The 124,241-nt window shown below is 42.5% G+C and overlaps 1 protein-coding gene across 1 annotated transcript; it reads right to left on the bottom strand.

The window, feature by feature from the left end:
* Window positions 1-62,181: 62,181 nt before the first annotated feature.
* PCSK1 (proprotein convertase subtilisin/kexin type 1) lies at window positions 62,182-123,982 on the bottom strand. The gene is made up of 14 exons (XM_063453673.1): window positions 123,566-123,982; window positions 111,141-111,245; window positions 101,463-101,573; window positions 93,275-93,421; window positions 91,888-91,964; window positions 87,946-88,034; window positions 87,088-87,260; window positions 85,876-86,088; window positions 83,244-83,344; window positions 79,726-79,959; window positions 67,591-67,748; window positions 67,019-67,152; window positions 65,825-65,986; window positions 62,182-65,018 (listed from the first exon to the last, which is right to left on the bottom strand). Exons 1-14 carry the CDS (start codon window positions 123,740-123,742, stop codon window positions 64,683-64,685), a joined length of 2,217 nt encoding a protein of 738 aa, XP_063309743.1. The 5' UTR covers window positions 123,743-123,982; the 3' UTR covers window positions 62,182-64,682.
* Between the last annotated feature and the right edge of the window lie 259 nt (window positions 123,983-124,241).

Below are 124,241 nucleotides of genomic sequence, written 5' to 3'. Positions count from 1 at the left end.
GACAGACATACACCATGACACAGACACACACCATGACACAGACAGTCTATGACACAGACACACACACCATGACAGACAGACACACAACATGACACAGAAAGTCCATGACACAGACACACACACACCATGACAGACACACACACACACACACACACCATGACAGACAGACACACACACACACACACATAAACAGTATACACAGGATTACCTTATATGGATAGGCAATAAGGGACTAGGAGAGAATGGAATGTGGTTTCAGGTCTTGCACATGCTCAGTACATTTGGTTACTGAAACTTGACTACATGTAGCTTAGAAACAAATACCTGTACTTGTATTTACCACGTGAAGATTTTAGGCCTAGTAATGTTTGGGCCTATCTGAGACCCCGTCACACACTTTCAAGACCATGTTTGGACAATCTCAATTTCCTTACCTTATCTTTTGCTACAGCACTAGCCTTCACCCTACAGTTAAAGACTAATTTCTCTGCCAAGGCTTAGTTCAATACACAGACTTGGGCTCTCTTATTACCCTATAACCACACTTTTAACTTTTGTTTGGCAAACTGCATGCTAGCAAGGTTTGCAAAGATTGGGCAAAACCATTAAGGCTCAAACAATATCAAGTGGAATAGACTGTCCAAATGTTATTCTGGTATTGTTGAGTATGCAAATTTTAATGTTACAATATCTAGATTTTAAAAATCAGTATCCAGAAAGCTGTTCCTTTAAGAAAGACAGGCTTTATGGGTTAGTGGCATCAGCACAGGAACCCAAAAAATCTTGGAGAATAGTTTTTTATATAAAAAAAAGTTTTTATAAAACACTGGTTTTGAGTAACCCTTACTGAATTGATCTGCCCCCCGTTAGCCTAATCCTCCTCTATATGACCCATTTTTCACAGAACTGAAATTAGCCACAGAATTCCTAATAATGGAGTTACACCTCCAGCAACTATGGAGTTAATCTCAAATTGAAACACTGTACATACAGACTCCAGGCACCAGGACCACTTCAAATTACTGAAAAGTCCAGCCATTGTTAACGAGAACGGTTTGCGATACATTGATGTTACCTGGCAGTCAATGAGAGTGGACTGAAATGCGCATGCGTGAATAACAATGACTTTACTGTAGTAGTCAGTGGGGGTGCTAGACGCTGTTGAGCAAACATGTGTCTTGTATCGCTGTTGCATTCAAAATGACTGAGCGAGTAGAGCCACGAATCTGCGTCATATTTTGCCATAAGCTTAAATATAGCAGGACATACTGGTAAAATATTTTATAAATAAATAAACAAATTCCTCCACAGAAACTATTCAGATGATTCAGTAGACTTTTAAGTACGTTGCAATGAAAAGTGTGGCACGAACGCAGATGGTCGAAAATCTGTATTACCTCAATGTTCTTCGTAATTTTGAGTGATATCTAACTGATGAATTCTGGCATTTTATTACCTTGTCATTCAGATGATTGATGAGTTAGATAAGTGTGCTATAATGCAGGTTTGATTCCTGACATTTGCAGGTTTGATTCCTGACAGAGTAGATTCAGCCTTCCACCATTCTAAGAGTCATAGAATGAGCAACAGTGAGTTGGGCAATTGTACCATAAATCTATCATTTACATATTTAAACGAAAATAAAATATTTCTTGTAATATAGCTTCATTGTGAACTATTTTGCGGTGCTGCTCCACACTGCAAGGGTGGGCTAGAATACACAATTAATATAAGTGTTTTATTATTTTTATTTATTTTGTGTAATCTTTTATTATCTTTGATACAGTTTATTTTAATTTTGGTAAATTATGTAATTGCTGTCAATGATTTGTCAAATTTTAAGATTTTTTTCAAAATCCAGATTATAATTGGATACATAAATGCTTCAGCTTATTTTACTTTTTGGAAATAAATATATTTTCTGGGTCAAGTTTTAATCATGGAAAATGTTTAATTACTAACATTGAAACGAATGTTTGGATCCGCTGAGAGTTGCAAGTCCTCAAACCTATTAAATGGCAGGATCGTATGTAAATTATCAGAGGCTCCAACTAGAATGCTAGAGATATATATTAAAAAAAATACAGACATTAAATGGACACTATAGTCACCAAAACAACTCTAGCTTAATTAGGCAGTTTTGATGTATAGATCATGGCCCTGCAGTATCACTGCTCAATTCTGTGTCATTTAGAAGTTAAATCACTTTGTTTATGCAGCCCTTGTCACACCTGCCCTGGCTGTGACTGACACAGCCTGCATTAAAAAATTGCTTCATTTTCAAGTTAACTTAATTGAGAAGTTTTCATCTCCTACTCTGTACATTGTACTTAAAATCACAGACAGGAAGCTCCTGCAGGGTCTATGTGACCGAGGAATTCCAGCACTCCACCAGACACCATAAGCACTGCAGACCCCACTTCCAGCGATGCAGTAGTGCCGGGGTCTCGCCATCCTTCACCCACCCTGGGCCAAGACCGGGATCCAGCTTCCAATGGGCAGACCTCTCTTACTCCCAGAGAGCGTAGCAGGAACAGCTCTTATAAGAGCTAGTGATTATAATTCCTGGGGAGTATATTGATATAGCAATCCCCAGGATAGATACAGCCATTTCCCCCACACATGAGATGAGACATTGATTCATTGCTTTCTTATGGGGAAATCCTAATGTGTGCGATTAGGTTCCCCAATGACACTGACGTCGAAGGAAGCGGAAAGTGATCCAGCAGCAATGACGTTTTCAATCTCCCCTTATTTCTACCTTTCCCTCCTCTTCTTTTTCTATGGTAGACCCACTGATCAAAATTCATTGTTAATGAAGTATAACTGAAACTAGAACAAGGCGCAAAGTTTATTAATCCTATAGAAAACAAATACAAATTTCAAGCCACAAAAAACAACAACCTCTTTTCTCTCTCCAACCACAACCACTATCGCCTACCTCTGTCCCACTAAAGCCAATCACAGAGTGCGCATGCACATGGTTAGCCTTTTATACCATCCATTGATACTGTGTCAACAATTTATAAAGGACTCCTTTTTTACTGCTCTACATTTAAGTCAAAAATAGGCGAAGACAAGAACAGTATCTGTAGGAGCTGACATTAATAGTGGTAGCCCATTACACATGATTTTTTTTTGCCAGTTTTTAATAATAAAATCGACTTATGTATGATATTTAATAAAAATACTGGAAATTAGCCCAGTGTTGGGGAAATGTTGCGGCATTTCAGAATAAGCCTTCGAAATTTCCTTATCACACGACCGAATACCTTCTAACACTAAAAGTATAGAAGACATTAGAGTGCGCTAGGAAGGTCAAACAATGCCCAACAAATAGTTGGGTGTTATCTTGGGCTTATTTTGAGGGATAAACTCTACTTAATAAAGTGGATTATTCCAAGAAAACCAAGGCTTAGTCAATTTTGCAGTATTTGGAATAAGATGCTAAAGTATGTCTTCACTAATAGTAGAATAAGTGTGTAGTTGCATGCATCCCAACTTTACATTTCAAATTTGACAGTCCCTATTTTAGGCCCAAAACCTTCTGTCCTACTTTTTTAGACTAATGTCCCTCTTTTCTAGGAGCTCCATATTGTCTGAGTGTATAACAGAGCTCCATAGCAATAATACCCACAGTTATCTATCTTTAAACTACAATAAATGTGTTTAGAAATCACAGTGTAAATAACATACATTCTTGTACTAAATTAAATTTTAGGTGCATAAATTATTACTAGTAAGTCATCTAAAATTCCTCTGAATAGCCCCACCTCTGGCCACACCTAGTGGCAGAACTACCAGGGTCGCAAAAGTCGCAACTATGACCAGGCCCTGTGGTTCCGCTTGTCAGGGACAGGCGGCTTAGTTTACTTAGTTTGCTAGCCTGCGGTTGCCCTGCTCCACTCGTTAGCCAGGACCCTGAGGTCCAGTTGTGATATGTGACACTCTGCACCCCTTCAAGTAACATTCGATTGACTTTAATCTTCCTGATGTGAACTGGAAAACCAAAACAGCTGCTTGTGCCAGGAGCACACCTATTCTAAACTCCCTACTGGGATTGTCTCTAAAACAAGTCATTGAGGAGCCAACTCGTAAGGCGGCCATACTAGATTTAGTGTTAACAAATGGAGATTTGGTATCCGATATTACTGTAGGTGAAAGTTTAGGATCCAGTGATCATCAGTCAGTGTGGTTTAATATAAGAACAGTGACTGAGTCACACCACACAAAAACAAAAGTTTTAGACTTTAAAAAACAAACTTTTCTAAAATTAGAATATGTGTAAAGGAGTCATTATCAGACTGGAACAATTTAAATGGAGACCAGGAGAAATTGGAATATTTAAAAGTTAGACTACTGGAAGAAACAGAAAATTCCATTAGGTTTGTCAGGAAGAGCAGAAAAATTAAGAAACCGCTGTGGTACTCTGCAGAAATGTCCAAAATAGTAAAAAACAAAAAAGTTAGCATGTGACAAAACGCCTTTTGTCACTGGATGGTTAGGTGACAAGCTGCCCTTTTCCCCTGGCTGTTGGAAGAGCCTGATTGCCAGCCTCCTTCCGCATGACTATGGCCCCTGGGAGATTGGGCCCTTTAAAAACATTATTTGGGCTAATGGATTTATATTGTGCTGCTGCATTGTGGCTTATGGACTTGTATTGGACCATGCTGGCCCTTTAAGAACCGTCTGGGGACATATTGAGACTTTGTGTGACAATGCCCCTTTAAGACGGTGTCCCCAGTGTCCCCAGACTTAGTTAAAATATTTTGTTTATTGCTTTTTCCACTTGGTTCAGTAAATGGGGCTTACTGAACCAAGTACCACACAGGCGCACCACCCAGAAGTGGAAGTGTGCAGGCAATTTACCTCCCAGGCTGGGAGGTTACTTCAGGTTAATTGCCGACCGCTGGGTGGCCGCAGTTCGTGCAAACGAACACGTGGCGGCGGCCATCTTTGTTCATTCGAACGAGGTCAGCAGTATGTCAGAGGCGGCTCTCTAATTAGGCGATTTAGGCGGCCGCCTAAGGCCTCGCGCTGATGGGGGCCTCGCGGCCGCCTAAATCGCCTTAGGGCAATGTGACAGGTCAGGTCCTCGGTCAGAGACCGAGGACCCGACACAGGAGGGGGCCCGGCGGCTTGCCCTTAATGCCGCCGGGTGCGAGGCCCCTCCTATGCCTGCCCGGGAGAGAGCCAGCCTGTCTGCAGCTCCGCCGAGTGCAGAGCTGCAGACTGAGTGGGTCTCGCGATCTCACCCAATCAGAGCGTTGCCGCGGGTTACCACGGCAACGCTCTGACTGACTGAGATCGCGAGACTAAACTCACCACGTGGTCTGCAGCTCTGCACCCGGCGGAGCTGCAGACTGTAAAGGGAGCCCACTGGACCACCAGGGAAACAGCCTGGCCGCCCACTGGACCACCAGGGAAACATAAGGTACCCTCTGCCCCAGCCACCCCACCACCCACAGCCACCCCACCACCCTTTGCCCCAGCCACCCACAGCCACCCCACCTCTGCCCCAGCCACCCTCTGCCCCAGCCACCCCACCACCCTCTGCCCCAGCCACCCCACCACCCACAGCCACCCCACCACCCTCTGCCCCAGCCACCCCACCAGCCACCCCACCACCCACAGCCACCCCACCACCCTCTGCCCCAGCCACCCCACCACCTGTGCCCCAGCCACCCACAGCCACCCCACCTCTGCCCCAGCCACCCCACCACCCTCTGCCCCAGCCACCCCACTACCTGTGCCCCAGCCACCCACAGCCACCCCACCTCTGCCCCAGCCACCCCACCACCCTCTGCCCCAGCCACCCCACCACCCACCCCACCACCTGTGCCCCAGCCACCCACAGCCACCCCACCTCTGCCCCAGCCACCCCACCACCCTCTGCCCCAGCCACCTCACCAGCCACCCCACCACCCTCTGCCCCAGCCACCCCACCACCCTCTGCCCCAGCCACCCCACCACCCACAGCCACCCCACCACCCTCTGCCCCAGCCACCCCACCACCCACAGCCACCCCATCACCCTCTGCCCCAGCCACCCCACCACCCACAGCAACCCCACCACCCTCTGCCCCACCCACCCCACCACCTCTGCCCCAGCCACCCACAGCCACCCCACCTCTGCCCCACCCACCCTCTGCCCCAGCCACCCCACCACCCTCCTGCCCCAGCCACCCTACTACCCCAGCCACCCTACTGCCCCAGCCACCCTACTGCCCCAGCCACCCTACCACCCTCTGCCCCAGAAACCCTACCACCCTCTGCCCTCCTACCACCCCACTACCCTGTCACTGTCCCCCTACCACCCTCTGCCCCAGCCACGCTACCACCCTCTGCCCCAGCCACCCTACCGCCCCAGCCACCCTACCACCCTCTGCCCCAGAAACCCTACCACCCTTTGCCCCAGCCACCCTACCACCCTCTGCCCTCCTACCACCCCACTACCCTGTCACTGTCCTCCTACCACCCTCCTGCCCCAGCCACCCTACCACCCTCCTGCCCCAGCCACCCTACCACCCTCCTGCCCAAGCCACCCTACTACCCCAGCCACCCTACTGCCCCAGCCACCCTACCACCCTCTGCCCCAGAAATCCTACTACCCTCTGCCCTCCTACCACCCCACTACCCTGTCACTGTCCCCCTACCACCCTCTGCCCCAGCCACGCTACCACCCTCTGCCCCAGCCACCCTACCACCCTCTGCCCCAGCCACCCTACCGCCCCAGCCACCCTACCACCCTCTGCCCCAGAAACCCTACCACCCTCTGCCCCAGAAACCCTACCAGCCTCTGCCCCAGCCACCCTACCACCCTCTGCCCTCCTACCACCCCACTACCCTGTCACTGTCCTCCTACCACCCTCTGCCCCAGCCACCCTACCACCCTCTGCCCCAGCCACCCTACCGCCCCAGCCACCCTACCACCCTCTGCCTCAGAAACCCTACCAGCCTCTGCCCCAGCCACCCTACCACCCTCTGCCCTCCTACCACCCTCTGCCCCAGCCACCTACCACCCTCTGCCCCAGCCACCTTACCACCCTCTGCCCCAGCCACGATACCACCCTCTGCCACAGCCACCCTACCACCCTCTGCAACAGCACCTTATACACACAATGCAAACCCTATTTTTAACTTTAGATGTTAGTGGGGGCCTCATGTTTGAGTTTCGCCTAAGGCCTCACAAAGTCTAGAGCCGCCACTGCAGTATGTGTAGCCAAATTCATGGAACTGAAATCGGCTACACATTTCACCGAACACTGCTGACCCTTACCTTCTCCTGCACTGAGTTTTCAGCTGCAGAGACTAAGTCCCGTTCGAATATTCAAACGGCCCCGTTCGTGCATTCGAATGGGACTTAGTCATTTTTCTGTGTAAAATAGACCGACCGCACAGCCCAATTCTATGAAACTGTTTTGGGCAGGAAAATGTGCTGGCGGTCGGTCATAAAGGATAGTGTTGTCTCGAACCCGAAATTTTCGGTTCGCGAACGGCGAACGCGAACTTCCGCAAATGTTCGCGAACGGGCGAACCGTGCGAACCGCCATAGACTTCAATGGACAGGCGAATTTTAAAACACACAGGGACTCTTTCTGGCCACAATAGTGATGGAAAAGTTGTTTCAAGGGGACTAACACCTGGACTGTGGCATGCCGGAGGGGGATCCATGGCAAAACTCCCATGGAAAATTACATAATTGATGCAGAGTCTGGTTTTAATCCATAAAGGGCATAAATCACCTAACATTACTAAATTGTTTGGAATAACGTGCTTTAAAACATCAGGTATGATGTTGTATCGATCAGGTAGTGTAAGGGTTACGCCCGCTTCACAGTGACAGACCAAACTCCCCGTTTAACGCACCGCAAACAGTCCTCTATATACAGAGTAAACATGGCTCCCTCTATATACAGAGTAACATGGCTCCCTCTGTATACTGTGTAAACATGGCTCCCCTCTATATACAGTGTAAACATGGCTCCCTCTATATACAGAGTAACATGGCTCCCTCTATATACAGAGTAACATGGCTCCCTCTATATACAGTGTAACATGGCTCCCTCTATATACAGAGTAACATGGCTCCCCTCTATATACAGTGTAAACATGGTTCCCTCTATATACAGTGTAAACATGGCTCCTCTCTATATACAGAGTAACATGGCTTCCCTCTATATACCGTGTAAACATGGCTCCCTCTATATACAGAATAACATGGCTTCCCTCTATATACCGTGTAAACATGGCTCCCCTCTGTATATAGAGGGAGCCATGTTACTCTGTATATAGAGGGAGCCATGTTTCCACTGTATATAGTGTAACATGGCTCCCCTCTATATACAGAGTAACATGGCTCCCCTCTATATACAGAGTAACATGGCTCCCCTCTATATACAGTGTAAACATGGCTCCTCTCTATATACAGAGTAACATGGCTCCCCTCTATACAGGGGCGTACCTGGAGCATTTGGCACCCGGGGCGGATCCTTTATTTGGCACCCCCCTCCCCAACTTTGAAATGTAAAAACAGCTGCAATTTTTTTTAAATGTATGTTTATGCAGTGTGTGTATATTGTGTGTATAGTGAGTGTGTATAGTGAGTGTGTATAGTGTGTACAGTGTGTGTATATTGTGTGTATAGTGAGTGTGTATAGTGTGTGTATAGTGTGTATAGTGTGTGCAGTGTGTGTATAGAGTGTGTATAGTGTGTGTATGCAGTGTGTGTAGTGTGTGTGTATAGTGTGTGCATAGTGTATGCAGTGTGTGCATAGTGTGTACAGTGTGTGTGTATATTGTGTGTAATGTGTGCAGTGTGTGCAGTGTGTGCAGTGTGTATGTAGTGTGTGTGTATAGTGTGTGCATAGTGTATGCAGTGTGTGCATAGTGTGTACAGTGTGTGTGTAGTGTGTGTAGTGTGTGTAGTGTGTGTAGTGTGTGTAGTGTGTGTAGTGTGTGTAGTGTGTGTAGTGTGTGTATGCAGTGTGTGTATAGTGTGTATAGTGTGTATGCAGTGTGTGTATAGTTAGTGCAGTGTGTGTATAGTGTGTATAGTGTGTATGCAGTGTGTGTATAGTGTGTATAGTGTGTATGCAGTGTGTGTATAGTTAGTGCAGTGTGTGTATAGTGTATGCAGTGTGTGTATAGTGTGTGTATAGAGTGTGCAGTGTGTGTATAGTGTGTGCAGTGTGTATGTGGTGTGTGTAGTGTGTGTATAGTGTGTGCAGTGTGTATGTGGTGTGTGTAGTGTGTGTATGCAGTGTGTGTAGTGTGTGTGTGCATAGTGTGTACAGTGTGTGTATAGTGTGTACAGTGTGTGTGTATATTGTGTGTATAGTGTGTGCAGTGTGTGTATAGTGTGTATGCAGTGTGTGTCCCCAAGCCCCTAGTCACACAACCAAATAAAAAAGCCCCTACCTACCCCCCTCACCCTAAAAAATAGTGAAGGGGGAATAAAATTACTACCCTGTAAAGTAAAATTCAACTTACTATTCAACGTCTTCTTCTTCTAAAATCTTCATTTTTTTAGTCCCAAAAAAGGCCAAATAAAAAGACATCATACCCGTCGAACTTAAAAATAAAATAAAAAACCCGAGCACAAAAAAAAATTAATCCATCTTCACCCATGGAGGGCTCCGTGTCAGTGTTTATCAGGGATCCTTAGGATAGGTGCCAATCCATATCTGCCAAGTGACCCTATGTAGGGGGAACAGTCCCTATTCTGCTCTGTGTCAGTGTCTGGAGGGAGTATCTGCAGTAACACAGAGTGTCTGGGGGGAGTATCTGCAGTAACACAGGGTGTCTGGAGGGAGTATCTGCAGTAACACAGAGTGTCTGGGGGTAGTATCTACTTGTAACATTTATATGCACTAAAAAAAAAAAATAATAAATTGAAAAAAAAATAAAAAATGGTTGCAGCTTCCGAATTAATCTAAAATGGATGCTGTCCAGTAGGTGGGAGGGTCTGCTAGGGAGGGTGTGCTGCTGATTGGCTGTAATGTGTCTGCTGACTGTGAGGTACAGGGTCAAAGTTTACTCAATGATGACGAATAGGGGGCGGACCGAACACCGCATGTGTTCGCCCGCGGTGGCGGACGCGAACATGCTATGTTCGCCGGGAACTATTCGCCAGCGAACAGTTCGGTACATCACTAATAAAGGACATCCACCTAACTTTTTATGTACTGGAGGGATTTGTATGATTGTTGGTTATGTTTATATTTAAAGTATGCTGATTCTGAATATGTATGTGAATATGATGCATATTTTTAAAGTTATAGTATATGTATATGTTATGTATTTTTCCTGCGATAAATTACATTAACCCATTGTGTTCAGTAATTATATCACAGGCAGAGGGGAGGGATTGTATGTGTGTGCTGGGTGTGTTTTACGGTTTGCCTGTAAATGATTGGCTGTATTGTGGCCCACCCTGTGGGATGGCCCCTTGCATGGGGACTTGCATAAAAGCCAGTGTATGGTCATTAAAAGTTCAGATCATCTTGGACCTTCATAAGGTTTCGGCTCATGTTTGGGGGATTGGAGAACTACACTCTGGGGATTGCTATAATCGCTATACTCCCCAGGGTATAATCACTAAGCTCTACTAAGAGCTGGTTCTTGTTCCTGCTCTCTGGAATTCGGAGAGGTTGACCTACTGGAAGCTGAACCCTGGTCTTGGGTCCAGAGTGGGTGGAGACGGCGAGACCCCAACCAAGCTGCGGTGGTTCGTGGGGTCTGCAGTTGTTATAGTGTCTGGCGGAGTGCTTGGAGTCCTCGGGAAGCACTAGGAGCATCCATAAATGGAAGGTATCCGGTCGGGGTGCCAGCGGTTCCGTTACATAGCATTTAGTAGTTTAAAAAAAAAAAAAACAGAGTGAGGAAGACAGACAGATCTTTAAGATTAGGCAGAAAGAGGCTAAGCAAGTTATAAGAGCCTCCAAAGCACACACAGAAGAGATAATAGCACAGTCAGTTAAAAGGGGGATAAAACATTTTTTAGATACATAAATGAGAAAAGGAAAGTAAAACATGGATTAGTTAGATAAAAAACAAAAGAAGGAAGGTATGTAGAAGAGGATAAAGGTCTAGCTGACTGCCTCAATGAATATTTTTGTTCAGTATTTACAGATGAAAAAGAAGGAAAGGGACCTTAGTTAGGAAAAAGGACAAATTAGTCATTTGTTAAATGTGAGTTTACAGAGGAAGAGGTTCTATTTCAACTGTCAAAAGTAAAGACAAATAAGTCAATGGGGCCTGATGAAATACACCCAAAGTTATTAATATAGCTTAGTGGTGTACTAGCAAAACCATTTACGGATTTATTTAACCAATCATTGTTAACAGGAGTAATCCCAGAAGATTGGAAATTGGCAAAAGTTGTGCCCATTCGCAAGAAAGGTAATAGGGAGGAGTAAGGCAACTACAGGCCAGTAAGCCTTACTTCAGTAGTGGGGAAAGTAATGGAAACCATGTTAAAGGATAGGATTGTTGAACATCTAAATCACATGGATTTCAATATCAGAGACAACATGGGTTTACTTCAGGGAGATCATGCCAAACTAATCTTATTGATTTTTTTGATTGGGTAACTAAAATATTAGATCAGGGTGGTGCAGTAGACATTGCTTACCTAGATTTCAGTAAGGCTTTTGACACTGTTGCACATAGCAAGCTCATCAATAAACTGCAATCTTTAAGTTTGGATTCCAATATTGTTGAATGGGTTAGACAGTGGCTGAGTGACAGGCAACAGAGGGTTGTAGTCAATGGAGTATATTCGAAGCATGGTCTAGTTGCCAGCGGGGTACCTCAGGGATCTGTACTTGGACTCTTTAATATTTTTAAAGGTCTTGATGATAAGGTATGTCTTTTTGCTGATGATACTAAAATTTGCAACAGGGTTGATGTTCCAGGAGGGATAAACCAAATGACAAATGATTTAGGTAAACTAGAAAAATGGTCAGAGTTGTGGCAACTGACATTTAATGTGGATAAGTGCAAGATAATGCATCTTGGACGTAAAAACCCAAGGGCAGAATATAGAATATTTGATACCCTACTAACCTCAACATCTGAGGAAAGGGAGTTAGGAGTAATTATTTTATGATAGCAGAATGCTTGGTTGTATAGGGAGAGGTATTAGCAGTAGAAAGAGGGAAGTGCTCATGCCATTGTTCAGAACACTGGTGAGACCTCACTTGGAGTATTGTACACAGTACTGGAGACCGTATCTTCAGAAGGATATTGATACTTTGGAAAGAGTCCAGAGAAGGGCTACTAAACTGGTTCATAGATTGCAGGATAAAACTTATCAGGAAAGGTTAAAGGATCTTAACATGTATAGCTTGGAGGAAAGACGAGACAGGGGGGATATAATAGAAACATTTAAATACATAAAGGGAATTAACACAGTAAAGGACGAGACTATATTTAAAAGAAGGAAAACTACCACAACAAGAGGACATAGTCTTAAATTAGAGGGGCAAAGGTTTAAAAATAATATCAGGAAGTATTACTTTACTGAGAGGGTAGTGGACTCATGGAGTAGCCTTCCAGCTAAAGTGGTAGAGGTTAACACAGTGAGGGAGTTTGAGCATGTGTGCGATAGGCATAAGGCTATCCTAGCTATAAGATAAGGCCAGGGACTAATGAAAGTATTTTTAAAAAAATTGGGCAGACTAGATGGGCCAATGGTTCTTATCTGCCGTCTCATTCTATGTTTGTATGTATCTATGTTAATAAGACTTTATCAAGAGGCATCTGATAAACTGAAGTGTAAGCCACCCTTAGAAGTACCCACTGACAATCGTACAGTCCCCACTCCATGTTTCCATTTGTAACTTTACAAACCTGGAATAGTCACATTTACTGATAACATTTACACCACAGTGTAAGTCACAGTGTAAGTCTTTTTGTGAGTTAGATTAATCAGTTATTACTTTTTTCAGTTTTTTTTTTTTTATCTCTGCTCACATTACTGGGACTGACACATCCAGTTTTAAAAAAGGAAATTAAAAAGTAGAGAAGAATGAGATATTGAGGAACTTTGCCAATATCCACATGAGGGAGGTGGTCTGGCCATAAAACAAAAATGTTACATGACAGTAAGAAAATATTGGAACATCAGACATCACTGTTTGATGATGGAATAATCTAAAAAACATTTCAGAATTGATTGTGGAATTAGTGATGCATAAAAGTCTGGAACATTTGTTTTAATTATTTTGTTTTCTTATTAAAATGTAGAGCAAGGACTTAAAATGTTGAAAATGCCCAAGTAGTCATTAATAATCTAATTTTAATACTAGGATACCAGGAGACCCATTTTGTACATCAGGAGTCTTTTTTGTCCCTTTGGTATTGTAGCCCATGGACCAGCGAAACTTAGTGGAATAGGGCCTTGACAGAGCTTGGAGGCGGGCATTCAGAGTTAGTGTGTTTGGATTGGCTAGTTATCTGGGATGTGCAGGCTGATACATATAGGGCAGCCATTTTAAAATGTTCCCATTCTAATACTTTCTCACTGACCTTGTTGTTGTCCCTCCCACCCTCCCTGATTTTGTGTTAGGTTTGAAGTTATCATCTGTCTGGTCACAGCGATGGGGGACTAGATAGGTAAGTTGGGGGTGGAATGAGTTGTTATTAGGGATTTGTCATACCTCCTCGCGGCCCACACTGCTCCAGTCCCGCCGTCCGCTCTGCTACTCCAGGCTCTGCTGGCTTCCAACTGACAGCGCACATGCGCGCCCGACTGGGTGCCCGCGCGCGACCAGGGATGCACGCATGCACGCGCGGTTTGCCGCTGAAATTTTAAAGCGATACTACCACTATTGCATGAACCCTGGTAACCCTTTTATAATCTCTCCTATTCTCTTCCCTAGCCTATCAGAGCTCTCTTAGCCCTATATATACCACCCTCCTACATCACTTCCTTGCCCTGTCATGTAGCCCGAGAGTACGTTCTGTATACTTGTGTGTTTCCTGGTATCTGACTTCGGCTTGTCTCTGGTTATCCGTAATTTCTGGCTTCCTTGACCCTTGGCTTTGTTTCTCGTTTATTCTCCCTTCTCCTGTCCTGACCTTGGCTCGTCTGATTATTCTGTTACTCTCCTTACTTTTCTTCACGTTAAGTAGGCCGCTTTAAGGACCGGTAATACGTCTAGCTTGGGTTGCCTGTTAGTCCTACAGTTAGCGTGTTGGGGAACTTAACCTTGACATTACGACAGGGCCATGGACCCTGCAAACTTGGGACAACAAATGGCAGCCTGTGAATGCAGAATGGAGGGTTTGGATCATAGAATGGAGCACTGCAAACTATCCTTACAAGAACAGCACATCTCCAGCAAGAAGGAGAAGGGGCTGGCGCTCAAAGCACTGTATCTTTACCATCCACGCCTCATTCTAATTCCATTCACTTAACCCCGCCTCCCCGTTACTCCGGGGATCCGTCTTTATGCAGAGATTTTTTGAACCAAGTGGGAGTACATTTTGTCTTTTCCCACCGATAGATCCAAAATAGCTTTTATTATGAATCTGTTAGATGGAAGAGCCTTTGCCTGGATAAATCCTCTATGGGAGAGGGATGATGCCATCATATATGATCTTGATCTATTACTAAGAACTTTTAAAAACGTATTCAACCCTCCGGGTAGGAAAAGATTAGCCGCAAAGGCCTTATTGAAATTAAAACAGGGTTCCAGATCAGTGGCCGACTACGCCATTGAATTCCGTACCTTAGCTTCTGAACTTACCTGGAACAATAGTGCCCTGACAGCTGTCTTCTTTGAGGGTCTTCCAGAATCATTACAAGATGAGGTGGCACCCAGAGATTTACCAGAAGACATTGAAGAGTTAATTCAATACATGTCAGATATAGACATAAGAGTTAGACAGAAACTTCTCCATTTAGAGAGGCAAAGAAGGGTTCTAGGAAGAATCACGCACCATCCTAGGCTAACTGAACTCTCTGCCTTACCAGCACCTTATTCTGATCCTGAACCCATGCAGTTGGGTACAACCCAACTTTCAGAGGTTGAAAAAACGTAACCTCCTACATACAGGTTTCTTATGCCTGTAACCCTTTCTTGGGGAAAGGTGTGTCATCAAGCTATGGCCCTTATTGATTCTGGTTCTGCTGACAACTTCATTGACCAGACGTACTTGTCATCTATTTCTCTTCCTTTTGAGAGGAGAAAAACACCCTTGGCCATTGAGGCCATAGATGGTAGACCTTTAACAGTCCCATATGTGACACATCAAACTAAGACTGTTATCTTGTTAGTAGGGGCTATGCATAGAGAAAACATAATATTCCAAGTCATTTCTTCTCCTTCTTGTTCTCTAGTTCTTGGTCTAACCTGGTTACAGAAACACAATCCTGTTATAGACTGGAGAGAAAGACAGGTATTATCTTGGAGTCCTTCTTGTATGCATACCTACATTAACCAGGTTAACACGCTCTGTTCTCTCAATATTCCTACCTCTCCTCCACTCTCCACTGTTATACCTCCTCAGTATATGGATCTCAAGAAAGTATTTGAAAAGGTGGAGGCCGATCATCTACCCCCTCACAGGTCTTACGATTGTGCCATCAAACTCCTTCCAGGTACTATGCCACCTAAGGGAAGAGTTTACCCTCTATCTCAAATTGAGAATAAAGTAATAGAAAAATATATACAAGAATCCTTAATAAAAAGGATTTATTAGACGTTCTTCCTCCCCTGCAGGGGCCAGTTTCTTTTTTGTTTTGAAAAAAGAGGGGATATTCGCCCCTGCATAGATTATAGGGGACTAAACAGAATTACTATTAAGAATGCTTATCCCATACCATTGATAACAGAGCTTTTTGACCGTCTTCGTGGGTCTAAGCTTTTTACTAAGTTGGATCTAAGAGGTGCATATAATCTTGTTCGCATCAAAGAGGGAGATGAATGGATGACGGCATTCAACACACGAAGTGGTCATTATGAATACACAGTAATGCCCTTCGGTTTGTGTAACACTCCTGCCGTCTTCCAGGATCTCATTAATGATGTCCTTAGAGACTTTTTACATACAGGTGCCATAGTATATCTTGATGATATACTCATCCACTCTCCTGATATTCTAACCCATCACATACAAGTCCGGAAAATACTACAGACACTTCTTGCCAACGGTCTATTTTGTAAACTTGAAAAATGTTTATTCTATCAAACCTCCATACATTTCTTAGGTTACGTGATCTCTGTTAAGGGTTTTCAAATGGATCCTAAAAAACTCTCCTCGATTATTGAATGGCCTTTACCCCTCGGATTAAAATCTATATAAAGATTTATTGGATTCGCAAATTACTATAGACTGTTCATTAAAAACTTTTCTCAGATTATAGCTCCTATTACCACTATGACCAAAAAAGAGCTAATCATATCAATTGGTCTCATGAAGCTAAAACGTCCTTCGTTCGTTTAAAGGAAGCTTTTGTATCAGCTCCAGTCTTGATGCATCTCAACCCCTCTAGACCCTTTATCCTAGAGGTAGATGCCTCCGAATCCGGTGTAGGGGCTGTACTTTCCCAGAGGGCTTCTCCTACGGCTCTGTTACATCCATGCGGGTTCTTTTCTCATAAATTGACACCTGCAGAAAAGAATTACGATATAGGTAATAGAGAATTATTGGCTATAATTCTTGCACTTAAAGAATGGTGTCACTTACTGGAAGGGTCTTCGGTACCTCTCATGATTCTCACTAAGTGACGCTCAAAGGCTTTCTTCCAGACAAGCACGCTGGGCTCTTTTTCTCTCCCGTTTCAACTATCTGATTTCATATCGGCCGGGAAATCGTAACACTAAAGCTGACTCACTGTCCAGACAAGTTGCCACTCTTGATAAGGAGGAAGACATAACTGAACCCATTATACCTCCCGAGAGGATTATTGCTATGACTAGAACAAGAGTCTCATCTCCTTGTTTGTACAAAATCCAAAATGCTCAAGAAGGAGCACCTAGTGATAAACAAGCAGGGAGATATTTCATACCACCTAGACTGAGAGATGAAGTATTTTGTGACTATCATGGTAGTAAGATGGCCGACATATGGGAGTGTCCAAAACTATTGCATTGAATTCCAGACAGTTCTGGTGGCTGTCCCTCAGAAAGGATGTGAAGGCCTATGTATCGTCTTGTAATATATGTTCACAGTCTAAACCTTCTCATCAAGTTCCAGGTGGCCTTCTGCATCCTCTTTCCGTGCCGTCTGTTCCTTGGTCACAACTGTCTATGGATTTTATAGTCGACTTACCATCTTCTAAGGGTTTTACAGTTATATTGGTTGTGGAAGATCACTTTTCTAAAATGGCACACTTCATACCATTAAAAAAGTTACCCTCTTCGGCTGAGTTAGCTAAAATATTTATTAAAGAAATAATAAGATTACACGGTATGCCTGATGTCATCGTGTCAGATAGGGGTTCACAGTTTATCTAGAAATTCTGGTGGGGTTTTTGCAAAGATATGGGTATTGAACTCAACTTTTCCTCTGCCAACCATCCTCAAATTAATGGTGCTGCTGAACGGACTAATCAAAGTCTTGAGCAATATCTCCGTTGTTTTACATCTCAACTCCAGGACAACTGGGCGGACCTTCTTCCTTGGGCTGAGTTTGCTAGAAATAATGCTAACATTCTGCCTCTGGCCACAGTACCTTCTTTGTTACGTATGGTCGTCATCCTAATTTGCTTCCTGCTTCATTCTCTTACAAGGGAATGCCTATTCTGGATGAACACTTATCTTCTATACGTGATACTTGGGAAAAGGTTCAAGCCATCTTGGAGAAGAGTGTACTCTCACAGAAATCTTTTGCCGATAGGCACCGTAGAGCCGCACCTTCCTATCTTCCGGGTGATCGGGTCTGGTTGTCTACTCGAAATATCCGTTTACGTGTCCCTTCCATGAAGCTAGCCTCTAAATATATTGGTCCCTACAGGGTTCTTCGGAGGATCAATCCAGTATCCTATACTTCGGACCTGCCGAAAAACCTATGCATACCCAACGTCTTCCACACCTCACCTCTGAAGCCTCTGGTTTGTAATAGGCACTCCAGATCCCATTCTCGTCCTCCTCCCGTTTTGGTGCATGGTCAGGAGGAGTACGAGGTTCAACACATTCTTGATCCTCGTCTCTCATGTGGGCCACTTCAGTATTTGGTCCATTGGACAGGCTGTGTTCCTGAACGCTCATGGGTCCCTGCTTCAGAGATCCATGCGCCACGGCTTCTTCATGCGTTCCATGCCAGGTTTCCTTCTCGCCCTTCTGGTCTTACTCCTGAAGGGGGGGGTTCTGTCATACCTCCTCGCGTCTAGATTGGGTTGCCTGTTAGTCCTACAGTTAGCGTGTTGGGGAACCTAACCTTGACAGGATTGAATTAATTATGTGGTTTTAAACGTTTGCATGTGGTTTAAAAGTTGGTATGGTATGTTTCGAGCTGGCCTGTGGCTCAGAACGTAGGGGTGTAGTGGTATCTCGGTTTACCCCTACATTTGCTAATTCAGGCAAGTTGGTATGGTAGATTTCTAGCTGGCCTGTGGCTCAGAACCTGGGAGTGTAGTGGTATCTTGGTATACCCCTACATTGGATCATTTGGACAAGCTGGTATGGTAGGTTTCGAGCTGACCTGTGGCTCAGAACCTGGGGGTGTAGTGGTATCTCAGTATATCCCTACATTGGATCATTCGGACAAGTTGGTATGGGAGGTTTCAAGCTGGCCTGTGGCTCAGAGCCTGGGGGTGTAGTGGTATCTCGGTATATCCCTGTCAGGGTACCTGAAGTCTCTGCCTCCGAGAGAGGTAGAGACTTAAACGTTTATCCGTCCGAACGCCAGGTTTCTCCTGTTCCTCGTGGTCGACCCGGTCACATAAACGCCGGCCGTGAGGGAGTCACTTCCTTATGTAGCATGGCGCCCGGAGACCGACGTCATGACGCCAATCCGGAACGACCTGTCACTCAATCCATTGGAGACTAATCAGGACTCGTCGGAGGCGTGTCTATCCCCTCTAGCCAGGGTATTTAAACATACTTCGCCCTGTTGCTCATTGCCCTGTCGTGGTTCTAGCCTGTCTAGTCACACAGTGCTCTGGTGTTTTTCAGTTATCCTTTTGGTTCCGACCCGGCTCGTTTGTCTTACTCTGTTTACCTCTGTTATCCTTGACCCGGCTTGTTCCTCGCTTACCTGTCCTCTCGTTCCCTCGACCTCGGCTTGTCTCTGACCATTCTCTATACTCTCCGTACGTTAGTCCGGCCATTCTAAGGTCCGGTATACGTACCCTGTACCTGTTTGTACTTTGCGTGTTGGATCCCTGTCCCGATCCTGACATTACGACAGGGCCAATGGATCCTGCAGGTACAAACAGTCAGGTTGGTTCCTCTGATTCCAGGTTTGACGCCATGGAACACAGAATGGACCAAATGGCCTTAGCACTACAGGCGTTATTATCTCGTGCTAATAACCCACCAGAGGAGACGCGTCCTACTCCAATTTCCTCTGTAAGTTCAGGCCTAGAGGTAGCCACTGTAGGTGCCTCTTCCCGTATTACCCCACCAGTACGCTATGGTGGTTCACCTGAGAAGTGTCGTGGTTTTTTAAACCAGATCAGTATTCACTTTGAATTGCAACCTCGATCCTATCCTACCGATAGGGCAAAGGTTGGATTTATTATCACCTTACTCATTGAGAAAGCTCTGAGATGGGCCAACCCATTATGGGAGAACGATAACCCGTTGGTATATAATTATAATGCCTTTGTAACTGCCTTTAGAAGAACTTTTGACCCGCCTGGTAGAAAGGTCAATGCAGCCAGATTACTGTTGCGCCTGAGACAGGAGAACCGAACACTAGTGGATTATGCACTAGAGTTCAGGTCTCTGGCGGCAGAAGTCAAGTGGAATGAGCAGGCTTATATGGATGTATTCTTGAACGGGCTATCAGATGTTATCCTTGACGAGGTTGCTACTAGGGAGCTCCCTGAGAATTAAGAGGATTTAATTTCGTTCATTTCTCGTATTGATGAGCGTTTAAGAGAGAGACAGAACACTCGAGAGAGGAACCTGAGACCTGCCTTTAAATTAGCACCCGCATTTCTAAGCCCTGATTCCAATACCCCACTGTTTCCTGAACCTATGTAGATAGGCAATACTCGCCTCTCAGAAGAGGAGAGACAGTACAGGAGAAGGGAGGGATTATGTATGTATTGTGGAGTCAGAGGTCACTTGCGCCTGAATTGTCCCATTCGCTCGGGAAACGCCCGCACCTAAGTTTCTCTAGAGGACAGGCCTTGGGTGTTTCTATTTTGTCCTCTACGCATAATTATAAAGATCACAGGCTTCTGCTACCAGTTTCTTTAACGTGGGAGAAGGGAGTACTAAAGACTATGGCCTTGATAGATTCCGGAGCTGCTGAGAATTTTATCGACCAAGCCTTTGCTACTAAAAACACTATCCCATCCCAGTTAAGAGATACACCCTTGGCCGTTGAGGCCATAGATGGTAGACCGCTACTCGAGCCTGTTATCTCTCGTGAGACTATACCCATTAACCTAACGGTTGGTATCTTACACGAGGAGAACTTATCACTTATGCTCATTTCATCTCCTTCTGTTCCCATAGTCCTGGGGTACCCATGGTTAAAGAGACATAACCCTAATATCGATTGGGAGAGAGGGGAAATACTCTCATGGGGCCAGGGTTGCCAGGAGAGGTGTTTACGCAGGGTATCTCCTTTGGCTGTAATTAACACACCAGACAGTTCTAACCAGTCTACGGGGATACAGATACCCCCTCTGTACCTGGACTTAAAAGCAGTGTTCGACAAGAAGAACGCTGATACACTACCTCCACACAGGACATTTGATTGTAAAATTAATCTATTACCTGGTACCATGCCTCCCAGGGGCAATGTATACCCTCTATCTACTAAAGAGAATTCTGTTTTAGAGGAGTATATTCAGGAGAATTTAGACAAGGGATTCATTAGGAGATCTTCCTCTCCTGCCGGGGCTGGATTTTTTTTTGTAAAAAAGAAGGATGGTTCACTCAGACCTTGTATCGATTACCGAGGTCTGAATAAAATAACCATCAGAAATGCCTATCCTATCCCCTTGATTACCGAGCTCTTTGATCGGCTAAAGGGCTCTAAAATTTTCACCAAGTTGGACCTCAGAGGGGCATACAACTTGGTGAGAATTCAGCAAGGCCACGAGTGGAAGACAGCATTTAATACCCGCTATGGTCATTATGAGTACACGGTCATGCCTTTTGGTCTTTGTAATGCACCTGCAGTTTTTCAAGATTTGATTAACGAAGTTCTTAGGGACTTTCAACATGATTGTGTTATTGTCTACCTGGATGACATACTCATACACTCTAGAGAGATTGAAACCCACCATAGACAAGTCAGAAAGGTATTACACAAACTTCTGCAACACGGTTTATACTGTAAGTTGGAAAAATGCAGTTTTGACCAGACCCAGATAGACTTTCTTGGATACGTGATTTCTGGGGAAGGTTTTAAAATGGACCCTGACAAACTTCAGTCTATTTTAGATTGGCCATTGCCTAAGGGACTCAAGGCTATTCAGAGGTTTATTGGGTTTTCCAATTATTATAGGCGCTTCATTAAGGGTTATTCTTCTATTATTGCGCCCATTACCAATATGACCAAACAGGGCGCGGATACTAAGACGTGGTCTACTGAAGCTCTCGCTGCTTTCAAGAATCTCAAAGAACTTTTTGCTTCTGCTCCGATATTAGTCCATCCTGATACGACTTTGCCGTTTCTACTCGAGGTCGATGCCTCTGAGACAGGAGTAGGTGCGGTTTTGTCACAAAGATTAGGGGTGGACAAACCATTACACCCCTGTGGTTTTTTTTCCAAGAAACTTTCTGGGCCTGAGAGCAGATATGACATCGGAGACAGGGAACTGTTAGCGGTCATTAAAGCTCTAAAGGAGTGGAGACATTTATTGGAGGGGACCTTACACCCTATTACTATTTTGACGGACCACAAGAACTTGTCCTATATTGGGGAGGCTAAGCGTTTGTCCTCTAGGCAAGCTCGTTGGTCCTTATTCCTGACTCACTTCAATTATGTGCTGATTTACAGACCTGGTTCTAAGAACTCTAAAGCCGATGCTTTATCTCGCCAATATGAACCTTTTACTGTACCTGAATCGGTTCTTTCTTCTATAGTTCCGAAATGCAATATTGTTGCCAATACGAATCTCAGGATTTATTCCCCGTTACTGGCCGAGATCATTAAGCTGCAACATCTAGCACCTAAACAGACTCCTGCGGGTCGACATTTCGTTCCTCCTGTTCTTCAACTGGAACTGTTGCAGTGTCTCCATGACAGCAAAGTGGCGGGACATCCTGGTATTCGCAAGACGTATGCTTTGGTCTCTAAAGACTTCTGGTGGCCTGCTTTACGTAGGGATACTAAAGATTTCATCATTGCATGTGAGGTTTGTACTAAAACCAAACAACCCCATACACTCCCATGTGGATTCCTGCACCCCTTAGAGGTTCCAGAGAAACCATGGTCCTGTTTGGCCAAGGACTTTATTGTCGATCTACCTATCTCTAAAAAACAGACTGTTATCCTCACCGTGGTTGACAGATTCACTAAGATGGCTCACTTCATTCCACTGCCTAAACTCCCGTCTTCTCCCGAATTGGCAGAGATTTTCGCTAGGGAGATTTTTCGCCTACATGGGATACCCTCTCAAATTGTATCTGACAGAGGTTCCCAATTTATTTCCCGTTTTTGGAGGTCCTTCTGTTCGCAACTTGGTATCAAATTGAACTTTTCTTCTGCCTATCATCCTCAGTCTAACGGAGCTGCTGAACGTACCAACCAGAAAATTGAACAATATTTACGATGTTTTGTTTCCGAACACCAGGATGATTGGGTCGGTTTGATTCCTTGGGCGGAGTTTGCACACAATAATCTCGTTTGCGATTCTACTCATTCAAGCCCCTTCTTCATGAATTATGGCTTTCATCCGTCTATTCTTCCGTCGGCTTCCCCTTCCCAGGGGGTGCCGTCGGTTGATGTTCATGTTGCCAATTTGAGGAAGTTGTGGGATCAGACTCGACAAATCCTTATGCACAACTCTATGCTGGTTAAGAAACACGCTGATAAACGTAGAAGGGCGGCTCCGGTCTTTGTTCCAGGTGATAGGGTATGGCTGAGCACAAGGAACATCCGTTTAAAAGTGCCTTCCATGAAGTTCGCTCCCCGTTATATTGGACCTTACAGGGTGCTGACTCGTATCAATCCAGTTGCGTATCGTCTAGCTCTGCCTACTACCTTACGCATCCCTAACTCATTTCATGTTTCATTGCTGAAACCACTTATATGCAACAGATTTTCCTCCACAACAGCCCCTCCTCGCTCTGTTCAGGTGGAGGGTCAGGAGGAGTATGAGGTTAACTCTATTATTGATTCTCGAATATCCCGGGGGAAGGTACAATACCTGGTCGATTGGAAGGGATATGGTCCTGAGGAGAGGAGTTGGGTACCTCAAGAGGATGTTCATGCTCCTCGTCTCCGCAGGGCGTATCACGCCCGCTTCCCATCTCGTCCCGGTTCCTTCCGCCCGGTGGGCGTATCTGAGAGGGGGGGTACTGTCAGGGTACCTGAAGTCTCTGCCTCCGAGAGAGGTAGAGACTTAAACGTTTATCCGTCCGGACGCCAGGTTTCTCCTGTTCCTCGCGGTCGACCCGGTCACATAAACGCCGGCCGCGAGGGAGTCACTTCCTTATGTAGCATGGCGCCCGGAGACCGACGTCATGACGCCAATCCGGAACGACCTGTCACTCAATCCATTGGAGACTAATCAGGACTCGTCGGAGGCGTGTCTATCCCCTCTAGCCAGGGTATTTAAACATACTTCGCCCTGTTGCTCATTGCCCTGTCGTGGTTCTAGCCTGTCTAGTCACACAGTGCTCTGGTGTTTTTCAGTTATCCTTTTGGTTCCGACCCGGCTCGTTTGTCTTACTCTGTTTACCTCTGTTATCCTTGACCCGGCTTGTTCCTCGCTTACCTGTCCTCTCGTTCCCTCGACCTCGGCTTGTCTCTGACCATTCTCTATACTCTCCGTACGTTAGTCCGGCCATTCTAAGGTCCGGTATACGTACCCTGTACCTGTTTGTACTTTGCGTGTTGGATCCCTGTCCCGATCCTGACAATCCCTACATTGGATCATTCGAGCAAGTTGGTATGGTAGGTTTCGAGCTGGCCTGTGGCTCAGAACCTGGGGGTGTAGGGGTATTTCGGTGTACCCTTACATTGGATCATGCGGACAAGTTGGTATGGTAGGTTTCGAGCTGGCCTGCCTGTGGGTGTAGGGGTATCTCGGTATATCCCTACATTGGATTATTCAGACAAGTTGGTATGGCAGGTTTCGAGCTGGCCTGTACCTCAGAACCTGGTGGTGTTGGGGTATCTCGGTATACCCTTACATTGGATCATTCGGGCAATCATTCGAGCTGACCTGTGGCTCAGAACCTGGGGGTGTAGTGATATCTCAGTATATCCCTACATTGGATCATTCGGACAAGTTGGTATGGGAGGTTTCAAGCTGGCCTGTGGCTCAGAGCCTGGGGGTGTAGTGGTATCTCGGTATATCCCTACATTGGATCATTCGAGCAAGTTGGTATGGTAGGTTTCGAGCTGGCCTGTGGCTCAGAACCTGGGGGTGTAGGGGTATTTCGGTGTACCCTTACATTGGATCATGCGGACAAGTTGGTATGGTAGGTTTCGAGCTGGCCTGCCTGGGGGTGTAGGGGTATCTCGGTATATCCCTACATTGGATTATTCAGACAAGTTGGTATGGCAGGTTTCGAGCTGGCCTGTACCTCAGAACCTGGTGGTGTAGGGGTATCTCGGTATACCCTTACATTGGATCATTCGGGCAAATTGTTTGCTTTTTTTAATGTTTCATGATGTTATTTATGTTGTTATATTGTTATGGTGTTATGTTGTTAATATTGGGGTCATTTTAATGTTGTGGGGGGTTAGTTATATACTATGTCATAGGGCTTGTTTGACAATTACTTTTTGTATTAAAATTGATATTATATTATAATAAAAGCTGTGGACAGAATTTTATCCAACATATTGGTGCCCGTGCATTATTGGGTATGTATGGGGGTTTTATTCTTAATGCCCAAGGGTATGACTATGTGCCTGTCAGGTGTTTTTGAGCTAAAATATCTGGTAAAATAAAAAAGACACTCAGTTTTGAAAGTCATACATTTGCTGCCAGTCCAAGTCCAGAATGTTCCTTCTTCACAATAAGCCCAGATCAGGAAATGGCTCCACTATTAAAGGGAAACTCCAGTGCCAGGAAAACGATCCTTTTCCTGGCACTGGAGGGTCCCTCTCCCTCCCACCCCCCAATCCCCAGTTGCTGAAGGGGTGAAAACCCCTTCAGTGACTTACCAGAGGCAGCGACATGTCCCACGTCGCTGCTTCCTCCTCCCCCGCCGCTCCTCCTTCTGCTTACGTCAGCTGGTGGGCGAGACTGATCCCGCCCGCCGGCCGAGGAGACCTAATGCGCATGCGCGGCAATGCCACGAATGCGCATTAGCGCACCCCATAGGAAAGCATTGAAAATGAATTTCAATGCTTCCCTATGGGGAATAGAGCGACGCTGGAGGTCCTCACACCTGTGCTAAAGAGCAGGAAGTTCCCTCTAGTAGCTGTCTAATAGACAGCCACTAGGGGAGGACTTAACCCTGCAAGGTAATTATTGCAGTTTAAAAAAAACCTGCAATAATTACACTTGCAGGGTTAAGGGTAGTGGGAGTTGGCACCCAGACCACTCCAATGAGCAGAAGTGGTCTGGGTGCCTAGAGTGTCCCTTTAAGGGCGCTCCAGTTATTTTCAGATCAAGCAGACCATATGTCCCTCAATCCCTTTATGGTGGTATCAAGACATGTAGTTCGGCTTAGATAATTGAACCTGTACAGTAGTTGTTACATCTGTGCATATTGGTCAGTGTCTGTGTGTGAGTATGCGTCTGTGCATATTTATTTATTTATAAAATATTTTACCAGGATTGATACATTGAAATTTCTCTCGTTTTCAAATATGTCCTGGGTCTTTGTCCACAAAACATTGCATTGATACCATATTACGAAAAATAAAATATACAGACAATATATATATACATACACACATATATAAATTTAACATATAATAGGTGATAAATATATTCAACCATGACAGGTGCATTCTGTGCTGAGGTATATTGCCATAGATCTCTTAAAATATTTTAGATTGAATGAAGATTTGACTGTGTCCCTGAGGTTTTTCCATAATTGCGGTGCTCTGTAGGACAATAAGGACAACAATCGAGCCACTTTATTTTTGTGTTGCTAAATATCATGCTAGTACTGGATCGGAGGTTATAGGAGGTGGGAACAGCCGGGGAGAGCATTCTACTCAGGTAGGGTGGGAGCTCCCCAGAAATGCTCTTATGCACAAGGCTGGAAAGATGAAGAGTGTGTCGGGATTCCAGCAACAGCCAGTTCAGCTCTTTTAACATGTCACAGTGATGGGTAAAGTAATAGCATTCTAGTACAATGCGGCAGAATGAATTATATAACGTATTTAGTTTATTAAAGTGGGTTTGCGATGTAGGTGCATAAGCGACATTCCCATAATCATACCGGCATTAGAATTTATTGCTGTTTCCTTACTGTAGGGCTTAGGCAGGATTTGTTTCTGTAGTTTTGGGTAAAGTTTCAAAGAGATTTTTTCAATGTGAAGGCCAAAGGATAGATTGGGGTCTAGCAAAATGCCTAGATATTTAAAAGTCAGTGTGCTATTTTAATTTGTTCTGATACATAGTTGCTGATTTTGTAGTTTACGTAATTTAGGTAAAATTCCAAAGATCATTTTAACAGTTTTGTCAGTGTTTAGGAAGAGTTTGTTATCCGCTATCCACTTTTCTACCTCTGTGAATTGGTTTTGGAGCACAGCCTCAAACTGCGGTAGCTTGGGTTCACTAGCGTACATTACAGTGGCGTCTGCATACATGTGTGCAGTTGAGGATTTGCAGACGTTAGGCAGATCATTTATAAATAATGTGAATAGCAGGGGGCCGAGTATGGAGCCTTGAGGAACAGCACACGTGACTGGAAGAGGGAGGCAATATCAGAAATGGCCACATGTTGCAATCGGTCTGAAACATATGATCGAAACCAGGTTAGCGGATGATCACCAATACCTGAGTTTTCATATTTTTGAAAAAGAATGCCATGGTCTACTGTGTCAAAGGCCTGTTTTCAGCATATGTATATGTGTGTTAGTGTCTGTGTGTTGCAGTGTATGAATCTGTACATGGGTATCATGTATGTGTGTGCCGTTCTATGAATCTGTGCATGAGTCAGTGTTCGTATGTCAGTGTATGTATGTGTGTATGTGTGTCATTGTTTGTGTGTTCGTGTATGTATCTGTATATGTGTGTTAATGTTTGTGTGTGCCATTGTGTGTCATCTGTGCATGTGTGTCAGTGTGTGTGTCAATCTGCATGTATGTCATTGTTTGTGTGTCCGTGTATGTATCTGTATATGTGTGTTAATGTTTGTGTGTGCCATTGTGTGCCATTGTGTGTCATCTGTGCATGTGTGTCAGTGTGTGTGTCAATCTGCATGTATGTCAGTATGTTTCAAATGTGTCAATCTGTGTGTGTATCTCTCAGAGTGAATCTGTGTGTATATGTATGCTCCAGTTATTTTCAGATCAAGCAGACCATATGCCCCTCAATCCCTTTATGGTGGTGTCCTAAGTCATGCACCTGCACAGTCGTTGCTAATGACAAGTCCAGTAACAGTTTTGTGAAAGGAGAAATAAAGTGTGATTGCTCTAAAACATGAGCGCTGGTCTGTGATCCAGGCTCCTTCGTGATAAGCTGTGAGTTGTCAAGAGAGGTTTAAGCTTGTAACATGCCAATTACCAGCACACACCTGCTGTAAAAAAACTTAGATAGGCAGAGTATTCATTGTAGTAACCTCCTGTTATATCTGTCACGGTGTGGGGGGAGGGGAAGACTGTTATAAACAACTATCTTTAAATTCCCAGTATTAAAAAGATTGGGTAGATGTAAATCAGCAGAATACATCAGATATATCCCACAAGCAGTCAGGGAAATGAGGCAAGCCACAAATCAAAACCATTATAGACCTCTTTTATTTCAGGTCTACCCATCTGTTGGTTTCAGCACACCACAACCGACTTGCTCCTAATTAGTATATTTATTTATTTTTTACTTTTTTCTTGTTCTCGGTTGGCTTTGATCCCAGATAAGCAAATAAGCAATATTAAATTAAATATTAAATTGCTTATTTGCTTTTCTGGATATCTGAAGAATGGAAGAAAACATGAAGTCATACATTTATCTGCACATTAGGTAGCCATACTCATCACAATACTGATGACAATCCTCGTATGATTAGTCATAGCCTTTCCTGTCGGAGTAAGAGTCTATTCTCTAAGGAAGGCTTCCTCAAACGCTGGCCCTCCAGATGTTGCTGAACAACAACTCCCATGATTCTCAGGATATCTATTTCATTCATAGCATTATGGGAGTTGTAGTTCAGCAACATCTAGAGTTTTGGGAAGCCTGCTCTAGGTTATAATGGGTAGTACCATCCCTCTAGGGCTGGACTGGTCCACCAGGCTGCGGCACCTGTGGCCAAGCAGGCAGCCCTAATGCAATTTAAATTGTGACAGTCCAACAGTGGTGTATCCTGGTTTTGTGCTGCGCTAGGCACACTAACAGCCACACACTAACAGCCACACACTAACAGCCACACTAACAGACACACACTGACACACACACTAACAGACACACACTCACACTAACAGACACACACTCACACTAACAGACACACACTCACACACACATTAACAGACACACACACTAACAGATACACACACACTCACAGTAACAGACACACACACACTAACAGACACACACACACTAACAGACACACACTAACATACACACACACACACACTAACAGACACACACTCACACTGACACACACTGACACACACTAACATACACACACACACACACACACTTTTTCTTTTAAAACATTCAACCCCCCCCCCCCCAGCCTCCTTACCTTTGGGAATGCTGGGGGGGTCTCCTTTTTCCCCTGGTCCAGTGGCTGCTGGTCGGGCGGCTGGCGGGCAGGCGGCTGGCGAGGGAGCACTTCCTCTGAGCTGTCTGCTCAGCTCCCTTGCGCGCCGCAGAGTGAGGCTGGGAGCCGGAATATGACGTCATCTTCCGGCTCCCAGCCTCACTCTGCGGCGCGCGAGGGAGCTGAACAGACAGCTCAGAGGAAGTGCTCCCTCGCCAGCGCCTCCCGCCCGACCAGCAGCCCGCTCGGATTGGCAGTTAGCCGCAAGGCTAAAAGGGCATTTGGGGGCAGCTTTTTTTGCCGCCCCCTGGAAAATGACGCCCAAGGCAAATGCCTTGTTAGCCTTGCGGCTAATACATCTGTGCAGTCCCAGGGAATTAAGAGAGAGGGTCTGGGTGCTGGTGCGGCTGCATGAAGACTGCCAGCCGCCGGGGGAAGCACTTTAAGTCTCATTTCTCATTTCATACATGTGTGTGCATGTCAGTGAGCTTGTCTGTAATGAGAATATGTGTGTCAGTGAGCATGTGTGTGTGTGTGTGTGTGTTTGTGTGTCAGTGAGTTTGTCTGTAATGATCATGTATGTGTGTCTATGAGTGTGTCTGTAGTGATCAAGTGCGTGTCAGTGAGCTTGTCTGTAATGACCGTGTGTGTGTGTGAGTGAGCTTGTCTGTATGTGTGTATGTGTCGTTAGTTTGTCTTTAGTGAGCATGTGTTTGTGTCAGTGAGTTTGTGTGCAGTGAGCACATGTTACAGTACTGCCCTATGTCTTATTAAGGGTTAATAAGTGTGTAGGGGTTGAGAAAACTACCCCTTTCTATCTTGTTAGAGAATTGTCCTAATTACTGAATGCAGCAAGGTGAATTGTTAGAGTAGGACTCACCTAGTTTTTCGTTTTTCACCTAGTAGAGGTTTTGTCTTCACGTGGCAGGTGAGCTTACACTTTTATGGCCATTGGAGTGATACTAAAACCTCCAGTTATTTAAATGTGCATAGGGATTTGGGATAGTGTACAAGTAACTTTTTTCTTTGGTTTTAATTTATAAATGCAATATTTATGCAATTTTTTGCCAATAGTCATTTTCTGTGTAGACATCTTGATCTGACATATACTCTCCAAAATGATTTTAGATACTGTATATGAGCATGTCTTTTTATGAGTCATTGTTATTTATTGTCTAATTCTGTGTAACCTAGCCATCTGTAACGTTCGCAGACTTTTGAGGTTTTTTAAATATATATATATTATTAAAATCTGCTAAATTCTTTTGCATTTTGGGCTTGTTTGAATAACTTTGTGTTGTTGGCACTGTTTATTCTGTTTTACCAAATATTTTTAAATGTGTAATTGTTGACTGTGTCTTTCTTAGAGTCTGAATTCACTCAGCAGGTATGGCTGTCTAATGTCACACTGTGAAACCAGTTAAATTGTACGATGACAGGGCTCTCATAGCATTCTCTGCTTGCTGTTGTCCTGCTTGGTTTGGTATTTGCTCCCTATTTGCTCTGTGGCCATGTTACTTGAATTGTTTTTTTGTTACATTTTGCTCCCTCCTCTCATTCTTTCTTCCTTGAACTCTGAAATCACTGAGCAGGTGTTAGTGCGTCATGTTATACTGTGACGTGGCCTGTGAAACCAGTGGTGCTAAATTCTATCACAGGACCCACGGCTTTCTAGTGCCCTTTTTTAAAATAAAATAATGTAACAAATTCTAACAACTTTATAAATTGGTTACAACTTCAAAGGTGATCATGTTACTTGGAATTTTGTGATTGCTGTTGGGATGTTCATCCTTAGCAGGACAATGTAAAATCTATCTATCTATCATCTGTCTGTCTGTCTGTCTGCCTGTGTATCTATCTGTCTGTCTGCCTGCCTGTCTGTGTCTGTCTGTCTGTCTCTGTCTATCTATCTATCTATCTATCTATATGTCTCTGTCTGTCTGTCTGTCTGTCTGTCTATCCGCCTGTTTTTCTATCTCATGAGGTGTTCAATGTCAAACACAGCACAGCAGCACTTGACTGAACGAGGCAGTCCTAATTATTCTTGGCCAGCCTAGTTGAGGCCTAATTTAAGGGATATTCACTAAATCAGAGTGAATTTCAATGTTTAGGTAAGAATAGCCCAGCTTAAAACATGAATGGGAACGGAGGGATCATTTCTCCAATTTGGCTATTTTGACTTTAATTTGAAATTCACTTACTTATAAATAAATAAATATATATATAAATAAGGTCATTTACTATAGTGAGAATTTCTATGATTCCAGTCTGACTACTCTGGGCTGGAATCTGAAATTCACTTTGGATTCAGAATGATTCACTCTGATAGAATTCACTTTAAATTCATGACAACGTCCACGTTAGAGAATAGCCATGTTTGCATGACATGTTGGGATGTGCTCCCTTTAAACAGTAAATGCTGTATTCCCATCCTGATTTCGGCAATGAACAATAAATAATTGAAGATTATGCTAGCGTTAGTGTACTTATAATCTTAATTTTAATAATGACAGGAGGCGAGTATTTTGCATTACTCTCTTTACTAAACTCCACAGCAGTAAAGAAAGTGAAACATTTAAACCAATCAAAATGCAAACAGGGAATATATTATCCCAGTAAACAGGCTCCTCCTCCTCTTTCGGAAGCGACATCAGCACAGGGAAGAAGGTTAGCGATAAAAGTCTGTAGCAAACATCAACAGTGGTATCTAATGGGAATGATGAACGTCTTGGCATGAGTGGGAGCAGGCACCAACTGGTGATCGTCCGATCGAAGTCTTGGTCTTTATATGAAGAACCATAATCCTATGATTATGCCGTAGAAGTTGCAGGTTGTTACGAAGTTAAACTGAAAAGAGAATGTGAGAAGGTTAGGCACCGGTCTAGAAACTGTTTGTAATATAGGTATTGATCCATCGGATAACATTGAAACAGTATATATTACGTATTCAGAGTATAATCTAATGATGATGATAATGGAGGATACAATATACCAACATGTTGGTTCAGGGAGATAGAAAAGGAAGAAAGGAGAAAGTTGTAGACGTATGAGTTGAGTAGTTCCCCTCCTCTCCGGGTGGGAAGGGTGGGAAAATACTTGCCTCCTGTCATTATTAAAATTAAGATTATAAGTACACTAACGCTAGCATAATCTTCAATTTTACCACATGACAGGAGGCTTCCTATTTTGCATTTTTAACGTTGTTGTATAAGAGACATGGCCGCACCAGAGTTCGTCGGAAATAGAAGGTGCGGAACGTAGATTCTCTAGACCAATCTGCGGAGCGTAGGATATCCACTAGGGAGGCGCCTGCCATGAAGGCTGAGGATGCTTCTGCTCCGCGTACGGAGTGGGCCCCGAATGTAGTGTCCATGCCAGCTAGCGATAGCAACCAGCGAACCCACCTAGCTAGGTTGGTCGTTGTGATGGGGACATGTGGTCTAACGTATGATACTAAGAGTTAACCTGAGGGTGCAGACCGGAGTGGTTAGGTAGTTTCCACGTACTGTCATAGAGCGGAGACGATGCAGAGTTGTGGATCGGTGGGGAAGAATGGATAGAACACTGATGTGGAGTCCGTCTTCGTGCGACGAGAGATCCGGAATGTTACTCCTTCCGGGGAGATTGAAAGCGGAAGGAGACCAGGCAAAGCAAGACCGTGAGTTTTGCTGAGAGTTGCCGGAGAGAGAGTCTGTCGTTAGTTGGCCAGTCTCTCAGGAATCGGAGGATTACATCGACGTCCCAGAGTCGTGAATATTTCGGGCCTGGGGGTCATTGTAATCGAATGCCCCTCAGAAGTCGACACACCAGTGGGTCCTTACCAACCGGGATCCCTAGTATGGGGACATGAGCCGCTGAAATAGCTGAACGAATTACGTTAAGTGATCTGTAAGACCGATCTAATGAGAATAGGTGGTATAGGAAATTAAAAATGGCTGAAATAGAGGCCGTAAATGGATCGAGGTTCTGTTCCAAACACCAAGTGGACCAGGAGTTCCAAGCAGATAGGTAGCATCTTCTGGTTCCAGGGGCCCATGAGTCCCATAGTAGTTCCTTAGCAGCCTGCGATAGTTCGCCGACTTGCCAGGAGCCCCTGAAAGTGTCCAAGCCACCAGATGGAGACGATTGTCTAGGATGAGTGGGTGAGGGTTGCCTTTTGGATCTGTGAGAATGTACTGATGATGAGGTAGTAGAAGAGGATCGTTGCATGATAGAGCTAGGAGGTCCGGGAACCATGGTTGTCCTCTCCATAGTGGAGTAATGAGCACTAGAGAGGTTTGTTGATTCTTCAGGTAGTGTATGGTCCTCGCTATCATGGCGAAGGGAGGAAAGGCGTAGGCTCCTGTGATCGGCCATGGCTGTAGGAATGCGTCCACTGCTGCGCTCTCCGGATCAGGGAGCCAGCTGAAGTATAGTGTCGTTTGTCTGTTTTTGCGGGATGCAAATAGATCCAGGTGAAGTGGCCCTCGACGTTCCGCAATGTGGTTGAAGATTTGTGGATCCAGTTTCCAGTCGCTGGTGTCCCGCCAGTGACGTGAGAACCAGTCTGCTGTGAGGTTTGTCTCTCCTGGGAGGTATTCCGCCATGAGGTAGATGTTGCGGAGTAGGCAGAAATCGAAGATCTCTTTTATTATTTCTGATAGGAGACGGGAACGGGCTCCGCCTAGGCGGTTGATGTAGCGGACTGCGGAGATGTTGTCCATCCTGAGGAGGATGCAGCAATCCGACTTGTCCTTTGCTATGCTTCGGATAGCGAAAGACCCGGCTAGGAGTTCTAGGCAGTTTATATGCATGTTGAGGTCCTGGGATGTACAGGCGCCTACTGTCGATGTATTTTCGCTCGTCGCGCCCCATCCCCAGAGGCTGGCGTCTGATTCTAATATCATATCGGGTGCCTTTCCAAAGATGGCGCGGCCATTCCATGCCTCCATGCTGTCTAGCCACCATCTGAGTTCGTCTCTGACTTCTTCTGTCATCGGGACTGGCTGATCGTATGAGGGGTTTTTCCTGAGGAAGGAAGCTTTGAGGCGCCTTGTAGTGGAGTGGACCAGGGAATATAGCTTGTATGGAAGCAGAGAGAAGTCCCACTATGCGTGCGAGGGCGCGGAGTGGAATGGTGTGGCAGCGAATGGCTCTGCGTAATTCCTTGCGAATGGCTGAGATTTGTGATGTCGGTAGCCGTAGAGTGCTGGAGGTGGAATCTATCTCGAATCCCAGAAATTGTACTGTTTGTGATGGGGAGATAGCCGATTTTTAAAAGTTCACTATGAAGCCCAGGGATGACAGGAGATCTGTGGTACAGCATGTGTCTCGTATCAGTCTGGGTCTCTCTGAGCAGAACAGCAGGAGGTCGTCCAGGTATATAATGCCGAACTGAGGCCGAAGGGGAGGCACGTGAATTGCCAAGGAAGGCCTTGCCAGTGGAACCGAAGGTATTGTCTGCAGGATTGGTGGACGGGTACCGATAGGTATGCGTCCTTGAGGTCTAGTCTTGTGAACCAATCCTTGTCTTGTAAGAGGTCTCGTAGAAGATGTATGTCTTCCATCTTGAAGTGGTTGTAAGTAACGTATTTGTTGAGTTGTCGTAGGTTTATGACGGGTCGTAAATCTCCCGTTTTCTTCTTTACTAAGAAGATGTTGCTGAAGAAACCTTGAGGTTCGGGGGTTTGATCGCGCCTTTCGAGTATAGGGTTTGTAGTTCGTCGTTGATGAGAGAGGTGTCTATCCTTGAGCAGTTGATGGGACGTGGTAGTTCCGTCTGTCGTGGTTGGTCTACGATGTCTATGACGTAGCCTTGTACTGTCTGTAGGATCCATGCGTCCGTGGAGATGGAGGTCCATTCCTGGAAGAAAAGAGATATGCGACCTGCTGTACGCATTGGAAGGGAAAAATTAGTGAAATGGTTGCTTACCTGAGGAGAAACGTGCTCTGCCTAGGGTGCGTGGTCCGCGACCTCTGTCTGCGCCTCGAGTGTAGGAGGATGGGAGGTATCCCACCTCTGGGTAAAAAGGTTGGGGTCTCGTAGAGAGGGGGCCTGATGGCCAGAAGCGGCTGGCAGCAAGGCCCTTTTGGCAGCCAGCCCGTCCAAAAACACCCCTGGAGGGGTTTTGTCTAAAGACTCTTCGCATTGATGTCTGAGCCTTGTTTAAGGATGTGTAGACGTTTCCATGTCTGCTCAACGCTTTAAGGAAGGGTTCTCCAAAAAGCTTGCGCTGTGCCAGAGGGCCTAGTTCTTTGGTGCCCAACTCCACCAACTTCCCGTCAATACGGAGAAGTGCTGCTTTACGTCGCTCAGATGATAAGGCGACATTGGCATTACCCACAAAAAATAAGCAACTTTGTGCCCATTCCCGCACATCATGCGCCCATTCGCGCACCATAGTAGCGTCGAATTGATCGGCTTTGGCTAGGGCATCGTCGGCCAAGTACATAATTCCGGATAGTGGTCCCACTGAATCCAGAAGTTTATCCTGTACCCCTCTAAACCCTTTCTCCACTCCTTTGCGTGGGTCACGGCCACCTCGTGACATAAAGGTGGTCATCACCTGGTCGAATTTCTGGAGTTTCCGCAACGTGGTCAGGTAGAAAGGGTCGTGGGCATTCCGACCTCAAGCGGTTGCGGACTGTCTTGTCCATGGACTTCCGTAACCAGAGGTGCATGAACCTCGCTAGGTGGTTGGGTGGTGTCCAGTCGCTTGAGCGTGGGTGTCTTATCTTTCTTGGGTCAAAACTTTTTGTCCCAGCGGGTCGAAGATGGTGTCTTCGTCTTCCTGCGGGGTTTCCGCGTTGTCTGGTTCTTGGGGTTCTCCCATGAACGTGTGTTGTGGAAAGAAGGATTGGGATCCGGAGTCCCAAGCATCTTCGTTGGAGTCTGACTCTTCCGCTTGCCATTCATCTAAGATGGCCATGGATTTAGCGTGAGATTCATCTTCCTCCGAAGAGTACTCGTGTTGCAGGTTCAGGGTGGTGGCTGTAGCGGGTTTAGTGCGTTTAGCTGGGTTTTTGCCTTTGTTAGAGTTTTGGTGACCCTTTTCGCCTTTCCAATGGCGTTTGGCCGTGAGTGTTTCTGGGCTCTTACGCGATTCTGGTGCATCAGAATCTGAGTCATGGCGGGATGGGTGGGTTTTTGATGGTTTCCTCTTGTCTGGACCAGAGGCGGAAAAACGAGCGGGAATAGAGGGAAAACGAAAGCGAGGTTGCTGGGATTAGGGAGGATTCACCTAACAGTCCCAGCAAGGGAGAACAGGTAGTGAAATACTCCCTGTTTGCATTTTGATTGGTTTAAATGTTTCACTTTCTTTACTGCTGTGGAGTTTAGTAAAGAGAGTAATGCAAAATACGAAGCCTCCTGTCATGTGGTAAAATTAATAATGAACTCTCCTGATGCCAGAAAATCTACTCATTTGGGTAAATAATGTCCCTGAAGATGACTAGAAGAAATATATTAAAGTTCTTATGCCATCGTGTCTGTTTATATCACACTGTTAGCTCATTAACTGAGTGTATCGCAGATTCATTTGACAGCGTAGACCATCATCGCTCCTTACGGAGTTAATGATGTCATTGTGATTTCTCTGTTACCGAGGCAAGACGCAGCTTTCAGCATCGCCTAATGACTATTGTCTGAGATAGTTATTATTACATCAGTGTATGAATCGGCCCACAGTTCGAGGTCACAGCTGTATGCTGAGAAAGCCACGGTTTCTCCTCTCCTAGTAGTTGTCACCGCTACAAATGGAAGGATGAATCACATCTATTCACGACACTTGTATCAGGACAGCACAATATGCAGGATTCATTGTCACGCTCTTGCATCTTACCCAGTACTCAGGGAGGCTGAATTGCTTGAGATATTTATAAATATATTGATGAAGTAAGCATCATCGAATGCTAATAATAGCTGCAGATAGCCATGCTATAAATATACACGGCTTACTGTCATGTCACTTGGATTCCACATTACAGACAGATACTTTGTAAGCAAAACATTTTTTATCTCATGACTGTCTGTCATGCTATACCTTGCGCCTATTGCTATTTACTAAATGGTGTCATGGATTCACAGGCTGAAAGAAGCCCATTTTGTGACATAAATGCTAAGCTTTAAGGTTAAAGGTTAAAGGTCCCACTAGGCTACGCCAGTATAATTAATCTTTTCTGTGCCACCGTAGAAAGTAGTTCAGTGAGCAGCTCTTACCTGCAGCCAGGGTCGGACTGGAACGAAGATTCACCTGTGGTGCTGTGAACACGTGGTGGTTGTGTGTGTCGATGGGGCTGTTCGCAGTTTCGTATGTGTCTGGATAGGGGCAATAATGTGTGTTTGGATGGTGTGGGGTAGGGGTGTAGTGTGTTTGTGGATATGGAAAATAGTATGTGTAGAGGGGATAGGGACTGTAATGTGTGTTTGTGTACAGGGATGTGAGTGTATGGGGGGTACAGGCTGTGCTGTGTGTGGGAATGATAGGGTCTGCAATGTGTGAGGGGAATAGCAGGGGATTAGGGACTGTACTGTTTGTGGGGATAGAGGGCTGTACTGCGTGGGGAAGAATAGATTCTGTATTATGTGTGTGGGAGGATAGGGGCTGTACTGTTTGTGGGGGTAGGAGTTGTACTGTTTGTGATGGGATAGGTGCTGTACTATCACTGGAGGGGATAGGGCCGCCATCAGGGGGTGACAACTATGACAGTTGTCATGGGCACGGCGGCCCGGGCCCCATGTGTAGCGGTGGAACTGCCGCCGGTGCAGCTGCACCGGGGCCCGCACGCTGATAGGGCCCATCGAGTGGCCCTAGCATTTAGGTCCACCCGATGTGCCATATATCTTCAGGGGCCCTGTCAGCGCTGCAGCCATGTAAGAGCGCGACCAGGCTCCTTTAAAAAAAAAACACAAGTACTGCTGGGGGAAGTGACCGCCATCACTCCCCCCCAGCTCATTCCGCACGGGAGGGAGGAGAGACAACGTGGATTCCATGAAGAGGTAACGAAAAGGTAAGAAACAGGTGGGTGGCTGAAAAAATGAGATGTGTGTGTCAGTATGTATGTATGTATATCTATGTATATATATCAGTATGTATGTCTTTTAGTATGTCTGTCAGTATGTCTGTCTGTATGTCTGTCTGTCTGTATGTCTGTATGTCTGTCTGTCTGTCTGTCTGTCTGTCTGTCTGTCTGTCTGTCTGTCTGTCTGTCTGTCTGTCTGTCTGTCTGTCTGTCTGTCTGTCTGTCTGTCTGTCTGTCTGTCTGTCTGTCTGTCTGTCTGTCTGTATGTCTGTCTGTCTGTATGTCTGTCTGTATGTCTGTCTGTATGTCTGTCTGTATGTCTGTCTGTATGTCTGTCTGTATGTCTGTCTGTATGTCTGTCTGTATGTCTGTCAGAATATATATATGTATGTCACTATGCCTGTCAGTATGTCTGTCTGTCTGTGTATGTCAGTATGTATATCTATATCTGTGTTTGTATGTATGTGTGTGTTTGTGTGTGTATGTATGTATATGTGTGTCTGTATGTTTGTGTGTGTGTGTATGTATGTATGTATGTGTGTGTCTGTATGTATGTGTGCGTGTGTGTGTGTCTAGGTGTCTGTATGTCCATATGCATGTCTGTTTCTGTATATGTGTTTATGTATGTTTCAGAATGTGTGTTAGTATGTGTGTAGCTTTGTGTGTGTGTATATCTGTTTCCTTTTGTATCCGTGCATGTGTTTGTGTGTTTGTGTCTGTGTGTGTGTGTATTCCTGTGAGCAGGATTTGGAGGTGGGCCCTGGGGGTGGGATTGGAGGCGGGCCTTGAGCCTTATGACCTTGAGCTGTGTTAGGGGCCCCAAAATTTCTGATGGCTGCCCCGGGGGCTGTATTGTGTTTGGGGGGTAGGGACTGTACTGTGAGGGGGTTATAGGAGCTGTACTGTGTGTGGGGGGGATAGGGGCTCTCGTCTGTGTGGTCTGTACTGTGTGGGGGGGATAGGGGCTGTACTGTCTGTGGGGAGATAGGGGCTGTACTGTCTGTGGGGGATTTGGTCTGTACTGCCTACGGGACAACTAGGGGCTGTACAGCGTGTGGGAGGTATAGGGGCTGTACTGTGCATTGGGGTATATGGGCTGTAATCTGTGAAGGTATAGGAGCTGTAATGTTGGAGGGATGGGGCTGTATTGCTGCTTAGGGGGATAGAAGCTCAGTGTGTATGTGGGGGATAGGGACGGTGCTCTGAATGTGGTGGGTAGGGGCTTTACTGTGTCTATGGGTTATAGGGCCCACTGGGCATTTGACTGGTTTGCCCAATGGTCAGTCCAAGTCTGTCTGTGGCACTGGAAGTGAAAATTTAAATTTACTATATAATTAGAGAGCGCATATTTACTTTTACAGAATAAGGCATCTAATAGGCTCTTTATAATAGTTTTAAAAACATTTGCGATTTATTGGAAAAAAAAACTAGGTAGAGGCCCGATGAGTGACTTTCATTGCACGGAAGACCACAGAGACTAAGTATCAAACACTATCTGACCCAAGATGCATGTATGTGGTTAAGGAAACTTAGGGATGAGTTTTCCTTGCAAAACTTAATGAAAGGGTTATTGTATTAAAAAATAGATTTGAGCTAACATGCACAATGCACGGCTGCTTCAAATTAATAAAGTGGTCATGGTGCTTGGAATAACCGTTTAAGGTTCCTTATTGGTATTAGTAAATCACAGGACCTAGAGAGATCTCTATGGTTATGAACCTGCCTGTACAGTGTATTGTTGTTCTCAACATACACCATTTGCAAAATGCAAGCAAACACACAATCCACTCCCCATAAAGCCTCCCCACATGCATCCTCTTTACATACAGCAACCCCACACACAGCACACGCACAGCCTCCACATGGAATATTCCTGTAAGGTTTTTTTTATCCCACAGGTGCAAAAGGGAACAAACAAAGCTTGGATGTGTTTGTTTCCTATCCCACAGCTCTTGAAAAAAAATCTGGAACTAATAACAGATGTCTATGAGGAAAACCCAGAGCTCCAAAGCTACAAAGCTTATAGTGTGTGGCATAATGTCTGAGTTTCATTGAGCTCCAAAGCAATAAACTTTCTGCTTGTTATGTGTCTGTTTAAATGTTGGATGTCTTCATCCTTCACTATAATTTCAGTAGGTCTTTGGCATATGCAGTTATTAGGGGTTCCCTACATTTGGCACATCATGCGCACCCTCTATACAATACTAATGAAGACACCACTGAGAGGCGGTACAATGAGTGTCGTAGCATTGGGCCTAAGCATGCCTTCTCATTGCACAGTAATCCTTTGTTTACTCACTGCTACACTGTTAGCATTGTAGCATTCCAATGTTAAAAGATGGAATGAGGTTTGGAGATGCACTGCATGGGAGGGTTCTGACGACACACCTATGGGCAGAAATAAGTAAAGGAAACCAGACCAGGGATACTCTAAGAGTAGATGGAGAAGTTGAAATAGTGGGCAATAGCTTAGAAGGCAGAAAAATATCAAAACAGTTGATATTAACCAAATGATCTATTTTGTATCATGGACCATTTGTGTTCCATATGGGGGTCACAGTCACTGCCAAGGATTTCAGAGTTCTAATTTCTAATTAAGACCAGCTTGACTTCCTTTTCAACAAGGACTGTTGCCTAATCCAACAGTGGTTTGTGGCTTCTCGAGCAGATAAACAGAAAAGAGTATTGTCGCAAAAGGTATTATGACAAAAGTAGAATTAATTTTCAAAAGTGTGTTTTTGTATGTGGACATCCATTAACTGGGATTGAAATCAAATCTGGGTAATCGTCCCTATGTCAGCATAACATTTCCAGCACAAAAAAAAAAACTTTGCCAGAACTTTTCACCAACAACCTACAAAAGGAAATTGAAGAGGTCCGGCAAGTTTGAAATGAACAATATTTTGAATGCATTTTATGGGTAATTGTTGGACACTGTAGATGTGAGGTTCTGGTTAGCGGATTCTAAAGCTCTCTGTGCACAACCTCAGGTCTGTTCAGAGCTTCCTGACAGTTCAGATATCACATTTCTATTTACATACGTTTGCATTGCTGGATTACTGGTTTTCTGCTGTGAATGAGTTTAGGAAAAGGAATGATAAAAACCTACATTCTCTTAGCTCTTAAATGTCCACAGTCATTCCAGCTCTGTCGTACGTGTCAATAAGTGACCTGAGTTATATGGTTTGGAGATATAAGCATATTGAGTGAAAAAAAATCCAGAAATTGTTGAATAAAAAAAAAAAAATCATATATGATGGCTAATACAAGGGGCACGTGTATTTGGGACCTTTTGGTGTTTCCAACAGATTCAACATGATCCTTAAAGGCAGTTTCCTTTGTGTGGCTTGCCTTACATGCAATTCACTTATTCGAGGGTTACTCCATCCATCATAAACTCTACAGCTCTCTGTAGTGGTTATGGTGATAGGAGTACACTGACCTGTGTGTAAAATGCTGTCTACAGTGAGAGCAGTGAGCAAGGAGACCAGTCACAGACTCACCTGGGTCGGTCATTTATTTTTAATCCGGCATGCTCTCAGAGCATTTTAGCTAGATCAGTCACCCACAGAGCCCAACGTACAATCTATCATTGTGTTTCTGATTCCCCTCCCCCCCCCCCCCCCCCGTAAGGGCTCGATGGCTTCCTTTGTACACGTGTGACATTCTTGGAGAATGTGATGTCAAATCACTTCCTACCAATACACTTTATGTTGTAGCTAAAGGTGTGTGCATTTATATCTATGTGTGTATGTGTGTATGTGAATGTACCAATCTATGCATGTGAGTTCATGTGTGTTTTTGCCCACATTACTCTGAGGATGTTCTTGTTTAGGAATAAATTGTGCATGGTTTGTGAGACTCGCATCATACTCTAAAGAGGAATAAAAGAAGGATGTTACTCCGCTGATGACGTGAGAAGTGTTTATGGAAGTACAGCAACACAGTTACTCTGTTTTATCTGTTCGTGTTTGCTTGGAATTGTGTGTGTGTGTGTGTGTGTGAGCTTGTGTGTCAACTGATTATTTGCAATAGGTCCATCTTTTCACCTACTGTATTGTAAGATCTAGAACATCCCTGTCACAATACGTTCCCTGGAATTGTTACTTTTCTTATATTTACAGGTCACAAACACTTTTGTTTCAGACGAACAACAAAAATGTTTGCAGATTATGACAGATCACTGACACTGTCAATGTTAGCAATACCATATCTGCCTGTATTTAGAATGTCGTTCAACGTGGACAAAATTCATATTTTTAATGTGGAAATGTAGAAAAAAATTGAAATCTGGCTACAAAAATGACCGTAAGCATTACATCAGGATGGTGTGATTATGGTGTTTAGAGTGACCAATTAAGAGGTGAAAATTACATGTTAGCAGGTATTAGAATTTCATTTTTAACACATATTAAAAACATATTCAGATATGTTTAAAATAGTAAAATCATTTTATAAATATAATTCTTTTTTTATTAAAATTCTTTATTTTTGTTGTGCAAATTTTTACAACAAGCCTGTGTTGCCACAACAGCAGTCACAAGCATAATATCATCGTACATTTCCAAACATGGCAAGTAGAGGGTCTGCACAATTTTATAATATGAAGCAGAAAGCATAGTTTGTAAAGTATATGACATAGGAACATGCTTGGTCTATATATGCTTACAGTCTTGGTATGCTAATAATAGAAAGAAAAAGTGATGGTCGCTTAGCAGAACTAAAACATTACAAAATATAAGAGATTGAAGTGTTAGAGTAACTAAGGTGGGTTACCTAGCAGTAGGTCATTTTAGATCGTGAGATATATATATATATATATAGATGACAATACAAAGTACAAGTTATAGGTTGCAGGCTAGGTGTCACTTTTAAACTTAGTGCAACTTGTAGCTAGATTAACATTGAGCATATTATGCATTATAACAAGCTATGGTACGACTGTATCCCCGTCCTGTGTATACGTTTGCCCAGCATAGGATTTCTTCTCAGTATGTCGTCCTATCCCCTCAAAATAATGACATAGAGAAATGTGGTATCAATAAATTCTATAACTAGGCACATGGTGAAAAGTGATTGCAAGGGGCTATGAGATGGCATTATTAGCCAAGTAGCAGGCTGCGGGGCATAGTTCTTAAGACCTGCCTGGTGAGCTTGCCTTAGCTCAGCCGATGCCGGTACTCGGAGGTCGGTAGGGGCAAATATGGAGTGTTGCAACACAGGTGTGTAGAGTGGCTCCCCGCCTGCTCCAGGCCGCGATGAGAGCCCACATCGTAGTTTCGCGGGATTGGGCACTCACAATGGAGTCCTTCGCAGGATGGGTGTAACCGCGGCGTTGGGGCCTTGGTCTTTGTGGGCGATGCCGTGGGAGTGCATCCCATGGTGCTCTCGACCTAGATGGGCCTTTGTAGATTGGTGCTTTCTCACGGCGTAACAGAAGATATAAAATATGGCGTATACTGCGCCCAAATATTATACGTACATACACCTCTGCGAGGAAAAGTTGGTAAAATACCTCGAAATAATAAAACAGAAAAAAATAATAGTGCAATACAGTATATAACAGTGCAAATATTTGTGCTAGGTAACTGTAAGAAAAACACTCACATACGGTAGAGCTATATAAGAGCTCTACTTTTTTCAGCGTGGACGGTATAATCCCCGTCTAAGGATACAGGATAGTAGAGATGGTATTGGTCCTCCAAATGCACAATGGGGATAAAAGAGAAAAACGCTCTGATGGTGTAGTAAGTACTATAAAATCAGGGTAATAGGATAAAGTAATGTACTTACAATTTGTAGAGCAAGGACCTGCTCTAGTTTTCACACCATGGGTGGTACTATCCCCACCTAAGGATATGATGGCACCAGGTAGTTAACAGGACATAAAAAAGTAATAGTATAAAATAATAAAAGATAAAAGTCTAAATGTATTAAAATAGACTATTTATTATAAAATATAACATTTATATATATAGGTACAAATGTCCAAAAGAAGGGGGTCCCACTTGACGCGTTTCGCCTCTCCAGAGGCTTTATCAAAAGGCGTGTTGATGTGCCCGGAGGAGGCCTGTTCCCTTCCCGTTCATCTCCACCTTGCTCAGTTCTCTCGCCTCGGGTCATCTCAGCTGTAGGTGAGCCTATAGTCGGGCCCAGAAGCGGTCGAATGCCGCATCGATGCGCAGCTGGAGGTCATCAATTGTCGGCAGGTAAGAGGGTGCATGCTGCTGGAGCTCATGCTCAGTGAGCCTGCTTGCCATTTTGAGAGCTCGTGTTGCGGTTGGGACCTGCGTTGAGCAAGCTATTTGATTCCAAGCAGGGTATGAGGAGCGGGTCAGTGGGGACCGGGATAACCCCCACCGGTCCGGAGGGGGGGGGTAGCATTAGGTGGGGACCACCCGATCGTCCTTTGAACTGGAGATTGGCCGTCTCTCCACAGCTCCAGCACGAGTAGGCCGCAGTCGGGCAAGCCAGCTAAGGAGGTGCACATGACGGGTACCCCCAGATGCAGCGTCGACCCATGAACAAGAGGGTTGCTGGCAGCAGGTACTATGAGTGGGTGAACCGGGATTAGTGCCCCAAATTCGGGACCAGACGTGGGAGCTCTTGCTGAGCACTTCCTATCCGCATGGCAGTTAAGCTCCGCACCCCATAAATATAATTATTTTTTACAATGTAAGGAAAGTTACGTTTACCCTACAATGATGAAGCTTTACTCCTCTCCATCTGAATTAAATGCTGGAACGAAAATAATGACCAAATTTCGTCTCAAAACGAATGAACAAAAAGATGTCATTCAGTTCGGAGAAAACTAAAAAGATTTTTGGCCGAATGTATTCGGACAAAATTTAAATTTCTGCTGCGCCCAAGTTTACTATCTGGTTCATAACCAATGGAAATAACCAATGAAGAGAAAAAAATATGAATATTTAATAAATAATATATAAATATAGATTTTATTTTTTTAAATTTTTTTTACTGCTCCTCCTTTTTTCACTCCATTGGTCACATCCTACTTGCTCTGTCAATAAAATGAACATTTAGTGGCTGTCACCTAACCATCAATTAAAAAAAAAAAAAAAACTTTCTTGGGCGCCAAGGGCAACAAATCTAGAATCAAACAAAATGGTTGTGTGTATTATGTATTTTGCTTGTTTTGTGTTCATACAGCGTTTCACAGTCCTGAATTTCAGACAACCCGCCAATTGCCCAACATAGGCATGAATTGCAATTTGTTTGAAACAAAATGCCAAAATCTAGGGAACAATTCGAAGTCCAAGCTTGAAAATCCAAATCCAAATAATGACATGTAAAAATTAATAAATCCACAATTGTTTAATTAGGTGGCATGATCCTAGCCCTAATATTACAAACATATATATAAATATCATCACTATTAATATTATTTAAATACAACCAACATAGCTCAATGGGTACAATAAACATAAACAGGAACGGTGCAGCCCTCGAGAAATCTTGAAGGCGAGCATCAGAGGTGGGAGTACGGACAGAAGATAGACGTAAGTCTTCAGCAGATCGTAAGGGCCTAGACAGGACATACTTGTGTATAAGGGAGTATAGATAGGTGGGAGTAGCATTATGTAGAGATTTGAAAGCAAGAACCAGAATTTTTAATTGAGCTCTATATTTTATAGGAAGCCAATGTAGGGACTGACAGAAGGGTGAGGCATGGGAGGTGCGGGCGGACAGGAAGTTGAGCCGCGCTGCCACATTCATTATGGACTGTAACGGCGCAAGTTGGGCGCACGTAAGACCACTGAGAAGCGGATTACAGTAGTCAAGGCGAGAAAGGACAGTGGAATGGACCAACACCTTAGTCGCATCTGGCGTTAAGTAGGGGCAGATGCGCGCAATGTTTGAGATGGAAATGACAGGATTTGGCGATAGATTGAACATGAGGCTTGAAGGAGAGGTCGGAGTCAAAGAGAACACCTAGGCAGCAAGCCTGCATGGTGGAGCTGATGGTAGCACTGTTGACTTGGAGGGAGACAGACACAGGAGTAACAACACTTGAGGGAGGAAAGACCAGAATTTCAGTTTTGGTCAAGTTTAGTTTAAGGAAGTGGGCAGCCATCCAGTTAGAAACAGCAGAGAGGCAGTCAGAGACACTAGTCAAGAGGGACGGGGAGAGATCAGGAGAGGACAGGTAGATTTGTGTGTCATCTGCATAGAAATGATATTGGAAGCCAAAGGAGCTAATGAGTTTACCAAGGGAGGCAGTATAGATGGAGAACAGTAGGGGACCAAGGGCTGAACCTTGGGGGACACCAACAGAGAGGAGTTGGGGAGAAGAAGCAGAGCCAGAGAAAGAAACACTGAAAGAGCGCTGGGGGGGAGGAGGAGCACCAGGAGAGAGCAATATCTTGTAGACCGATATTGCTGAGGATGAGAAGAAGCTGTTGATGATCAACAGTGTCAAAAGCCGCAGACAGGTCAAGGAGAATTAGGATAGAGTAGTGACCACGAGATTTTGCAGTGAGTAGATCATTGGATACTTTGGTTAGTGCCGTTTCCACAGAGTGTTTAGCGCGGAAACCAGACTGAAGCGGGTCTAGCAGAGAGTTTGATTCGAGGAAGTCTGTCAATCTCGCATACACAATTCTTTCAAGGATCTTGGATGCAAAAGGCAGTAGCGAGATAGGACGATAGTTGGATGGGGAGTTAGGGTCAAGATTGGGCTTCTTTAGAATTGGGGTTACAGTTGCATGTTTGAAGGGCGAAGGAAGATTCTGGAGAGATTGAAAATTGATGATCTCAGCCAATCCAACGTTTTCCCATAAGAAAGCATTGGGAGACTGTTGTGCATGCACCCTGCGCCAATAGGCATCTACTCATAGATATGTGTTAAATCAATGCATCTCTATGGGAAGCGCTCAGCATCAGCACTTTGCACAGCTCTGACCCAGGAAGCACCCCTAGTGGCCATCTGAGTGACTGCCACTGGAGGTGTAATGAAAAGACAGTGTTTACATTAAAAACCCTCCAGGGACAGACTATACTCCCCAGAGCTACATTCAGGTGTAATATTTAAAGCCAATGACCAGTTACAGTAATTAATTGCAGAGTGCGTGAGAACGATGACTGTGTCAGAAAGCTTTGTGATAGACTGCTGCTGAGAAAATTGAGCAAGAAGAGGAATCTGCAAATCATGACACTCTTCACACGCATCGTTACATAACAGAAAATATTTCCTGGTTTCTACCTACAATTAAATCTGTTCTATTAATATGTAGGAGCTGTTTCGAGCAATAAGACAGGCGACAAGTTATAAATGTGTGGGAATCACAGCTACCATAATACTTTGTGTTAATGTAACAATGTTCACAGATTTCAAACAATTTCAAACAATTTCAGTCTTGGCACTGGGATCAGAGGTGTAAAGATTTGTATGCACAGCAGTGTTGGGGTTTTTACAAGATATGTGAATTGTAAGCTTCAGGCCAAAACAATGAAAATTATCCAACTGAGTTATTTTGTGCAGCTTGGATGTTTGTCCCAGACTTGGCCATTTCTTTCTCAATTCCCCACAAATCCTAGTTTAATGAATAGCTTTTTAGATTATTTGTGCGAGCCAATTTTAATCTAAAATGTGATGTGTAGCTTCATACTGCCACCTGCAGCATCATTAGAACAATGGAAGTGGTTATTCCGTGTATGAGAGTTTGTGTGTATCAGATAGTGTGCGTGTGTGTGGTATGTATCAGTGAGTATATGAATGTTTGTGTATATATCAATAATTATTTATGTGTGTGTGTATCAGACAGTGTGCATGTATGTATCGGTGAGTATGTGAGCACTTGTGTATAAATGATCAATAATTATGTGTGTGTGTGTGTGTATCAGACAGTGTGCATGTATGTATCGGTGAGTATGTGAGTGCTTGTGTATGTATCAGTGTGTGTGTGTTTGGGTCAGTGATAGTCTGTGTGTGTCTGTGTTTATGCATCAATGATAATCTGTGCATAGGTCATGGCATTTGCCTGTTTGGGTCAGAGTGGGTGCACATATGTCTGTATATGCACGAGGCTGATTGTGTTTGAGTCAATGTCAGGATGTGTCTGTGATTGCAAGTTTGCTCTCCAATTGACAATTGGAACGTATTTTAATCAAAAGTTCTTTATCGAGTGCAGGAGCTATAGGGCAATTTATTCTTGGTTGACATCACATGCAGAGTGTTCAATAAATTATATAGACATGAGCCCCATTGTCACACTTTACTCAGGAGGCAACACATTTACTCATGTCTGCATGAATCAATTCAGTTGTGTCACAATAATGCCGTCCCGACACACAGAACATAAGTGAGAGTGCAAGAAAATAGGACAGAAACTACTTAGAGTTTCCGGACTTAACGTGGACAGAGAAATAAATTGTAACTGTATAAGATCTGATTAACAGAGAGATAAATCGTAACTGTATAAGATCTGATTAACAGAGAGATAAATCGTAACTGTATAAGATCTGATTAACAGAGAGATAAATCGTAACTGTATAAGATGCCAAGATCTGATTAGCAGATGCAGGTCAATGAGTAAACTAGCCAGGTCAGGATTACAGAGGTACACAAAGTCAAAGAACAAACCATGGTCAAACGTCAATCATCAGAAAGAACAATAAGACATGCTAATCGGGATTTAAGAGGAAACCACGACAGGGCACTGGTGGTATGACAGAAATGACTATATATAGGTTTACAGGTTCACCGATTGGTCTATATCATTCCTGTTACCCCAAAGTATGTGGGAACTTGGGGTCCCCACGAGGACACAAACGAGTGTGGAAACAACTTTTTCCTATACATTGACTTGTGCCACGAACAGGCAGCATCGACCATGCTGCCTTCAGAGGAATCGTCTGCCTGATCGGAGTGCGCCGACAAGTTGTTATTTTGTGCACTGTGAAGTCCTATGGGTACATTCCTACATGTTAGAGAAACAATTTTTATATTATGTTTATTTCCCACCATGGGACAAGTTGCATCACAGGCTGGTGTAGATGTATGTATGCCAATGGAATGCATTATATGGCTGGTAAACATGTTTTTATTAGACTCGTACTTGTGGTTTCAAACATGTCTAAATAAGTCAATAAGCCAATGTTGGGCAAATGTCTGAATTCCACAACTCTGAAACGCCATATGGTCTCCAAACAAATGAAACAGACAATGGACAAGATACTTTGTTTCTTTTTTTATGATTTGGAGCTCCATCCATGGCGCCAAAAAATAGATGATTGATGGTTTCTCTGGAGCCCATCCAGCCCGGGAGATTACAAAAATGGCCACCTGCAGCAATGCGTCCATTATTCAGTGGAAACCCTATGCATTGATTTCATAAATTCCTTAACCCCACGTGCAGTGTGTGTTGTGAGCTATTATATTAATAAGGAGCACTCCACTCCTTCTTCATTTTAGAATCAAGCACCACAACCACTATAGCCCACTGACACATAAGGGTCAATTAAGAATACACAGACATCCATTTCAAACTAACATTAAAGCATATAAGGTTCATAAAAAACACATAGAGATAAAATATGACTTTAAGTAAAAAAATATGCAAATAGATATATATTTTTTTGTAAATATATTTTTATTGAGCATAATATTAATTCTTTTATGTTTTAGACAAAATACTTTTAAAAGAAAGAAACCGCTGTGTGGACACGCAGGTCCTACCGGGTTTTTTGTTAGGGCTTCAGAAGGTATGCGAGAACAGATAGGTACATATATATGCAGACATTGGGGACACGCAGGTCCCAGTGTATCATCGTGGCCCGCCGTGCAAGGGACTCACAGGTCCCATTACTTAAAGGGACACTATAGTCACCTGAGCAACTACAGCTTAATGTAGTTGTTCAGGTATGATCTATAGCTCCCTGCAGGCAATCTAATGTAAGCACTGTATTTTCAGAGAAAATACAGTGCTTACATTGATTGATAGGAAAACCTCCAGTGGCCGTGGGGGGAGGGGGGAAGAGGGAGGGAGGGGGAGGGTGGATGTCTTTCTTCCTCCAGTCTGTCAATAGCCCAGTCTATGCCGTCACGGTCAGTGTAGCAAGTCCTGGAAGTCAGGGCGTGCGGTAGCGATATTTCTGGCATCACGGTTTCTGGTTTGGTTACGAAGAATAGTAAATCGTCCGCGTATGCTGCTACCGAATGTTTCCGCTTCCCTACCTCTAGCCCCGGGATAAGCGGGTTGTTCCTGATTGAGTTCAGGAACGGTTCCAAGGCTAGTATAAAGAGGAGGGGCGAGAGGGGGCAGCCCTGTCGGGTCCCATTCTTTATCGGGAAGGGATCAGTGAAGGCTCCATTTACGCAGATTCGTGCCGTCGGTCCTGAGTATAGCGCTCTGATCCAGGCCATCATAAATGGTCCCATTCCGAGCCCCTCCAGCACCTGGAACATGAAATCCCAGGAGATCCTATCGAAGGCCTTCTCCGCATCTGTGGAGAGCAGGAGAAGGCCCTCATTGCTGGATGTTGCAGTGTGGATTAGGGCCAATGCCCTGATTGTGTTGTCCCTTGCCTTTCTATGTGGGGAAATCCCACTTGGTCCCCGTGTATCAAGTCTGGGAGGGAGGACTTCAGTCTCTGCGAGAGTATCTTGGTGAAGATTTTCAGATCACAGTTGAGTAGAGAAATTGGCCGGTAATTGGCACATAGTTCAGGGTCCTTCCCATCTTTGAGGATTAAGACGATGTTCGCCTCCAGGGTCTGTGTCGGGATACATGTCCCGTCGCGGATTGCATTGAGCGCCGCCAGGAGGCGTGGGATGAGGAGCTCCGAGTAGGCCTTATAATACGTATGGTTAGACCATCCGGTCCTGGGCTCTTGCCCGGTTTAGCCGTTTTGAGGGCCCATGTTATTTCGTGTGTTGTGATCGGTTCGTCTAGTTCCGCGCGTGTCTCTAGCGGGAGGCGTGCGCCGATGCATGATTCTAGGTATCGTGTTGTCCGGTTTTGCCTGTCTGCTAGTTCCCCGTCCGTCCGGTGTGTGTCTAGTGCGTATAGGTCTGCATAATAAGTCCGTATAGCGTCCGCCATGTCTCGTGGCATGCTTTGAACCTTCCCCTGTTTGTCTCTAATTGCTGTGCTGTCTCTAATTGCTGTGAGTGCTGTGTGTGAGAGAGTGCTGTGTGTGAGAGAGTGCTGTGTGTGTGAGAGTGCTGTGTGTGAGAGTGCTGTGTGTGAGAGTGCTGTGTGTGTGAGAGTGCTGTGTGTGAAAGTGCTGTGTGTGGGAGTCCTGTTGTTGATGTGTATGTTAGAGTGTTGTGTGTGTGAGTGATGTGTGTGATGAGTATGTTAGAGTGCTGTGTGTGAGAGTGCTGTGGATGATGGGTGTGAGAGTGCTGTGTGTGGGAGTGCTGTGTGTGATGTGTGTGTGAGAGTGCTGTGTGTGATGAGTATGTTAGAGTGCTGTGTGTGAGAGTGCTTTGTGTGATGTGTATGTTAGAGTGCTGTGTGTGAGAGTGCTGTGTGTGATGTGTATGTTAGAGTGCTGTGTGTGAGAGTGCTGTGTGTGATGTGTATGTTAGAGTGCTGTGTGTGAGAGTGATGTGGATGATGGGTGTGAGAGTGCTGTGTGTGATGTGTATGTTAGAGTGCTGTGTGTGTGAGAGTGCTGTGTGTGTGAGAGTGCTGTGTGTGTGAGAGTGCTGTGTGTGTGAGAGTGCTGTGTGTGAGAGTGCTGTGTGTGATGTGTATGTTAGAGTGCTGTGTGTGAGAGTGCTGTGGATGATGGGTGTGAGAGTGCTGTGTGTGTTTGGGGGGGTAGATAAAAACAAAAAACAAGTATGCATTATGTCCCCCCCCTCCCTTCTTAACTTTTAGCCTGGGAGGGGGGGACCGGCATGGTGGTATCTAGGAGGGGGGGGACCGGCACGGTGACACCATCCCTGGTGGTCCAGTGGGTGAGTGAACTCTAGCCTGCGGGCTAGAGTTCACTCTCGCGAGATCCGGTCGTTGCCATGGCAACGCGCCGGATCTCGCGAGAGGAACCCAGCGGAGCTGCAAGATAGAGCTCCGCCGGGTCCTCTCCTGGCTCCCTCCCTCTCTCCCCGCTGGCGGCCGGAATATACTGTATGTGGGCCGGTGAGGGAGATCTTTGATCTCCCCACCCGCCCATCATTGAAAACAGCGGGGCCGGCGCTCGGATAGTGCCGGCCCTGCATAGACCGGCAGGGGAGATCCTGGGACTTCCCCTGCCGGCCTCGGCCCCACGGCCATCGCCGCCCACCGGGCATTTGCCCGGTGTGCCAGATGGCCAGTCCGGGCCTGGACGTATTAAAATACGTCTGACGTGTGCAGGAGAGAGAAGGCACTGTGTGCGCGCCTTCTCTCTCCAGCCTGTCAGCAGAGGAGGGGGGCGGGCAAAGACCGCGAGCTGAGCTGTCAGTCAGCTCAGCTCAGCTCGCGGCCGCGCACACCGCGCGCATGCGCGGTAGTGTGCTCAAGACTTCAGAGGGAGGCATGAATGGCGCCCTCTGAAGTATGTGCACATGTGCGGCGAAGCCGCGCATGCGCACAAGGGAGCAATGACGCTTCCAAATGGAAGCGTCTGATTGCTCCCTGCTCGCGCCCGCCTATTTCGTCATTTTGACGAAATAGGGGGCGCGGCTTCACGAGGCTCCCGGCGCTGGAACAAGGTGAGTAAAAGACTCTGCCTGGAGAGTCCCTTTAACAGTAGCATCTATCAGGGTAGCCGGGGGGGTATCAAACCTTATGGGCTCGTACGTCTAATCGCTCATGTATCTTGTTGTGTCATCTCGGTCACCCGTGAGCAGATCTAGCTCATCCATAGCGAACCTGCAGGTCCTGATGTGTGTGTAACAAAACAGGCATGGTTCTGGGTCCCCCAGGGGGTCACTATGCTCGGTCTTGTTTTTTGTCACGGCAGTCCCAGGTGGTGGTCTGTAGGCTAGGGGCGGGTGTCGGTTTTCGTGAGGGGGGGATAGTGAGGGTGTTGTCACCCTCGCTGGGTCTGCTCGCGGAGAATGCTGCGTGGGCCCCTCTGTGCCCCGTGGTCCCCTATTAGTGTCTTGCTACCCCATGTATTTGTGTACTCTAGTTTGTGATCCCGTTGTTTCCCCTTCGGTGACCCTTTTCCAACTGGTGTCGGTGCAGTGAGTTTCCCCCCCTTTTCCCCCTTTTCCCCTTATCTGCCTTCATGGGTGTACCGTGTCCTATCACTTGTGCTGCCTGTCTGGGGCGGCTCCTCGTCTGATCTCAACCTTTGCTCTTGCGCGCTGCCTCGCACTGGCCCACTGGGGGAGGGTGGGGGTGGTGGAGGGAGGGTGGGCGGGGTGGGGGGAGGGGGGAAGAGGGAGGGAGGGGGGAGGGTGGATGTCTTTCTTCCTCCAGTCTGTCAATAGCCCAGTCTATGCCGTCACGGTCAGTGTAGCAAGTCCTGGAAGTCAGGGCGTGCGGTAGTCACTATCCAGTGCGTCCAAATCGACAGGTAAACCTGCGTTTTCCCCTCTGCCAGTAGGGAGAGCTCCTCTAGTGCTCGGAGTTCCTCCATGCGTTGGTACCAGGTCCCCAGTGATGGGGCGGATTGTTTTTTACAGTAAATGGGGATGAGGCTCTTAGCCACGTTAAGTATCCGAATTGTGAGGGATTTTTTGTAAGTAATGCCTTCGTCGTGGTGTAGTGGATAAAGAATGTGGCAGGGTTCTTTGGTGGTGGGGTGTCAGTGAATCTCTTGATGATCTGATATATGGCCTCCCAGTATGGTTGGATGATTGGGCAGTCCCACCATATGTGGAGATAGGTGCCTGTGTGGTTCGTGCATCTCCAGCAAACGTCATCAGTCGTGTGGTCATATCTGTGTGTCTGGTGCGGGGTGCGGTACCATAGTGCTAGTGTTTTGTAGGCAGTTTCCTGCGTTCCACTGGACGGTGCGCAGTGTAATGTGAGAGTGCATATCTGGTCCCATTGGGCAGGTGTGAATGTTGTGCCTAACGCCACCTCCCATTTCCCCATGAAACTTGGGGGTGGCTGCCTCCTCATCCGCATGAGCATGCCATAGATCGTGGAGAGTCCTTTAACTAGGGGATCTGGGTCCATACAGATGTCTTCAAATGGGGTCAGTGGTCTAGAGGTGTTGTGTAGTTGAAGGACTGTGTGTGTGAACATTTGTAATTGTCTGTATCTGAACTGTAGCATGAATGGGTTGTTGGTGTTTCCTGTCATGTCTTCCAGGGTCCTGAGTTTGCCGTTGGTGGTAGCGTGGTGTATTCGTGGGACCTCATGTCCCAATAGGCTGGTTAGCGTCCTTGGTTCCCTCCCTGGGGGGAAGGTTTCGTTGTGGGTCAGTGGGAGCAGGGGGGATGGTGTGGTGGTGAGTGACAGTGGTGTGGCTAGCTTATGCCACACCTGCATGGTCGCTTTAATAAGGGGGTGTGGGGCCGCCAATTGTCTGCCTTGCTGGTGGTCTAGCCATGGGAGGACGGCGATGGGTCTACCCACCTGTGCGGCCTCTATGTCCTTCCAGGGTTGGCAACCCCTGATTTGGTCCACTCTACTATTCGCTGGATATGAGTGGCTCTATAGTAACCCCTAAAGTCTGGGAGGGCGAGCCCTCCTTTTTCTTTCGGGAGCGTGAGTACATCATGTTTGATTCTTGCTTTCATATTTTGCCAGGCAAACCTGAGGGCCATGGTTCTGAGGGAGGTGAAGAAGGCCTCCGGGATGGCGCTGGGGATGGCCTGGAACAGGTACAACACCCGCGGTAATATATTCATTTTAAGGACTCCAACCCTGCCGAACCACGAGAGTCGCACCTGCTCCCAGTCCCTGAGGTCCTTCTGGATTGTGTGCAACAGCGGTTGAAAGTTGGACGCATATAGCTAAGTGAGATCTTTCATGATCTTTGTCCCTGGATATCGTATAGAGGTGTCTGACCACTGGAACGGGAGGTCTTGTTTCAGTGTCGTCGCCTCGCGAGACGGTAATGATACGTTAAGTATCATGGACTTGGAGTAATTTATCTTGAAGTTTGAGCGCTCTCTGTATGTGTCTAATTCCTTCAGTATTTCTGGCATCACGGTTTCTGGTTTGGTTACGAAGAATAGTAAATCGTCCGCGTATGCTGCTACCGAATGTTTCCGCTTCCCTACCTCTAGCCCCGGGATAAGCGGGTTGTTCCTGATTGAGTTCAGGAACGGTTCCAAGGCTAGTATAAAGAGGAGGGGTGAGAGGGGGCAGCCCTGTCGGGTCCCATTCTTTATCGGGAAGGGATCAGTGAAGGCTCCATTTACGCAGATTCGTGCCGTCGGTCCTGAGTATAGCGCTCTGATCCAGGCCATCATAAATGGTCCCATTCCGAGCCCCTCCAGCACCTGGAACATGAAATCCCAGGAGATCCTATCAAAGGCCTTCTCCGCGTCTGTGGAGAGCAGGAGAAGGCCCTCATTGCTGGATGTTGCAGTGTGGATTAGGAGCAACGTCCTGATCGTGTTGTCCCTTGCCTCTCTATGTGGGGTAAATCCCACTTGGTCCCCGTGTATCAAGTCCGGGAGGGAGGACTTCAGTCTCTGCGAGAGTATCTTGGTGAAGATTTTCAGATCACAGTTGAGTAGAGAAATTGGCCGGTAATTGGCACATAGTTCAGGGTCCTTCCCATCTTTGAGGATTAAGACGATGTTCGCCTCCAGGGTCTGTGTCAGGATACATGTCCCGTCGCGGATTGCGTTGAGCGCCGCCAGGAGGCGTGGGATGAGGAGCTCCGAGTAGGCCTTATAATACCGTATGGTTAGACCATCTGGTCCTGGGCTCTTGCCCGGTTTAGCCGTTTTGAGGGCCCATGTTATTTCGTGTGTTGTGATCGGTTCGTCTAGTTCCGCGCGTGTCTCTAGCGGGAGGCGTGCGCCGATGCATGATTCTAGGTATTGTGTTGTCCGGTTTTGCCTGTCTGCTAGTTCCCCGTCTGTCCGGTGTGTGTCTAATGCGTATAGGTCTGCATAATAAGTCCGTATAGCGTCCGCCATGTCTTGTGGCATGCTTTGAAGCTTCCCATGTTTGTCTCTAATTTAGGGGATGTACGCTGATGCTTTTTTTTTGGCAATCATGCGGGCGAGGAGGGCACCACATTTGTTAGCGTCAGTGTAGAAGAATGCCTTCAGGGTTATTACTAAGAAAGCACTGGGTGTATCGGCTGTCGGTGAGTTTTGGGGCCTGACCCTCTTTAAAGTGGGTTTCCTGGATTAGCACTACTTGTGCCCTCTGACCGTGGAAGTGGCGTAACGCGGTGGAGTGTTTTTCTGGTACGTTCAGGCCTTTGGCATTTATGGTAAGGAGATTAATCTCAGCTCGCGTGTGGGTGGCCGGTGCAGGCATGGTTGGTGTGCGGCTAGGTCGGCTACTGTCAGGTGGGGGGGTATGGAGGGCATGGGGCAGGTGGTGAATGGGTGTGGGAGTCTCAATCGTCGTTCAGTGGGTATAGGGCAAGTTTCCCTCCCCGCCTCCGGGGGCTCCTTGGGCGAGAGCGCAGTGCAGCAAGAAGTAACAAATTCATCCAAAAACAGTTAACTGAAAAACTAACCGTGTAACCTAATAACCTTTTAGGTCCCCTGCTGTGTTGGGGGGGTCGAAGCATAAGGTGATTGGCAGATAGGGATACCCTCTTCGTTTCTAAACAGGCAATACAGAACTCAAAGCATTGTTCCCTTGCTTTCCCACCCAACCCGTCCCCCAAAGCGTATTTGTGCGCTCGGATCAGTACGTAATCCTTATAGTCCCTTATGTGGGGGATCCGAGCAAAAGTTCAAGGTCCCATCGTTTGGCAGCTGGCCCCCTCTCCGGTCCCCCCAACCCATTGTCCACCCCAAGGGCCACTCTGGTGCGTGAGACAGTCGTGTATGAATCGTGTGCATGTGGGGCCAAGTCCCCAGGTGTGTGTGGTTATAGTTACGTGTTCCAGATGTCCCGACACGTCCTCAGGATCGCCTGGCACGGCTAGCGGGTCGCCCCGGCTGGCCTCACTGTTTCCATCCGAGTTCTGGGTCGTCGTTGTGGCTGTGGCTGACCTCTTTGCGGCGTTGGCGGGCTGTTGTAGAAGTCCAGCGGGTCCGGCCACCTCAGGTGAAGTGGGGGCAGTTGGAGTTCCTCCACAAGGTCCTGCAGATCCTGTGCCATGCGCACCTGTCTGGGGCCATTTGTTGTGTTGGCTATCAGGCCTGTCGGGAAGGTCCACCTGTATCGTATCTTCTGGGTGACCAGCGCTCTAGTGAGTGGTTTTAAAGCCCTGCGGTAACCTAGTGTGGCCGGGCAGAGGTCTGGGAAGAGCTGAAGTGTTCCGCCGTTGTGCACAATCTCTTCTTTGTTGCGGGCCTCATGCAGGATCTCTTCCTTCAATGCGTAAGATTCCAGGCAGCAGATGAAGTCCCACGGGGAGGCGTCCGGCGGGCCTTTGGGTCTCAACACTCTGTGAGCCCTGACAAATGCTATGGGGGTCTCCAGGAGGCCGTTGAATATGGCTGTGAGCAAGTGTGTCAGTTGATCCGGGGTTTCCTCCCCTTCCACCAGGCCGCGTATCCTTAAGTTGTTTCTGCGGCCCCTATTGTTCAGGTCCTCTATGTGCCGTGCCATAGCCTGCATTTGGGTCATTTGGTGAGTTTGGGTCACTGCTTGCGCCGTCTGTGTCGCCGTTAGGTTGTCATGGTCAGCCTCAAGTTGGGCCATGCGGTCCGCCATACCTTGAATGACCGCCCTCATCAATTGAAGATCCGCCCTGATGGAGGTCTGAAGGGCTGTGGTAGCAGTGGTCAGGTCTGCCCGAGTTGGTAATGCCTTCAGTAGGCTAAGCCAGTCCGCCGGGGGGGGGTAGCCATGTGGTCTTCCCTCTCTGGGGAGTATGAGCCAGGAGTGGATGCTTCAGACTGCTTGTAGGCCTCAGACGCCGCCTGGGAGTTCGAGTCCGGCATCGCGGGCAGAAATTGCCGCATGGAGGCGTGCACTGTCGCTTGGTGTGACCCCGAGGGCTTAGGGGTGCTCCCGGGTTTGGAGTGTTTCCCCATCGCAGTTTGATGTGGCTGCTTTCTCACGATATGTGGGTGAGGTCGGAGAAGTCATTCGTTTATGCGGCCATTCCGTTCCGCCGCTAGGCCACGCCCCCCAAATAGATATATTTTATGACTGCCCCATTCTTGGCAGGTCTTTTACTAATCCAAAAATGGCAGATTATGAGATTAAATGACTACCTGATATATTCATTCTTGCGAGGTCTCTTTAAAACTTTACCAAGGCCTTGTAATAAGGCCCCTGTGAGGGGAATAAAGAACTTCACAGCTAGATTATTTCCCTAAACTATTCTAGCCGCCCATTTGTCCTGTACATGAAATACATCTTACCCGTAACCCATGCCTCTTGTGTCACTATACCCCACTCCCTCTAGAATGTGTGCTTGTTTGAGCAGGGCCCTTAATCCCCTCTGTTCCTAGGTGTCCAGCTTGTGGTGTTACAAATGCTGGTCTATAAGTCCGTCCATTGTACAGTGCTGCGGAATTAGTTGGCGCTTTATAAAATTAAAAATAATAATAAAATTACAAAATATATGTAGCTACGCATATTTATATATTTTTATATAATACCCATGACAACCACTAGATGGTAGTAGAAGGAAATATAATTTAATACATGTTTTAGAATATTTATGAAGCAGTAAGATAAATAATCCTCTAAAACAGTTTATAACATAGCTTGTGATAATAATAGAATCTATAACAATACATGCATGGATACAATCTATTACCATGTTTCTTTCTACTAAACTGTTTGAAGGTACATTAGGCTAAAATAAATTACTGGCTAGTAGTAGTAAAGTTTTGCAGAAGCAACGAAGAAGAAGAGTGTCACTAAATAAATTGTGCTGATCCTTTTTTTCCATCCAATAAGAATTCTGCAAAATCAGGACCCTGAGGTCTTTGTCATAGAGACTTACTGTGCTCAATACACTGCTGGATGCTCTACTTGCAAAGCTGTGTGTTTGCAGGTAAGGGGGCAATGTTGTCATAAATGTGTGCCATATTATGGTGGTATTTTATGGAAGCATGACAATGATGGTAGGACACCCCTCTCCCAGTATAGCACTTGATTCGTAGATAAAGCAAGCTTCTGGATTCTGGTTCATGTTGACATCCGAGCATCACACAGGTATTGCATGTTTGTCAGATCATCTATCATGCTGTAAATCTCAATTTCCACCAAAGAAACATAGAATGTGACGGCAGATAAGAACCACTCGGCCCATCTAGTCTGCCCAATTTTCTAAATACTTTCATTAGTCCCTGGCCTTATCTTATAGTTAGGATAGCCTTATGCCTATCCCACGCATGCTTAAACTCCTTCACTGTGTTAACCTCTACCACTTCAGCTGGAAGGCTATTCCATGCATCCACTACCCTCTCAGTAAAGTAATACTTCCTGATATTATTTTTAAACCTTTGTCCCTCTAATTTAAGACTATGTCCTCTTGTTGTGGTAGTTTTTCTTCTTTTACTTCTCCTCCTTTACTGTGTTGATTCCCTTTATGTATTTAAATGTTTCTATCATATCCCATATCCCCCCTCTCTCGTCTTTCCTCCAAGCTATACATGTTAAGATCCTTTAACCTTTCCTGGTAAGTTTTATCCTGCAATCCATTAACCAGTTTCATTCCAAACGTTATGAAAGTGGAGACCATCGGCCTATGGCAAACCCATTGTCATGTTAGTGGAGCCCACTTGACATGATGTGTTCTTGATTATGGATTCACGTTGTTTACATCAAATTCTCACCCCCACCATCTGCGCGTTGCAGCGGAAACTGAAATTTCCTAGACCAGGCAGTGTTTTCCAGTCTTCCGTTGTACAGTTTATTGTACAGCTCTGCCCACTTTAGTCTCAGGTCCCTTATCCTTACTCCCTCTTGCTCTGGACGGTCACATGATGGTCCAACGTGCTGTGTGTTCACAGATGCTCTGCCTAGCACTATTACAATTTTATTAATCACTGTCCTTTCAGCCTAAACCAGTCTGACCATTCTCTTCTGACCGTCCTCATTGTCAAGGCATTTTTGCCAACTAAGCTGTCTTGCATTGTTGAATTTAAGTTGTTTGCAACAGTCAAAGTCACTGAATTTCCTCCCCATTGTATAGTTTAGCAACAACTGAAGCTCTTGACTATATCTGTTTTATTTTCAAAAAAAGTACATTACTAGTGGCAACAAAGTATTCACCCGCCTCTGCACAGCAGTCATTTAAAGGCAAAGGAGAAATTCATCCAACTTGTAGTTTAGTTGCCATCTTTCAGTTGTAGAAAGCCGAACTCCCAGAAACCCACACAGGGTCATTCACAAAAGTGAGAATTTAACCTGTATTCAAAATTTAAACTCGAAATAGCCAAACTGTAAACATTCAGCAACACTTTTTTTTCGGCATCTCTGGCCTTGAACTGGAAATTCTCTTTGAATTCATACTTCAGTAGATAACCCTGAGTGTCTTCTGAGAATAGTACAAGTACTTGTATGGACAGAGCAAAGCACATATTCCCTACTTCAGTAACAACTTCAACACTGAATCTATATTGGCAAAACTGAGGCTAAAATAGGCACTCTGAGACTATCGAGGTGTTGGCTATTTTACCAAATTCGTGATTTTTAACCCCAAGGTTGTTAGATTTAAATTCTGTGGTTATTAAGTAATCTTACATGTTGGTTATGGATCTCCTTGTAAAATATTCTGTACCGGCAACAGGTACAGCACAGCACAATATGTTGGTGCTCGATAAATAATAATAATTGTAATTATAGTGCTTTGTGTGTTCCTTGGATCAATCAGATTATTATAGAAAGATAACTCCCCGCAAAAAACTAATTTGCTTGATATCTTAAAATAATCTTTATGGCTCAAATATTAATAATTTATTTTCGATTTTAGCAAAATGTATCTGTTTTTAAATGTTAAAAACACATAGTCGAATCACTGCTTACACACTGTATTGTTACACATTAGACAAAATTAAATTATAACATCACGTGACATACATTTTCTACGGTTGGAACATGCCATTTAAAAATATTTTATTTAATGAAATGTTTTTTTCTCCTCCTCTTTTGGAAATAAAACTTTTATTAATACAATTTTTAAAGTATTTTTAAAATCCTGATATGTTCGTTAAAATGCTTTGACATATAAATATACAGTACTGTAAAGAAAATAGAGTTTAGAATTTTGAGATAAATTCATGTCTATCCAGTTTTTTTTTAGCATTTCTAAAAACATAAAACAAGCACCATTAACAATGGAATATTGGCGAGTGCTGAATGATTAACACAGGACTGGCCAATGGAGGCATCGGAGCTCACACTACGTTGCAAGTGTCATCACTCTCAGCCAGCAATACTACCATTGGCTGCGTCTGTGTATTGCATCACTGGAGGTCTATTGCACAAACATAGAAACAAGGTGTCCAGAAATCAATATATTTCTAATTTTTCTTTGATCATTTTTTTTTGGATTGATATAAACATAAAACGCGAGGCTTTACGCTATTGAAATTAAAATAATAATATTAATAATAACAATAATAAATTAAAAGAAAATACATTGTTTTAAAATTTTTGGTCCTGTGTTTTTTTTTTACATTGAAATACTTAACAATTAATACAGGCTTGTAAATTGCTCAGACATTGAACCATTGTTAGTTGTAGAAAAATACTTGAATAATTTATTTGAAATGGGAATTTTGGTGAATTAGAACCCAAATTTGCAAACTATAGGCTAAAAAAAAGACAAGCTGCAAGTAACCAGTTCAAAAAAATTTAGTTATTCACTAAATGTAACTTGTAGAGAGCTACCTTGGGATTTATACATTTAATTTTATTTCCCGCTCAATCAGTTTTACAGCCCAACTATTTTGGATTTAAAGTCTATCATTTTTGCCTAAAACGTGCCATTTTCATCCCCCTCCCCCCTCACCCCCCCCCCCCTTGATAAACTAATACTAATAAATAGTTCATTTGCCTCATGTCAAGGTTCTGCAGAATAGTCAGGTATCGTTAATATTGTGTGCAGAACAAAAGAACGAGATGTTCTTTTCCAAAATATAATAAAATATGTCATTTAAACATGGTAAGCAATCTATATTAGTGTATGGTCATTACTGCTGGTTATTAGAAAGTTAGAGAAACAACTTGCTAAGGGGATTGAGGTTATTACAGATTTCTAACAGCATAAATTAAGCAAACACTAGTATTATAAAAGTTTAACTTTACGCAAATAATACATAGACTATGGTGGTTTATACAATAAATCCCAATATAGGGTGGTACATAAATAAGGACTCTGTTGGATGGGTCTAAACAAAATCTGTGTCACTGGCACACCACTTAATGCCACTCACACTAGTCAGCCCCATTAAGGGATGTTGTACCACTCACCATACCCAGCCCAATTAAGGGCTGTTATAGCACTCGCCCTACCCAGCCCAATTAAGGGCTGTTGTAGCATTCTCTGCATGGTCCTAGCTCTTTAGTATAGCGCAAGTATCTGAAATGATGTTCTCACATTAAGCTTTCTGGGGACAGTTCCCTGATGATCCCAAAAGATCCCTCCAGATTTGGAAAGCTGAGATGCTTGGTTAATACCCCTGGTTCCCAATCCATGGTATGTGTACCCCAGTGGGCACACATTATGGGCATGAGGTATGTGGAGGGAGTAGTCTACTTTCCCAAACAGAAAGTATGAATTTATAGATATGTGCAAGGTTAGAAAGATATTTTAAAAGCAACTTTAAAAAAAGAAAGAACAGATATTATTAAAGAGAGAAAGATAAAGGTAAAAAATATACTCGAGGGGCTTGCAAACAGAATGTTAGCATCAGGAAGTAATATATATATATATAATTGATTAATCTCCAGATGGACACAATACTGATAAAGGCATTTATTTTAAGATTAATTCATAACCTTTCAAATTAGGTTTGATAATGACTAAAATGGGAAATGTCTCCAAATCAAAGTGAGTTTTACATTTTATGTCAAAATAGCCAATTTGAACTGATGTTCTCCAGTTTGGCTTATATTAGGCTAAAACGCTCTTTGAAGTGGTTTTCAGTTTTTAGATTTTTCAATTCCAGGCAATTTGCTCTTTAGCGATTAAACCTGGCTAGTTTATTTTAAATCCCTCCTGTTAATTAATGTTGTGGCAGTCAGTCTACATTAAATCATTTCATTTTCATTAAAGATCTGTTTTCTTTACAGATTAAAACAGCTGGATAGCCGGAGATCAAAGATTTTAGTTACATATTGTGCTTGCTTGTATTGATTTGCAGTTATATTTTTCAAAGTGTTGGCTTTTATGTTTTATAGCAAGTACTGTTTTGGAGGTCGGTTTGATTTACTACCTAGTGAGTTGTGGCAAATTCACAACCAATTCCCACAATTCATATGAGACAGAGACTGCGGAATAAATATCTGCTGAATCTTTTTACAAATCACATATTCTAACCCAAAAGCTAGCAGTCAGATTTCAGGTCACCTTCGCACGCTGCTTGGCAAATAAACCTGCAGTGACCGGCAAGAATTGCTACTGCAGATATTTCCGTACTACATTTCCCCTGATGCACTACCTGTGAAAGGAATATCCGGGCATCATGGGTAATGTAGTCCACACACTTGTTACATTAAAAGCCTTGCAAGTTGATATTACGGGCTGAAGGGAAATGCTTTAGGAACACAATAATGAAGAAATAAAAAGGTGCTACATCCTTAAAATGAGCTATAAAATAACAAATAATCTATTATACAACATCTAAGCAATTAACTCCTATTAACATTTTGACTTCGATGCATTTAGAATATGAGAAGTGAATTGTAAGGTTATCTTTGCTTAGACCATATTTTCCTACACCTATACTTTTTAATCCACGTGTGAGTTCGGATACAATGTAATCCATTTCGCATATACATTAGGCTAGACTAGACTTGATTAAAAAAAAAAAAATATGTATTTATTTATTTATTTTTGGTCCGGCAGAGCATTTAAGCTTGCACACTTCCAAGGTTCAAACCATAGGTGTTAAAGTAAAAAAACAAACAAACAAAAACTAAAAAATATATTCCTATAAACCAGCATGATTTACCAGGTATGGTGTGAAAATCACACTAAACAGATTATGCTCGGATGTTTATCCAACACATTGTTTAAAGCTAACGTTTCATTGTTGTTTATTTTTGGACGGGATTTTATTACAGGGTTACGATTTTGTTTTATATATTTTCTTTGTGTTTGGCATCTTATTTGCTGTATTTATAGCAGCATGTTTGCACGCTAAAAGACATACTTTTTATGATTATTTAGAAATATATTCTTTGTTTTCTATGGTTTATTTTTTTTCAATTATTTAACATTATTACGGGGTTCCAAACAGAGAAATCCAAAATATAAGGTGATTGAAAGGCATGAGTATTTCCAACGTGGTGGAATATGGTAAAACCTATGGTTTCTTGTTTGTAATTTTCATGAGAGCTTGAAGTAATCTATCATCTCTGTGTCTGTAAGGTCTGGCACTATAGAAGCGGTCAAGGTAGTCATTATACATGTGACTGTCCGAGTCCTTCCCACTCGACTGTTTGCTTATTTTATCCAGTGCGTGATAATAATGGGATTTGGGAATAGCAGCTTCTTCTGATGAGACTGGAAACGTTCCTCCGTCAAACGCATTTTGCAAGAGACGGAGCATTGCTCGCGATTTCGCTAATTCCTCCATTTCAGCCATCTCTTTACTATCTGGGATATTTTTCGTCGTGGCGGGCTGTTCAGTTACATCATCCTGAAAAATTAAATAACACAGCTTGGATTATAAGCAAATGTAATAACTTATCAGACGGACAAATGTTTGGAGATATGCAAATTTACTTTTATGCTATAATGTAACCATTTCTTTGTTGTAATTAAAGAAACGCTATAGCATTAGGAATACAAACCAGCTGTTCAGCTCCCCAACTCCCCCAGGAGCATTGGGGACCTAACGAGCATGTTAAGCAAGCGTCACGTGATCATTTAAACTTCCCCATAGGAAAGCATTTAGTTAATGCTTTCCCATGGCGGCTTCTGTGTCACATGACCGAGTTTTACTGGGTCAGCACAACAGAAGCACGTCTAGTGCCTGTTTTACTGACATCCACTAGAGGTGGACTTAACCCTACAATGTAAACATTAAAGTGTATAAAAACTGTTTTGGTTTACATTGCAAGGTTAAAAGGACAGGACCACAGCAATTAGACCATTTCATGGAGATTAAGTCTTCTGAGTGACTATAGTGGTCTTTTAACCCCTTAAGGACACATGACATGTGTGACATGTCATGGTTCCCTTTTATTCCAGAAGTTTGGTCCTTAAGGGGTTAAGTACACATTTATCTTAAAAATAAAGAATGTTTTTTGCCCTTGGTTTTATTCACTAAAACAAGAAATTGAAGAGAATTGACCAAGGAACTACATGTTTTAGGTAAACTTAGCAGAACTGGAAAAATGAATGACTTGGAGAATTTTGACCTAAACTTTTCAACTTGTTGGTCAGTTTTCCATAAGTCTCGATTTTATTTACATTTTATTTATTTATTTATTCAAAGCTCACCTTGCCAATGTCCACCATCTTCTCCACACCTCTTCGATCATTTTGAACAACATTGTAGGAGGTATAGACTCTGGGGTGGGTCATGTGGTCCGGTCTGGTGGACGTTCCATGCAGAATCAGTTTCCAATTAACAATTCTTCCTTCATTTTGCATTCTTCCAGACTGGAACATGGAAGAGTGAGTAGATTATAATAACTATTACACGTAACTATATAGTGATTATTAATGCCCTATATGTAGCAAACATGTTTAAAGGTCTTAAAATTAAACATAAAATTCTATATTTGTATATTAGAACTCCATCTTAGCTTCCTGTCAATCACTGCCATTAATGCTGTCCTTTTTCTGTCATTAAACATGAGTGGAAAAGGAGAAACATGAGCAATGTTTCTCTTCTTCTTCTCATTTGCATATTGTGCCCTGGCTGTGCCCAGACTAAACTATGTTGTGATGTCACTTGCTAAATGTTTAATATTTCTCTTTTAAAATATGCCTGTAATCCTGCAAACAGCCAGTAGATGGTTGCACCAATCTCTACTGTTTTAACAAAGAATCCCTTACGTGGTGGTCTTTAATAGCAAGGAGGGGGCTGCTGAATGCGTTTCCCTTGTGTGGTAATTAAAGATAAATCAATTGAGCTGTCAGATCACACACCAACTGAAATCAATCATATTATCAAAGCTCAAATTGTAATCTATTCATTTTAAATCAACAAATTATAGTTCAAAAATTGTGAATATTTTAAAATATTTTTAGCAGCCTCTATATTCCCAGCACAGGGAATGCTGATGGATCAGTGTCGTATCGGAATGCTATTAATGCAAATTATTGCATTATTCTGTGTGCAAGCAAACCAAACATCTTAATAGCCAATCAGTATGAAGCAAGAAGCCATCAGCAGCTATGGGGTAAAGTTTGGTCATTTTTACATCACCAGCCATTGTGGAATTACCCCATTTCGCTCAGTGAGTGGAATCAGGGGTCTAAGCATCCAATGCAAAAGCCCAAATTTTACTTCTAACCGCTCTGCCATCTGAGGGCAATGATATGAAAACAATATATCAAAATGATCTAGTATTTAATATTTAATTTTGTAACATTATTTTGGTGCTATGTATTTACATATATATTAGCAGTTCAGGTGGACCTCTTGAGATCTTATTTCCTTGAATGGAGAAGAGTAAAATATTTTACCACATCAGTGATTTTCAGAGTCCATGTTCCTACGGGATCCTCACCCCAGGTGTGGACAGACATGAAGTCCCAGTTCTTGAAGCCATTAGAAGACATGTCTCGCTCTCTCTCTGTAAGAAGGACCGTGCTCGTCCCTGTGAAAAAAAAATATGTGTTTTTTTTTCTCCAAAAATAATTTTCTCCAAACCAACAGTTACTGCCCACTCTAGATGCCAACAGAAAGGTAAACAAAGGGGACAGGGTGTCTTCCTTTATTATTTTTTTATACACTTTATAATATTTCACTACTGAGGAAGACGAATTGGCAATATTTTTAATTTATAGCACCTTACAGCACCCACTAACCCTCTAAGTCCATATCGGTTAAAATGTTATAAACCTTCTACTGCATTCCCGGAGCAGAACATCCACAAAGATGTGGCCAACATTAATCACAGCTCGTAGGAGTAGCTTTGGCATTCTTTATTTATAGATATATCCCACACAAAACCAGCAGCCAGTTAGAAAATATATAGAGATGCCCATACAATTAATTAAAACAATGGTAGCCCAAAGGCTGTGTTTTCTCCTACCTGATGGTGATGTCAGGGTGATGTGAAGATCTCCACGACGAGTATACTCTATAGTGGCCTCCAGCTGCAAGTGCTCAAGAGACTTTACGTAATTATCCTGACCTTCACATGCTTTGGTGGGTATTTCTATTGTTATCTCCCCTTCTGATCTTAAAAACCTGTAAATAAAGAGATCAAACTTTGTATCTTTTACTCTTGCCTGCAGGACTTTTCAACGGTTGTCCGCTCCCTATGGAATTCCCTCCCGCACCACATTTGACTCTCCCCATTTCCGCATTCCTTCTAAATATCCACAAAAGCGTACTTCTTTAGGGACGTATATTTGCTCACCCCTTAACTCCTCATCCCTTACAACGTTTCTCTGCTGTTTCCCATCTACTGGGCTCCCTCTTCTCAGACACCCCATGCTTATATCCAGATGACTTCACTTTCTCACTTTTAACATTACATTGTTTCCTATACAGATTACAGGGCCTCCCATTATATAACAAATAATAAAACAGGGGGCTAAACAAATCTACTAAACAGCTGAAAGCTCAAAATGAAGAAAAGTCGTGAAATAAGTTAAGTAATTCGATTTTTCAAAAGTTTAGTAGATAGTTCCCTAATTTAGTAACCTGACCTTGGATTCCAAATTAAGCAACTATATACTAACAGCTGATAGATCAAAATGAAGAAAAGAGGGAGAAATTGTAATCTGATTCATTTCAATCACAATTTATTGGACAAACTTGGATGTGCTGAAATACCTAATCGGTGAAATTCAGTTTGTCTGAACCAAAATTGATTTTCGTACAAATTGATTCAGACAAACCACATTTTTTGGCAGTTCACCAATCTAAAATTTACTTTGCATTCTCAACAATTATCACTAGACGCATGGCATCGGACAGGTGTGAGCATCATCATTTTTTAGAAATTGAAATGTTTTACACTGTTTGAAAAAAAAAAGGAGAGAATATATGCCCAACACCACTTCATTAAAATGTTGTGTTGGTATTTAGAGCGCCCGTTTAAGTACAGAATCACACTTTTTGAAAAACAATGAACAGAAGAGTCAATTATATTTCCTGTTACTTGTTTCACTTTTATTGTAGTGACTACAAACATAATACATACAACTCTTTAGCATTATGGACACTATAGTCACCTGAACAACTTTAGCTTAATGAAGCAGTTTTGGTGTATAGAACATGCCCCCGCAGCCTCACTGCTCAATCCTCTGCCATTTAGGAGTTAAATCCCTTTGTTTATGAACCCTAGTCACACCTCCCTGCATGTGACTTGCACAGCCTTCCATAAACACTTCCTGGAAAGAGAGCCCTATTTAGGCTTTCTTTATTGCAAGTTCTGTTTAATTAAGATTTTCTTATCCCCTGCTACGTTAATAGCTTGCTAGACCCTGCAAGAGCCTACTGTATGTGATTAACCCCTTCAGGACGGAGTCAATAGTGCACGTTCTGATCAAAACAAAATGTAAACAAAAACTGGAGTTTGCGCTATATGTCTGTTCAACCGTAGTTCCCCTCTTTCAAATTATATGCACCCACACTTATTATATATCATTTTGTTCAGGAGAAACAGGGCTTTAATCTATCATTAACTATTCATATATGGAACATAATTTATTATGAATAAAATAAAAAAAAAGGTGAGAAAATAAGATTTTTTTTTAAATTTGTATTTCCGTCTGCCATTTTAGCTGTGAATGTCATAATACTGTTAGGTTTTACTGCAAAAAAATGCACATATTTGTAATCAGCGATGTCTCACGAGTACAACAGTACCCCCCATTAACAGGTTTTATGGTGTTTTGGAAAGTTACAGGGTCAAATATAGAACGTTCCATTTTCAAATTGAAATTTGCCAGATTAGTAATGTTACCTTTGAGACGGTGTGGTAGCCCAGGAAAGCGAATTACCCCCATAATGGCATACCATTTGAAAAATTAGACAAGCCAAGGTATTGAAAGTGGGGTATGTTTAGTCTTTTTTAGTAGCCACTTAGTCACAAACACTGGCCAAAATTAGCGTTCATATTTGTTTTTGTGTGAAAAAAGCAAAAAACTAATATTTGGCCAGTGTTTGTGACTAAGTGGCTACTAAGAAAGACTGGACATACCCCACTTGCAATACCTCGGGTTGTCTACTTTTGCAAATGGTATGCCATCATGGGGGTAATTCTCATTCCTGGGCTACCATACGCTCTCAAAGGCAACATAACCAATCTGGCAAATTTCAATGTGGAAAAAAATGAAATGCAAGCCTTATATGTGACTCTCTAACTTTCCAAAACACCATAAAACCTGTACATGGGGGGTACTGTTATTCTCAGGAGACTTCACTAAACACAAATATTAGTGTTTTAAAACCGTAAAACATATTGCAACAATAATATAGACCATAAAAGTGCTGTTCGCTTGTAAAAAATGCGAAAAACGTAACTTTTACTTAAAATATCATTGTTGTAATACAATTTACCAGTTTGAAACACTAATATTTGAGTTCAGTGAAGTCTCCCGAGTAAAACAGTACCCCCTATGTACAGGTTTTATGGTGTCTTGGAGAGTTACAGGGTCAAATATAGTGCTTGCGAATTAAATTCTCTGCACTTTCTCCCTGTGTTCTCAGGCATGTCAATCAAATTTTAATTAATCAAATCACATAATTACGTTAAAAGATTATTTAAATATACACGTAGAATTTTAATATATATGCATTTATAGGTATTTAAATTCTACGTGTATACTAATGTAATCTTTTATGTAATTATATGTATTTATCTATATATATATATTTGCGGTTATTTGTATTTTATACATAGATAGATATATATAGAATGTCATTCTAAGTGTATTTTGTTACCGATATATATATATTAATAACAAAATACAGTTAGAATTAAATTACATATGCATATATAATTTATATTACATTTTGTTTCAATATTTTATTTATTTAATTATTTATCTTATTTATTTATTATTTTAATTATACGTATTTATATATAATATATATATGTACATCTATTATATATATAATATATATACATATTATATATATGTAACGTCATTCTAAGTGTATTTTAATATTAATTTATATACTTATATTAATATTAAAATACACTTTACATGACGTTACATATATATAATATGTATATATATTATATATATAATATATATACATATTATATATATATTAAAATATATTTAATTTTTCCTGACCAATTCTACATGGCAGCATTTACTCTTGGGTAGCTCCTCCCCTCACAGCAGAAAGGACAGGAAACAGAACTCTGAAACTGGTATATATAGATCCTCCCCCTACCCATCAGGCAGTCTTTTTTCCTGTCCTTCACAAGCAGTTTGGAAGGAGTCTGCTTCTGCAGGCCAAGGTTTTCTTTTATGCTCACCAGGCTATATTTTTGTAGCCATGCCAGGGTTCAGCCTCTAAGCCCTGAAGACCCAGCAATACGCACTAAGATGAAAAGCTGCTACCCTGGGTACCCCCTTTAGTGACCGGGGGTTGGACCCAAACTCTCCCTGAAGGGGATGAAAATGGTCCACTGCATGCCAGGGTTCAGCCTCTTATCCCTGAAGACCCAGCAACAGGCCAGCTTGGGTACCCCCTAAAGGGATGTATGTGATCTACTGTATGCATGAAGCCCAGCAAACAGCATACCGGTAAGAGTTTCCAGCCTGGGTACTTGCTTCAGCATCCAGGGGTCTGTCTCTTGGAAGTAATGACAGTTGTCCACTGCATATATGAGGCCCAGTTGAGTCTAAGCTTTTATCCCTGAAGACCCAGCAAACGGTACATGTGTAGGAGTTACCAGCCTGGGTACCTCCTTCAGCAATCAGGAGTCTAACCCATAACTCTCCCTGAAGGGTTGACAGCGGTACACTGCTTACATGAGGCCCAACAGAGTTGTGACTGCCGGGGTATACCTATTATTTGTGTTCCACCTTGTATGGTGATGATGAATGGCATATGGGGTACAGATGGAAGCCTATAGTTTAAACAGTTTAGGCTGTCAGTTGTTCAAATCCCCATTTTTTCCGCTGAAACTCAGTCCTGCTACGGTTCAGGTGAGTGCATTAGTAGTTTGGATTAAAACTAGTATAGGCACCTGGGTCTCTGTTCTTTCAGTCCCTCCCAGCTGCTTATTTTAGGCTTCCTTCTAACAAATAGGTCACATTTAGGAGATTTGTGTGGTGAGCATTTTAGGTAAGTTTATATTGTTTGGTGCAGGTATATGTACCCAAAAGAGTGCTGATGATACAAGTATGCATTGGGCAAAGTAGTGCTGATAATGCAAAAAGAGTGCTGATAATACAAGGAGGCATTGTGCAAAGGAGTGCTGATAATGCAATGAGACGCTATGAAAAAGAGTGCTAATAATGGATATCCTGGCTGTACAAAGTCTGCTGGAATTCCACAGCCTGGGGTCAGAGGAATATCCAAGGTAAGAGAACCTTCCTGGGTGTCTGTTTGAAGTACACATATGTATATGACAGGTTTTGAAAAACCTAGCTCCAAGGCCACACACACACTTGTTTCTATCAAGGTATGTGGCATTGATTGCTGTTATCTGTGCATTATCACAAATAAGCAGGCCTTTGCAGACATTGGAAGAATATGCTGCACAGGAGACCACCGGGCCTCAGTATCTGTACATGAACTGGTGGTGATACAGCATCGGTATGTTTCCACTACATGCTCTAATGTATGAACAGTGTGTGTCCGGTATATGCTCTAGGTATGAGTTGCTATGAGGACACGGCCTCAGTATTTGTATCCACTATATGCTCTAGGTATGGGTTACTGTGGGGACATAGCCTCAGTGTAGGTGTCCGCTATATGCTCTGTGTATGAGTTACTGTGAGGACACTGCCTCAGTATGTTTATCCACTATATGCTCTATGTATGAGTTACTGTGAGGACACTGCCTCAGTATATTTATCCACTATATGCTCTATGTATGAGTTACTGTGAGGACACTGCCTCAGTATATTTATCCACTATATGCTCTATGTATGAGTTACTGTGAGGACACTGCCTCAGTATATTTATCCACTATATGCTCTATGTATGAGTTACTGTGAGGACACTGCCTCAGTATATTTATCCACTATATGCTCTATGTATGAGTTACTGTGAGGACACTGCCTCAGTATATTTATCCACTATATGCTCTATGTATGAGTTACTATGAGAACACAGCCTCAGTGTATGTATCCACTATATGCTCTATGTATGAGTTACTGTGAGAACACAGCCTCAGTGTATGTATCCACTATATGCTCTATGTATGAGTTACTATGAGAACACGGCCTCAGTGTATGTATCCTCTATATGCTCTATGTATGAGTTACTATTAGAACACAGCCTAAGTATATGTATCCTCTATATGCTCTATGTATGCGTTACTATTAGAACACAGCCTAAGTATATGTATCCACTATATGCTCTATGTATGAGTTACTGTGTGTACACAGCCTCAGTATAGGCACGGCATCAGTGTATGTATCCACTATATGCTCTATGTCAGGGGTAGGCGGCCTTCGGCGCTCCGGGTGTTGTGGACTGCATCCCCCATAGTGCTCTTACACCCATAATGCTGGCAGAGCATCGTGGAGGGTGTGGTCCGGGATGGCTGGGGTGCCGGGGGTTGCCTATGCCTGCTCTATGTGTTAGTTGCTGTGCGAGCACAGCCTAGGTATATGTACCCACTATGGGCTCTGTGTGAGTTACTATAAAGATGCTCTGTGTGTGAGTTGCTGTGGGGACACAGCCTTAGTATTTGTACCCACTATATTGGCTGTGTATGAGTTGATCTGAAGACTCTGCCTCAGTGTGTGTTCTTTATATGCTCTAAGTCGCTGTGAAAACTCAGCCTCAGTATATGTCCTCTACATGCTCTATATGAGACATTGCTTCAGTGTATCTGTTCCCTATGTGATTGATGTATTAGTGGAAACACAATATGTGTGAATGATATAGGGCACATCCGCTATATGAATCCAAGCTAATACAGGTTCTATGTCGGTTGTGAGTCGCAACCTCAGTATATATGACTGGTGTAATATGTGCATGAAGTTCGGTTAGAACACAGCCTCAATTTAGCTCATTCATATAATCTTAATATGTGTACAGGCATAGTGTCACTGTATATAGCAGAGGTAGGCTATGTATGATTTCTGTTTAAACAGACTCCGTATATGTAACTGATATATCTGTGCATAAGGTGTTGTTAGAAACTCTCACAATGTATGTGATTCATATAATCTGTATGCAGGTTGGTATTATTATATAACCCCAATTTATATACGGCATTGGTAGATTTAGTATATACGAATGATCTAAGGTCTGTTTTGCGCTGAAATGTAGCACTGCTCAGTTCTAGCAAATACTAATGCACTAGTAACTGGATAAGTAATTATTGCCTACTGTGGATTTTCTATTTCAATTTTTTAAATGAAGTATATAAGGGAACATACTGCTGTTGGCTTTGTATTAGATTCCTTCTCCCACAGGTGTTTCAGGATAAGCAATTAACACATTTTTATCACTTCAGGTAGATTGCAGGTGTTACTGAACCTGTCTGAGTGCCTCTCCCAGGAGAGAAGGAGACCTGATTTTCCAAAATGAAGCATGGTACTGTTTCACAGAATCAATGTTAATTATTTTTTTTTGTGGGTGCACATCTATGTAATTATTCATGAGACAATAGATTTTCTATTACCAGGTATCCTCTCCTCTCTGTCCAAGATAGGGAATGTTTTTTTTAATTGGTGACAGTGTTTTACCTTTAGATATATGCTGATTACTAATTCACAGCTAAGTAGATCATACTAGTTGCAAGAGTACAAATTGGGCTAATTGATCTCACAAGTAGGTAACGCTGAAGCCATTACCTGATTTAAAAGCTGTTAATATTGTTTTTTTCTCTCACCTGGTCATAACCTTTTAGTCTTTAAATCTGAATTCATTTCCTTAAAGCATAAATCTTATCTTTTATCCCTTGGGGTCCTGAAAGTTTGGCAATCCCTTTCGTATATGTCAGGAGTGTCATGCTTCTGGTTCTTAATGTGTTAATGATCAGAATCTTCTGACCAATTCCCCTGTTGTGAAGGGGAACATTATAAATTCCTTTCTGCAATAATGGTATTATTTTAGGCTCATATGCTCAGGTAACTTTGATGCTGTGAATTGCATGTATTTTAAGGTCTTTCCAGTCCCCAGTCCTTCCTACCAGGTTTTCTATTTTAGGTAAAAATTCACCTGCTACCTGAACAATAGTGGAAATCCCTAAACAGGTTCTGTAATTGCGACCAACCTGTGGATCATATGTTTGGATTGGGGTTGATATCTTGCAGATATAACAAGCTGCTTATTATCACCATAGGCTCTGCCATAAGTCCTTCTTCACTGTCTGAGGATAAGGTAAGCGGAAGTATGTGGTTGTTCTCCTAGGGATAATTGAATATCTTCTACTGCCCTGCTTATTGTGTGTCTGTTGCCACAATGTATAATGTGCCTCTGGTTACCACCTTCCCATCAGTATCTTGCCTAATATGTGTGTGTATATTTTCTATTACCATGTATATCTTACTTATGTTGCACAACAGTCTCTAGTAAATGTGATTAAACTGTTTGGCATAACCTGTACTATTTTACAAATCTAGGTACTGACATGGTTAGCCTCCTTATTGATTATTAGTTGCCACAAATTCTATGGTTCATACCGATATTTCTTTATTTTCCTCAACTAATCTGTATATGGTTCTTCTTGCCTTTTGCCTAGTAATGTGATTAGTTTATCTCCTGTGGCTGATCATTGCTGTATCAATTCGTCCACTGTGTGAGGTTGTGAATCTGAATTTAGCAACATCGGGTAATTGTTGCAGTGTTTTAATGACCGACTCTTATTTCTCTACTAGGCTCTGCCCCTTTCTGACAGGCAGGTATTGATTTGTTCCTGTTGCTTCAGGTAAGTAGTTCACAAGGCAAGAGGAAGCGGTGTGAATCGTCTTTATTGAATACATCCAGAAAGTAGTAAGATTCTCAGTGTTATTCTCCCCATGTTTAACATGGGGTCTCCGTTCTCATCCAACATTTATCTGCGTGTTACAGTATGATCACTGGAAGTTATGCCTTTGTTGAGGTTTTGATTTGATTTTGATTTAGATCAGTAACATTTTTCTTCTCTAGTTTATGCTTTTATGGCCTTAATTCCTATCTGACTCTATATCTATTCAGGATATTTCTGGTATTGAATGCCAGGAGGTTGCTGACCTTGCAGCCTCTAGGGGAAATTTGTCTTGTCTGAGCAGATTTTTATGACAATTTCCTATTGATTCTTGTTTGGCTTTGTAAAGTCTTCTACGATTTATACAGCTCAATAATGGTTTTATAGCTATTGGCTGTTTTTGAACTCTGTCCCTCCCTCTATGTATTGCTTGGGTATTCCCCAAGAGTAAATGCTGCCATGTAGAATTGGTCAGGAAAATGGAAAATTCCTTCATACTTACCGTAATTTTCTTTTCCTGATAATTATACATGGCAGCATTACGGTCCCACCCATATACTATAGGAGGTGAAGCTAGTTACAAAGACTGCCTGATGGGTAGGGGGAGGATCTATATATACCAGTTTCAGAGTTCTGTTTCCTGTCCTTTCTGCTGTGAGGGGAGGAGCTACCCAAGAGTAAATGCTGCCATGTATAATTATCAGGAAAAGAAAATTACGGTAAGTATGAAGGAATTTTCCATTATTTTTAAACATGTTTATTTTATTTTTTTTACACCTCCTACCAGCAGGGGGACTGTCTGATATTTCAAACAGTCCCCCTGCTGGCAGATCCATAGCCAGCTATAGGGGGCCATGTGATCGCTCTTTGAGAGCGATCACATGGCCCCCGGGGGCCTCATTTGCCGGAGGGGGGCTGCCTGGGCTCTCAGACAGCCCCCCAGAAGAGGATCGCGGCGGAGGTGAGTAGTTGCTGGCTCCTGGGGGCTTAAACCGTTACGGCGTTCCATGCCGCCGCAACGGCTTTAAAGCCCATTTAAAGCGCGACGGCATGGAACGCCGTAACGGCGTTAAGGGGTTAAAGTTCAATTTAGAGATTGAGATACAATTATTTAAGGTAAATTACACCTGTTTGAAAGTGAAACCAGTTTTTTTTCATGCAGGCTCTGTCAATCATAGCCAGGGGAGGTGTGGCTAGGGCTGCATAAACAGAAACAAAGTGATTTAACTCCTAAATGACAGGGAATTGAGCAGTGAAATTGCAGGGGAATGATCTATACACTAAAACTGCTTTATTTAGCTAAAGTCATTTAGGTTACTATAGTGTTCCTTTAATTTGTCTTTAGTAAAAGGGATTTTCTGCAATTAGTGTTTACATAATTTTAGTTGCAAAATAGAATAGCAAAGTTGAAAAAAATAGTCAAAGTAAGATAATTCTGATTCTTTTTCTCCTATCTGGCTGTTCTAGACTATTTTGAATGTATATGTGTAAGTAAATCTAACAAACATTTGAAGTTAGTAGAGCAAGTATAATGTTTTACCCATTTTCTGCCACTAGAGGGGGTAAGCATGCTGATGAATGATGAGTTTATTTTGTGATGAACTCTTAGAGTGGAATCATAAAGCTCCCTGATTGCATTTGTTCTGTGACAGTTGTGTTTTGTTTTACCAATGCTGATTAATTTAACTTAATAACATGGGGGTGTTGACATATAATTAAGTATTTTGTTATACTATTAATATGTTTTTCTGTATCTGCAACTTGTTAAAGATGCAGTAATGTTTCAGCTTGAGTTCAATTTGTAGAAAATGACATGTTTTATTATATTTATGTTGTGGAACAAGCAGAGTTTGATATTTATTTTTCTAGACGAGATGTTGTGGCTGAAGGTACAGTTTAAGTCAGGATATTTTAAGAGTCTTCATCTACTAATAACATTTTCTGCAAATGAAAATATAATTTAGAACCAGATCCTATTTTCTCTTTAACACAGAATGGTTTCTAAACAGATTTATTGTTTTTTTTACTGTGAGTTTTATTGCTATGAATTTGCATTATACACACATACAGTGAGGTAAAAAAGTATTTGATCTCCTGCTGATTTTGAACGTTTGTCCACTGACAAAGAAATTATCGATCTATAATTTTAATGGTAGGTGGATTTTAACAGTGAGTGACAGAATAACAAAAAAAAATGCAGAAAAACGCATGTCAAAAAAGTTATAAAATGATTTGCATGTCAATGTGTGAAAAGGGTGTTTAATCCCCTATCAATCAGCAAGATTTCTGTCTCCCCAGTTATTTTTATACAGGTAACGAGCTGAGATTAGGGGCATTCTCTTAAAGGGAGTGCTCCTAATCTCAGCTCGTTACCTGTATAAAAGACACCTGTCCACAGAAGCAATCAATCAGATTCCAAACTCTTCATCATGGCCAAGACCAAAGAGCTGTCCAAGGATGTCAGGAACAAGATTGTAGACCTACACAAGGCTGGAATGGGCTACTACACCATCGTTAAGCAGCTTGTTGAGAAGGTGACAACAGTTGGTGCGATTATTCGCAAGTGGAAGAAACACAAAATAACTGTCAGTTTCCCTCGGTCTGGTGCTCCCTGCAAAATCTCACCTTGTTGAGTTTCAATGATCATGAGAACGGTGAGGAATCAGCCAAGAACTACACGGGATGATCTTATTAATGATCTCAAGGCAGCTGGAACCATAGTCACCAAGAAAACAATTGGTAACACACTACGCCGTGAAGGACTGAAATCCTGCAGTGCCCGCAAGGTCCCTCTGCTCAAGAAAGCACATGTACAGGCCCGTCTGAAGTTTGCCAATGAACATCTCAATGATTCAGAGGAGAACTGGGTGAAAGTGTTGTGGTCAGATGAGACCAAAATCAAGCTCTTTGGCATCAACTCAACTCGCCATGTTTGGAGGAGAAGGAATGCTGCCTATGACCCCAAGAACACCATACCCACCGTCAAACATGGAGGTAGAAACATTATGCTTTGCAGGTGTTTTTCTGCTTTCTGCAACGCATCAAAGGGACGATGGACGGGAACAAATCTTTGGTAAGAACCTCCTTCCCTCAGCCAGGTCATTGAAAATGGGTCGTGGATGGGTATTCCAGCATGACAATGACCCAAAACATACAGTCAACGCAACAAAGGAGTGGCTCAAGAAGAAGCTCATTAAGGTCCCTGAGTGGCCTAGCCAATATCCAGACCTTAATCCCATAGAAAATCTGTGGAGGGAGCTGAAGGTTTGAGTTGCCAAACATCAGCCTTCAAACCTCAATGACTTGGAGAGGATCTGCAAAAAGGAGTGGAACAAAATCCCTCCTGAGATGTGTGCAAACCTGGTGGCCAACTACAAGAAACGTCTGACCTCTGTGATTGCCAACAAAGGTTTTACCACCAAGTACTAAGTCGAAGGGGTCAAATACTTATTTCACTCATTGAAATGCATTAATTTTTAACTTTTTTGACATGCGTTTTTCTGGATTTTTTTTTTTTTTTGGGTGGGGGAGATGGATATTTTGTCTCTCACTATTAAAATACACCTACCATTAAAATTATAGACTGATCATTTCTTTTTCAGTGGGCAAACATTCAGAATCAGCAGGGGATCAAATACTTTTACCCCTCACTGCAACACATTTGAAACTCATAGAATAAAGAGACTTTAGCTGGAAACAAAATGCACAGTATTGGATTCCAATACAGGGACTGATTAAAGTAATTTAGAGCTATAGGATTCTCATCTTTATTGTCATTCTGAGTATGTTGCGAATTTTATCTTAGAACACTATTAAGACATACTGAATAAAGCTTTTAATAATTTTAGATGTGTTATTTATTTATTTTTTTCTTGCAGTTTTTTGTATTAACAAAGGGTCAACTAGCAAGTCCTCTTCTCTTACATACCTATTTGTTACATACAATGAATCTTGAACATTTTCTTAAAATTTTGAGAACAAATTGTTTATTTTCTCAAAATTACACAATTTTAAAATGTTTAAAAAAAAGAAAATTAATGAATGCATCTTGGAATGTATTTGTTCATTTATGTTGGTTTAAGGAGCTATGTTATCGAATCTTACCTTGGGGTAAAGTCGCTGTCTTTCACAACACACTCCTTCTTGTCAGGGACTCCTTTCCATGTCTTCGGATCTGCTAAATCAACCAAAGCTTTAGCATTGAGAAGGCCGAATCCAAATCTACTGTTAACCATTAAACCAGCTCCATTCTTTTTCCAGCCTGGGTTATTAGCCAGTGGGTCGTACTCGGAGGTCCATACCACCAGGTGCTGCATATCTCTCCAGGTAAGGTTAGGACTGGTAAATAAAATAACAGATATGGTTATATTACTACAGTATTGGGGCATTCACTATTAATTAGTTTATCTAATTCAGTTATTTACGCTTTACATTTGCAATTCAGCTAGAATCTCACAACGGCTCCCTGTGAATAGACTCGTGAAAATATACATTTTCAAGAACTTTTGATGTTTTAGTAACACTGTGTTAAGCCCTTCACTTCAAGATTTTTTTCCTTTATAAACAAAAAAACTAAACTTGTGTAGTGTACTCAGTTTACTCTGACTCTCGAAAGAAGCTCCTTAGCTTTGCTATACTAGAGATCAAAGGAAGAGATTAAGTAATCTTTTACAGTCCTTCTGCAGTGATGCAGAGTGACACAATTGACCTGGGGCGGGCAAATCTGTTTCTCCGCAAGTTGAAGACCATCGCTGAAGCAAAAGACTTTACGATGCATTAGGGCTAACGTTTAAATGATCTTCCATATATATATATATAAACAGTTTTATCTCAAAACTAACAATTTATAGATATGTAAAAGTTACCATAACTTTGTACAATATAATGTTTTCCTGGACAAATCTCTACTTTAATCTAATTTTTACAAAGAACCATTTAGAGGCTGAACACTTTCCGGTTTAAATCCATTTGAATTTTCTGATAAGCTTTGCACGGAAATAGAAATAGTTGGCTTGATTGGTGCAAACTTAAAACAAAAGATGTAAAAAGCAATAAAGCAAAAGTATTCTCTGTAGAACAAACTAAAGACTCAGTATTCAAAGTCAGTGTTCTAGGCTCAATTACTCAAAGACTGAACAAAAAAGGATAATAGTGGCTGTCAGACACATGTTTGAACTGTAGTCAATCTAAGCAGTATTTGCAGAGTTGAAGATAAGTCAAAGACATAAACAACATATGGAGTCGATCTTCCGTTTAGGTAAACAAACAGCTAATTATAGGCTGTTTTCCGTGTTTGTCATTAGAAGGCATTGTTAATGCAGCTAAGAAATAGCCATGGTCGGTAATTGTGTCTTGTGTCTGCACAATAACATTCATCCACTTCCAGCACCGAGCGTTTACTGCATTGGAGATTAAATATACATCGAGAAAAATGTGCGTTTTCAAATTCATTCCCATTGCAAATCAACCAGGACACCCAAAAAAAAAAAAAGTTGTGAATGCACACTTCACCTGCAACAATTTCAGCATATTGCCCTTAGTGTTTCTATAAACCTGACTTGTGAGATTTCACAGGTGATTATTGAAAATTATGTGTACAGTGTTTATAGCTAGGCTTTATGTCTAAAATGTACTTAAAGGGACACTGTAGGCACCCAGACCACTTCAGCTCATTGAAGTGGTCTGGGTGCCAACTCCCACCACCCTTAACCCTGCAAGTGTAATTATTTATTAGTTTTTATAAACTGCAATATTTACCTTGCAGGGTTAAATCCTCACTTTTGTTTCTGAAAATGTGGTTGAAAGGATAATAAATCCATGTTAAAATTAGTGTAGGACCCACCGATTTTGGGGTACTGTGAAGTAGCTGTGGGTTTAACGCCATATTGCCCTATGGTGGAATTAAATCCCCATATTTGTTATCTGAGATGGGTGATATTAAGTAGCCTTATAAAATTTAAAACTGTATTTTTTTTGTCTGTGCACTGTTCCCTAATCTTTAAGAAATCCCTTACTTTTTAATAAATCCACTACGTCACCGTATATGGAAAAATAACAGGATGCAAAATCAGTAACAGATTTAAAAAATCCTACATGCTCATTAAATTGCATTAAAAACGTGCTGAACATTTGATGAAAATGTGTCATTGACACTTTGATAAATCTCCCCCACTGTTTAGTGACCAGATTCACTGCCTCAAAAACATTCCTGATAATTAAATTATTGCAACATGTGTTATTCTAATACACACACACACACACACACACAAATCTAAAGGAAGGGGAGAAAATTTAAAGGACCACTAATCTCACCTAGACCACTTCATCTCAATGTAGTGATCTGTAAGCAGTGGTCATTGTAACCCTTCCATGTAAAACATTGCCGTTTTGTAGTCAAACTCAGTCCTGCAATCAAATGTTGTGCATGTATGAGAAGTTTAGGATAGAACGAGATCGCAGTCATGCTGATATCTTTGAAGGCGGAGCAAGTGGATGCAGCGGAGGAGCCTTGGTGATGGAAATTAAGTAATCTAACTGAGTAAGTAAGTATTAAACTTGCATTTTTTACTAGCAAAAGGGAGGTGGACTAATGGGCAATCGATAGAAGGAACCTATAGTCCATAAAAAAACAACTGTGTTTTCCTGGGACTATAGGTTCCCTTTAATTTCTGCACATGAGCAAAAATATCAGCAAAATTAATTGCCTTATTTCTGATTTAAAAACCTGTTTCTTTATTTTATGCTCTAAACCAGGGTTCTCCAAACTCTGACCGTACAGATGATGCTAAACTACAACTCCCATGATTCTCTGGTTATCTATTTCATTCAAAGAATCATGGGAGCAGTAGTTCAGCAACATCTAGAGGAACAGCACTCTCAGAACCCTGCCTTAAACCATAGCTGTGAATGCATAATCAGGATTGTTCTCTACAGTGAGAATTGTAAGTGGATGCAAAGTGAATTTTATATTCATGGTCAAAGTAATTCCAAAATAGAAATGTTCTCGGCTATGCTTCCATTTCCACTTCTCTGGCCTTAAATTTGAAATTGACTTTAAATTCACTTAGAATTCTGACTTCAGTGAATAACCTTTTATGTCCCTTCCTACTTCTAAATACCCCATGCATCCTTGGAATGGGTATTAAAAAAAAATTTAAAAAAAAAATGAATATATTAAAATGTTTTGACGAATTCCCTGATAGTAGATCAATGTGGTCGGTGACCTTTTCACAGTGTAACTGTTTAAGTTGAAATATTATACCGTACCAACTAGAAATTCCAGATTTTAACAATAATTTACTCAGATTTATGAATCAGTTACATGTTGGAAGGCCAGAGTGATCATAACTGCTTTGTAACAGACGTTGGCTGCTATAAGTGTCTTTACATGCTTTGAGTAAATAGCCAACTTTCTCCGCAGGTTGTGTGCTTCACCCAACACGGAACTCAACGTTTTGACAACAGATCTCTTCGATAATACGTAGATAATGAGATATATGGACAAGGGAGGAATAGTTATTGTAAGGAATATTGTATTTTCATAAGAAACTTAAAGAATGCTTATAATATGGTGTTGGGTTACATTAATTGTACAAAAATATAGTTCACAAAAAAATCCTTACTTATATTCAAGTGCAAGAGCAAAGATCCCAGCAGCCAGCGGAGCTGAAGCTGACGTCCCCGTATGTGTTTCTGTGCAATCATTATGTAGGTCGGCACTTATCTGAAATGGTACAAGGTGGGTATTATAATAAAAATCAGTTGAATCACAGTTTATGCCTAATTGTATTCTGTATGGTCCATGGTAAATATGTAACAGGTATGTAAGTTATGCTTACTGAAATAATAATATTACCCGGATTAGCTGGATTTAAAGCAACACCATGACATTAACTGAGTGAATCACTAAATTGAGGATTCAAGGTGGATTCAAAGTTAATTTCAAGGTCAAAACAGCCCAAACTTCTCTACGTTATCTGTACTTTCAGTTCGGCTAATCTAGCCCTAAATTTGAAAATCACTTTGAAATCACCTTAGATTCTCACGTTAGTAAATAATGCTGTAAATATAACTGGTAAAAACAGGCAATAATTCAAAAAGAATACTGAATCAAAGTTATAATAAGAGAGTCCTTGGGAAACTGTACTTCATGCTATAACTATACATATTGTCATAGCACCACCTACTGTCCAGTTAGTCAAACATTCATATTATATATTGTGAATTAAATTACCTTTAACAGTAACTATATATAGCATGTGCCCTCCATGACATCCTAGAAAGCGGGAGAAATCTCAACATATCCTTCCTGGCAAAACATATACATATACATATACATTTCATTTGATCTTTAATATTATATTCTCTCAGAAAAGAGCACATAGAGAGATTAGGGAACAAGCAAAAATGTGTGTGATGGGTTTATAGATAACACGCTTTGCTGGAGTGCAAAGCGAAGCAAACCACGGTCTAATGAACAGATGAATAAAATGGGGTAACTCTATAATCATAACCGAGGTCAAGGGGATAGTTTATATTTCTGTTACAGGATCGGCAGGTTTTCATCCCATAATGGAAATATTTTTTTTATTTTTACAAAAAAAGACATTGACCAATAAATGATATTTTTTTTTTGCATTTCTTTCTGTTAGGAATGTATTAATCAAATTGCAAGTAGTTAGCAAATTTCACTGTGTCGAAATATAGTTACAAAATAGTACTGTTTTACCAGGCAGGCTAATCAAATAATAGACATCCATTCTTAATGACAGAGCTCTTAAATTTATTATAGTGATTTCCAAAGGAGACATAAGATGGAAGAATCGTATTGAGAGATGTTTGTTTTTTACATAGTACAAGGTCAGGATTTTTGTATTGGAGTTGGTTAGTAAATGCCTCCCATTGTCCAAAGTATCTATATACTGGAAATTGCCCATTTTACAAAGAAACAATAATATAAGTAATATAGCCCTTAAAAGGACCAAATTATTTTTCTTAAAGAGTAGAAAATGCATCTATTTTTAGTGAAAATATATAAAATCCAAAGATAATATAACAGATAGGGAGAAAAAATACATTAGATTATTATTTGGAAACCCTCCCAAGCCAACTACTCTATTCGATTACTTTACAATTGTATTAGACAAATCCTGGAGGTACGAACATACCAGGAGACTATCTTACAATTCCCGGTGCCACTGTCCCCACATTAGTTCATCTTTGGTATTTTCCTTGGCATTGCCCCGAGACACTCTAAATTCAATAAAATGGTATTAGCACCTTCATACTCTGATTTTACCTGACAAGACAGCATTAAGACCATGCAGAACTAAATTAGCATTGGTGTTCAAATTTGACTGGGTAGAATTTCAGCCCCAATTTTTTTTTTTTTTTTTTTTTATTGGGAGCCTTACATACAATTTTTACATACCCAAAATAGAACCCTTGTTCACCATACCATTTTAAATTACTAGGTGGTATTACTTTATGACTACTCCATGTGAGAACGTTGATAATGGTCAGGGGGTAAATTTGAGATGGGATTGGGATGGGGTAAACCTGTTTTTAACTTGATTTGGCAGCTGTTTTATTTTTATTTCTGGAATTGGGGTAATCTTTACTTTCCTGTGGAATCTATTATGTTGAATTGAATGTTTGTTTGATTATTTAATTGGTGTAGTTTTTTTGTTTGTTTCTTTTTTGAACTTGGCAATGTTTCTGAGGTGTGTATTTGGTTATGTTATTCTTTGCTCCTTCCTTCTCATTAGATCTTAGTATTTTATATAGTCATACTATTGATATAGTTTGTTTTTATTGAGTTCATCTGTTTTACAAGATTACTTTGGTCCTTCAAATAGTCCATGATACTGTTGTTTTGGTCTAGATCACTGCTTACAGAGAACCGGAAATCCATGGTGAGTGAAGATAAGTCCAGCAGAAGTGCAGTCTTGCTAACTTTTAATGCTAACTTTGGAGCAGAATGAATCTTGGGTTTGTGCTGAAATTACAAATTTTCTGAAAAATTAACCGAGTTTTTAAAATAGCTAAGTCAAATTTTTCAAATTATGTTATTTTAGCTAAAATGGGCAATGTCCTTCACATTTCTTCATCATTCCCAATTTAGGAAATAAACCTCAAAGTATTGACTAGAAGCAAAAAGTGAAATTTTGCGAGTACAAATGGCAGAAAAATCTATATCAATAATAATTATTATTATAAAATGTAATGTAAATGTCACATTCACAGTCGACTTACAATTCTCTGATCAGTGTAATCGCCACTACTGTATGCCGTAGCCAAAGTAGAAGAGCATTTCTCGGCATACCAAGGAGACAGTCCTTGTTGAGAGGCACTGCTTATGGAAATAGTGTAAATACTGTCGGTGTATCCATCGCAGTCACAGTTATCTCCTTGGCGACCACCGTTTCCAGAAGCCCAGACATAGATGGAACCTTTTCCATTGCGACCCTTTTGAAAACATAAAGAATACGTTATATGGACCTACTCAATGAAAATGTAAAGATTTACAGCTTTGTAATTATTAGAAGATATGAAGAACCTTGGAATTAAAATTTCTGATAAAGTGGACGCGAATACTGTTACACTCTGGTCTCCTCCCTTGACTTCTTGTAACCTTATAGAGAGTGTAGAGCTGTAAGCTTATATCAGAGCATAATTTAAGCTATCTCAGGGGGTTCCCATTGGATCAATAATTGGATGTATAAAGTCATGAGACATGGAGTATGCATAGTCATCATACATGCTAAGTGAGTATGCAAGAACCATACAGCTGTAGTGTGAATGTCATGCTCAACACACATGCTATGACTTATGAACCCTCATCTGTCTCCCACTGAGATGGTACATGAAGCCACACACATTGCCTATTGTTCTGTCCAATTCCTCCCAAGTGGAGTAACTGGAGTGGCTCTAGAAAAGAAGAAGATTTTGCCATGAGGTTGGATCTGAACATGGAGAAAAGTGAGAATGACATTCACAATTAAGGAGTTTAAAAGGATGCTATATTTAACGCTACGGCTTTAAATTAATTCAAAATAAATATATATTTTTTTAAAGCTGGAGTGTCACTTTATAGGTTAAATCTATTTCCATAGTGAATACTTCGATATTTTACTGCCCTGGTTATATTCTGAAATATGTTTTCTGGTGATGTAGCGTACGTCGATGTGGCATTGTCGTATTGTATGGTATTAAAACGTTTGAAATGTGTGTAACACTATAATATGTCTGTCTGACTTTACTGAACAGTCCCTGATGACTGGTCTCATTTATAATGTGATGTACAGATAATAAGTACAATACGTTTAGGGTTTTGTTTTGAGATGAAGCTATCTCAAGGGATAAAATGGTAATCTTAAAGCTTAACAGAGGCTGCTGTTTGCCCAACCCAGATTGAATGTTTTTTTTTTTTCAATATCCATTGTCATGGGTACCATTTTATCTCACCTGTTTAATTCCATATTCAAAAGCCTTCTGTGCCAATCTCCCAGGACCCTCCACAGTTTTCCCATCATCGTTGGGCCCCCAGCTAGCGCTATAAATGTGCACATGTTGTGGATTGAATCCAATCGAACTTGCTTCTATAGCATCTGTTACAACACCATCTAGCATTCGAATACCTTTAACAAAAAGAATACAGGAAGATGTGATTGACAAAACAATTACATAGAATGCTTAGAATGTGCTGTCATTTCAAAAATAACCTTAAACCTTTCCATAATGAGGTATTATATCCACATGCAAACACAATTTTCACATTTTGCTGGCAGTTCTTGGAATCTCCAAATATAATGCATGACATTATGCTTTTATGTCAGCTGTCTATAATATGCCATGTCAGCCTCCACCACTGCCTTCATACCAGCTGCCTCTCTCTTGACCTACCACTTTATGCCATCTAATGTCACATTTCTGTCACTCAAGCTTCTACCGTCTACCGTCTTTCCCGTTCCCCTTCATATAATCTCCATATGACCTAAATACGTACCATCACCATGTGCTGTCCTCCACCCATTATGTGAGGTCCTATTCCACTTCAGGTTATTTTGTCTCCACTATAGCAGCCATCTTTTCCATCTCAGCCCTGTTTCTACGTGTCTTTCGTTGACTCCTCAATTCTACTCTCTTCATGCCTACTCTCATTCTTTATGCCAACCCATTCTCCCCAACCTTCTCTCCCTCATCATATAAGCCTTGCCACCAGTGCCAACATTCTGCTGATTGCTTTGTAGCAGGTATTTTCTCCTGTTTCTTCATACGATGAGAAAGTAAGAACTCAAAATGATCCTTTATTTATTGAATTACCTCCAACTTTTGCATTGTATGCAACGCCAACTCCACATTTGTTGTTATTCGCAATCATCGCAACTTCTCCTGCACATCTAGTACCGTGTCTGTAAATATTAAAAAACAGAGAAATATGAGCAGGATAGTACAATAGAAGAAAACTCATTACTCTAATACAATAAAATAATTATGAGAAAAAAATGAATTTATACAGCAATAAATGAAATAATATTAAGTAGATTTGGGAATTTTCCAGTATGTGGGATACTGTCAAACCGCAACTATTGGTGTGTCTGAGGAATAAGTTGTGAACCACCGATCAAATCTACACATTGTTTCCAACTTGTATGAGTGTCTAGAGGGCCCCTTTAAAAATGGCAAAGCATTATGGTAGTTATTGGTCTACAAATGACTAACCAATATGAGCCAGTCTGGCTGGCTAATTGATGGGGAGATTATGGATGTGCAATGTTGATGACACGGTTCGCTTTGTAAAGTACATCATTAACAGTATGACATACTTCCACAGCCTAGACTGGGTCGACCTGGTATCCCAGCTGGATATCACAGGAAATATGACAACCAAACGACTGTGCTATGCAAAGTCTTGTATATAAAAGCAAATATGCTTTATATAAAGATTTATTTATTATTTGTTCCTCTGGAAGGGTGTTAAAAATATTTACATCCTTTAAGAAGAGTAATACCTTATTACATACGAATTGGTAACTACATTCATTTAGACTCCTGCCCTGGTATTTCTCCCTGTATGAAATATTTTTTCATCCTGTACATTCTGGAACTCCTAAGCATGCTTGCAGGATCAGTATTGTCAGGATATTTATATCGGCGGACATTTTGTGCTATGATAGAAATTAAAAGTGTATATTGCCTGAGTCACTCAGAACAGAACAGACTCCATTTTGGATTTCAAACTAACAAAGAGACACAAAATTTATATCCTTTCTGTAACTAACCACTTTGCCAGAGCTAAGGAATGCTTGTATATACAAATTGAGTGATAAGAAATGAGAACGGGGGATGGACAGACTGTCTAAAATGCTAATGGAATAAAATAAATTCTAAACCCAGACATTTGTGACAGAGAAGATTAAATAATTTAATTTTACTTTCGATATTGTATAACGTCCCATTGTAATTTAACCCCTTAAGGACCAAATTTCTGGAATAAAAGGGAATCATGACATGTCACACATGTCATGTGTCCTTAAGGGGTTAAAGGTGAAACTTAGTTTACGAACTGTCATATTAGAAATTATAGCAGAATTTGCCAGACACATAGTCTGAAGAAAGCCCAAAGAAACTCTTTGAACTGACAGAAAACTTAAATTACAAATAACCATAAAGATAAGCTAAATGACGTCAAAATAGCCACCAGGAAAAGTTAACTCTTTCCTGGATAGGTATGTTTAGTGGGACGAGACTGCCCTCTATAGACCAAATACTTAAATTGCTATCTGGAAGGTAACCACACCTCCAGTTTTCTATTGGTCTATCACCTAGTGACGAACAGAGAAATCTTCTCTTTAAAAGTTAAGACAAAGAGAAGAGAGGTAAACAAAATATGCAAGGGAGGCAAAGCAAATGCAAAGGAAGCAAAGAAGCAAAGAGGTGAGCAGTCGGGGGCAATGCAGAGAAATCCACGACAGATATCCACTCCAGGGCACTCAGAATTTCTTACACACCATCACATACCCATTCAGTTCCTGAGACTACCTACTAATCTGATGAAAATATCTACTCAACTGGTAATTATACTGGTTTCATTTAACTAATCTAAATTAATTAAAAATTTCTAATAGCATGATATGACTGGATAAATCCCGATCAGATTTCGATATTTAGAAATCTTAGTTACTAAAGAAGTATATAGTTATAACCATTCCATTCTGCAGATGGAAAGCAATAATAATTATATATTAGTGTGATTACATCACATGTTAGCATATCGTGATATTTATCCAGGTGTATTGATTTGCTCTAAAATAAGATAAAATATCTGCTTAGGCAAGTTAAAATTCTGCTTATAGAACATGGTAGATTACTCTTATTGGATGGTTCCAGGAAATAACTAATGAGCTGGTTTAAATGTTATTTTATTTAAAATTACATGAGAATAGGTCCTAATTACCTAGGAGGTCTAACCAGCATTGAAAGGGTTATTCTAACTGTCAGCTAAAGTTTTATGGCCTTAAGCTGCAAGTTCTTTGTCTGTGTGTAAGTTTCACTTTTGTTTCTCTGTGAAAGACAGTCATAAATCTTGTCTTAACCATTGGAATGTGTATTGTCATTGCATTGCATACCATGTTATACTGAATATTCATTGATTATTATCACGCATGTTACATATTATTATTATTTAAATTGTCACAATAAATTGTATCTATTTTTATAACAAATTGTGATTTTATTTATATGGAATACATTTCACTTACACGATAACGATCTTTGGGATCTGAGAATTGAAACAGTGGGCAATTCTCAACTGTTTACTATTATTATCCCATAAATATCACAGTATAGTTCAATCCCACTCACATGCATTCATCCCGAATGGGCACTGACAGCTGAGAGCATTCAGATAACTAACTCCAAGGGAGCAATGGTTAAAGGGACACTATAGTCACCTGAGCAACTTTAGCTTAATGAAGCAGTTTGGTGGATAGAACATGCCCCTGCAGTCTCACTGCTCAATCCTCTGCCATTTAGGAGTTAAATCCCTTTGTTTATGAACCCTAGTCACACCTCCCTGCATGTGACTTGCACAGCCTTCCATAAACACTTCCTGTAAAGAGAGCCCTATTTAGGCTTTCTTTATTGCAAGTTCTGTTTAATTAAGATTTTCTTATCCCCTGCTATGTTAATAGCTTGCTAGACCCTGCAAGAGCCTCCTGTATGTGATTAAAGTTCAATTTAGAGATTGAGATACAATTATTTAAGGTAAATTACATCTGTTTGAAAGTGAAACCAGTTTTGTTTTTTCATGCAGGCTCTGTCAATCATAGCCAGGGAGGTGTTGCTAGGGCTGCATAAACAGAAACAAAGTAATTTAACTCCTAAATGACAGTGAATTGAGCAGTGAAATTGCAGAGGAATGATCTATACACTAAAACTGCTTTATTTAGCTAAAGTAATTTAGGTGACTATAGTGTTCCTTTAACTCCATAGAGGGGTATATTATGCCACAATAATAACATAAAACTTTGGGTTATAAAATGCATATTACTTGATTATTCTCTATATATGATGTATTAAATCAATATTATTTAATTATATTTGAACTCTTTGTCCAATGGCTGCTTGTTCGTCTGTGAATTTGCTGTCACCCAATTTGTTGTTTTAAAAAAAATAGGGGAATTTTATATTTTATGTTCGAGTCGCATGTGATGATTTCTGATTTTAAAGCAGACACCGGATTGCATTGAGTGAGATTTGATTAGTCATTTGAAGTAGCTAAATTTCAACTTCATTTGCCTTCAGTAAATATAATTATTGCAAATTATGTTGCAGTTTGGTGTTTTTTTTCCAAAATGTTGATGATTCGGACAAAATCTCTGCCTTAATGAATATTCATATATTTCTGCTCGCTTGTGTCTGGTACTTAAATATGTATTAAATTACAATCTTATCCATCAATTTTTAATAATAGCTCTTGGTGTTTGTGTCAAATAAAATACAATTTATTTACTAAACCAGAGATTCCGATGACATGACATGTAAATAAAATGGAAATAAACATTTTAGGCTCAAATGCCCAAAGTGAAAACAATTCTAAATCAGTTCTTCTGTACAATCACTGGGTTCATGAATAAACCTCAACGTTCGAGCAGTTGCTGCTAACGGCATGTGAAAATGACACAGCTGTGAATATACCCTATGTGTGCCTTATATAAATCCATATACACATAGATGGACATTAAACAAATACAGTATACCTACTTGTTCTCATTTGTAATGTCATATCTGGGGAAGGGATCATTGTCATTATCGTTAAAATCATAGCTGGCTTCTGGATCCTAAAATACAAAGGATACATGGTGTCACTGTATATTCTGTATACTGTATTAGTACATACTGTAATGTCTGTTAGTGATGACAGAGGTTTATAAAGCAATAATTTAAAGTTAATGTAATATAAAAAAAATTAATTTATTCTATATATTATTTGATATAGCAGTTTTATAAAAATAATTTATTACAAAAAAATAGGAACAGCTTGATACACCGCCAACACACTATCATAATGTTAAATAATAATGAGCTACTATGATGAGGTAATGATGAAATCAATGTAATATTAAGTATTCTACAGGCTTACAACTCTAGACCAAAATGTATTTTTCAAAACTTTTTTTTTTTCAGACAATCTGGCCAATCCGGCTTTTGAATTGTGTTTAATTCTGCCAACATATTATCATGTTGGTATCCAACCCCTGACAGAGTACTAGAGGTTGTGGTGAAAGAGACATTTTCATTTTTATGTAGTGTATGTGAATGTTTGTTCAACCGCTATGGAAATTATTATTCCTAACGACAAGGGACATCCTTGAGGGAACAATCTGCCCAACTCTCTGGACTGTATTCCTGAGCCTGGGGGAACCAATTCTTAGTAGACCTGTCAATTAATTAGTCTGTGATATATGTAAAGCACCCAGGCTATATATTGCAAAATGATACCCAAATTATAGAAATAAATTGTCCCCATTAACTCTCTAACTGTATAACAGTATAACAAATCTGGTTCATAGCTTCAGTGGAAAACATTTCAGTTACCCTCCATGACACCACCGCTTTACATTCTTAAAAATATAGATTAATGGGCTAGAGAAAAATTAAATTCCATACACCTACATTTCCATATACCTTCCCCTGACCAGTATCTCCTTTCACGTTCTCCAGTCCTATTCTCTCCCTTACGTAACTTGACTGTCCTTTAATACTATCTTACTTCTCTCTGGTCCCGAATTCTATTTTCTTTTCTCCCCTTTGTTTCCCGTTTCTCCCAACAGGTTTTCCTTATTTTGCTTATTTAGACTTTTGTAACCTCATATAATCACTCAGACTTCACGTTCCTATTTGATTATATGATTTCATGTGTGAAGCTTTGAAAAAGAATTGAGAAAGCAATGCCCATTTTTCCTAGATTTTTTTAGAAGAAGTAAGTAGTTTATTTAATGGAAAATTTAATGTTTCCAAAAATAGAAAGAGCTGTAAACCACGCCTAGCTAATTTCATAATGCTATATATTTACTCTTCCTTGTAAACACTGTTGGCTAATTGTGTTAATTAAAGGTATACACACAATGTTAAACAATGTAAATCTTACGTAATTAGTGTAGATATCTGTGTGGTTCCATTCCAGCCCATCGTCCAGTACAGTAACAACAACGCCTTTACCAGTAATTCCTTTTCTCCACACAGGAATCACATGGAGGTCCAATTTAGGTAAAGATGGGTTAACTCTTGTATCTTGCTAAAATAAACACAAAAAAAATAAAAACAATTCACATGGTGAAAAAATAAAAGCAATTCACATAGTAAAGCGAAACTAATAAAAATGAACGCTCTCACTCGTAGACATGAAGCTGCGTAAGTGAGAGCTAGTGATGTCGCGAACATAACATTTTCGGTTCGCGACTGCGAACCGCCATAGACTTCAATAGGCAGGCGAATTTTAAAACCCACAGGGACTCTTTCTGGCCACAATAGTGATTGAAGGGGGGGAGGAGACCTACTCTCCAACCCCCCCGGCCGACACCCCTGGGCGGCGGGTGGGGCCCATAAAGATAATGAAGGGGGGACCTACTGTCCTCCGCCTCTCAGGCCCCCACCCCTGGGCGGCGGGTGGGGGCCATAATGGTAATGGGGGGGACCTACTGTCCTCCCCTCCCGGCCCCCACCCCTGGGCGGTGGGTGGGGGCCATAAAGATAATGAGGGGGGGACCTACTGTCCTTCCCCTCTCCGGCCCCCACCCCTGTGCGGCGGGTGGGTGCCCTAAAAAAACAATAAGGGGGGACCTACTTTCCCCCCCGGCCCCCACCCCTGAGTGGTGGGTGGTGGCCCTAAAAATAACAATAAGGGGGGACCTACTGTCCCCCCCGGTCCCCACCCCTGAGCGGTGGGTGGGGGCCCTAAAAATAACAATAAGGGGGGACCTACTGTCCCCCGCCGGCCCCCACCCCTGAGCGGTGGGTGGGGGCCCTAAAAATAACAATAAGGGGGGACCTACTTTCCCCCCCCCACCCCTGAGCGGTGGGTGGGGGCCCTAAAAATAACAATAAGGGGGGACCTACTGTCCCCCCTGCCCCCCACCCCTGAGCAGAGGGTGGGAGCCCTAAAAATAACAATAAGGGGGGGACCTACTGTCCCCCCTGGCCCCCACCCCTGAGCGGTGGGTGGGGGCCCTAAAAATAACAATAAGGGGGGGACCTACTGTCCCCCCCGGCCCCCACCCCTGAGCGGTGGGTGGGGGCCCTAAACATAACAATAAGGGGAGGACCTACTGTCCCCCCTGGCCCCCACCCCTGAGCGGTGGGTGGCGGCCCTAAAAATAACAATAAGGGGGGGACCTACTGTCCCCCCCAGCCCCCACCCCTGAGCGGTTGGTGGGGGCCCTAAAAATAACAATAAGGGGGGACCTACTGTCCCCCGCCGGCCCCCACCCCTGAGCGGTGGGTGGGGGCCCTAAAAATAACAATAAGAGGGGACCTCTTGTTTCCCCCTGGCCCCCAGCCCTGAGCGGTGGGTGGGGGCCCTAAATACAAAGAGGGGGAACTCTAGTCACCCCCTCCCCCCCAAAAAAAATTATCCCCCTACCTACCCCCCTCACCCTAAAAATAATGAGGGGGGGACCTTTAACTAAAAACCTGTAAAAAAAGTTTGATAAAAACAACTTACCATTCGATGTTTTCTTTCTTCTAAAATCTTCTTTTTTCAGCCCCAAAAAAGGCCAAATAAAAAACCATAATAACTGACGCAATAAAAAAATAAAAAATAAAAAACGAGCGCAAAAAAAATAATCCATCTTCACTAATGGAGGGCTCCGCGCAGACTGAGCTCTGCAGGGCGGGGGAAGGCTTATAAAGCCTTGCCACGCCCTGCAATTAGGCTAAGAACACTCTGATCGGCTGGTTTAAGCCAATCAGAGTGCTCTTTGTCATTTTACACAGCGTGGGAAAATTCCAAAGAACTTTCCCACACTGTGTAAAATGACACAGAGCACTGTGATTGGATGGCTTGAAATCCATCCAATCACAGTGCTCTGTGTCGTTTTACACAGCGTGGGAAAATTCCAAAGAACTTTCCCACGCTGTGTAAAATGACACAGAGCACTGTGATTGGATGGATTTCAAGCCCACCAATCAGAGTGCTCTTTGTCATTTTACACAGCATGGGAATTTCACTGTTATAATCACTGTTTAATAGACATGCCCCTACTCGCAGTATTGCGGTATTGGTAATTTTTACTTAGTATTAGTAAATTTGGCTGAAAGACCACAAAAAAAAAATAGGGGGCGGACCGAACATCGCATATGTTCGCCATCCGTGGCGAACGCGAACACGCTATGTTCGCCAGGAACTATTCGCCAGCGAACCGTTCGGGACATCACTAGTGAGAGCTCATGTTGAACATACACTCACTGAAGTATTGTGTCACAGAAGTACTAGTATAGAGTGGTCTCCCCCACTACTTTTTTGGAAACTGTACTATCAGGCCCGGACTGGCCATCGGGCATACCGGGCAAATGCCCGGTGGGCCGCGATAGCCGTGGGGCCGAGGCCGGCAGGGGAGATCACAGGATCTCCCCTGCCAGCCCCTGCAGGACCAGCGCTACCCGAGCGCCGGCCCTGCTGTGTGTCTCCATGGGCCGGTGGGGAGATCAAAGATCTCCCTCACCGGCCCACAGGCATTGAGATGCGGCCGCCGGCAGGGGAGGAAGGGAGGCAGGAGAGAGGACCGGCGGAGCTCTGTCCAGCAGCTCCGCCGGGTCCTCTCGCGAGGTCTGAGCATTGCCGCGGTTACCGGTTACCGCGGCAACGCTCAGATCTCGCGAGAGTGAACTCTAGCCGGCAGGTTAGAGTTCACTCTCACCACTGGACCACCAGGGAAGGATTGCAGCACCCTCCATGGCAGCATGGCACCCCACCCACAAGCAGAATGGACCCCCCTCCCAGGATAACGGTAAGAAGGGAGGGGGGGATATAATTTTTTTATTTTTTTTTAATTATTAATAAAAAAAAATATATATTGAAATTTAAATAAAAAATCACACTAACAGCCCCCTCACACACACACACATCACCCCCAGACACACACAGCACCCAAACACACACAGCACCCAGACACACACAGCACCCCCAGACACACATCACCCCCAGACACACATCACACACAGCACCCCCAGACACACACAGCACCCCCAGACACACACAGCACCCCCAGACACACACGGCACCCCCAGACACACACGGCACCCCCAGACACACACGGCACCCCCAGACACACACGGCACCCCCAGACACACACAGCACCCAGACACACACAGCACCCAGACACACACAGCACCACCAGACACACACAGCACCCTGACACACACAGCACCCAGACACACACAGCACCCAGACACACACAGCACCCCCAGACACACACAGCACCCCCAGACACACACAGCACCCACAGACACACACAGCACCCACAGACACACACAGCACCCAGACACACAGCACCACCAGACACACATCACCCTGACACACACAGCACCCTGACACACACCACCCTGACACACACAGCACCCTGACACACACAGCACCCCCAGACACACACAGCACCCCCAGACACACACAGCGCCCCCAGACACACACAGCACCCAAACACACACAGCACCCAGACACACACAGCACCCCCAGACACACACAGCACCCCCAGACACACATCACACACAGCACCCCCAGACACACACAGCACCCCCAGACACACACAGCACCCCCAGACACACACAGCACCCCAGACACACACGGCACCCCCAGACACACACGGCACCCCCAGACACACACAGCACCCAGACACACACAGCACCACCAGACACACACAGCACCCTGACACACACAGCACCCAGACACACACAGCACCCCCAGACACACACAGCACCCCCAGACACACACAGCACCCACAGACACACACAGCACCCACAGACACACACAGCACCCAGACACACAGCACCACCAGACACACATCACCCTGACACACACAGCACCCTGACACACACCACCCTGACACACACAGCACCCTGACACACACAGCACCCCCAGACACACACAGCATCCCCCAGACACACACAGCGCCCCCAGACACACACAGCACCCAAACACACACAGCACCCAGACACACACAGCACCCCCAGACACACACAGCACCCCCAGACACACATCACACACAGCACCCCCAGACACACACAGCACCCCCAGACACACACAGCACCCCCAGACACACACAGCACCCCAGACACACACGGCACCCCCAGACACACACGGCACCCCCAGACACACACAGCACCCAGACACACACAGCACCCAGACACACACAGCACCACCAGACACACACAGCACCACCAGACACACATAGCACCCTGACACACACAGCACCCTGACACACACAGCACCCAGACACACACAGCACCCAGACACACACAGCACCCCCAGACACATACAGCACCCACAGACACATACAGCACCCACAGACACACACAGCACCCAGACACACAGCACCACCAGACACACATCACCCTGACACACACAGCACCCTGACACACACAGCACCCCCAGACACACACAGCACCCCCAGACACACACAGCACCCCCAGACACACACAGCGCATCCAGACACACACAGCGCCCCCAGACACACACAGTGCCCCCAGACACACACAGCGCCCAAACACTCACAGCACCCCCAGACACACACAGCACCCCCAGACACACACAGCACCCAGACACACACAGCACCCAGACACACACAGCACCCCCAGACACACACAGCACCCCCAGACACACACAGCACCCCAAGACACACATCACACACAGCACCCCCAGACACACACAGCACCCCCAGACACACACAGCACCCAAACACTCACAGCGCACCCAGACACACAGCGCACCCAGACACACACAGCACCCTCACTCACACACAGCACCCTCAGACAGACAGCACCCTCGCTCACACACACACATATATATATATATATATATATAAAAAATATATAAAATAACCCTCAGTGAGTTAACAGACAAAGAAAATTAGAAACCTAGAATGTGACGGCAGATAAAAACACCCTCACACACAGCACCCCTCTTACATACACACACACTGCGCCCCTCACACATACAATACGTCCAAACATATATATATATATATATATATATACACACACACACACACACACACACTACAGCACCCCTCACACTGCACCACTACACACATTACGCTCCAGATACACGCTAGATCCCTTACCCTATATGCACTCTTAATCCTCTATACACACACACACAATCTCCTATACACACTAGATCTCCTACACACCCTCTCTACAACCCCTACACACACTACGTCACCTATACACACACACACTACAGCCCGTAGGCACACACTCGCTACATCCCCTATAACACTATGCCCCCTATACACACACTCTCAACAGCCCCTAGCCACACATATTACATCACAATCACAAATTAAATTGACCTATTTACACAATACCACACCACACTCTACACACACGCAATCCCACAAGCAGGCTCCAAACACATGCACCATACACTTTCCTGGCCCTTTTGTCCTCTGGTATCCCACTTGTGGAGACACCAGAGACAATTTGAAAGCAAACACAGCGCAAGCATGTTATTAAATTTGCTTGCGCTGCGCAGAACAAATACAGGGCCTTTTTCTAATGCCAGACCTCTTCAGCGGGGCCCTGCACATTGAACCAACTTGCTCACTTTGAGAGGGGGCGTGCTTGTCATTAGTGATGACAAAACACACCCTCTCTGGCCCCGCCCCCTTCTTAGGGGGCCGCTCTGATTGAAAAATGCCCGGGCCTAATTTTGTTCCCAGTCCGGCCCTGTGTACTATTGTTAAGGTGAATGACACAACTCCTCAAAAACGCACATTGGCTAATTTATAAGCGAGGAAACAAACGTCTTAAACTTTCTCATAAATTTTGATAATTGACCAACTATACATTCAGATAAAATGTTGCACATTGTTGGATCATTCTTTAAATTAGAGTGGCTCTCGTTGACATTTACAATGATGCAGTGCAATTGTTTAGGATGTTGCAATGCGTTTGTTGAAGATCATGTAGTATGACTGCATTTAAATTTTACTCGTCCAATAAAAAGATCATATTCGTTCTTTGTTTTTTTTTTTAAATCTTTATTTTTTTTAATCTATTTTGGCATTTTGTTTAATTTGTCCTACTATGCTTATTATTTAGTTATTTTGTTTTTTCCTTAATTCCAGCTTAATCTACCTTATTTTTTTTTATTGTTTTAAAGGTTTTATATGATATATAACAGTATATGGATACTTTGTGTTAGAGCTGAGTTGTCTGATGTTTGCGTTACCTTACATTGCATCCCAGCCCCTTCTGGCAATCAAGAATATAAATCATTGTACATTCTAATATTCAACTGAAAGCATAACGCAAATAAACTGTTACTCTGAGATTGTTTGCAAAGAGAAGAATCTGTTTGACTTAGAGCACACTAACAAGCCGGATATAACTTTTTCTACTGCAGCTGAACAATAGATTGTTTTTGTGCTTTCTGGAAAGTATATATAAATATTCAGATAATCTATACTACCTCGCTCTGACTTTTTTTAACTCTAATTCTACTTAGCAACCTGTTTTAATCCCTATTTAATCAATCACTGGGAACTACCTTCACCCTAGATTCTCTCTGGGAACAGTCAACAAAGCAGTAACACCAGATGTCCATGTAAAATAGACATGATGCTGTATGATGGAAAGCAATGCGTGATATTCGCACACAGAGGAATTTTGAAATGTTAGAATTGCTTAAACTCATTCTTCAGGGAGATATCTATCAATAAGGGTAGGAATCTGTGTATTGGTGGTGTGGAGGGTAAATAATACCAGGTAGAGAGTAATAGCTCCTACCTCACCATCCCATTCTCTAGGACCCTATTAAGAAATCACATATAAACTGAAAGGATAATATTGGAAAATCAGAAATTTCGCATGGTTTAATACTGAATTTGCAGATTTATGGAAAATCATATCACTTTTTGATTAATTAAAAAAAAAATTGGGATTTAATAATGCTGTAACACACATTAATGTGCATTATATTCATTTTAAACTCCAGAGGAAAGTGATTGATACACAAACAACTCAAGGAAAGCACACATGATCACAGCTAGCTGTCTGTTTTTCTTTTATAAATATAAGTATTTTATAAGTATTGGAGCATTCAGCATTCATTGTTTAATGCTTCAACATTCATAATGTACAATAAATTGCAACTGTCAACAAAAACCCAGTGATAAGATGGATTGGACATATTTTGCAAAAGAAATCTGAATATCAAGACTTCAATTGCGTTATTAAATTTTAAACGATTAAATCCACTATAATTATGACAGATGTTGGGTAGTCTAGAAAAAATATATTCTATACAATTATATACCTACAATATATTTTATGCAGTTCTATACTAATAGTATGTTAGCATTATAATTTAGGTCTCTTCTCGTTTCCCCTCTCACCTCGTGGATATAATATAATTTCTCATAGGTAATATGCAGCTGTGATCCAGATTGTGACTCAGATATTAACCCCTTAAGGACCAAACTTCTGGAATAAAAGGGAATCATGACATGTCACACGTCATGCGTCCTTAAGGGGTTAAAGGGACCCTATAGTCAAGAAAATCACAATAGACACTCCCCTTTGTCCACCTCCCCTTCTCGTTAAATACAATTAAGGTCAAGAATGATTACTTACCTCGTTGCCAGCGCCAAGACTTGTCTGCTACAGCCTCCTGCTGCGCCTTCAAAGACGTCATAACGGCTTCTGCAATCTCAACCAATCCAATGCAACTCATAGAGAAGCAATGGATTGGACAGCGTATGTGTGGCTAAATGACACACTCCTCCAATCAAATGCTGCTATGAGCAGATTCTACAAACAATGTTTTTTATGGAAGCGTTAAAATGACTGGAGCACAGGGCCATTGAGATTAAGTGGTCTGGGGGTCTTTAGTGATCCTTAAATGAGTTCTAGATCAGTGGTTCTAACACTGTGAACCACCGCAACCCAAAGGGGATATGGTCAGTTTAAAGGCCAGTTTGAAAGATCTCCCTGACTGTGTGTGTGTGTACGGTAACTCAGCTAAGGAACGCAAGTGCAGAGTCAGCATTCTCTGTTATCACAATCTGTAACATAATTTTATTAAAAGTAATTATGAAACCAGGGAGAAAAATAACACTCACCAAATACCATTGCCGACTCCACATGGGATCATTAAAAAGCTTTTCTGTGTCTTCCCTGAAGATTGAACGTTTATTTCGATGTTTTATATACTGCTGTTCTGCCCACGACACCTGCAATTACAAACAGAGATCTATACAAAGTGCAGGGGATTGTGAGATTGACTCTTTGCTTGTTAAATGTACGCAAACATTTTGTTTTTGTGACGATCTATGACCAATCTTCAGCAAATAAATAAATGTATAAAAAAAAAAAAAAAATCCATACAATGAAAAAAGCTATTTAAAGATAAAGTGGCAAATTAGAAAATATTAAATAACATTACCTAATTATTGCAACAGATTATATTTTAGATTTAATTTCAGACTGACTATGAATCATAGTAAAACGATAAAAACACCTTGTATATCGCATCATTGAGGGCAAACCAAGGCATGGAAAACATCTACAGGCTCTACGAAGGTCTAATGTTGGATTCCCAGGATAGGAACCAGTGACATATTACGGAGAGATTTATAAAATATTCACTAAAAGAAAATATCTGACAAAGTTCTAGAAGTGGAACAATTACCATAAAAACGAAGGGACTCCATTGGAATATTCAACTGTTTACCATAGACGTTTGGTATTTTCCCCCACATTTTTGTAAGCATCAATTTTATAAGTTTACACATTGAGTTAGATTAGGTATTTTTTTTACCATTTTAGTTAATCAGAATACATGTTTGATCATTTTACCAGTACATAATCTTCATACCTTATTGTACTTCATCTTCTTCTAGACAGTAGAAGGAGGAAATCAGTGAACTTAGTGAATACCTGCTCAAGTGGCACCAGTCCAAGACTTAAATATGTTTAAATGCTTTAATACATTTATCCTAGGAACATTAGTTCATTTTTCTAACTTTGAGCAATTATTGCTCAGGGTGACATGAATTGCGAATCTGCTGGAATTATGGAAATAATATGTCACACACGGTGGAGACATGTCAGGTCCATGATGACTATACTTGACAGACAAGATGTTCTGAACTGCCATCTGATAATACTTACAACCAAGGCTCCCCAGACCCACACAGAGGGAATAGAATATTGTGGAAACATTGTGTAACTAACCTGTATTCCAAAGCCACTGTTCTCTTTAGGCATTATATTGGAGGTGGATGCAGGTCTACTATCGACCACAAATAAGTGTATGACCTGCAGTGAACCCTGGTTGGAATGTCTACACTTTAATTATCTTATTAGGGCCTCGATTTAAATAATTTCAATCAGCATCAGAAAATTACTCCAAACTGTAAGAAAAAAAAAAAACGTTTTAAATGATTTATCTACAGAAGTCACCATTAAAGTCTGGCAAAATTTTGGTAGATAAATCATTTGAAAAGTTTTTTTTTCTAACAGGTTGGAATAATTTCTGATGAAGATTCAAACATTAGATTCGGGACATAATGAGCAAGAGTCATATATTTCTATATTGTGTGATATGTTATATTATATCAAACACTGTTTCTTCTGCCCAGAGGTCACACCGTACCTATGTTTTACCAAGCAATGGCTGGGAACCAGCATGGATCGCACTGCATGAAGCATTCCAGATGTTTAACAACTATATTTCCCATGATGCCCTGCCAACATAAAAGTGCACAAACATCAAGCGTGCTATGTATAGCCATCACTAGGGATGTGCATTGGCAAAACATTTGGTTTGGTTTGGTACTTCCGAAATTCGGGACTTCGGCAGCTCGACACTTCGGTTCGGTTCAGTTTGGCAATCCGAAATTTGTGACTTCGGCACTTCGGACATTCAGAAGCATCCTAATGTCCAAATTGCCGAAATTCATCCGAATTTAAATTCGGACCGAAACGAATTGCACATGTATAGCCATCACCAACATAAAGGATTTATTTTTGATCCAAGCCAATCATACAGGTGTTTTCACATGGGACAATGGATATCGCCATTGAGCTCTGAATGTGGTGTTTACAAACCCTAGTTCCCTAAATGTGCCTTCAAGGGCACCTGTCCATGCACTGACCGTCTTAGCTAGCTTACAGCTATACTCTCCGTGCTTCGATGGGAACACCTGTCTGTGCACTGATCATCTTAGCTAGCTTACAGCTATACTCTCCGTGCTTCGAGGGCACCTGTCAATGCACTGATCGTCTTAGCTAGCTTACAGCTATACTCTCCGTGCTTCGAGGGCACCTGTCTGTGCACTGACCGTCTTAGCTAGCTTACAGCTATACTCTCCGTGCTTCGGGGGGAACACCTGTCTGTGCACTGATCGTCTTAGCTAGCTTACAGCTATACTCTCCGTGCTTCAAGGGCACCTGTCCGTGCACTGATCATCTTAGCTAGCTTACAGCTATACACTCCGTGCTTCGAGGGCACCTGTCCATGCATGATCATCTTAGCTAGCTTACAGCTATACTCTCTGTGCTTCGAGGGCACCTGTACATGCACTGATCATCTTAGCTAGCTTGCAGCTATACTCTCCGTGCTTCGAGGGCACCTGTCCATGCCCTGACCATCTTAGCTAGCTTACAGCTATACTCTCCGTGCTTCGAGGGGAACACCTGTCCGTGCACTGATCATCTTAGCTAGCTTACAGCTATACTCTCCGTGCTTCGAGGCACCTGTCCGTGCCCTCATTGTCCTAGCTAGCTTACAACTATACTCTCTGTGCTTCGAAGGCTCCTGTCCGTGCACTGACCGTCTAAGCTAGCTTACAGCTATACTCTCCGTTAGTGATATCGCGAACATAAATTTTCGGTTCGCGAACGGCGAACGCAAACTTCCGCAAATGTTCGCAAACGGGCGAACCGGGCAAACCGCCATAGACTTCAATGGGCAGGCGAATTTTAAAACCCACAGGGACTCTTTCTGGCCACAATAGTGATGGAAACGTTGTTTCAAGGAGACTAACACCTGGACTGTGGCATGCCGGAGGGGGATCCATAAACAGAGAGGGGGATCCATGGCAAAACTCCCATGGAAAATTACATAGTTGATGCAGAGTCTGGTTTTAATCCATAAAGGGCATAAATCACCTAACATTCCTAAATTGTTTGGAATAACGTGCTTTAAAACATCAGGTATGATGTTGTATCGATCAGGTAGTGTAAGGGTTACGCCTGCTTCACAGTGACAGACCAAACTCCCCGTTTAACGCACCGCAAACAACTGCAAACAGTCCATTTGCACAACCGCAAACTCCCTATTTGCACAAGGTTGGATACCAAGCTAGCCATGTTCCGTTCCTTGTTCTCACTGATGTCATTGAAGGTCTCTCTTACTCCACCCAGGAAGCGGAAGATGGAAAAAGATACTTGGTCGGTCCTCCTACTTCAAATTTGGGGCACTGCGCGTGCAATCTAATGTGCCACCAGATAGGAGTAGTGTGTTAAGTAGTACTATTCTTATCAGTTTAATCGCTGTTACGTCCCCTATCAGGGGACGTGTATATAAGGCATCGATTTTAGGAAGCGGGAGACGGAAAAAGATGCTTGGTCGGTCCTCCTACTTCAAATTTGGGGCACTGCGCGTGCAATCTAATGTGCCACCAGATAGGAGTGGTGTGTTAAGTAGTACTATTCTTATCAGTTTAATCCCTGTTATGTCCCCTATCAGGGGACGTGTATATAAGGCATCGATTTTAGGAAGCGGGAGATGGAAAAAGATGCTTGGTCGGTCCTCCTACTTCAAATTTGGGGCACTGCGCGTGCAATCTAATGTGCCACCAGATAGGAGTGGTGTGTTAAGTAGTCCCCCTCATCAGGCCTTTTTTAGTAGAATGTATAGCCCACTGTCAGTCCCTTCGGGATCCATCCCTCATTCATCTTAATAAAGGTGAGGTAATCTAGACTTTTTTGACCTAGGCGACTTCTCTTCTCAGTGACAATACCTCCTGCTGCACTGAAGGTCCTTTCTGACAGGACACTTGAAGCGGGGCAGGCCAGAAGTTCTATCGCAAATTGGGATAACTCAGGCAATCGGTCAAGCCTGCACACCCAGTAGTCAAGGGGTTCATCGCTCCTCAGAGTGTCGAATATCTGCAGTTAAGGCGAGGTAGTCTGCAACCTGTCGGTCGAGTCGTTCTCTGAGGGTGTACCCCGAAGGGCTGTGGCGATGCGTAGGACTTAAAAAGCTCCGCATGTCCTCCATCAACAACACGTCTGTAAAGCGTCCTGTCCTTGCCAGCGTGGTTGTGGGAGGAGGAGGATTACTTTCACCTCTTCCCCTGTTAGATTCCCCTTGTGCTGTGACATCACCCTTATACGCTGTGTAAAGCATACTTTTTAATTGATTTTGTAACTGCTGCATCCTTTCTGACTTGCCATAATTCGGTAACATTTCAGGCACTTTCTGCTTATACCGGGGGTCTAGTAGCGTGGACACCCAGTACAGGTCGTTCTCCTTCAGCCTTTTTATACGAGGGTTCCTCAACAGGCACGACAGCATGAAAGACCCCATTTGCACAAGGTTGGATGCGGAGCTACTCATGTCCTGTTCCTCGTCCTCAGTGATCTCTCTGAAGGTATGTTCTTCCCCCCAGCCACGTACAACACCACGGGTACCAGATAGGTGACAACGAGCACCCTGGGATGCCTGTTATGGTTGGTCTTCCTCCTCCTCCTCAAAGCCACATTCCTCCTCTGACTCCTCTTCCTCACAATCCTCTTCCAGCGTTGCCGCAGGTCCAGCAAGCGATGCTGATAAGGCTGTTTCTGATGGTGATGGTGACCACAATTCTTCCTCTTCACGCTCATCTACGGCCTGATCCAGCACTCTTCGCAGGGCACGCTCCAGGAAGAAAACAAATGGTATGATGTCGCTGATGGTGCCTTCGGTGCGACTGACTCGATTTGTCACCCTCTCAAAAGGACGCATGAGCCTACAGGCATTGCGCATGAGCGTCCAGTAACGTGGCCAAAAAAATCCCAGCTCCGCAGAGGCTGTCCTACCACCCCGGTCATACAAATACTCGTTAACGGCTTTTTCTTGTTGGAGCAGGTGGTCGAACATTAGGAGTGTTGAATTCCAACGTGTCGGGCTGTCGCAAATCAAGCGCCTCACTGGCATGTTGTTTCGCCGCTGGATATCGGAAAAGTGCGCCATGGCCGTGTAGGAACGCCTGAAAGGGCCACACACCTTCCTGGCCTGCTTAAGGACGTCCTGTAAGCTTGGGTACTTATGCACAAAGTGTTGTACGATCAGATTACACACATGTGCCATGCACGGCACATGTGTCAACTTGCCCAAATGCAATGCCGCCAACAAATTTCTTCCATCGTCACAAACCACTTTGCCGATCTCCAGTTGGTGCGGAGTCAGCCACTGATCCACCTGTGCGTTCAGGGCGGACAGGAGTGCTGGTCCAGTGTGACTCTCTGCTTTCATGCAATCAACCCCAAGACACTGCCGTATCCGAGATGTGGAACAGTACCTGGGGAGCTGGGGGGTGCCATTGATGTGGAGCAAGATGCTCAGCCGAGGAGGTTATGGAAGACGATGGAGTAGGAGGAGTAGAGGAGTAGAGGAGGTGGCAGCAGGCCTGCCTGCAAGTCGTGGCGGTGTCACCAACTCCTCTGCAGAGCCACGCATTCCATGCTTGGCAGCCGTCAGCAGGTTTACCCAATGCGCAGTGTAGGTGATATACCTGCCCTGACCATGCTTTGCAGACCAGGCTTTTGCACAATCGAGTACAGGTTGGGGATTGCCTTTTGTGCAAAGAAATTTCGTCCGGGTACCTTCCACTGCGGTGTCCCAATAGCTACAAATTTTTTGAACGCCTCAGACTCCACCAGCTTGTATGGTAAAAGCTGGCGGGCTAAGAGTTTAGTCAAGCCAGCTGTCAGACGCCGGGCAAGGGGGTGACTTTGTGACATTGGCTTCTTAGACTCAAACATGTCCTTGACAGACACCTGACTGTGGGCAGATGAGCAGGAACTGCTCAAGGCGAGAGACGGAGGGGCGGATGGTTGAGAGAGGGCAAGGAGAACAGCAGTGGTTAACGTGGCTGAAGATGCTGGACCAGGAGGAGGATGGCGGCTTTGAGTTTGTGTGCTGCTTGTACTCACGTGTTGATCCCATAGGCGTTTGTGATGTGCGATCATGTGCCTTCGCAAAGCAGTTGTACCTAGGTGGGTGTTGGACTTCCCACGACTCAGTTTCTTTTGGCACAGGTTGCAAATGGCATCGCTGTTGTCAGAGGCAGACACACAAAAAAAATGCCACACTGCTGAGCTCTGCAATGACGGCATTCTGGTGGTGGCAACAGCATGCGTTGATTGGTGTGCTGTCTGGCTGACCCCGGGTGCCGATGCATGCTGTCTGACTGTGCCACTAGCTCCTTGCGACGACCTCGCCTTGCTTCCAACTCGTCTCCTCCTCCTCCTCTCTGTCTCCCCATCTGAACTTTCCCCCTGTTCTTCTTCTCTTCTAGCGGGCACCCATGTGACATCCACGGACGCATCCTCATCATCAACCGCTTCACTTGTATCTGACAACTCAGCAAAGGAAGCAGCAGTGGGTACAACATTGTCATCATCACACCGTACGTGTGTAATGCTGCCTGACTGAGACATATCCATGTTATCTACATCCTCTGGCAATAATGGTTGCGCATCATTCATTTCTTCCAACTGATGTGTAAATAACTACTCTGACATACCAAGTGAAGCGGCTGTGGTGCTAGTGTTCGTGGTGGCGGCAGGCGGGCGAGTGGTAACTTGAGAGGTGCCCAAAGCTAAGCTGGAGGAGGATGGTGCGTCGAGGTTCCGAGCGGAAGCTGTAGAAGATTGGGTGTCCTGTGTTAGCCAGTCAACTATGTCCTCAGAACTTTTCAAGTTCAGGGTATGTGGCCTCTGAACACTGGGCATTATTCTAGGGCCAAAGGGAATCACAGCACCACGACGGCCCCTGCGGGGTGGCCTGCCTCTGCCTGTCATTTTTTTTCGATTAGTGGTACTATGCGTGCAAGCTACTGTGACAACAGATATGAGTGGCACTAGTGTGACATTGTGCCCTGGCAGGCCCTGAAACGCACACTCGTGAAGGAAACTGACTGCTATTATATACAGTCCAAAAAGTTTAGTTTTTTTAAATGCAAGCTATTGGGACACCAGATACGAGTGAGTGGTGGCACTGGGCAGGCCCTGAAACGCACACTCGTGAAGGAAACTGACTGCTATTATATTAGAGTCCAAAAAGTTTTTTTTTGTTAAATGCAAGCTATTGTGACACCAGATATGAGTGGTGGCACTGGGCAAGTGGGCACAGAATACGCTGTGAGCCTGACACACACGCTGGCAGACAACTAACTGCTATTCAATCTATTACAGTCAAAATTTTATTTTTTGTAAAAAATGTACACTACTGTTACACCAGATATGAGTTTCCACTCGTGAAGGAAACTGACTGCTATTATATTACAGTCCAAAAAGGTTTTGTTTTTTTAAATGTAAGCTATTGTGACACCAGATATGAGTGAGTGGTGGCACTGGGCAGGCCCTGAAACGCACACTAGTGAAGGAAACTGACTGCTATTGTATTACAGTCAAAAAAGTTTAGTTTTTTTAAATGCAAGCTATTGGGACACCAGTGAGTGAGTGGTGGCACTGGGCAAGTGGGCACAGTATACGCTGTGAGCCTGACACACACGCTGGCAGACAACTAACTGCTATTCAATCTATTACAGTGAAAATTGTATTTTTTTTTAAAAAAATGTACACTACTGTTACACCAGATATGAGTTGCACTGGTGTGACACTGTGCCCTGGCAGGCCCTGAAATGCACACTAGTGAAGGAAACTGGCTGCTATTATATTACAGTCCAAAAAGCTTTTTTTTGTTAAATGCAAGCTATTGCGACACCAGTGAGTCAGTGGTGGCACTGGGCAGGCCCTGAAACGCACACTAGTGAAGGAAACTGACTGCAATTATATTACAGTCAAAAAAGTTTTTGTTTTTTTTAAATGCAAGCTATTGTGACACCAGTGAGTGAGTGGTGGCACTGGGCAAGTGGGCACGGTATATGCTGTGAGCCTGACACACAGGCTGGCAGGCAGGCAACTGCAATTACATTACACAGAAAAAAAAAAGCAGACTGATGTTCTAGCCCTAAAAATGGCTTTTTGGGGTCCTGTCCTTACAGCAGAGATCAGATGAGTCCTTCAGGACTGTAGTGGACAGCAAATCAGCAGCAGCTACACTGTCCCTACTCTCACTAAGAATGCAGCTTGACAATTAATGTAAAATAGATGCTGCCCAGGAGGTGGTAGGGTCTGGGAGGGAGGGTCTGCTGCTGATTTGCTGGAATGTGTCTTCTGACTGTGAGGTACAGGGTCAAAGTTTACTCAATGATGACGAATAGGGGGCGGACCGAACAGCGCATGTGTTCGCCATCCGTGGTGAACGCGAACAAGCGATGTTCGCCAGGAACTATTCGCTGGCAAACAGTTCGGGAGATCACTACTCTCCGTGCTTCGAGGCACCTGTCCGTGCCCTCATTGTCTTAGCTAGCTTACAGCTATACTCTCCGTGCTTCAAAGGGCACCTGTCCGTGCACTGATCGTCTAAGCTAGCTTACAGCTGTACTCTCCGTGCTTCGTGGGCACCTAACTCAGAAATGAAATGCCTGCAGAGTATTTGTTAGTGTTATAGCTAACTGACCCAAAATAGTCAAAAAGACTATGCTGAATTAAAAACTAAAATCAAACTGACAACTTGAAGCCGAACAGGTATCACAGGATCAAACATCGAGTTTGTTCAAAGGAGCAGCTAGTGAGATGGTTGTAGGTCACTATGGTGCTTGGAACAATTTGTGCATACAGTGAATGTTCGTATGCATCCCGAATGTCCCTACTTAGTAAGGATGGTTACTTTTTGCCAATACTACTCTTTCCTAATGTTAGTGTGGTAAAAAATCACAGTAATATTTTTTCAAACGATAACAAAAGTGCTTTGAAATAAGATGCTGTACATAACATTCCTTTTCTAAATGACATTATCAGTCAAATAAATAGCTCTCAGTAGGTTATGAAACAAATAAGGAGCCAATTTGTTGTAAAAATCATGGCATTACCTTTTTTTTGTCTGACGTGTAGCATGGACTTTATGCATATTGCGTTTATGCTGTCAAGCTATGTGTGCTTGATGCAAAATCTGCAATAAAGTACTACCAAATTTGTGGAGGTATTTGCCCAATGACTTTATGGATTACCCGGCAAGGTAGAACTCGTTTCTATGCATTTTGAAACATGTTGGGTACACTGGGCTAATGCCACATTTACTGGGCACACTCTCTGAGCTTAGTGGGTCATTCGGCATAAAAACAGTAAAGAACAGAGATCAAAATTTGCGTCCTTTTTGTTGCTGACAAAATAGCCTTTTCTGAGCAACTCGTGTCATTTTTTTGTCAACCAAAGAATTTGCTGTTAGACCTTTTAATCCATGTTACACTTCATGGAAAAAACTGCTGATAACAAACACCACAGATCATGCAAAAAGCACACGGTCAACATTTGCACAGTAGAAAAAATGTCCTGGAATAGACTAGTTTAACAACCCTCCAGTCACACCACCAAACTGAAAGTGTCCCTCTTCAGCCATTTTATACTTTAGGAGAGATCGCTATCACCGTACAATTATTGTGTTTGTGAAATATTACACTTACTCGCTCATCGTCTAAGAGTCTTTTCGTGATTCGCAGAGCACTTCTTCGAGATCTTCTCGGGTGATCTCTGTGTCTGAATAAGAAGTGATTTTCAAGTGATCCAATCTATAGGAAATATTAATTGTTACAATGATTAAAAGAGACACTTTTTTTTTTTAAATGCAGCAAAGATTCTTGAGACTCCCAAACAGCAATTTCCAAATAACTACTAAAAACATCTGTATTCCTGCAATTATCGTAAAGGACCCTACATTCCTCTAACATCTTTACCATTGTTTAGGGTATATTGCTATGACTATCACATAGCAAATGTTTTAGAAGATGTGCAATGACAAATGATTACCACGAGTGGCATAGAAACAAAGAATGTGACGGCAGATAAGATCCATTCGGCCCATCTAGTCTGCCCAATTTTCTAAATACTTCCATTAGTCCCTGGCCTTATCTTATAGTTAGGCTAGCCTTATGCCTATCCCACGCATGCTTAAACTCCTTTACTGCGTTAACCTCTACCACTTCAGGTGGAAGGCTATTCCATGCATCCACTACCCTCTCAGTAAACTAATACTCTCTGAAATTATTTTTAAATCTGTTCCCCTCTAATTTAAGACTATGTTCTCTTGTTGTGGTAGTTTTTCTTCTTGTAAACCATCTGAGTGAATTAAGGATTTGCCCTTGTATTTTTGTCACTAAAGTACTACGTGTATTTTTACCTTATCTTTAATGTAGTTTTACCTTACAAAGTTTCATGAACACAGTATCTCAGTGCAATGTTATACAAGCAATGAAACACCACACAAAACAAGGAGGGGTATTCACAAAAGTGAGAATTCGAAGTGAAGCTATGCTGCCAATTCGGCTACTGTCGCCTTAAATTTGAAATTCTCTTTGAATTCAATTGGAATTCTCACTGTAGTAAAAAAAAAAACTGAGTGGTTTAAAATGATAATTTGCTAGTTTCCTCTAAAACTCTTCTAACATACTGTTCTCTCTTCATTAATTTATTTTTATGATGATTTTATTACTAATATCTATTTTTTCCACCAAAACAGAATGCAGATCTAGAGAGACAGACAGACAGACAGATAGATAGACAGAAAGATAGATAGACACACCAAAAGACAGACTAACAGAGATAGATAGATAGATAGATAGATAGACACACCAAAAGACAGACTAACAGAGAGAGATAGAGAGAGATAGAGATAGATAGATAGATAGATAGATAGATAGCCCAAGCTCCTGGTCCAATATAATTATCAACACCTCAAAATGTAAAAAAAAAAATACATTTTAATTAGGAAGCACCCAACACAACTTCTACATTTAAAGAAGCCAGCCAATCGACCAAGACGAATGTATCTAGATCCCTAAAACCTTTTAAAAAAACATGTGTGCAAAAAATGAGTATCAGTAAACGTTACTTGATTTTACAAAGCATTTCATCCTAGAGATGTATTGAATCAATGTATTCTATGGGGAGCGTTCAGAGCGTGGAAATGCCAAACTAAGGTGCTGCACTCAGCACTAAGATAGGAAGCACCTCTAGTGGCCGTCCGAGTGACTGCCACTAGAGGTGTTACTAGGCAGCAAAGTAAACACTGCCTTTTCTCTGAAAATAATCTACGGAGTATTAGATGACTCATAGCTTTTCCGCATGCATGTTCTCCCACTGAAGCTATCACATTAAAGGAGCGATAGCCTTTTGACTGTAATTACACAACAAACACATTTTGTGAGCTATACAGTGGTCACAGAAGAGACTACGTGTGTTGCTTGAGAAACGCTAAATAATGACTGGCTTGCATGGCCCTTATTTACTCTATAGCTACCCTGCAGCAGGGAATGCAGTGAGAGATTGCTCCGGTGTTCGCATGAAGCCAATTACTTATTCCTGGTTACTCTGACGTCAGAGTTTATGAGAAAGGAGACATTTAATTGGCAATGCTGGACTTTATTCACAAAAGATGGATGAGTCATGCCACAGCGAATTAATCTTTATTATTAGCTAATTGGTTTCATTACCTCAATATGTCATATTATTAAAATATCCTATTTTCCATATAAAATGTGGCATATAAAATATCCGTAACAAATTTAATAGCAATGAAAGTCCTTGAGATAAAAAAAATAAATAAAATAATTAAACCATTTTCAGATCAAATCTGCCTTCCTGGGCTCACAAACACACTGCCTTGGTTCTGTTTAAACCCCCACATCAAATGTTTTAAGAGCAAGGAACGGTTTAATCCACATTTTCAATAAACTCATTCTTTTAATTTATTTTAGACTCCATTTGTTTAATTATAAGGTTTATTTACTAAAACACCAAGGTTGACAGGGGAATTCTAAAATAAAAAAAAATTGCTTTTCAAATCAATTCTGTTTTAATGAGGGATTTTATGTTAAACGTTCAATATCATTTAGTTAGTTCATAAGATGTCTTCTATTTACAGCTTAGCTCACGACAATGGTGATGTAAACGTGACTAACATGTCAAGGTAAACTGGGGACAGTTTTTGTTCTGTAGCATGCTATAAACCGTGTAAAATGGGGGGGCTCAAAAGCCAGTTTGGAATATGATTCTGATGTTATTACATAATGCTTCTTTTAATACTGGCCTTTTGCATCCAAGATCCTTCAAAGAATTGTGTATGCGAGATTGACAGACTTCCTCGAGTCCAACTCTCTGCTAGACCCGCTTCACTCTGGTTTCCGCGCTAAGCACTCTGTGGAAACGGCACTGACCAAAGTATCCAATGATCTACTCGCTGCAAAATCTCGTAGTCACTACTCAATTCTAATTCTCCTTGACCTGTCTGTGACTTTTGACACTGTTGATCATCAACAGCTTCCTCTCTCAGCACTCTCTCAGTGTTTCTTTCTCTGGCTCTGTTTCTTCTCCCCAACTCCTCTCTGTTGGTGTCCCCCAAGGTTCAGTCCTTGGTACCCTACTGTTCTCTATCTATACTGCCTCCCTTGGTAAACTCATTAGCTCCTTTGGCTTCCAATATAATTTCTATGCGGATGACACGCAAATCTATCTGTCCTCTCCTGATCTCTCCCTGTCCCTCTTGACTAGTGTCTCTGACTGCCTCTCTGCTGTTTCTAACTGGATGGCTGCCCATTTCCTTAAACTCAGCTTGATCAAATTGAAATTCTGGTTGTAACGGATCACCTGGCACCCCGACTGGGTACCTCCGTTGAAGGATGCTCCTATCACTTCCTGAGGACTCCAAGCACTGCAGCAGACACCACAACCACCGAACCGGAGAAGCATACAAATGCTCTTAAGCATATGAATGCTGTAAAGAGCTGAACAGGAAAAGCATACAATCAGCTTACACTCCTGGCAATCAGCATACAATCCAATTCCCCCAATAACGAGACGACACTTTGTTTTGAGGGTCAAGCAGAACTGACTGTACCGGCACATACAGCCTCTTTTTTCCACAATCCACAAACATAGTACTGCCCACAGGGTTTTGAAATACAACCAATCAATCCGTACAACACACACAGACACTCCCACGTAAAATCCTTCCCGTCTGCCTGTGATATGATTACTGAACACAATGGGTAATATAATTATCACAGGCAGATAAATACAGTTTTATAAAACATATCACAAGGACCCCAAAACATGCAATAACCCCATAAAAATATATCCTCGGAACCGGGGGATCTGGGTGAACCACATATTCACCCAGATCCGTTCAGTAGTTTGTAAGATACAGTTTAATGCAGATTCCGCAGAACATATACAGGCTATATGAAAATTAATTACTGTATAATGTGTCCCCTGTTGTATAGTTTAAAACTACTGCACGATGTCTTTGTGCACCAAATACCGGCGAGATGGCACCGTGTAGAAAAAAATGTGTCTGTGAGTTAAAATGGCCTCCATCCATTGTTCTCACCATGTGCTTCATCCATTGTTCTCACCATGTGCCTCTGATACATGAAATGGTGGCCACCCAGTAACTCCACAGTATGTCCCCAGATGGTTCTTAAAAGGCCAGTAGCAGCATAATAAAATACAACATGGCCAAATCAGTTCCTAGAAGGGCAATACATCCCAGGGCCACAGTCGCAGGGCAAGAGGCTGGCAAGCAGTCCTCTCCAGGCACAAGTGGCGGGGGTGGTTCTGCCACACTGGTCTTTCCTCCCTCAAGAGTTGCTACTCCTGTGTCTGTCTCCCTCCAAGTCAACGGTGCTACCATCAGCTCCACCATGCAGGCTCGCTGCCTAGGTGTTCTCTTTGACTCTGACCTCTCCTTCAAGCCTCATGTTCAGTCTATCACCAAATCCTGCCGCTTCCATCTCAAAAACATTGCGCGCATCCGCCCCTACTTAACGCCAGATGCGACTAAGGTATTGGTCCATTCCACTGTCCTTTCTCGCTTTGACTACTGTAATCCGCTTCTCAGTGGTATTACGTGCTCCCAACTTGCGCCATTACAGTCCATAATGAATGCGGCGGCGAGGCTCATCTTCCTGTCCGCCTGCACCGCCCATGCCGCACCCTTCTGTCAGTCCCTACATTGGCTTCCCAGAAAGAAATATTCGCATTTTGTGCCTCGTTTATTTAATTCTGTATTTTTATAAAGTTTCAGAATATGGTAAAAAACTAAGATGTGTGGCAAAGCTTAGACAACGAGAGTTGAAGAGGTGTACAGCCACCATACTATCAATCAATGTATCCCTGTAAGGTATAGTCCCTAAAGACACTGGTCCGGTACAGAATGTCACAAGTGATTAATGACACTGAGATTGTTACAGTATTTATTAAGATGTTAAAGAAATCAATGTTAATCTGACAATCCCCAATCCCTTAGCAAAGCTAATTATGGATAAATGATTCTAAACCATATGGCCTTCCCTATTACACTTATGTTAATGTACATGTTTTCTGAAACATTACAAGCTACGGGTGGCCAGTGATAGACTGAGAGACCGTCAGCTGACACGCTTAGCCTATCACTGCTGTTTGAACAAATGATTCCACATTTGCTGAGCACTCTCAGAGAGGAAGTCGGACTGGCTCCTGGGGGAATCTGTTACAATGTTAAACCATTTGAAAATGGTAAAGTAAGACGGTACCTGGGAGACACTGGACACCATAACCACTTAATTGACATAAAGTAGTTTTGATGTCGGGGGTATTCTTTAAGGCAATGGAGATGCATTTATTAATATTAATTAATTCCTTCAACAAGTGCAGTTATTTTGGGAGCACTTCTAAGCTAATTCAGGTCACAGCTCAGTTTTGGTAATGTGGTATGTCATGTGACTTAGGTTTTTGGACTATAGGCGTAGATCTAGTCGTACAATAACACAACGTAACAATATTTACTCAGTGTTGACACAAGTGAACAACAGATGCAAGAAATGTGTAGTAACCATACCAAACAAAAGTGTCACTATAGCAAGGTGAGTACAGGAAGTTCCAGGAAAAAAGAAAGTTAGGGAAAATCTGGGTTAGGGATTAGTGGGCCTAACTCCCAGCTAGCACTACGAACTATACCAATATCAGCCAAAAACATATCAGGACTTCTAACATATCCTGTCTTATGTAAATGAAGATTTATGGCATAAGATGACAAAATGTAAAGTTTTCAACAGTTTACTCCTATCAAAGCTGCCATTTCCCATCAGTCACCTCTCATAATGGGCGAGAGTGATCAAAGAAATCAACATCTCTGACATATCATTGCACAGAAACGAGTTTTGGGAGAGTTTTGTACTATTGCGTGAAAGCACAAAGATGATATTTGTAAAAAGTAAAAAGTACTTTACACTCAGACACCACCATACCATAAACCATGCAATCAAGATGAGACTCCACAGGTAAATCCTAGACGTAGAAGGATCAATTTGTTTTATACCAGTTAAAAAGCGTCTGTGCACAAGTCTAATGTCATCTAGGGAGCCGCTATATTTATTCTTCTATATTGATGTTTTCCATGCCAGCGTAGCTGATTAGATATGGACAATTGTAAACGCCATTTTTACGCAACTTTTACCTGATGCTTAAATATTATAACAATAATAAATTAAGGGGTCAATAAATATGAGCCTCATATTTTTCACTGAAGCTTCAAAACGTTTTATATTATAATAGGGAAACATTTTTTTTTCTCTTATGGTTTCGTTAAATTTCTGCGTGGTCTATTGAACTATATATTAGCCCGGCAAACAAAAAACTTAACTGTCCAGTAACCTTAGGTATAATAAAATGTAACTTTTAATGAATTCTCAAGATAATAAGAGCTGGAGAGAAATCAAGCTCTAAACGGACATAACATAGAAGAGGGAGAGAAAAAGAAAATCGATAAGGGTATAAGTCCCTACTAGGTTAATAAGTCTCTCGGACTGCAAATGCAGACTGGCACTAAATAGTTAAGCTGGAAGATGATATAGGGTCTCAATTTAGCAGTAACACGAAATCATCTAAACAGAGTGTCTAAGTCTAATAGGAGAGACATGCAGAGTGCTGGCTGAAACTCGAGCAGGGAAGCTCACTGGAGAGTGTCGATATAATAATAACAAGTAACAGCCAGTACAACTGGAGACAAGATAGTAGTAGGGGTAGAAAAGGAAAAAATATATACATATAGATAGTCAGACAGGCTTAGCAAGAGGTATAAATAGATAGATATTCTGTCTAAATCCCCAACGGGTATTGAGATATTCTGATAAATATCAAGTCTAGACCAAATAGATTGTCCAGAACGGGCAGATCGTTCAAATACCCTAAACTGGCATGTACTAACTCTTAATAGTGCAACTTAGTAGGCTAGAAGTCCCTGCCTCTGCCTAGCAACATCTGATAATGTGGTCAAGTTGCATATGAGCATAAACGTCCCCAAAATATAGATAGAGATAGGGAGAGCTGAGCAGAGCGTCTGACTGTGAGAGACCGCTAGTATAATACTAACAAATGCTGAATGACGAATCTACAATCAATAGGAGTCTAAATACTGCAGAGATTTCTAAAGATTTCTAAAGATTTCTAAAGCTCAGCTAAACTAATCTAGCTCAGTGAGATAACACAGCTTGTCAAATTGAGCTACACGAAGCAAAGCCCCAACGCGCGTTTCGCCTGTGAGCGGCTTTTCAAGGGGTGAATAAAATCCTCGTGTGTCCGATTTTAAATAGGGCGCCAAGCGTCCTGATTGGTTGGTGGGAGGAGCAACGAAAATTTGGTCCGATTAACTCCTACCATGCTGGGTGAATCATTATTGGAACCCAGACAATTAGTATAAAAAGGTTATACATGGAAAAACCTGAATTATGACCATACATAAATAGGGATATATGCTTGATGTGTAATAATACCCTAAGGGATTAGTAAAAGATCGATGGATTACTAACCCAACACTAATTACAGGGTATGAAAAGTCCCCTAACTAAAAACTAAACGTTATAGTAGTAAAGAGATGGTGATAACAAAGTGATAATTGCAACATCGCATAGTTGCAGAGTGGTACGTGCTTGGATACAGTTTCTGTACCAGTTGATACAGATATATCCTGGTCGTTAACATGATAAGCCTGCTGAGTGATGCAAGGCTGTTGCACTGTTAGTATTAGAGGTGAAGTGGCACATACTTTACTGCAATGTCAAGGCTCATGATGAATGCTGACCATACGGATGATAATCCTGAAAGGTACAGACTAGCATATAAAGTTGGGCTTTCCAGAAGTACATGTCATTTCCCGAGCCCAGTTTAATCAATAGCTGCGGTGGTATTCTGTACAATACATCATTACAGAACCCAATATGGCAGATAAGGGTAAATATGTGGGTTCCAAGATGGATTACTGAAAAGTAATAGAGAGTAATGAGAAATCGGGGGTAAAATACCCAATTAGTGCAAGGTCAATAGAATTATAAGTGATAAGGGAATATCCCTATATATACATGTGCCATCAGTGAATGATCTGACATTATTTATGAATGAAGGGGGTATAGTTATATTCTTCATTCAAGCCACAAGGGGTCAGTGTCTTGAATGTATAGATCCATTGTGACTCCTTTTGTAATAAAAGTCGATTTAGATTCCCTTTTCTAGGGTGAGGAAGAAGCTTTTCGATTGCTTGGAATTTCAAGCAGTCTACATTGCCACTATGAAAATTCTGGATGTGTCTGGCAATTGGGGTAGGGGTGATAATGTTTTTGATGGAGCCGATATGTTGCAGGATTCTGCGTCTAAACTGCTGGTAGGTCTTACCAATATATTGTAGCCCACAATCGCACGTTATCAAATAAATTATATTGGTGGTGCTACAGTTTACAAGGGCATTGGTGTGAACTGTGATTTTAGAGCAATTAGACTGAGTTAATTTAGATGGTGAAATGTATTTGCAAGCTTTGCAGTGTCCGCACCTGTATGTCCCTTTGGTTTGGGTAAGCCAATTTGGAGTGGCCTGAGGGGATGCCAGGTGGCTATGGACAAGCATATCCTGTAAATTAACCGCTCGCCGGGCAGTTAGTTCTGGTAGTAGTTTGTGAAGTATAGGATTATGGCGTAATATTGGCCAGTTTTTGGATAGTATATTGGACATGGTGGCCCATCCACTGTCAAAGGTCGCAATGCATCTGGGGGTGCATTTATAATCGGACACACGAGGATTTTATTCACCCCTTGAAAAGCCGCTCACAGGCGAAACGCGCGTCGGGGCTTTGCTTCGAGTAGCTCAATTTGACAAGCTGTGTTATCTCACTGAGCTAGATTAGTTTAGCTGAGCTTTAGAAATCTTTAGAAATCTTTAGAAATCTCTGCAGTATTTACTAGCGGTTCTTTAGACTCCTATTGATTGTAGATTCGTCATTCAGCATTTGTTAGTATTATACTAGCGGTCTCTCACAGTCAGACGCTCCGCTCAGCTCTCCCTATCTCTATCTATATTTTGGGGACGTTTATGCTCATATACAACTTGACCACATTATCAGATGTTGTTAGGCAGAGGCAGGGACTTCTAGCCTACTAAGTTGCACTATTAAGAGTTAGTACAGGCCAGTTTAGGGTATTTGAAAGATCTGCCCGTTCTGGACAATCTATTTGGTCCAGACTTGATATTTATCAGAATATCTCAATACCCGTTGGGGATTTAGACAGAATATCTATCTATTTATATCTCTTGCTAAGCCTGTCTGACTATCTATATGTATATATTTTTTCCTTTTCTGCCCCTACTACTATCTTGTCTCCAGTTGTACTGGCTGTTACGTGTTATCATTAAATCGACACTCTCCAGGGAGCTTCCCTGCTCGAGTTTCAGCCAGCACTCTGCATGTCTCTCCTATTAGAATTAGACCACTGTTTAGATGATTTCGTGTTACTGCTAAATTGAGACCCTATATCATCTTCCAGCTTAACTATTTAGTGCCAGTCTGCATTTGCAGTCCGAGAGACTTATTAACCTAGTAGGGACTTATACCCTTATTGATTTTCTTTTTCTCTCCCTCTTCTATGTTATGTCCGTTTAGAGCTTGATATCTCTCCAGCTCTTATTATCTTGAGAATTCATTAAAGGTTAAATTTTATTATACCTAAGGTCACTGGACAGTTCAGTTTTTTTTTTTGCCATTCAGATCTATGGGTTAACCCCTTTATCTTCTGTCCAGATACTCTACTCATAAGCTTCATTCCACTCTCCATATTTTATATATTAGCCCGGGCTGCATGAGCATGTCAGCTAAGATAAAGAGGTGGATATTGGATAATAACATTTTAAATATCCCTGAAGCCTGGAACTGAAAACGTTTGTGTGCAGAGCTTAAACTGTTTATTGTTTTGTACAAACAGTATTTGCAGTCCACTTTGATAACGTTATCTACCCATAGAAGAATTTTTTTTAAATTTTAGAAAAAAATACAAAAACCTTCCTAATGCAAGTGAATACAAAGAGATAACGACACTAAGCGTCACTTTGTGCCAACTTCACGTTGACTTCATGGATAGTTAACTAGGCATTATTATTGTTATTAACAGTAAACCACGTCAGTAATGGCACAGTACTTTAGGAGTTAGAGGGTAAGGGCCCTATAAGTGGCAGGGGGATTCGGGATCTCCCTGCTCAGTATATGTGGGATGGTTGGATCTAAAACGAGGAATTCACGGGCTCTTTCTGCACAGGAAACAGAGACATATGGAGAGTGAAAATCCTCAGAGCTATCCCATTTATTATTTTTAACCCACACCTTAATGCACACTGATGGCAATAATTATGGCGGGTCCCTTAGTTAATTGTTTCATGACCTGCTGTGCATACTGTATACTGGATGATAAGGCAGTCACATGACAACCTCCCAGTGTTGCATCATTTGTGTGGCCTCATCAGGGGTTTTCCTGAACAGCATGCTTGATACTGATTGACTGCTCTTTGACAGCTGATGTTTTCATGTTAACAGTCAATAAATCAGCATCAAGATGGCTGAATCGGTTTGTTTGTTTTTCTTTTCGTTTTTTCCATGCTTTGGTAAATACCATCAGTAAATAGTTTGGGGCGACCTGTAACATGAGAAAATGATTATTGAACACTCTCCTTCATAAGTCAAAGACATTCAGCAATCTGCGCAGCCTGATATGTTTTTGAATTCATTTTAACCAAAGTGCTGCTTTCTAAGTCCCATTTCTGTGATTGTCCAAATCAGTTGCTAAAATACAGCACTCTATAGCTAAATGCCACCTAGTTACAGTTTGCAATTTGGTTTTCAATTCACTACAATTCACGGATCATTAAATAAACCCGAGAGGCAAAAAGAGACATTCAGGGAGTAAGAGAGTAAAAGAGATCACATAGCTATGTCAAAAATTACCTACTAAGCCCTCAATTAATGCTTTTCTAACAACCTACTTCGTACCCCTACTTTTACCCTCTGTGTCACTACACCCCACTCCCTCTAGAATGTAAGCTCATTGAGCAGGGCCCTCCACCCCTTTGTTCCTGTACCTCCAGTTGTCTGGTTACTATTACATGTTTGTTAGTCCACCCATTGCACAGCACTACAGAATCTCATGGCGCTATATAAATAATAAATGTATTAATAATATATATTCATTTTGGAATAAAATCTATATTATGTTTAAATGCTACCATTCTTACACCAATGTTTGCATGTTTCCACCAGTGTAATGAAATGACTTTAAATTATAACCATTGATCACACTTGTCTCCGCAACTAATACAATTACTATTATTATTATTTATGAAGTGCCAACATATTCTGTAGTGCTGTACAACGTAAACGCTTAAACGTAGCATTGAGTGCCATTCACTATGCGACTGGTACATTAAATCAGTATTTCTCCAATCCCGTGTCCCGTTTACATCACGCCTTCGTTATCTTAATTATATGTGATTGGTCCACACCAGACACATATTTAATATCAAACTGTGACCCTGATTCTTTTTTACTGGACATACCGTACTGTGTTCCAAGCTGTTAATAAATCCGTATCCAGTCCTGTTCAATGAAGAAATGCTGTGGCTGTTTGTATAACACTGCCATATTGACTATAAAAATATATATTATGCTCTGTATGCAAATTATGGAGATTAGTATTAACGATACTGACAGATCTCTGGCAATATGATGTCTACAAAAACCCTAAACATATTTCATACATCAGTTTTATTCATGACTCAAGAACCCAGTGATCCCTATCAGAGGTGCAAGTACCACCTGTCTGATTTAATACATGTTATTAAGGCTCTGCAACATAGTAACAGGCCCCCCTGGTTTATGAGTCACAGCAGCAAGATGATAGGAACATACAAATGTTTATTGTTGTGCCTTAATTACTGCAATTCAATTATTGATGCTCCCACCAGAATGTGTCATTGATGAGTGATGAGGATGACAAGAGAGAGGGCTACATTTTGACTACAGTGTAATCTGTACCTTTTACAATGCAAATTCTAGAATTCTGCCCCAGTATTCAGGATTCTACAGGGTTTAGTCTGTAAACCAGGAATGCTAGAGAATAGACAGATTTCAGACCATAATAGCTGAGCTGCAAAAAGCAGAGGGATCTTCTAATTCAACTAGTTATGCCTATTTTTTTTCTCTGGCTTTTTAATTCTGCCAAAGATTACAGTTAAGTGAATGAATTCCCACTAGGTCCTGAAACTTGTTTTGTTTTTCCAAAGCTTAATTCCATGCAAAGGATATGCAGATTATCAAACAATCTATCAAGAAAACCAGATTCCAATAAACATAAACAGCTACTCTGTGTTCTGTGTCACTACTTAATAGACCCAGAATAGAGTAAGCAGGTCACATGAGATCTCACACACTCGCATGATATTTAAGTACATACAGAAAATGTTCTGTGTGGATATTGGTGTACAAACCCAACAGGTACATCTGACAGATTAACATTAAAAAAAGTTGCAAGACAGACTTAGACTTACCTGGCCAATGTAATCATATGCCAACTGTTCGGCCAGCAGTTTGGCTTCTTCAGACCCCCCAGGAACCTCTGCAGCCCACTCATTGACATATTGTCTCTCTACCCCAGTTACACATAGTATACAGCACCAGGAGAATACAGAAACCAAAACCATGTACTGAGAAGATCTTCCTTCCATTTCCAGTGGGTATATGTGCAATATGTACAATATTTTAAGAACAGACAGGAGTGAATGTGAATTCCTCTTCTTTCCCCCCTTGTTGCTATGTGAACAGATAGTACAGCAGGTCTGTCTTGTAGAGTCTGTGCTGGAAAACAAATAGCAAAGACCTTCTCTGGATTCAATGGAAATGAGTATTACCACGTCAAAGCTACGTCAAGCAATCTTCCATCGCCTTAAATCTATAGGGTTCTCCTGAGGGAGGAGAGATGCTAAAATAGGAAGCAGGGATGCAGGCAGTCCTGTACCCGGGGAGAGATCAGTGGGAGGAAATAGGCAGGGACCGCCTACAGGAGGCAATAGAGTCATCACACACAGAATGCACAACAGATACTGCTCTGCACACACTCAATAATACACTGTATCACTGCTCTGCACACACTCAATAATACACTGTATCATTGCTGCTCTGCACACACTCAATAATACACTGTATCACTGCTCTGCAAACACACTC

This window comes from Pelobates fuscus, chromosome 5, assembly GCF_036172605.1.
Source record: "Pelobates fuscus isolate aPelFus1 chromosome 5, aPelFus1.pri, whole genome shotgun sequence".
Classification (NCBI taxonomy): Eukaryota; Metazoa; Chordata; class Amphibia; order Anura; family Pelobatidae; genus Pelobates; species Pelobates fuscus.
This window is presented reverse-complemented; position numbering and strand designations above follow the sequence as displayed.

Bases quoted from the DNA above. Each gene is read 5' to 3' on its own strand.
- PCSK1 (XM_063453673.1), bottom strand. From the start codon at position 123,742: ATGGAAGGAAGATCTTCTCAGTACATGGTTTTGGTTTCTGTATTCTCC. The intron at 91,965-93,274 runs GTAAGATTTACA...TTTGTATTTTAG, and splicing joins CAGATATCTACACTAATTAC to GATCCAGAAGCCAGCTATGA. The intron at 79,960-83,243 runs GTAAGGATTTTT...TTTATTTACCAG, and splicing joins GCTCTTGCACTTGAATATAA to TCCTAACCTTACCTGGAGAG.